This window comes from Tribolium castaneum, chromosome 6 (genome assembly GCF_031307605.1).
Source record: "Tribolium castaneum strain GA2 chromosome 6, icTriCast1.1, whole genome shotgun sequence".
Classification (NCBI taxonomy): domain Eukaryota; kingdom Metazoa; phylum Arthropoda; class Insecta; order Coleoptera; family Tenebrionidae; genus Tribolium; species Tribolium castaneum.
In genome coordinates, this window is record NC_087399.1 from 12,994,546 (window position 1) to 13,138,724 (window position 144,179).

General features: G+C 29.1%; 2 protein-coding genes across 13 annotated transcripts; one reads left to right on the plus strand and one right to left on the minus strand.

The window, feature by feature from the left end:
- Nucleotides 1-1,029: 1,029 nt before the first annotated feature.
- Nucleotides 1,030-73,344, plus strand: LOC100141755 (uncharacterized protein). 12 transcript variants are annotated; one of them, XR_010334495.1, is made up of 6 exons: nucleotides 1,159-1,630; nucleotides 8,654-8,953; nucleotides 44,432-44,632; nucleotides 47,511-47,789; nucleotides 60,284-61,750; nucleotides 73,083-73,344. XR_010334495.1 is itself a non-coding variant. In XM_015982364.2 (4 exons), the coding sequence occupies exon 4, from the start codon at nucleotides 32,877-32,879 to the stop codon at nucleotides 33,654-33,656; it is 780 nt and encodes a 259-aa protein (XP_015837850.1). In that variant the 5' UTR covers nucleotides 1,193-1,630; nucleotides 8,547-8,609; nucleotides 8,654-8,953; the 3' UTR covers nucleotides 33,657-37,309. The 12 variants fall into 12 exon arrangements, 4 of the variants coding, with proteins under 4 accessions (XP_064213264.1, XP_015837850.1, XP_001808071.2 ...); XR_010334496.1 differs by lacking the exon at nucleotides 73,083-73,344 and adding an exon at nucleotides 53,875-54,320 and having other exon boundaries at nucleotides 1,179-1,630; nucleotides 60,284-61,507; XR_010334497.1 differs by lacking the exon at nucleotides 60,284-61,750 and having other exon boundaries at nucleotides 1,209-1,630.
- Nucleotides 73,345-109,953: 36,609 nt separating this feature from the next.
- LOC135266526 (uncharacterized) lies at nucleotides 109,954-113,622 on the minus strand. The gene has a single exon (XM_064357478.1). It carries the CDS (start codon nucleotides 113,620-113,622, stop codon nucleotides 109,954-109,956), a length of 3,669 nt encoding a protein of 1,222 aa, XP_064213548.1.
- Nucleotides 113,623-144,179: the final 30,557 nt, after the last annotated feature.

Consider the following 144,179-nt stretch of genomic DNA (forward strand, 5'->3'; position numbering starts at 1 on the left):
ACATGATACATTTTTTTCACTCGGGCTCTAGGGGAGAATGTCTTTTAAATGCAGTAACTGTTTTATCTAATTTAGAGAAAATTCTAAAAATTGAGGAAAATCTGATAAAAATCTAGTACTCTTTGAAATTTTTTTCCCATGAAAAATAAGAATCATTCATTTTTCCTAAGAGCATACGTCATGGCCAAAAGTATTTTATTTTCCCTTTAATACTTATTGTTTATAGAAAATGATTTTTAAAGAGGACTAGGTTTTTTTAAATTTTTTTTAGTTTTAAAATTATATTCTGAATAATTTAAAAAAACTCTACAGCCTCTACAGTAAATCAGTTGCAGAAATGTTGCTAAAACGGCTGTAAATCTCTGCAGAAAATGGCTAAAATTTAACACTTTTTAGCCCCCTTAATTAGAGTTTTGAACATATTATTGTAGGCTAGCCATTCGCGATATATTACTTTGGATATTATATTTCATAAAAAATAAGTCTCATCCGGTAAGTAAATCGTTCCAAGATGACCCTAAATTGGATCCCGTACTATTAGATTCAATTTTGTTATCAACTCGTTTGTGAATATGCGATTAATATTCTTAACTATTGAAGGCACTCACTCGCCATCGCTCATTCGTGCTTTAAACAGAATCGATTATTAATCGTTCTCATGTTCTGTTAGTGACTAAAAGTGATTTTTTGTGACACCATATAATTAACATAGTTTGTGATATTGAAATATATTTCAGTTGCTTTTTATTATTTGCATTTTGTATAAAAGTTTTCCTTTTAATACTACAAATGGCGGATGCGCCGGGATAATCACACGGTTTAATTATTCGTTTTGTAAAGTTAATCATGACTGTTATTATAGAATGTGTTCCATAACAGTCTGACATAGGCAATGGAATGGAATGTACATTTAAGATACGTAATTAACCGTATTAAACTTTTTGAATAAAGGAAATCTCCAATTATTTTAGTAATGCTTCGATCCTTAATATAATAATAATAACAAATACACAAAACTTATCTGTGAAAATTGTTTATTGTTGGTCATATTGTCGTTTAATACAATTATCTTGGTTATTTGATTATGCTTTAAAAGAATTATGAGATAAAATATTTTTTTATTGTTAGTTAAAAAATTCATATTGTAGCTAGGTTTTTTCGTGCACTCTGACATTTAAAGTTGTCCGTTCAAAAGTGCTTTTGAATATTTGATAAACCTCATCAGTCAGTTGAATGTCATCTATTTTCTTGTTTTAAATAATAATTCCAATCGAGCTGTCGCGTTGCCCCAATATTCAATATTCCCTCGAAATGTATGTCGATATGTTGCACCAGAAGAGCGGCATATTCTTGGCTAAGTGCAATGCCCTGCCAGGATTCTAGGATGCTTGATCTCCTGAGGGGTATGGGGAGCATTATGTTGGCTGATCAATACCGGAGGAGCCGCCCCATACTCGCCAGTTATACGTAGTTGGTGTTGCTGAGTAGTCGTAGAGTTCAATTCGCGTGTTCCTTGGTTTATACAAGTAGTGCATTATAGTGAGCATCTCAACAGTTGCAATTGGGACAATATTACGGCTTGGAATTGGATGTGGGTACTCACGATTAGAGGTCATCGAAAAATCTATTGGTAAACACTGACTTATTCTATGTTTTGTTATTAGTCCCTTACTGTACAAGTCCAACTTTTTGCACTATATTGTTTATTTAATTTTATACGGTTTGCTACTGTAATTATCATAGATCAGTCTAAATTGTCAAATGATCTTTACATTTTGCATTCAATTTGAATTCATTTCAATTTACGTATAATTAAATGCAACGCAGTATTGCTTTGAATAACCCCAGCAGCTTGATAATGCTAATATTAATAAATCCAATTATTACGTATTTATCTTTTACAGAGTCTTTTAAAGAACTAGTAAACTACATTAGTGGTAAAAAACTCAAAGAAATTCATACAAAATCACCTAAATGTATTTTCAAATGTAGAGGCTGTTTCAGAGAGATATACAACAAACTTGTATTCTTATATACAGAATGTCCAGTAAGTCTCACACCTCATTGAATGGGAGTAATTGGATAATTCCTCAGGGTATCAAAAAATGTTAAAAACTAATCCTCTTGCTTTGTTTTTATCTGAGAATCTAAACAAATTATGAAAAAGGGCAACACTACTCAAAGATACACTTAAAAACTGAAAATAAAAACTATAGTTAAAGTCTTAGATACCATTAAAAGGTGTTAAACACATTTAATTTCTAGTGTTTAAAACCATGTTTACGCCGTTTAACACTAGCGGCATGGATTCGATTCACCAACTCCCCACGAGTTCTTTTTCTAAAATTGCTACTTTTGCAGCAACTGTTTTTTCGTATTTCAAACACCTTCATTTTGGTTGGTTTTTCCAAATCTTCAACAATAAAAGACAGATTTTTTAAACATTTTTCTTGATGTCTAGAGCATCGCCCAATGATGTGGTGTCATGGAGGTGCGCGACTTTCCGGACAACTGGCAAAAGTATGGAACCAAGCATTTGGTGCCGAAACTATGAACTCTACGAAAACACTAATTCATCATCAAGTATTTTAAAAATATGATTTTTCTCAAGATTTTTTTTCGAAATTATTTTTAGTTATCGAGTTATCCAAAAAAAAATATCAATGGCACTCTTGCACGGCGATTTCTTAAAAAATATTACTTTAAAAATTACTTTTAGTTCAATAGTATTGTTTTTGAACCAATGGTTTTTTTTAAATAAATTATTAGTTTCCGTTTTGAGCTTATTATGAGGGTTTTTGGTACTTGACCAAAGGGATTGCATCCATGGATGTTTTTCTTCGCAAAAAAATACTCGAACAAAACATCCCTGGATACAACCTCTTCGCCCATATTCGAGAAATCGTCATAATGAGCTCGGAACGAATTGTAATATTTATTTAAAAAAACACCGGGTTAAAAACAATATTAATGCATTAGAAGTTTATTTTATTATTTTGTACTAAAAAATCACCGTAGTTAGGTGCCATTAAAAAATAACTCTAAATAACTCGAAAACTTAACGGAATTTCGAAAACATTTATTTTAGGAAAATAATAACAATTTTAAGGTACTTGATTTATTGAACTAGATTTATTAAAAACGCATGTGCGGTTCAGAATCAGTTACAGATTTTCGTATACCGCGAACGATAATTTAACGTTTTCAAGTACGCAGTAAATGTTTAAAAACTAACAAGCCATCAAAAATTGTGCCCAAGTTAGGAATGAGTTATCCGAAAAACTTTGACACAAAAAGGTATAAATCGTAGAAAACAACCCATTTTCAAATTTACATACGTTATTTTATAAATAATTTCAATCTAGTAAGGTGTTAAATAAATCTTAGTAACAAAATCAGACTATTTCTTTATTGTAATTCAAACCCATTTCCAACCTCTAAAAGTTTCAAAGACACGAAAGTAATATAACAGAGACAAAACCGCTTTCGTCAGCTGCGCAAGTGTAGAACTAAAAATTCTTTGCAGAGTCCGAGGATCGTTTGGACGGGTCCTCAACCGATTTGTTGATTATTATTTTTACGTATTATATTAAGCCTAGATATTATCGCAAAATCATAAAATATTAACATCAATTTCTGTATTTTTGCTAAAAAGAACCGCTTTATTTTATGAGACCCACGTATGAAGTTTATGTATGAAAAAATAAGTGTGATGTTCCAGAATTAAATTCTTCATTCAAAATGTAGGGTATTTTGTTAGAAAAAATTTGAATTGTAGTTCATTTCTGAAACACCCGGTATACTTGAAGATAATTTTAGGAGATGCAAGGGTTTGTATCTACGAACAAAATTACAGTGTATGTCAATCAATAACCAAAAAGTGAAACAACAAAAAATCAGATACCGTAGCTATCAAAAATGTGTAAAAATGTCAATCACAGATGTCGGGGCCAAAAAGAAATGTAATTAACTTGTTTACAGCAAACGCGGAGTTCTGTGTAATTATTAATTTCTGAAATACAGTCAAAATATACTCAAACGTCAGATAATTGGTATTGTGATAAATGAAAAAGGCTATTAGAAGTTTAATTTATGTGATCAAGCAGCAACAGTGATGAAAATGTTTAACACCACATCTCTCCAGATGGTTTGATTAAAAATACAACTGATTACTTACAACTAATTACCAGTTTTGAATTGCGTCTGAATTACAAATTGGCCCAAAATTTCACCATACAATGCGTAATGCGTACTATGTCAAAAACAGTAACGAAATTTTTGTAGTTTCTCATTCATTGAATTGTTTAGCAATCTTACGTGTATATCGTTAATAAAGTATGTAGTGGTAGTTATGTGGTGAAAAAGATTTAATTTTTGATTACAAAGTGTTATTAAAACAATTGCTTTACTAAGGGCTAAGTATTGGAACATGGCGAACTCAAAAAAAACATAAGTTACTGAAGTGTGAATTTTAGGTTTAGATTTTTCCATTGAAAAGAATCATGTAATACTTCGGTAAATCGAGAAAACTGCAATTAAGGTTAACAACTGCTGATACATTTAAGCCTAAAATGTTCCAAGAAGTAGGCGTTTCAACGTTATTTTAGTAATTTTACATTAAAGTAAGTGAACAAACACTCATTCGTTATTCGTGTTTTTCTCGTCATCTCTAATAATTTGTTAACATTCGTTCCTTGCATCAAAGATACAATAGTCGTTCCGTAGAAGCAATGCAATAATTGCGAAGCCTCAAAATTCGTACAACGTTCTACTAAATAACCGAATAAAAATTTCCGACCATTTATGGTTACCAGGCCCCTGAAAGTGTATACCAAAGAATATAAAGGTTAAGAAGTGACAGCGCCGTGTTATTTTGGGGAAACAAATTAATGCTGATGGCGCTACGTGCGGTCGCGTGAGAAACTAAATCCACCATATTGGAAATTGAAAAACCGCGCGCAATTTGAACATTGCGTATTTTATGTATGTACCCTTATTAGTTTGCATTACTGGTTTTGTACAAAAATTGAATAAAAATACCCAAAGTTTGTAATACAACCTGTAAAATTATTATCACTAAACACGGGACTAACAAATTTACACTATTTAAAAAAAACGGTTTTATTAATTATAGTTCTGCAAAATACATTCTAAAGTAAAACATATTGTGTAATTTTCTCATGCACAACTTAATTTCAACAGTTGACAAAACTAGCACTTTACTTTTCCGTTTTATAAAACACTTCCAGTCTCACACAACATTCAAAGTGCGCTTTAAGAAGGTACAGGGGGAATTTGAAGGCATATACACTCTGACTTCTTTCCATTCTTGAATAACTGCATTTCGTGATGAGACAAACGCGATTTTCACACAAGAACCAACCCAAACGACAAGATGCTCACGACCACACATGACACACAAAAAAAAACATTATTTTAAATAAATAATTCCCTCTAATAAGGAAATTTCCGGATGTTTTGGAGATGAAGATCGTCCTTGGATATGATAACGGTTCTTGGGATGTAATTGAAAATCCCATGAAGAGGAGTTAAATGTAATATGCAGTAATTACTATTTCATAATAATAAATAAATTTATTGTAGTTGCGAAGCCAGCATTTTGTGAAAGCAGGGAGTTTAGGACTCGCTATGGTTCAAGATTTTCAAATTCGCCATGTCCCTCTGTCTACGTTTTTTATGCTATTTTACACAATTTTATAACGCCTATGCTTGTTAAAAAAACAAGGTTTTTCTTTTTTGTGATTGCTAAATTTAGAAACTAAGCGAAAAAATGTATTCTACAAGTTTCATACAAGGTAAACAATATTACAGCTTACTATTATTATACATTTAAATGATTACATGGTAGTTTTAATCAGTAACTTTCAGTTATAGTTATGTATATCAGATATGTCGCTTTTTATTTAAAATAATTTTAGCATACTTGTAATTCTCTTGTGTTTGTGTAATTTACTAATAACTATGATACAATCGAGATTACTTTTAAAAAAATTTAAAACTTATCAAGAACTTTAACATCAAACTGTTATAGTACGTGTTAGGGCTGCTTTTACAAACGTCCGTAAATTTTATAACCGCGAATAAATTTCGAAAAATACGTTGTTGAACAAAAACACTTAAAACTTATCGGGAGTCTGTTCATCTGAGAATTGTAAAATTTAGCCTTAGGAACCTAAAAATTGGACTATTGTCAAAGGTTACAATCAAAATTTTGATATTTTTTTGCTTTTCTGAACAGTCTGTAGACAAGTTATCGAACCAACAAAACTGATATATTTATACAGACTGATCCCGAAATACTGTGTCTGTTAGCATTCTGAATTTAAAATTTAAAGGATACCAATAGTGCACACTTCCAGTTAACTATTTAATAAACATTGTGTATATTTGGACAATGTATTTACATAGATTATTATATCTGAGTATGTTTATGAGGAACAATTTGAGTTAAATTAATTTGGCCTATACATTCCAGCAAGTTATTATTTTTTTAGATTCAGATTTTAAAACACGTTTCCCATAGCAACGTGTTAAAACACGCTCCCCATACAACGTGTTTAAAATTAAAATGTTCCAACAACAAAAATTTTGAATAACACTTACGAAAACGTTTTTAATATATGTTTTTTTATTAAGTTGTGGAATGTTCAAAGCTGCGCAAAATTCTGTTAGTTGAGAATAACCAGCACCTATTGCTACTGTGCCACAGACAGCTGCTTCATTTATGTTATTATCTGCTTTTTCCGTACTAAAAGTCCCTGTTACTCCACACATACTACATTTATATTTAAAAACACTTTTAAAACCAAAATGCGCTTTATGTACTATGTCAACGTTGAAAAAACTGCAAGAGTAAATGTCATGTTTTATGTTTTTTAACTCCGAAAATAAATGACCTATGTCAACAATCCTTCTACCGCTTGGAATATAAATTTGTTCTTGACTAGTATCTTTCTCAATAACAAATACTTCATCATCATCGGAACTTGATTCAATTGACTGAAAGCTACACTCCGCGAGACTTGATTTACTTGGAAATTCCGTTTTAGAACCCTTTCGTTGTTTTTTCCAAAAATTACGCATTATTTGTTTTCGACTTTTTCTTTTTTTTGAAAAACTTAGTTTACTATTATTACCCATAATTTTAAATATACAAAGATTTCAACTATTTACAAGTGATATAATAAGAAATTAGGAAATACACTTACCAACCAGCAGTCGCAACAAATAATTAAATAAAAAGAAATAGATAAAATTGATATTCTGCAAAGTAACAAATTAAAAACTACAAATACCACTGTTTAAAAATTACCACTTATTACAAAACACTGTGGGGCAAGAAAGTGACCAGCACTCTGCAAAGACTCAAAGAGTAAAGAAGTTGTAGAACTATATGTTTTGATTATATATAAGTACCAACCACCACCCTAAACCCTCCACTAAATACAAGTCTTATGACTCATGAGCTTATGAAAAACTTTCTAAACTTTCTAATAAACATTTTTGTTTACATGTGATTTCAGTTTCAGGTACCCGATCTTTAGCAATGTTTACTTATATTTTAAAGAAACACACAAAATTTATATAATGTAAGAGTAACGCAGCTATATCTTCGCAAGCTAGTTATAGAAAAATTGTATAAATTTAATAAAAAAACGAGAAATAATTCCTAAATTCTAAAATAATACATAATTATAAAAGTATCATTTATTTTACTAGGCGTAACGTAAACAAATTATATCCCTAAGACTGGATCTTACAATCTCTCGATACGTTATTTGTACTATAATTATTACTGGGTATAGTTACAATAAATTTTTACAACAATGTATTTTTCAGAATTTATTACCTGGATAAAATTATCAGACGAAAAAGCGGGTTTAAAGAAGTTTTCATCATTTTAATGAGATATTCCTAGTAACTTTTTTAAAGTTAAACTGTTTTCTGAAAGAACAATAATGTTTCACCAATTAATTTTTTTATTTTATATTTTTTCAATGCAAGTGATCCAATTAGAAATGCACATGACACATAATATAGCGAACAGAATTCGGTTAATTAAAACATAAAACCCAATAAATAAATGGTGTAATGGTGTATTATTTTTTGCAAAACTATGCTAGTATTTTATTATTCTTTAGTATCAAATTTTTTTAACAAAATAAAAAACGTATTTTTCACTGTATGTTGCTTGAATCTCTGAAATAAGAGAAACTATCGTGGGCGATAGTGGAATTCAGTTTGTTTACATTATTTGCATTTTATGAGAAGGGACAAGACACCCCGAGGCGAAGGTCGGATGCCTATCCGATGATTGACAGCTGTCACTGAAAACAGGTCTAAAAAAAGTATGCAACTTGTAGTACACCAATTCTCAACAATCGCTTCGGTACCCTGAAGCCTTAAGTTCTCGGGTGTCTAGGTCTAGCATACGCTCGTTGCATAACCACAGCCTTCGAACTTTAAATTTGTGCTTTCGCTCTAGTAATATTAATAATAATAACTTTTCTGTTCATCCTAACAAGAAGGAATAATCACAAGTCACGTAAATAAGTTGGAGTAATTGAAATTTACAGTTAAAAAGGACAGTAAGTAATTACTGTTTACTATAAAAATGAAATCTTTTTTGCAGGAGAACAACACCTTCCGTCTTGCCGATGATGGTGGAGGAAGAAAAGGTGCAAGAAAAGCTTGCCGCGTAAAAAGTTTATCAGAATTTGTTTCACGTTTTGTGTTTATCCGACTATTGAACGCATCACGACGGATTAAAATTAATTTGAGACGAGTATATCGTGTTATTATAAATAACGAGACAAATGGTAACTACATTTCGGTAAACTGGTTCAGCAATACTTTCACAAGTGAAGAGTCCTAAAGTCATGTGAATTAGTTTTGCTTTTCGCCCCTAAACACCCACAAGGAAGAAATCACGGTGAGTTTTTCTTAACATGTTTGGTAATTCGAATTTGTTTTCAATTGCCAACAATTATTTTATTTCAGTGTACTGTTTTAAATCCTTTGGAACAACACAGTTAAGAACTCTAAAAAATGGCCTGATTTCGGACTAAATGATTATTGCTCAGTGCAAGAAAATATCGTAAATTTATTTAAACACTTGTGAACTTTTATTTTGATAAAAAAAAATTCCTATAGCGTTTATTTATTGCCATGTTTTAGAAGGATTTGTCCCATCTAGTTCTTGAGTGAAACGCTAGCTGTGTACTAATATACAGTGTTGTTCTGTGTTTTAATGTCCTTTATAGTCCCATTGAACGGCGATGATAATCTTGAAAGTATGAACCTACGCTTTTTTTCGGTTATTTTATTTTATATTTATTTTTAATTTTAAGATCAGTTTTTATAATTAACCTTGTGCAGAGGCGATAAACTGCAACGTTTTGTTGTCTTATAGTTATTTAATAAACTAGGTTGTTAACGAAAGCGATTAATTAATAAACAAATTAAATTAATTAATAAACAAAACTGTTTGAAGCACGAACGAGTGATAGCGAGTGAGTGCCTCTAATAGTTGTGTCTATTAATCGCCACTAATAAACGACTTTATTACAATATTTTTTTGTTGACGGTAAACTCGTCAACCATACATTTGCATATAACTTTGAAGACCCATAAGTTAAGTTTTCCAATTGGCACCACCTATGTTTTATGACAAAGTATTATTTAGCGTTTCATTTTACATCTTTTCTATCTCGTAAGTTTTATTCTAAAAGTTGATAGTTTAGGAGATAATTCAGTTGTTCAGCCATTCCATTTTAGCGAACGGGACACTTTGCACAAATTTTTAGATTTTATTTTCAGTTCTTACGAACAGTATCAGTAGAAGTAGAATTCAGGGACTTTTCCACTTCCGAATAACTGATCTGAATATGTCCTACATAATTGCGTCCTGACCATGGATTACATGGATTACAAGATTTATTTACGCCCTAATTCATATGAAAAATTTGAAAAGAAAACAATTTTAGTCACAGTACCGACTTTAAAAAAGGCACGCTTTCATACCACAGTTTTTAGTGTAAATAAATTGTTTAGCGTACCTGTTTATATTGTGATTTGTCGCGCCGGATGTACAGAAAGCCATAATTGGAGGCAAATACCGGTCGTTGGTATATATTTAACGTCACTTTCAACGTCCAAAGAGAAGCTGCTCAAACAAGCGCGTGAACGCAAAAGTTGAAATTGGATTTTTAAGAAAAGTAATAAACATAATGTTTTCTTTACAATTGTATATTGTTTCTAAATTCAGTCATTACATCATAGGTCAGTTTGTATCTCATTTTAAGTATTTGTAACAGAGTTTAAACGGCTTAAAGAACCGTTTAACTTATGGTTCTATTAAAAAAATTGGAAGTTCAAATTGCATGAAAAAATATAGTAACTTTCTGAGGACCTTAGCAACAATATACATAAATTTGAAAAAAGCTTAGTCATTCAAAAATAAAATGAAAAAAAAACTCAATTTTTAGTCATTTTATTTTTTTATGAAAAAATGGTACTGTGATATTTTTTATGGGTCTTGTATATGACTTACTTCTAATGCTGTATTTTTTAACGCCATTTGAATTTCAGGTTTTTCCATAAAAGCTTTAAAATTATTACCTCGTTATAACTTGGTTACAAATGTTTAAATGGAGATAAGAATTGGTCTGTGAGGTAATAAGTTAACCTGAGAACAACATCCAATTGTAAAAAAACAATTTCATTTATTAGTTTTCTTAAAAATTGAGTTTCAAATTAGACCATTCGCACGGCCGCGTGGACGGTGAGCCCATTATGGAGAACATTTTAATTGCAATTAAATTTTAATCGCGATTATCTTGACATTTGTCAATGTATTTTAAATGGCAACTTAATTCGAATTAGTTTAATTTTGAATGAAATTTTAATTTCGCTTTCTGTAAACCGGTCTTTAATAATTAATATTAATTAATAATATCACAATAGAATTTTATAAAATGTTTGACGGTATTTTTGATCCTTTTACAAAACGACCGAGTGTAACCAGTTATTTTCTAAGTGGACAATTTAAGAACCATTTTACATTAAGACAACAACTTGTTAGGCGTTTTACAATACGCCTAAAATGTTCAGTCGGATTGTAAGAACTCTATATTTATTTATTCATTTTCAATTTGCCCAGCCGTTTACAATATGATTAGCCTTTTTATAATACGCCTGATTCTACTATTAGCCTGCGATATTTACACATGACGGACGGGACATGAAGGACGGGACAAAAAAAATTGTGTGAAAATAGCTCTAAAAAATTATCCAGATAGTTTTTATTTAATAAAGAGTTTAACAATATTAAAATTAGACTGTGGAAATTAAAAATTTTTGACTTTGAAACGTAAGAAATAAGAACAACATTTTATGTTTGCGATAATAAGCAGGACAGCAAAAGTTATAAAAATAAAAAAGAAATATTACTAATCAATTTACTTACCGATTTCCATTATCTAAACTTCTAGAAACTAGAAAAACACTCTTAAAAACTATTCAACAGTTGTAGCAAGTCAGTATTTTATGTTGCCTATAAGGCAATGTATGTAAATTTTAGAATCCAATGATTTACTTCTTTTAAAATTTAAATGATTATCCTTTCTCAAAAACTCTTTTGTCATAAAATACATTAAATATAAACCGAATCGTGTAGTTTGAAGGAAATATAACTTTATTAAAATCATTTTAAAATTTCGGTTTCAGGTTGCATTTTTCCTGGAATGGTCGTTTTCTGAAATAGTAAATTGCAAAAACACAATGAATTTGTAAAGCCTCAAAAAGTGGAAATTTAAATTTATATAAATATACAGGGGTGCTGTTTAAAAAAAAATGTTATATGCTGCACGGTAAAAATGAAACACCTGTATAGGGCAAAATAATTTTAGAGTCTGCACTTTGGCCTCTCATGAAATGTCCTTTGACTCATTTCAATATAAGTGACAGTGTAGGCGTAATCGTGCATGCTCATATTAATGAATCACCATGTATTTAGGAAAGTATTTATTAAGAAACATAATTATTTGCACAATGTGCGTTAGTTATAATGGAGTGTTATACTCAAAAGTTGCAGATTCTGAAAGTAGACACAAAATGATGTCTAGTACAATCGGTCTGAGTTATTTTAAATCGGTACTTTTTTAGTAATAATAGAAAATTTGCGCTGTCACGTAAGCAATGTCCTGACTAATGATTCGTCACTTTTTCGCTGCATACAATTAACACCACGTTTGGGCTGCTAAACGTCAAATACAAACGTCAAAACCGTGCATTGTCGATTGTGACTGTGTTGTGTGCTAATATTTTGCAGGAGTTTGTGTTTTGGTAAAATGATTTCTCCTGCACCACATCTGAAGTCATATGTAAAACAACAGAGGCAGAAATAAAGCTGTCTTTGTTGGCAAGTTTTCTATCTATTTCTGTGACTGGCTGATTCAAAAAGAAACATTGCTGACGTCAGGCCAGGAATTTTCTCCTTTTCAATTATTTTTCTTCAAAACGGTTAAGCTTTGGTAAAATAAAAAATATGGGCCGCCTATTTTGTTGTTGGCTATCCACATAAAAACTTTAATTTTTTAGTATATCACTCCATTGGAGGGCGGAAAATTTGCACGTCAATTTGGTCAAAATATGCGCATGAATATGCAATAAATTTTGATAAAACATGCAAAGTTTTTTCCAAAATATGCAAAAGGAATTTACATAAAAAAGACTTATTTAAAAAAAATTACAATGTTATACAGTAGTGCCCTAATCTATGAATACAGGGTGTATCAGAACTCACTCCCCAGCGAAAAGGTGCTAGTGGTAACAGCAATAGAGATGGCAAAAATGCAAAAAAGTAGGTCTTTTATTTTTCGTTTGCGAAATACAGAGATCTCAAAGTGACCAATCCCAGAAGCTCTCTCCTAGGTAGTAGATGCGTTACTAATGAATAAAAAATAATTCATATGCCCACTTTTATTGTCCGTTCTACATATTTTTTGTTTTCCTAGCAACGTGTTTTGTTCCCTTAGTCCTTCAGAGCAAGGCCTTTTGTGATTGGATATTTTTAAACGTTCTTATTTCCCAAACGCAAAGAGTTAGAATTTTTTTGTAAAGGAATTTTAGCTTCAGAATTGCCTAAACTTTACGCATCTTTCCGGTGGGGAGCGAGTTCTGATACCGGCTTACAAAATCTTAAAAACTTTTGGCACTACGCGCATATATTAATATAAAAAAAATTAAAATTAATTTTTCCCATATAAATGCCCATTTATATTTACATTAAACCTTATTAAATCAGTAGTTTTAACAAATGGATGATTTTTTATTTAAGTACATATAAATAAATAAAATCAATAAATATAAATACATAAAATAAAATTTAAAATATCTTGAAATAAGTACATTTATGTACTTATGTACTTATGTACTTATTACTTGAATTAAGGTGTAAACAAAATTGTGTACCGATAATTAGATATTCTAAACACTTCTTTTAAAGGGTAAATAATCCGCTTTGACCTGACAAGGTGCAGTGCCTAAATGCCTCCCAGGTAAAAAAGGGTTATAATTGTTTTTGGACAGATTTTCTAGGGGTACTACCAAATGTTGAAAAATAATCCATTTACAGTCCATTCCACGAGGATATCCTAATAAACCATAAAATGTCACGGAACAAATACAGAAATTTGTCTATATTACTATCTTCTTTTATACTGTGAGAAGCATGCGACAAAGATAGAATGTACCGTAATAAGCATGTCACACTTTCTATCCTCTTTTAGTCAACGAGATTAACAAAGACGGTGTTTGTTCGTCAAGTGTAGTATTTATTAACTTCGACCATATATCATGATATTTGGTCGAAGTTTATTAAACATTTCTTCGTAGAGATCTTGTTGCCAACCTTTCAAGTAAGAAAGTACTAACTCGGAGGCGTAAGTTGAACTAGGTATCCTAGACCACTGTTTGTAAGTAAATAGTGATTAATATTTTATAAACACAAAAAGTAAAAAATCTCCACTTACTGAGTTGTTAGCAATCTGCATAGATTTCACTTTTTTCCAAAAACAAATCTAAATATTGACAGAAGACATAAGAAGACAAGGGCAGGGGTACTCCAGTTCCTGCGCGAAGCTAACCTGATTAGCCAATTTTAATGTTAACGTTTAATAACCATCATGTACCAGACGTCGCACATAACCTCCGCGGTTGAAGTGACGTTAATTTCAAATAAATAAAAAAAATCAATATTTATTTAAAATTTATTATTAATCATATTATAAACAATTAAAATGATATCTGCATAAGTTACAATACAATAATTGTTACGATTTTAAAGTATACCAGGTGGTTAGATTCAAACTCATCCATAATGTTGCAACAAATAAAAAAACTATTATTCTTCAAAAAAGGAAAACATAAATTGTGATGTAAACACACAAAAATGGAAAATGAAAAAGTCATATCCTAATAAGGTAAACATTTATAGTGAAGAATTTCATCCCCAACAGTTTCAGTCCGAGGTTAGTGACCTCAAGCACTTCATTTTAGTAGCTATGGAATTAAAATAGTACTCCGGCTACGTGCTTGATTGATTGTACCAAACATGACAATAGCAAGAAATATTTTAGCAATTTATGCAGAAAACTTGTAATAATTTTTGCTGTTTTGTCTGTTGTTCTGTCAAATGTCGAATTCACACGAATCTATTCACGTACGTCGTAGATTGAATCTTGCTCAAATTTTTTTATGACTTATCGTATGGGGATAAATCTTCGACAGGGATGTTACATAGCTATATATGTTCCGAGCGTACTGAAATCAGTGATGCCAATGTACTGATTTGAACCGAAAATGTACTGTCATAAGACTTTGGCGGCTTGTTTAAATATGTTCTAAGTACATATATACCCAGACTCGAAAATAAACATTTATTAAGTATAACATAAATATATTCTTATAAACAGAAAATAAACAAAATTCTTTCAAAAACTATAACTTACAAAACAAATTTAGTCTTAAACATAAAGCTTTTTTGGTGGCTCCCATTTCTCATTTCCACCTTCCAGCTGCAAATAATTTTTTATTATGAGGATACTTGCAACCGTTTTAACTGTCATTCTATTTCTGATATTTGTTTTGTTTAGCGCCAGCTGAGAAAAACCCCTCTCAACTGACGCTGAGGAATGTGATAATGTTAAAATGACCTTTACAATTTCAAATAAATTTTTAAAAATTGCTTTCCAAAATTCGGAAACATCACCACTTAAATTTTGCAAATCTTGCTCCATTAAAATTTTCCACTCAGTATTAACTTTTTCAATGTCGCAACTAATTTGTGGGAAAAGATTAATGAACGCTGCAATTGAAGTGTCTCTACTAAGTTTAACATTTGATGGTGCAAATTTTGAAGCAAATTTAAGATGCTTATCTTGAAAATCAAATCGGTTTTTAATTTGACTGCAAAGTATAATGTAAAATTTCAAACAATGTTTCTTAAAATTCTCAATTTCGTTGTTGGTTAATTGTTTGTGATCCATATTTTCGAGAAAGACATCTGTTTTTGCTCCACAGTATATATATTTTAAATCAACAAAATTTCTTGAATGAGCAACATTTAAATTGTAAAAATCATCATTTTGTGCAACAAGAACATCTTGCTTAATAAATTTTTTTAACAAAACTTTGTATAGAGTAGAAAACCTTTCCAGCAAAATTGGTGCTTTCGGCCCAACCGATTGCAGTTCAAGATTAACCTCTGTGATTAAGTTCAACATATACGACAAAAAAAAACAAATACAATTTATAAATTGGGTTTCTTAGGGCATTCAAAATTGCTTTTGCAGTTGGCAAGTTGTCTTCTAAGACGGCCCGTTGGAAAAATAAAGTCAATGAGTTCCATTGCTCAAGAACCCTATCAACGACTGCCTGAAAATTGTAATAGTGAAATAATTTAATTGAGAAATAATACAAAAATGAACCTACCTTCAAAGACAGCCATCGGGTTTGAGAAGGATATAGCATCTTATGTGGTTTCTCGTTGACAAAGACTTGGCATTCACCAAGCTCTAAGATCCTTTTTGTGCTATGAGCAAAATATGCATAAATGTTCCTGACAAATTGTTCTACTACACTAGGTAATTCTTTGGTTGCAGCTGATGAGCATAAATGTAATGAATGGCACAGACAACCCTGAACATATAAGTTGGGGACAAGTTCTCTTAACTTAGCTTGGACTCCATTTTTTCGACGCATCATTGTACTGGCGTTGTCAGCAGCAAGTGCGATCAAATTTTTATAAGGGACTGATTGGGTATCTAATATATGTTTTATTGACACAAACAACGCTTCTGCTGAAGCGTCCTCTACTTTTATTACAGCTAAAATTCGATCCACAACTCTACCGTCTTTAAAATATCTCACCAAAACAATTAAACTTTTCTTGATGCTAACATCTGTGATTTCGTCGATTATAAGAGTAAAATTATTTGTTTTTACATCTGATATGATCTCATTCTTAAAAAATGGGGCGATCGTATTAACCACTATGTTGGTAGTTTTATTTCTTTTCATTTTAATTTCCTTACATATTTTAGAGTCAGGAAAGATGTCTTTACATAAAGAGGGTAACGAGTCCATTATTAAAAAAGGTAAATTATGTTCACACACATATGCCGCAAATTTAAGTTCAGCTCTCTTAATTGAGTTGGTTATTTTGTTGTCAATTAAAGAGTGGTCAATCCGTGAGGTTTTCTTTGCAGCACTGTATTTTTTTATGTGATTTTTGCTGTTTTCGTGCCTTTTAATGTGAAATAGCCCCCCTGTTATTTCTTTATTGCACAAGTTACAAACTGGTACTTTTTTGTTACATCTATCCATGGAAATTGTAAAAATAAAGTAGCTGGACTTAGTTTTGGTTAGAGTTCCTTTATCGAAAATAATTTCAAGGTTATGATTTTTGTCAAATGCATAAAATGACAATTTTACGTCAAATTTAATCAGGGACGTAGAAAACGTAGAAATTTTGGGATTACTATTTAAAAAAAGAAAATAATTGAATACCTACCAATATTAATGTTCACATTTCTGAAATTTTTCTATATTTATTTTAATATTAAATACATAACTCAAAACATACTTCAATGCTAAAAATGCTTTTCTTTCAATCACAATTTTTAGTTAAACATCTCGTCCCAAAAATTGGTCATCAAGAACCCTTCATATATATTTCCTGACGTCTTTTTAAATTTTCTAAAAAATGATATTGAAGATGTTCTCGAATGAAAAACGTAACAAAATCGTGAATTCCCAATAACTTTATAATTTGAAACAGTAGCTAAAGTGCACGTAGATGGCGGCCAAGCAGTGACAGGTTCAACTTTCCTAAAAATTGGAACCAATTTTGGGTTCAAGTACCTACGTATTTTGTAAATGCATAGAAAAATTCCCAAAATCTCATAAATTTTGTACATAACATTATTTCGACAATCCACTTTTCCAAATGCTTGTTAATAATAAACGTAAAACTTGACAGGAAAGGTTCAGTTTCTCTCTCTTTCATCGATGATAACCATTTCTTAAAATTAAGGAAAAAATGTTTATGATGAAGAATTTAGACGTAAAATTCTTGTACTTCCAAAGAAATCTTTTTTAAAATTTGGAGTTTATAAAAAAAAACAGTGAATTGACGACGACTGCCAGTCTAAACTATTTCTAAACGCAGTTAGTCGACGAAAAATGGAAATATTTTTTGACAAATTTATTTGACTTTTCGCCAAATTACAAGTGTAACACCACTGATTTCTATCCCAATTTGTTTTTTTATACATTCCACGTATATGAAACAAAATTTCAAAAATTGACATTCAGTGTCCCAACTCTCCCAATATAGGAACTCTAGTTTTGGTTTCCATAATTTTCTTTTTTTCTTAGGAGTTGTGGTTTCCGCTTCATTATCGAAATCTGGGCTGGTTCATCCTTGTCTTCTCTGGATGATTTTGCACAAGATTTTTTTTCTGAACCGCTTTGCAACCATCTACGTATTTGCAATATTTTGAGCGTTGTACGAATTTTGAGGCTTCACATTTATTACATTGCCAATGCGAAATGACTATTGTATCTTTGGTGGAAAAAACGAATGTAGACAAATTAGAGATGACGAGGATCAAATTCAAAAAGCGCTATCTAATGGCCATTGTATGAAATGGTTCCCGACCTCGTCAGTTCGTTCCAGTTTAAAACAAATGAAGGGAGTTGGAGCACCATACCCTCTAACACCACCGTTCAGAACTTCAAATTTTAAATTAAAGTATGCAACCGACTCTCAAAATATGTGAATATGTATGAAATATCTAAAGTGCATATAAACCGCTTTCTAGTTATAATTATACAGAGTTGGGCAAAACTATGGAGCCTAGCGTTTTGTGTTTAAACTATATACCAATGTACCATCGGTGAATATTAAAAACTGGTACAAGCATGACAATTCTATAAGTCAAAAAAACACAAATTTATATCGGGTAAATTTGGCTTTTTGCGAATAAAGTTATAAAAATTGTGACATACAAATGACATGTTGTCAAAAACATTAAGTTAACGTTCAGTTCTTTAACGTTCTTCACATTTACAAAGATTATACACAGTTAATCTAGCATCTCTTTAGGTTAAAAAAGCTACAACGGCTATCGTTAGATTTCTGACAATTTGTGTCTCCAAACACAATTAAAAAGTTTGATACACAATGAACAAATTTTGGATGTACCAGTTTTTATGTCCACTGATGGTACCTTACGAAAAAACCAATTAGTACATCATCAACTACTTTAAAAATGAGGTCACAGCTTTCGAGTTCTTAAAAAACATTTTTTTCAAATGGCACCCTACCACGTCATTTTTTTTCTTTAAAAATTACCTCTAATTCAATTATTTGTGGGCACACACTACTTCCGGCACTTTCTATTTTACTATCATTGTTTTCAGATCCACTTCTTTTTTTAATTTTTTAGGAAACAAATTTTTTAACAAGTGAAATAAATTCAACTTGAATTCATTTCAACCAAAAAGATGTTTTGTTTGCTGTCAACAATGCTAAATATCGCTTTAGAGACGTCCGCGTCCTAGGGCTAGTTCCTAGCTGACCGAATCCTTATAATAAAAACGCTAAACACATATTAGTTATAGAGAGTTTTTAGCTTAAATTTTTACACATTTATAACTTAAAAACAATGTACCAGCGGGTTATATCTGCTAAAATTTTAAATTTATTAATCTTCCAAAATTTTATCAAATCTAACAGATGAGTCAGATTTTTATTACATTATTTCTTACCAGACTGGGATTACAGGGTGTTCGTTTTTCTAGTTTCACCATGGAGGTCTCAGCTATTATAAGAGATACACGTTCCGTTACATAAGGGCAAAATTACGCATTTTTATGCTAAACAATTATCTAAAAGAAAATTTGATATGTTTCTTAGTTTTTGAAATATTGGAAAAATAATGGATATTTGTTTTCCGTTATTTCGTTTTTTTTTCGATTCTATTTTTTTCAAGCGAAAATTAAAAGAACTACATTTGGTTCTCTTTCATAAATACCATTGTGGTGGAAATTAGGTACTCTTGGCATTAACTTTTATATGAGTTGTCATGGTAACAAATTAGTCAATTCCACGACAATGGTTTTTATGAAGGTGAACTGAAAGTACACGTTTTTAATTAGGATTAGGACTAGGATTTCGTTAGGCACTTTTTTAAAATGAATAAATCTATCATCGTGTTTTCCAAGGCGTCCTTAATGTCAGAATTACAAAACTCAACTGTGTTCTTTCTTATGAAAGCCATATCCGCTTTTTTATTTTTAAAAAGTGTTTTCGTTTCTGATTACGATGATGTATGACATCATATGATCGAATTTTACATGCTGATTAAAATGCAGAAAAAGGATTTTTGAGAAAAAGTTTTGATTTTAAAAAAACGACAACTATTTTCGAGATTTTGGAGGTTAAATCCAAGCTTACAATTGGTTTCATCAAAAGGGGGAGAGAAAGATAAATGTCAAATGTCTCAATGTTTTTCATAGTTTGTTTTGGAGTTTATATAGCAAAGTTATAATATTATGACAAATAAGACACTATAAAAACAGAAGTTAAATCAATTTTATGTTTTTAATATATGAGTGCAGCCTTATTGCTCTGTACAATAGCATTCAAACGTCCAGACATGGACGCTATTAATTGCTGGCAGAAGTCTGCAGTTAATTTCATCCATGTTTGTTGAATCCCTTCTACTAACTGTTGTCTGTTTTGAGGCTTAAAGTTGAACAGTCCTATTATTGTTATCATTAAACCCCAACCATTTTCAATGGGGTTACTATCTGGGCTCCATCAAGTTCATTTAAATACCTAAGGCATTACGACAACTTTTTGTAAGGAATACTTAATGTTGACAGGATTAACTGACAATTTTTGTCATTCATCATTGTCATTAATTGGCATGGTATTGTCATTATAGGTCAGTATTAGATGATAACAAATTGTCTTATCCCGCTTTTAATGAAACCAATTGTACTTATTCAAAAACTAAACGACGTGATAAGCTAGAAGTTTATTCTTCGCAAAACAAAACAAAACAAAGTTACAGAAATTCTTCTCGCATATTTAATATAACTGACAAAATTTAGTTTGTTAAACAAAATTTTTGGCGTTTTTTTCCAAAGCACTCTTTGCAAAAACGCTTTTTTCTTAATGTTAATCATTACTTTTATCAGCTAATGCGTTTTTTACTTTTGCTTGTCATCATGACTTTTTCTCATGTTATTAGTTGTTTCTTGTGTTTCGTTGCTTCGTTGGAGAGGTGGTGATTCCCTGATTGTGAAACGGGAGACACTGCACTAGATGATGCACTATTAAATTAAAAAAATTTCAACACATTCTAAAATCTCATCACAAAAATTCGAGACTGACATTTGTTATAGGCATTGTTGTCCTAATTATTTTATTCATTTACCTTTTAATTAATGCTGCACATAATCATATCATGTGATACATCGTTGTAGTCAGGAACAAAAAGACGTCAAAAATACAAATATCAAATCTTACAATAATGGTATATTTTATACCAAGATGGCGAAGACTATTATTTTTTTTGTCCGATCACCAAGATTATTTCGCGAGGGGCTTTGCGGAATAAGGTGCGAGGTCAATATCTGTCTTCACCACCGTGGTATATATTCTATTTTTTCCGCTACTAGCTATGAAGTTGACAATTATTGCGTTTCCTACATCTTCAACTTCTGTGGTTTTGTCAACCGAGTCACAGTGACTGCATTTCCATCAACCTCATCTTCACCGCTAAGAGTTCTACTTCTAATAACATCAAATGAAATCAGTAGTGTACATAATACGGTTCTCAATTTACCAACCATACATTGACATCTTACAGTGGACTTCGCTTACGCGTTGTTGACATGGTTATGCAACCACCAATTCGAATTAATGGCAAAAATCATTGGAACTTGTATCAAAGACAGAAAGAAAATTAGTTTTAATAGACAATAGGGTATCCATAATAGTCAGCTTGTTTACATTAAGTACAATCATACATTACTTTGATTGTAATGTAGTACTATTATTGTTATAAACAAGAATACCCTTTGATCATTATACTAGTACCATGCGATCATTTAAATTCATAATTAGAGGAGGCGGTTTTGTGTCTTTGTGATTGATAAACTAGTACGAACTGAGGGAAAAATTGATTATAATTGAATAATACCGTTCAAAAGATAATTATTTGCCCTTTCAGCTTGATTAAATATCACAATCGGCCTTTTCATCTTAATTAAAAAACTGATAAACTCTACTTTAATTATAAATTTAAATGATCACATGGTACAATAAACATATCATACTAAATAATTGCTAAATACATTATTTACCTACGATCATTGGATAAAATTGTCGCTTTTGTACTATCCATTAATACTGTAAATATGTGGTTACCAAACTGTGCGATTAGTTTGCGGACGTGCAATTAGTTTACGGTTGTGCGATTATTTGAGGGTTGTACGTAATCTTATTCTTAGACACTGTCAAAATTTACAGTTTTTTTCCGGTCTAAGAGAGCTTTGACAACTGTTAGGCATTTCTAGAAACCGATAAATGCTGATACTACCTTAAACTATGCAATTAGCTTTTGATGGGATAAAAATTTATTCGTACAATGTAAGAGTTTGGTAAGACTTCAAACTGGCCGACGATAGGATTGTTACTGAACCCTCGCCTTGATCGCATCGCAGAAAAAAAGTATCATGTGGTTCTGATTAAATCTTTAGGTAAGAATGCAAGTTAAAGATTTGTTGTTTTTACAACATTATTAACATTAAATAATTTCCCAACACTACCGATGTAGAGATTAGCAAATCCGAAAAACCCGTTTTTCTCCGGCGGTACTATAAGGGTGTCTCAAAATTGACGCCCCTGCTTTTAGGATTTGTTTCAGGAGACTAAAACAAATTGAAAGTAAAGAGTGAAAAATTGTCCGATTGAATTTTGTTATCGAGTTATTGATAAAAAACTAAAATTTAAAATTTAAACATTAAATTTTATTTAAAGCAAATTTACTATAATATGCTATAATGCGATTTGGAAACTTTTCTGCATGTGCACTTGCCTCAGCAGTGACGTTGCCATCTAATACATCTAACTAGCCAAGCTTTTAACACAACGACAAAATCTCGAATGCACTAATGCAGTAGTATCGTATCATTTTAAACATACAAAACCGAAGGAAATTAATAATACTTGTCACTAGAGAAAACGATTAAAAGAATTTTAACATCGCTAACATCAACTAATGAATTATGTTACATAAATAATTAGAAAGACAGCATAAAGCTTATTATTTACATTTTTATCAATAACTCGATAAGGAAGAATAATTGGAAACTTTTTTACTCTTAACTTTCGATTTGTATTAGCCCCCTGAATCAAATTCCCAAAGCACGGGCGTCAACTTTGAGACATTCGCCTCTAAAAATTTCGTTTTGCCATCATTGAGTTTGATGTGTTGCCTACCTATGTTGACAACAAAATTTTTAGCTCTAGCGCAGTCCATCAGAGTAGTTGTCACAATTGCACAATTAATTTTCATTTTGGGAAACAAGTATTTGTGTTTACTGTTGAATACTTGTTTAAATAAAGTTTTGTTTTTTCGATAGTCTTCTAACATAACCAAGCTCCCGATGGGCTCCCATATTCCGATATGTTGTGGTTATGGGATGTCATCTCTGTCATTGATTGATAGCGAATTTTAAACTAATGGCATTTTTTATTCAAATAATTTTATCAAGTTAGGTAATTTCAAGCAGCAAATACGTTAAAGACAATCTCCTTGGTATACAAAATTACGTTGCACAAGTTTTTGTTAATCAACTATCTCTGGATTCTCAAAAAATTTGAATTTATTTATTATAAACCTAGGTTAACAATAGAAAAAATTATTAACCACTAACAAAGAAATTCAAATTGTCATCTGGCTAGGAGAGCTATAATAATTGTCTACTTTATAGCAAGAAGTGGAAAAAAATAACAAAATTGAGTGTTGTCAAGAACGCCTTGGAAAAGGCAATGACAAATTTAGATTTATTGTACAAAGTGCCCGAAGAATGTCTTAAAAACCTCTTGTTCTTTTGGTTTTCGCTTAAAAAGGTAAAAACAAAAATTATAATTTTTTTATTTTTCTCAATAGTTCCAAAATTAAAACTAAAACATCAAATTTTCTTTCAGATAATTGTTTACCATAAAAATTCGCAACTTTGCTCTAATTTAATCGACCTCGTATGTCTTATAATAACGGAGATCCTCATGGTGGAGTTCGAAAAACATAAAATGAAGAGAAATGAATTCTCGTATTATGCTTCGACTCTCGTCGACATTTGTGACTGCTTTGAGTGGTCGGCATCGCACACATTTATCAGCGACATAACAATTGATAATAACCCGAAAATGACCAATTAAAGAACAATTTATTACTTAATTTGCTTTTATTGTGATCGGTTAATAAGAAAACTTATTTTCTCAGCTTGTTCAACCTATAACCTAAAGAAAGATTTATCTTTTCTTACCACCCAAATGCATGGGCAATAAATACAGCAATAATTGTTATTTAGTTTTGGCTTATAATCCTAGGGGACGAGTCGAATTGGTTTCCAGATTCGGTAATCCTCTCTAATTATAGTCAAATTGGTTCCCGGCGATGATCGAATTGGTTTCCGTTGGTCAGGTAGGTAAGATAAACGGACTAAAGTATCATGATAACAGGAATGGCATTTTAAGTGTATGAATATATTCAAAAACGGAATATTGAGGTAAAATCCATAACCGAATCTCCTCACTAAGTTGAAAAATGTTAAAATTGTTTTTGTAATTTGTCTCCATTTTGAAGCTTTACCATAAGGGTGCATAGAATTTAAAATTGACGCATAATTTAGAGCAAATGAACTAAAACCGAATAAGAACTAGAACTCTACAGCCAGAACCACATAAAATATAAACATATCTGTGACTTAGTCCTTTCTACATACCTGCTCATGCGGGAGCCAATTCGACCCTCACCCGGGAACCAATTCGACCATCACCTTTTACAGAATTATACTTATAAAGATTAACGGGAACCAATTCGACCTTGACCAATCATAGTAAGTACTGATTACCTAAGGTCTGTTTGTTTTAATGGTCGTAGTTAAATTGGCTCCCGCATGAGTAGGAAGGATTAAGTCACAGATATGTTTATATTTTAGATTTAAAACTGGTAGAAATGTTCGAATAATTATTTTTTTGGCACGATACCCAACAACATATTTTATTTATTCGTGGCTAAATTGTTATTTTAAAAAAAAGAAGAGTGATATTTTTTAAGCCTGAAGCTCTCTGTACACTTCTGCAAACAAGTTCATTTTGTTCTGAACGTTCTCAGTTTACTAATTTGCGTTTGCTATTGTGTTTCTTCTTTCTCGATTACGTTGGGCATTAAAGATTGAATTCTCACAGATAGGGTTGAAAGTGCTCCGAGAAAAAAGTTTGAGGGAACTTAGATATGTGTTAAGTGTCAAACAAAAAATGTGGTTCTGGCTCTACAGTTCTAGTTCTTTTTCAGTTTTACATCATGTGCTCTAAATTATCCGTCAATTTTAAATTCTATGCGCCCTTATACTATTAAAGCATAAAAACGGAGATAAATTACAAAAACAATTTTAACATTTTTCAACTTAGCGAGGAGATTCGGCTATGGATTTTACCTCAATATTTCGTTTTTGAACTTGTGAATTTATTCTTTGACCTACCTGACCGACGGGAACCATCGACCATCTCCAGGAACCAATTCGACTATAATTAGAGAGGATTACCGAATTTGGGAACCAATTCGACTCGTCCCGTTTTTATAACGATTAGGGTCGGTTAATAGAATATTTAATTGCAATAGGTAAGGTAAGGATGTTTGCGAAGTTGAGACGTTCTTTTTAACACATTGTTTTTTAAAGAGTTTGTAGCCAAAATCGTCTTAATACCTAATAGTGGATGTTTATGTGGGGAAGGTGAAGGTTTATTTTGCCGAATGCAGTGAGGCAAATATTTCTGCTGAGCTAATTTTTAAAGAATATGTGTACCACTTAATTCAGACACTCCACATGTTGCTGGACAAAACGATTGTAAAATTTTAATAATACAAAGTATGTTGTTAAACGAATATCCGGGATTTGATTGTTTATGTAATTTTATTAAATTTATATAAATCTTGGTAAAGAAATTAAAGTAACTATAGTCTAATACAGGGTGCATCAGAATTTACTCAGGTGCTAGTGGTAACAGCAATGGGGATGGCAAAAATATAGGTCTTTTATTCTTTGTTTGCGAGATACAGAGGTCTCAAAGTGACCAATCCCCAGAAGCTCTCTCCCAGGTGTAGTGTATATAGTAGATGTATTACTAAGGAAAGAAAAATAATTTAAGTGCCCACTTTTATTGTACCTTCTACCTACTTTTTGTTTTTCTTGTAAAGTGTTTTGTTTCCCTAGTCCTCTAGAGCAAGGCCTTTTGTGATTGGCTATTTTCAAATGTTCTTGTCGTCCAAACGCAAAGAGTTAAAACTTTTTTGTAAGTGAACTTTAGCTTCAGAATTGCCAAAACTGTACGCATCTTTCTGGTGGGGAGCGAGTTCTGATACAGGGTGTATATGCGAATCGTTATCAAAATATTTTGACCTAGTATCGTCGTGTTGTCTGAAACTTTTTTTTTTAAACAAAATATTTGTTGACTGATACACACGTTCATTATTTTTTAATGTTTTTTTTTTATTTCCACAAAGTAATTCCCTAAGAAAACGATTGATAATTATTTTTAAATTTACTATTAGCCTTTAGCAGTATTTTGAATTAAAAAAAATAAATTCATTAAAAGTTTATTAAAAGTTATTTTCCGTTTTAAAGATAATTTATTTTTATTTGTTTATTTATTAAATTTATTTAAATTTGGTTTGTATCAATAACTTTAATATTTAATATATCGATTTTTTTACTATTTTTACCTTTCTATGTATTAAGGTTATTGATAATTAACGAATTTTAATAAACAAATGTTATGTAGCAACGTTTTCTAACAGTATAACATAATAGTTAATTACCTAACGAGTTTGGAAAGTACATTTTCCCACATGAACACTTTGTTTGCTGCACGACCGCAGCGAGTGCTGCATGAACTACGAATGTGGGAAATTGCTTTCCAAACAAGTTAGGTACAATATTTTTTGTAACGAATCTCTCAAAAAAAATATTTTTCTATAATTTAGTTTTTGTTGGTAATGGGTTGATAACAGAACAAACAATGAAAACTTTGACAAGGACTGTCACTTATCGTAAAAAATAACCGTTTCCATCTCAATGAGAGCGATACCAACCTATTAAATGTTCCCAGCCATTGTTTCAAAGTTAAAAACACCGATGTCCGGGAAAGTCTGTTTCCCACATGCTGGAGTTGAAGCTATCTAACCATAGGGGTTATCAAAATTATTTTTGAAACGGTTTTATAGGAAATAATTACCAGTGTCGGCACATCTACAAATTGTGTATTTTTTGAATTCAATTTTTTTTTAATTCAATAATCTGATAGTGTTATAGAAAATTTAAAAATAATTATTCATCGTTTTGTTATACGGAACGATTACTTTGGGTCTGTTTATAGAAAACTTTGTTAAAATTTAATTTGTTGCTAAAAGTTAACAATGCAAATGGACTAATCACATTTGTTAAATTTGGTCACGTGATCAGTTAATCACGCATTTAATTGCGAATTAAATTAATGAAGCTTCTATAAATCGATCTCTAGTGTGAAACATGAAAACATTAAAAAATGATTAAAACTGAAGAAGTTAATAAGTAATAAATAAATAATAAATAAATTCACAAGTTCAAAAACGAAACATTGAGGTAAAATCTATTGCCGAATCTCCTTGCTAAGTTGAAAAATGTTAAAATTGTTTTTGTAATTTGTCTCAATTTTGATGCTTTAATAGTATAAGAGTAAATAGAATTCAAAATTGACGGATAATTTAGAGCAAATGATGGTAAACCGAACAAGAATTAGAACTCTGGAGCCAAAACCACAATTTTTGTTTGATACTTGACACATGTCTAAGTTCTCTCAAACTTTTTTCTCGGAGCACATAGAACACTATTATCTGTGAGAATTCAAATACAATGGTAAAATATGCAAAATGAGTTTATTAGCAGGACATTTTACAAAATTTACAGAGAGCTTTGGACTTAAAAAGTAACATTCTCCTTTTTCTAAATAACCAGTTAACCACGAATAAATGAAATTTGTTGTTGGATAGCATGCCAAGAAAATAATTATTTGAACATTTCTACCAGCTTTAAATCTAAAATAAAAACGTATCTTTGACGTAATCCTTTCTATCTACCTGCTCATGTGGGAGCCAATTCGACCCTCACCCCGGAACCAATTCGACCATCACCTTTTACAGAATTATACTTATAAAGATTAACGGGAACCAATTCGATCACGACCAATATTTAAAATGAAGTACAAACTAACCTGTGGGGGAACACCTGGGAACACTCATTTGAAAAAAAACCATTTTGTTTTTTACTTTTCACAAAAATTCAGTTTCAAATTTTGCTTTCAGGCGTTTGTTGGAACAGCTCCGCTTCAGTCGTTCTCAGCATAGTTCAATCTTAACTAGTCTTAACTTAACTCAAAATTATTAAACTTATAATATAAAGTGTACGGATAATTTAGGGGAAATAATGTAAAACCGCACAAGAGCTAGAACTTTAGAGCTAGAATCACATTTTTTGTTTGACACTTGACACATACCTAGGTTCTCTCAAACTTTTTTCTCGGAGCACATAGAACCTTATCTTGAGAATTCAAACTTTATTGTGCAACGTAATCGAGAAAAGGAAAATGCAATGGCAAACGCAAATTAGTAAACTGAGAACAGTCAGCGCGAAATAAGTTTATTTGCAGAACATTTTACGAAATTTACAGAGAACTTTGGGTTTAAAAAATAGCATTTTTTTTTTTAATAATTGGTTAGCCACGAATAAATGAAATTCGTTGTTGGATATCATGCCAAGAAAATAATTATTTGAACATTTCGACCAGCTTTAAATCTGAAATATAAACATATCTGTCACTTAGTCCTTTCCATCTACCTGCTCATGCGGGAGCTAATTCGACTCTCACCTAGGAACCAATTCGACCATCACCTTTTACAGAATTATAGTTATAAAGATTAACGGGAAGCAATTCGACCACGACCCGTTTTTTTGAGCTTGAAAATTCATCTTGTAAAATCCTAAATATCCACAAAATTGAATAATTCTTATAGTTTGTTATTTTTTGTGTCATTAACTCTCTAAATTATTGGTAACCTGTGACATTGACATTAATTAATTTTGTCAAATATGATCTTTTTTGGCATCTTTTTAAGGTCAAAAAGCCGCTGTCAGTTTCAAAAACATATGATGACAGTACAGTTATATCTGAATTTGTTTTCGGTAATGCAGTCTTGGTTTTTTGACAGTAAATTTGATATATCAGACCAAAGTTTACTTTAAAGATGTAATCACTGATTTGTGGTTACTACTTGAGAAATTTTTCACAATTTTTTTTTCATAAAATAAGTAATTATACCGGGTGCTCTAAAACCGGCGCACCAACTCACTGGATTCCACATATAAAGGTAAAAATAGTAAAAAATTCTTTGCATTAAAGTTATTGATAAATAACGAATTTTAAATAAATGATATGTGGCAACGTTGTCTAACAGTTGTGATCGCAATAGAATTTGATCAACAATAAAAATAAATTATTTTTGGAACGGTTTCCTCGGAAATAATTCCCAGCGTTGCCACATCTACAAACTGTGATTTTTTTTATGAATTTTATTTTTTTTAATTAAAAAAACTGCTAAAGTCTGATGTGAAATTTTAAAATAGTTATTCATCGTTGTGTTAGGGAACGATTACTTAGTGTGAAACTAAAGACATTAAAAAATAAGGAAAACTGAAGAAGTTAACAAAATAAGTTTGTTGTTTAAAATATGACTAGGAATTTTTTCAAAATTTTTTCCGTGGTCTACACATGCTTCTCAACAACGTACCACTGAGTTGGTGCGCCAGTTTTTGAGCACCCTGTATAGTTTAGTATGTATTAATTAGCTGTTTCAAAACTAACATCGTATTTTCTCTAGAAATTAGCTGTTACAAATTATTCATGCATTCAGTCTTCGGCAGATTCGAATGTCCACATATCTGACGAATTCCGTGTAACTTCTGGTATTTGTTTTTTGAATTTAAACAATTGCCATTTTTAATTTAATTCTAAATAAAATTGTTGTACATATACAAATTGTTGCAAGGTGAAAAGTTGAAAAGTGCAAAAGTAGCTCATTTTAGCATTCAAAATGATGACAAAATGTCGTGATATTAGTTCAAAATTGTAAAAAAGATTTAATTAATGAAGTCAAATGTGAAATGACGTCATTTTTAAATCAGATTTTGCATACCTAGAACTATAATTTTTTTGTAATATTCTTGATTCATTTGGAAAAAACTGAATACTATAAATTTGTGCGAAGCACTTCTGCGTCGGTCGTCTTGCTTCAAAACTGTCTTCCATCCTTGGTTTGTAAATAACTATTAATGTTTTAGAAATCCTGGGCATAATGATCCTGGCGAAAATAAAAGCTCTTACTTTGCATTGAACTTGAAATATTTCGTGACTGTGTCTAATACATAAATAAGTAATTCTTGATTAACTATTGCTTGGTATGATGATAAAGAATCAAAATAATTAACTCGAGCAGGCCTTCATTTACAATGGAGTACAAGTACAATGGAGTGTTATACTTGAAAGTAAAAGTTTTTGGAAATTGCAGATTCTGAAAGTAGACACAAAATGATGTCTAGTAATATCGGTCTGAGTTTTTTTTAAATCGATACTTTTCTAGTAATAATAGAAAATTTGTGCTGTGACGTAAGTAATGTCTCGACTAATGATTCGTCAGTCTTTCGCTGCATACAATTAACGTTACGACCTATGTTTGGGCTGGTAATCGTTAAATACAAATGTCAAAACTGTGCGTTGTCGATTGTGACTGTGTTGTGTGCTAATATTTTGCAGGAGTTTGTGTTTTGGTAAAATGACTGCTTCTGCAGCACATCTGAAGTCGCATGTAAAACAACAGAGGCAGAAATTAAGAAAAAACGTACGTCTTTCAAGCTATCTTTGTTGGCCCAGTTTTCTATCTCAAGTTCTGTGACTGGCTGATTCAAAAAGGAACATTGCTGATTAATTAAATTAAAATAAAAAAATATGGGTAGCCTATTTTGTTGTTGGCTATCCGTATAAAAATTTTCATTTTTTAGTATAACACTCCATTGAGAATTTTGCAAATCTAATACCTAAGGCACTGAATGCTGTCATGAACAGAGGTGTTGAGTTTCACAATGACAGCGGCTTTTTAACCTTGAAAAAGTGCCAAATAAGTCTCAAAATTTGAATTAACCTAAAATATCCATTTTGACATTATTAGTCGATTTTACAAAGAAAATTTTCAAGGTTAAAAAGCCACTGTCATTGTCAAAATCATATGATGGCAGTACCTCTGTCGATGACAGCATACAGTACCTTATTAATACCATATTACTTTGAATTGAGAAAAATATTTGCAATGGCGAATATACTAAAATTATATTGGTAACAACCAGCAACACTATAGAAGTCACAAACTGTTGTTTTTGTGGCGAATACAGAATTATGCCTTTTAATAAAGAGCATTTGTTGTCAGAAAAGGGATCTATAATTAATTTATTAATTCCCTTAAAGGGAATTATTAGATTGTATTACCCTGAACAACAATAATTAATAGTTTTAAAGATCATAATTCTATCCGTAGGATTATTTGCCGCGGAGAACTTCTATTAAAACAAGTGGTTGTTAGTTTTATTATTCTTTGAGACTGATTGGCTATGTTACAAACAGTAATGCCTATGTAAATTATTAGCATCTTTGTAAATATAAATAGTAAGTTGATGAAATAAAATAAATGCTGTAGTACATGATAACTTCTTGTGCTTATTTTTGAAATTTATGATACTAAATGGCCTTAATGTCTTCAGTGCTGTGTTTTTCAATAGGACCTACATTCTTAGATATGTTCTTTATACCAAAATCGTTTTAATTTAATGTAATTTGAAGTAAACACGATTTGCAACACAAAATCTAAAATTCCTTTCAATAACTCAAATTTGCAAAAATTTATAATTACAAATTTTTTAATTTAAACTGCAATGCTAATTAAATAACAAGATGTTCAGAGCGGAGCGACTACATAGGGAAGTTTAGAGGTCGTGAAGTCACGGTCACTGCGCAAAGCTACCAAATTACTGTTTATCTCAGTAACTAAGACAGACATCAAAAAACGGTTTTCGACACTTATTTTTTATCATATTAACCATTTATTAGAATTAGACATAGTCTGATATGGTCCCAACGACCTAATAGTGCCTTTAATATACTATAATGTATTTTTTTATTCGTGAACATGCATTGGACTTTTGACTTTTGTCCGAGTGTAGTGTGACCATTGCAATAAACATTGTTTGTTAGATTTGAATCTACTTGTATAAAGGTCATTTAATAGTTACGATGTAACTTATTGTATATTTACGTCTTACCAGTTACTCTATTGAAAAAAGTCTTTAGTTGAAGTATGTTTGTATTTATTATTTTTATTTTAATGATAAAATTGGAAGTATAATTAATTTAGTTTTTATCAAACATGACAAGTAGTATGATTTATGGGACGATTATTTGTGAGTTATTAAAAACAATTTGTTCGGTTGTATTTTCAATTTGTATGAATCCAGTAACCCTTCCTACCTATAGATAGGTACATATTTAGGTATCAAAAGTAATGTCCCTTGATGTGTTACAACCTCAATGTAGTCAGTCATCTTTTGATTTGTCCGAGGTTTTGTAAAATCCATTAAACATAGTTTTGATCTAAAAAACTGGATTTTGCAAGGCAGTAACTTTATAGATTGCCTTCTAAAACTGAAAATTCTTTGTAGTTTGAACTCTAATGTCTGCTTTCAGTTGAAATATTTGCCAAAATTGCCTGTTTTAGACGAATCGATGCAATCAGAGGGACTTTACTTTTTGGAGTGCTTGTTGCCCCAAACCACACTGCGTACAGTGCAGTGCGAGTGCTGTGTGCAGTGTAGTGTAGTGCATACAAGAAGACTGATATACTCGTGGCTTCCAGATGCATGGTACCGCAGGTCTCCACTCGGCCATGGCCATTAAGCGCCAAAGAAGACTGCGAGAACAAGCCAAACGCAAGCGCGAAAGACGCTTGTCTTCGCACACCAGCAGCATGGACAGCATGGAGCATTTGCCAACGAAGAAGATCTCCCACCACGCACCCCCTGATCACCGTCTCGCCACTTCCATCGGGATGCTTCACATTGGAGTGTGCTTCTTAGTGTTTGGTCTTTTTCTCATTGGATCTGGACTGCTTCCAGATGATATGGTCACATGGAGAGGTGGCGGTTGGTGGAATGAACTGCTAGCGACTGGGATTTTTGTCGCAGCGTTGGGGATTTTTCTCATCGCACTGAATAGAGTAATGTCGCGACGTGAGGAAGAAGACCTCAACGAGTATGTTTCAAGACAACTGACGAGATCGAGGAGTGGTCATCGACTAGAAAGGGATCTTGAAACTGGGTGTTTAACCACGAAAAACCACAGACGAATTCTTGAGAAAAAAAGGGAAGATGAAGACCGAGGTATCAATGATATTACACCTGTTCACTCGCCGCATACTAAAATTGCACCTGTTTCCATACAAAATGGCGATGCTTACTTGGAAAAAATCGTTGAAGAGGACGTGTTTGAAAAAATTACGGATGAAACCAAGCCGTTTGAAAATAGAGAGACTATGTCGACAACTACCACTGCTAGTTTGAGTCCTGGGACTCCTTCTGAAACGAGAGAATTAATCACAAATGCTAGGCAGTACAGCTTTAATTCCAGACAGTATTAGGTTCAAAAAATTAAAATGTTTCTATATTTACTATTTTGACAGACTTCTTCTAATATTTATTGTTGTAGTTAGTAATCGATTAGATAGCAAGAACGCACACCCTTTTGATATCGTAAAAACTAAGCTTATGTAGGCGTTTTTCAAACCAGGCTGCTCCTTTATCCTTTATCTAAATTGAAAATAAAATCTTTTATACTTACTATAATTTATTTTAGTAAATAACGACCACTAGTGAGATCCCAGGAATTTACGAATTAGATGAAAGGATTTAAGTAACACAAACTAGTAAACTCATAAGCATTGTTTATTTATTTATTGTTTAGTTTATTTTTTTATAAAGTGAATATTAATATTCAAATACAAATTTACCACATTTCTGCAGTAAATACATCTAGGAGATTCGCTTTTCTTGTCGTAAAAAATACGTTTGTTTAACATCTATTTTATTTGACCGCAGTCCGTCCATACTCACGAAAACACGTCTTGTCTGTTCGAAACGTATATACAGAGTGTTCAGAATTGTTTGTGCATACCAAATTCAAATAAAAATATTTCAAATATCAAACAATTATACTTTTTCTTTAATAAAATTTTGCATTTTTCCGTAAATGTGTTTGAAATTTAGGATTTTAAAAAGCTTTTTGTGCTGCCATAGTTGCAGTTGACATTTTGGGTTGACTTTCATTCATGCTGCATAGAACAAACAAGAAATTTAATTAGCTTAGAACAAAAGTGTTTGCAGAGTTGAAATTGGAACACTGACAGAATATTTATTGATAAAAAATTGAATACCAACATAATTTTGAGGTTAGAATATTCATTTATTTGAAGATAGCACAAATAGTATATTAAGTATCAAGAACGGTAAGGAAAGTTTACCGGTTAAAGACAATTGTTTGGAGGAGGAGCGTAGCGACGACTCCAATTATTGTCTGAGATCGGCAATCCTTAATGTTCGTGATGCTTATGCCAAAATAATTTTGATACATGTCAAAATAATTGTCAAGACAGCAGGTTATAGTTACCGTTGCTACGTCCAAGGCGTCGACAAAATTACTTACCGACGGCGACGCTTAATTTACTTACTGACGCCTATGGACGTAGCAACTAGTAAACACCACGTACTTGGAAACAGGCATAGTAAACAATCAAATAGAGCTCAGTCGTGCAAAAAATATATAAATTTTACTCATAGAATCACTTTATACGGGGTGATCAAATTCAAACCCGAACACCCATACAAAATATGATTTTCCTTGCCTTTGATGTTAAGAGTCAAATTTCGTAGGGTTCTAAATATTATTATTAGTTTATTACCTGAGCTGGGATTTTCGTAGTCGCGAGCAAAGACTGAGCGGTGCTGCTATTGGCTCCTCATAGGCGTGCATATGAGTCAAGTAAATCATCAATTAATATATGGAAAATAAACAATAATTTTTGTTACAAACTACTGTGGAGTACAAAGCGATCAAAAAGTTCTTCTATAAAGTAAGCTTAGCAATTAAAGGATGTATGTCTGCGGAACTCAACCCAAATGTTAAACCCAAATTATTGTTGAAATCCAGTTTTGCCCCATTGACACTATTTAGGGGCCGTGTAGCGTTCGGGTGTTATTTATATCACTAATCCACGGCATCTATCTAACAGTTTACGTTTGAGGTAACACGTTCTCAAGTGATACGTGTACTTGATAGAAGGACTTTCTGATCACTTCGTATTTACAAATGTTTAATTAAAAAATTTTTGGTATCAACCCCCAGAAAACAGTCTTGTTTCAAATTCGGTAATAGCTAAAAAATGTTTTAAACAAAAATTGTAAAGCAAAAAATTTTAAATAACATGTCTCTTGAGTTTTGTTGATACTATTCAAAAAACAAAGTTTGGGATGGTTGAATGTAAAGGGATGATGTCACAGTTTTAAAAAAATATCATAAACACTTGATTTTTATGTCTGCTGAATTGGAATCCGAAGGTCGTTGTTTGATTTGGAATTGCCTTCAGTATGAAAAAGACGTTTCAACGAAAAATGGACAAATTACTACCTATAAAGGAACGTAACTTTTTTTTGTAATATGTCGCTATTTTGATGCTTTAACAGGCATCTTAGGCCACGCAACGTTATCAAGTGCGATGTCGTAATAGTCATTATAAATTTTTAGGTTGGCAAGCAAATTCGGCACCTTTTTGCTAATTTCACAAATTAAATTTCAAGAAGCCTTCATTCGTACTTTTGTTTTTTGATAAAATTTGGATAAAACAAAAATTTTAATTTCATTTTTCACTTTCAATGTTATGATATGATAGGCACGGCAAAAAAGGGGTAAATTAGGTACAAAAAATTAAAAAAAAAAACTCGTTTCATGAGACCTTGAAGCACTTATTCTTTTATAAATCTCGTGGCTAACGTCACTCGTTTTTGAAACTGAATTAGCACTTCTAGAATGGTCTTATGAAACTGTTTTTCAAAATACTATCATACCACTAGTGAAATAATGAAAAAAGATCAGACTTGTATTAATCAAATGTTATTTACTTATTAATATTAACATTTATGTTGGTGGAAAGTTCATTCTGCCTTACAAAGCCTGCCAAGTTTCATTTTGCGAATACGAATATTTTTAATTGAACTTCAATTAATTCTATTTTGTTAATGTGGTGATTGTGGGTAAAACGTTGTATTGCATTCGTGTTTTAGTCGCATTTTATTCCTTTAAGAATTTTACGCATTCGGACTAACGCCCTCGTGTTTAAACATTTTTGCGTAGATAAATTATTTTCTAAAACATTTATACAATAAATAATTATTTCTACTCCTGTCACTAAAAGACATTTATCGCATATGTTTTCCGGGCGGTGATCTTTTAGATATACATTCACAAGCCCTGGTTTCGTGTATTGTAGTCACGGACTAAAGTTAGCTGTAGATTTTCATTGTCAAAAAAATAACATAATTTCCAAATTATTTTCATCGTAAAAAAATAAAGCATGAATCTTGTTTTATAATCGTGTCAGGCACTCGTGTTATTAAACACGCGCTTCGATACCCTTTGATTGCTTTTTATAGAACTTGTGATTAAATGATGTATATAAAACTTGATATATAATATGCTATAATAATGCTATATGGGATAATTTCTCCTATCCAGACAAGTTAAAATCTTACATGCACACGTAACTAATATGACAGTAATTAAAAAACGCATCAAACAAAATTACTTTTTTTGTTGGTAACATTTTAGGTTTTCTTTTTAATAGATCATAAACACTATTTAAAATACGTTTCCCATAGCAACGTGTTAACATTATTTTAAAATACGCTTCCCATAGCAACATGTTTTAAATTAAAATGTTCCAACAAAAAAAATTTGAAAAACACTCATACGAAAACGCATAAAGTTTTCGGGTACTTAGGTATGCAACTAACATACGCTCGTTGCATAATGACATCTCTCGAACTTTAAAAACTTATGTTTTTGTTCTCGTATTATTACAAACTGTAAACAGTGTACCTACTAAAAAATTGAAAAATGATGTTCCTTGTAAGAAGAACCTTATTGACTTACAGCTTACAGGTTAAGATTTTTTGTATCTGAAACAGCATTTTAACAAACATTTTTGAACAGTCTGATATAGTTCGTGCCTTTTAGCATTTTCAATCAAAACAGTTATTGATTTGAAACACTTTTTGCGGGTAATTTTTATGGCATAAAGTTTTTTTTTAAATTTTGAAATTAATAGTAATGTGGATGTGTTATTTTCGAGGTATTTACTGAGTTATTTAAGCTAATGATAAAAGTTACTCACTTTAATTGAATTGTATATTTGCCAGTACGTGACTACGTATCTGTAGCGTTTTCTATAGGAAAATTTTAGTGTACATTAAAGTATTATATATTTCAAAACCACTTTTCTCTAGTCATACCTATTTCAGCATATCTAAGCAAAATACGATATTTATTATAGACATAGACACAGATTTAAAATCCAAAAGCACCATCCCAAGATGCACTGTGATTTTGAAATTTTTACAATTATATAGATGTAAATACATATTTTGTAGCTTATTTTCTAAGAAGAATACGTGTATTAGCTTCATTCTATTAGTTATTTGTCAAACACATAATGGAGGACAATCAAACTGTGGTCCCCCGACACATATTTCTTTCGAAATCTAAATAATCCACATAATTTTTTAGACTCTTTTTTGTAATAATCTATGTCTTTTGTATCTTTCATATTCATGTGATCAATCTGCAAGGCTGATTTTTGTAATATCTAATTGTTAGCATATTTATGTGTATATGTGATTTTATAAAATTAGTTTACAATTTTATAAAAATAATATTTTTGTGTTAGGCAGTCGTAATAAATAAATGTAACTCTTCAATTATAATTTGTAAATTTGTTGTGGCATTTTGTTTCATTGTTACACAATATAGGTACTTTAAATGGTGGTTCATTTTATCGTTTCTAAATGACATTAATCTGTGCAATGTACTCCTATGCTACATATATAGTAGTTAATATATAGCTTATAAAACAACATACACATTCGTTGACATTTTCATTTTTTTCACATTCTTAAAATATTCTTTATTTAGAAAAAAAATGTTAGAAAAAAGATAAAAAGAACATGAATCATACATTAAAACAAAACAACACGCAATCTAATAGCCAATTTTTGCAAAAATTTAAATGTAACATACATTTTTATTATAAACGATAGAAAATGCTAGAAATCTGTTTCATATTGGGCATTTGATATTTCCACATTTAGAAAATTTCATAAGTGATCTAATCGGGTATTTTGTCAGAAGAAAAGCTACTTTAGAACACTTATAGGGCTATTTTAGAGTTCTTATTGTCCGCATGTTTTCTTACTTTTGTAAATATTATAAAACTAGTGCATTTCAATAAACGTTACAAAAAGACCTCTGGTTTTACTTCTATGACGCCAAATCATTAAGTAATTAGTTAACATAATTAATCCAGTAATTCTGTTGATTCGGAAGAAACAGGAAAACCTGAAAGGTAGGTCAAAAATTATTGTATGTTGAAAATATAAACCTTTTTAATAGTTACTTTACTTTAATGTTAAGTGGTTTTCATAAATCAAAGAAAGTTTTCACAAATCGTGGCCCAAAATTACATTTTAGATAAATTTCGAAAATGGAAACATCAACGATAGAGCTTTTTCCAAATCTGGTGGCGAACTGACGTCAAAAATGATTGAATTTTGCCATTAAAAAATGTTTAATATTAAAAAAAAAGTCTTTCAAGTCCACTGTTAGTTTAAAAAAATATGAGTTATGTAAGATGAAGAATATTGAACAAATTATTAATAATAATAATAATATTTCTATGAATCTTCGTCCTCAAAATTTATTAATGTTAAAATGACAACTAAGTAAATTTTGTAGAAAAAATTGCCCGCTCATGTATTTCATTCTCTTAACCAAGTGGGTGCATTTCAAGTCTTTTATTTCACTGTCAGTTTTGAAATACATATTGACCAACTATGACATTTTTTTCTACAAAAACTGAAATTAATTTAGATAGTTATAATTCTTTAGATTAAAGACATTATCAAAAAAATATTTTGAAGTGGGCTGGTGTTAAAAAAAATTAAAAACTTGAAATACTTGAATCACATTTTAACAGTTCCTTATCGTTCCTCAATGAATTTTTTTACGTAAATAGTTTTAGTAAAAAACGCTTAGTTTAATGCGATTTATACACAAAATATACTTAATTAGGGCGACAACAAAAGGAGTACTTCTTGAGGTAATATTTATAAGCGAGTTTTAATGGGTTGAGAAAACTATCTTTAATTTTTAACGAAAAAACTTAATACTCAAATGTAATAAAAAATAGACTAACATTATTACTTCACTTTATTTTTAAACGACACACTTTACTTTTCTTTCACAAAAATATATTGAATAAGATATTGCACGACAGAGTAAGTTAGTGAACGCAAAATAAAATTATGGCCGACCCAAAAAAGTAAGCCAATCAAATAGTTATTTACAGTAAGAGTGAAGAAGGTGAAGCTTTCGTTGACGAAGCGAAGGGCAATTCAAGTGCACGAAAGCGACCTTAATGGTGCCACACTTTAGGAAGGTTCTTGTCTGAGAAAATGTTAGCATTTCAACCCTTAGTCAAAAATATGCCGTTTCTTCCCAGTTTGGTCCAAATACGTATTGCTGTTTTGTTCATAATAAAAGACTTTGATATTTATTAGCTAAAACATATTTTGTAGAGTTTTTGAGTTAGGGGTAATTTTATTTTTAGTCCTAGTACCTAGTAGCCTTTGATTTTAAGCCAATTTAATTTAAATAAAAAACATATAGATTCGTCTTGGAAGGCAAGAGTCTAAAACTAGCATAATCGTTTTAGGTTACATCATCCCCTTAATTGGAACTTTAAATTGTACCCCCCACTTTTTAAAACCATACCCAGCTCAAAAACAAATCTACAATTATGGGTTTTCTCTACAATTAGATTAGTTTTTCACTTCTTTCTAATAATGATTCAAAATGTAGGAGGCGCTATTTAAAATGTTAAAGGAGCTAGCGACTAAGGGATGAAGCCTAAACATAAACATATGTAATGTTGGTTTTGACCTATACCTTTGCAAGTCGAATTGAAGTACTGTTTATTCAAAATCAAATGGGCTTAAAATCAAATGCTCCCAATGACTAAAAATTTCAAAATCCACCCCCAACCCATAACCAAATCAACAATTTTATACGGTTCGACAAGCTTTTTCTTTCTTTTACAAAAATTGAGGGTGTCATTTAAAATGTTAAAATGATTAGCGTCTAGGGAATTGGGGGATGTTTTTAAGGGTTGAATCAAAGAGGTTAAAAGTAATACCAAATGATAGCCATTCTTAAGTTGTTTATGTATGTTGAATTTCAAGTCGGTCGGATCATTTTAAAGCCCTGGTCTGCAAGATTGAATTGGCGGATGCTTCTAAGGGTTGAATCAAAGGGGTTGAAAGTAATACGAAATGAAAGCTATTATTAAGTTGTTTATGTGCGTTGAATTTTAAGTCGGTCGGATTATTTTAAAGCTCCGATCTGCAAATTATTATTGGTTCTGCAAAATTGAAATATCCCTCCTAGTGTGTTCCTGTTTTTTTTTCACTGCACTGTTATCAAGCTAAACAACACTGTTAACTAAAAAAGTCATCACCACTGAGTTACAATCGTTATTTTTTATTTTTTATTGAAAACCATAAAAAACACGATGTAAACAACACGTTTGTAATCTTTACTGACGTATCAGCGTGGCGGTTCTCCCACTTCTTTACAAAGTTACGGCGCAACCATGTTCTCTACTAACCATGACCCGTGCGCTCGTGGGGCACCATCGATAAGTCAGTACTTTAAAATTTTGTACTTTCGGCAAAGAATAGACTGCTATAGTATTTGATCATGGAGGGCGAAGGCCGAATATAATTGGGTACAACACTTCATTATAGAAAAAAGAGGGAGACATAAGGGTCATTGTCTTCAGAGGCGCCTTTAGATGCAGCATTTTGGTCTTCAATTCAAACACTGAAAACCGAATTACGGTCTTGTTCAGTACTACAACTTTAACACAGGTGTCCCAGCGAGTAGATAACGTCTATTATTCACTCCTAAATATTCGAAAAGTAACAATTTTATTTTCCTAAGCCGTAGATACTAATCTTTTGCCTAATCTAAAATTCTTTTCAAATAAACAGGTTGCTTCTGAAATGAGCCATAATACAAACTTATGTTTTTTTTTAAATGGAATACGCTATATATTTTTTCATTTTTTGATGTAGCTTTTAAAACTAATGATTTTGATTTAAGCTTTTATTGGTCGATTTTGCTTAGTTTTTGAAGTATTTTAATTTTTAAAGGGAAACACGCCTATTTTAAAAATTTGTTACTACAAAAACTAAGATCTTTGTAAAAGTGGGACTTTCACTACTTTAAAAAAGAATGTTCAAGCATTAAGAATTTATTTTTTCTTAGTTCACTTCAATCAAGAAATTAAAAAAATAAGATGTGGCAAAATGTGCGGTCCAATTAGCTGTCCATTTAAAATTCCTGCCCAAACATTTATCGAAAATTCTTGCTGAAAATTTTGTTGTCTTATTGCATGCGGGTTTTCATCAGCCCATACATGCGTATTATGAACATTAAATATTCATTCCCTCGTAAATCCTGCTTCGTCATACACAAAATGTGCGCCTGCCAGCAAAAATTGCACTCGTTGCACGTGATATGGATGTGCCTGTTGCAGTCTTAAAATTCTACAAATCGTTTAATGGCATTCAATGAATGGAAAACTACATATTGAAGAGCAAGTCTTCGAGTACTGGTGCCCGGTCGAGCTGCAACAGCATCCGAAATGACGTCTTCAACGTTAGCTATCTGTTGAGGACGAGCTCTCCGCGATCTTGGGATGGGGCCTAAACGTGCTATGCTCCCGTAGATGTTGTACAGTTGACTGAAATGTATGCCTGTTGGGCAAAGTACAATCAGAATAACGCTGTGCATATAGTTTTCGTGCCTTTGCAGCATTTCCAAGAGCTTCGGCATTTTTCAAAATAATAAGATATTTTGAAAGGTCAGTACTTAATGTCATGTACTCGTATATTGACAGACTTTTAAAGCAACAATGAAAATTGTTTCTATGAATATAAAAAAATACAAACTAATTATATACCATGAACGGTTCGTTTGCACAAAAACAAGGAGGAAAACAGTGTAAATTATAAATAAGAATTTTGAAAAATGTTATATAGAAAAGTTGTTGTACTTGATGAGTTGTATTACGTGTTAAAATTATTTCTGATACACCCTGTATAATAATTTAATATTACCCTTAGGTCACTATTCGGCACTTTTTACAGTGAAGTTTGCTATGGTTATGGTATGGTTTACTATGGTAAAGACCACCGCCTCTTTAATAAAATGTATCTATATCCCGCCTAGGCATTTCGGAAAAAATGCATTGAAACAGTGAGTCCATAATTCCGCGCCTTATGTGTTACTATGCTCTCAACAATGACAGTTTTTTAACGCAAGAACAACGAAACACGAACTAAATAAACCAATAAAAAAACACAACTAACAAATGCTCGACAGAAAGGATATAACAAAACACCATAAGCAAGAAATATTTTGAAGCTTTAAAAAACAGTTTACCGTCAAGTACAGGATGATCGCAAATCACAAATGCTCAGGCGAGATAAAGTGTCATTCTATACAGGCGGCGATGGTAAAGACAATGCTCATGAATAATCTGCATTGTTGCTGAAATTAAATTTTAAACTCAAATATCTTTTTAATCATTAACAATAGGTCTTTTAAAGTTTATGTTCTTAGCTAGACAATTTAATACGCTTTGAGAAGCAAAAATAAAAAATGGGCGTTTTATTTAACTTTTTTTTCAAGTTATTCCAATTGATACAGGATTTAAGTTTGAACTCATCTCTTTAAAGTGATGATAGTCTGACTTTTCTAGGAGTCTTAGTTCTTGAGTTACACATTTTTGAAAAGAGCTTTTGTTTTGTTAAACAAAATAAAATATTTCAGAAAAATCAACCAATAAAAAACCAATAAAACCAATCATCAGTTTTAAAAGCTTCATCTAAAAATGCAAAAATGTATGGTGTTTTATTTAAAAAACATAAGTTTGTATTAGCTCATACTGTATATTTGAAAATATTTGGTAAGGCAAATAGGAAATAGATGGCTTAGGAAATAAATGATTCAATATAGATAATTTCGATAAAACTTGTAATAAACTGAATGCATTGAGTCCAACAGTTCATTCTATCAAATCTTATGAGTTATCTTCAGTCTTCAACTGGAAAGCCCGAGGAAAAAAAGTATTTTTTTTCTTATTTTGCACACTTTGTTTAGTTGGGAGATGCTTTACACGCACTATTGCCATATAAATACTTATGGTATACTAATGTTTAATTATGTAGTTTCATGTAGACACTAAACTTCAAAAGCTAGTAACTCGCTTATGGTTAGTCCTACAACAATGAGGCTAGAACTTTTTTGTAAGAAGTTTTATCAACTTTAATTTTGGTAAAAAATGTTTGAGAGTAAAATGTTGTAGTCTGAAGACTACAGCAACTTCTATGTCTCCTCCTTTTTCCTCTAATAAAGTGTTGGACCCAATTAATTTAGTTTATAAAGTAGTTTAGAAAGTGTTTTCCTCTCTTAGTTTCCTTCCTTAATTGGCTTAGTTGGGGGACGCTTTGTAGACACTATTTTCTTATAAACCTTTATGATATATTTATGATATATATTTATATATTATGATATTATATTATATTATATTATATATATTATATTTTTATGATATTGTATATATATTTATGATACTAGTGCTTAATAAATGCAGTATTATGTAGAACCCCACACTTTAGAAGCTAGTAATTCGCTTACGGTTAGTCCTACGAGAAAAATGTAAATAACTATTTTGTAGGAAATCTTATCAGCTTCAATTTTGGTAAAATGATAAAAATTCATTAGAGTGATCGTTTCTGAAATAGATGCAAAAAAGCTAAAAATGGCATCCTTAACCTCCTCTTCCTCCTCGAGCTCGCTCCCTACTTTAGGGAACATTTGATGTATTATTATGTCTACCCAAGTGCAATGGAAACATTTAAAAAAATTCCAATTCTTTAGGAATGCTTTCCACCATTTTTGTTTAATTTGACTGGGCTATTGGTGTAAATTAAAGTTGAATTACCTTTTCTTGTATTGTTCCAGGGCATTATGATTGGGGCAATGCCAGCAGTGGCTGTACGCCACGAAAGAAGAAAAGGACAAGAGAAACGATCCAAACGTCCAAGTCAGCTTTATATAGGAGGTCACTGGTTGCCACCCACTAGTCCTAGTCCAACTCCCAGTCCAAATGGCCCTCATGACGATGGCACCGATAGGCTTCCGGAATTATACATATGTGGTAAAGTAAGTATTCAAATTTTAACAAAAACAATCAAACCAATTATAATTAAGCAAAAAGGTGATTTACAATAACATTGAATAAGATAAACTGTATAGTAGTAGTCTAACTGATCCAATGACAATACATTTAAATACAATCTATTTTCGCGCAATAATTTAATAAATACTAATAAGGAAAAAAAAGAAAAAATAGGTTTAACCTAGCTTCCAGCAATTTCACATAGACACTAAAAAATAAATTAGTTATTAAAACAGTAAAATAAAAACAAATTGGGTAATTAATAACTAGATTGATATTAATTAAAGTTCTGCAAAAATAAAGTCAACAACATTTTTAAAACATTTTTTAAAAGAAAGAAGAAAACTGAAAAAGAAAAAATTTTTTCATTCGATTTTAACATCAATCAATTCAGTAAACAAGAGTTAACTATACTTGGTTCAATATTAACTTTTTTCCCACCGGAAAGGTGCTAGTGACAGCTGCAATGGGGGTGGTAAAAATGTAAAGAAACAGGTCTTGTATTGTATACGGGGGTTACGATAAAATCGTTATTAAAAAATTAAAAATAGTTCAGATGCTCACTTAACTGTCCTTTGCACCTATTTTGTTTTTTCTGGAATATTTCTATGGTCTTCCAGAGCTAGACTTTTCGTGCTTGACTACTACTAAACGTTCCTATCTCCCAATCGCAAAAAGCTAGAACACTTTTGTAAAAGGATTCAAGCTTCAGAATTACCAAAACTACATTGTGTTTTTTAAATGATTCTCATAGTCGTCTTTGAATTTCTCATGTAATCGCTTCATAGAACTGTTGATAGGCATTTAAACATCGAATATTCTTCATTTATTAGGTCTCAAATTCGGAAATAAGCTCGATAATAAAAGTGTTTTCTTGCAGTTTAGTTGCTTTTTGATGAAATTTTTTAAAGAAATTAATTGAATTTTACAACTGACAGATTTGGGATTTATTGAAAGAGAATTCAACTAGATGAGAATAATTTAAAAACACATTGCATAAGTATCTCTCCGGTGAGGAGTGAGCTGTGGAACAGTCTGTAATCGGTATGTAAAAAATTTAAACCGGTTTGAACTTTAGATACTACTCACGTAGGAGGGTGTCTATGTAATAAGTAAATACAAACAAATTATATTTGAACCAACCAAGTTCTTTATTTTCTAAAACATCATGGTATAAAGGCAACAACGGTCTCGCATTTTTGCAGACGATACTTGTTTAGTTTACCTAAACAATCATAATAAATAATAAAATGTTAATTCATAAACGAAGGTGAAGTTTTTTCCGAAATTGTACAAAAATTTGAGAGGAACGTATTTGAAAGTTATTTACTGGATACATTTTTCTACTCTGGCTGCAGGGATATTGATTGCTTTCATACGGAAAAAGATGCTTTTGTTAAAATTTTTGAAAAATTTTAAATTTTTGCAAAACATTGCTCAGTGAATGTTTGAATTCGAATTTCCCATTAACGAAAAATACAATTTTTTCTGTTTTCTTTTGTTCAAACTAAAACATGTGTTTATTCGTTAGAATCAATGTGTACTTTGAGAAATCTTTTGTAAAAAAATATTGTGTCTAACTTCAGGACATCGGGATATGTCTTGAAATTAGACACATTTCCGACCAAAATAATTTCATGGTAATGCCATAACGAACAGGCGAAATTAGTCGAGTGAAACATTAAAAATGTGAAGTAAGTCAGGATTCTAATTATTTCGTAACTTAACCTTCACCCTGAATATGGACTTCTTCTCAAAATTGAACTCAATAACAAAAATTATTAATTATTGCGCGCTACTGATGGACCCTGTAGACTACATAAATTATGTGACGGCAAGTGACTTGTGGACACTTACTTGTATCTTGGAAAGATAGGAATGCTACCCTTTAAGAAAACGTAAAATTATCTTATTAGATTAGTACCCAGTGAGTTTAAATTAACGCATAATATAAAGAGATAAAGCTTTTTATGTGTAATGAAAACGATCAATATGTTTTCTAACTGTTTTCTTCACTTCCTTTTTTTATGACTATAAATTTATAGTTTTCAATTGTTTTTATACTCACCAGATAGATAAAAGAGTAGCTATTAAAAAAAATAAAATTGGCGTCATTATTCAGAAAGCACTTACATTATAAATGTTACCATGGCGTCAAAATGTACAATGTACAAAAATGAAATCGACCTTCTCTTTGATGATTTTTTTGAAAAATGACTTACAATAAAAATATGAACTTCATGTGTTACTTTAAGTTCACCCTGTAGAAAATGAATATTTAAGTAGCAACTTTGAAGGGATGTTTATACCACGGGAATATTTTTAAATTTTTTGTTTTTTTGAATGTAACTAATTGGCTTTTAAAACCATGCAAGTGATTGTACCATCTTTTTTGAATCCCCAGTTTGCCGTGTAGTTGCATCTGGGGCACAATAATGTTTTTTTCGTTGACCACTTGTTAACGTCAATATTATTGAATGTTTTTGTCTACAAACGGATAACATTTATGTCGTCGAAAAATTTAATTTCTGCTTTATGGAGCTGGCGATCCGTCTTTGAAAAGAATTTAATAAAGACGCCGCCGACACACCATGCCTTAGTCATTTCAGTTTAACATTTTTGAATAATTCACAAATGATTATTGCCGCAGTTTAAGCGTGTTTTTCCATTTAATTCATAGTAAATTTTAATAAGAGCTGTCAAAGTTGAAACTAAGTTTGGTTGGTTCTATAATTTTTTTTTTATTTGGTAGTGATATAAAAGTATCAGAATAAAAAAGTTTGCGGTGAACGAAACCATGTTAGTCAACTTTTTTGCTAACCACCATCATTAACAATTTCGATTAATTTTTTTTTTGATTAGGTATCAGCGCTTCAGTTAGTAGTAGGTTCAATTCTCCTGGGCGCCATCGTCCTTATCGTTGGTTTAGTCCAACTCGTTCCAAACGCAGCCGATGCTGACCACCGTTATATTTTCATCGGCGCTGGAGGAATCTTGCTTTTTTTAGGTTTTGTTATGGCAGGAGTTCGATGCTTTTGCATACACTGTCATAGAGGAGCCAGAATAGTTATGGAAGATGTTCCACCGACACTGGATGCTGTCAACAGTATAGATGTCCTCGTTCAAAGAAGAGATACACAAGTAAGTTTAACAAAATCCGTTTTGACAGCCTTAGTTAAAAACTTTGATTATGGTTGACTTGGGTCCTAGTAGTGCACAAATACAGCAGTCACAATTATTAATTTGACGCTTGCTATTGGTATTTTAAGTTATATGGTAGACTTTATTTGATTTGCTGGTAGAATATTGCTTTGGCTAAGTAATAGACCAGTCAACACTTAATGCATTAAATTTTGTTTTTTAAATTTTACTGACTGTTCTATAACTTTTATAAATCTAAATTTAATTAGAAATATGAAGACAGAATGATATAAATGCAAGTAGTTAAAAGAAAAAAAGAAACTTGAATAGTAACTTTTGAGGTACTGGATTCTATTATACAGAGTGTCTCACCTAAAACTTTCGAGCCTGATATCTCAAATATTTTTCAACGGATTTTTATGAAATTTAAAATGCATATATTTTATATTGTAAAGATTCGTTTTAAAAACGTAATTTTTACATGTCTTTGTAGAATGTTAAACCATATTAAAAAATTAATCGTCAATAAAAAATGCTGTAAGGAAACTCACCCTTAAAAGACGTTTGTTTTGTATGAAAAAAAAGAAACTGTTTAAGGAGGGTACAGTACAGATGCAAAAGCGTAGATCCGTACGAAACGGATGCGCACTACCACTGAATTTTTGTCACTCCTACTCGCACAAACGTAAGTTATCTCTCTCCCTTCCAAAGTTAAAAAACAGTATTTTTGACTTGTTGTTCTGGATACTTTAATTCTTTTAAAAAGGACTAAATGACTGAACAACAACGGAATAAATTCTAGACACTTGAACGTTCAGGAGTTTAGAAATATTTCGTACACTGCTGGTTGGATTCCACTGAACAACAAATTTTCTTTTATTTTTTAATTTTTTTTTATAAATTGTATTCCAAGTAATTTTATTTTATATAGTAGATAATAACAGTAAAATAGTATATTCAAGTATAAGTGGATGCTGATATCTTTGAAACACGCACGATGTTTCAAGCAGGAGGGCGTAGCCGAATACTTTACATAATTTTTTTTATAGGTACACTTTGAATTCATAAATACTGATATTAATATTACAAAAGTTGGAAATAATGTAATGTAACTTACCTTTCGTTGTCGTTCGTGGAATATAATAAAAAAATTATTAAAAAGAAACCATTTGTTCACGTTTCTTAGGTTATTGATATTGCTATGCGCACTTTCAAAACGCGCGCTCTTGAAAGCTGCAGCGTTTTTTAAATAAGCAAAATAGATTACCAATAAAAAAACACGTAACACGTGAGGTTTTGTAGAAAATAAAATAAGTAAATTAATTTTATGACTCTATGCTCCTTTTTGTTAATTAAATATGTAGGTACATGGTGTCTCAGCGATGTGAAAAAATCCATTATTGACCTTTAAGTGTTGAAAATTAATTTTTTTATACAAAAGCCGTACATACTAACCCTTCACTTACTTAAAAATGTTTTCAAGTATACAGGGTACTTCTAAAATTAGCTACGACACAAACTTATGTTTTTGTAAATGAAATAACCTATATTTTTTAAATTTTAGATGTAGTTTTTATTAACACCGATGTTTTTAAGCAACTAAAACAGATTTAAGTTTGAACTTTTCCCTTTAAAGTGGTGAAAGTGCTACTTTTTACGATTCTCCGTTTTTGTGTAATAATTTTTTAAATAAAATATGTTTATGTTTTATTTATTCGTAGTAATAAGTAATAAGAAAATTTGCTTACATTCAGTGAAATTTAATAGTTTTTTTAAAAACATTTTTTTTAGAAACCTGACGTTTTGTCCAATTTTTGATATCATTTTTAGAATCTGCTTAAAAATGTACATAAGAACATTTACTAGACATTAGAAAAAAAAAGTCATGTTGACCAGTGTTCTCCTTAAAAGCTCGAATTACGGTCCCAACTATTTCGTCTTTCGCTTCCTGTGTCTTTAAATTATTTCCTATTCTTTGAACTTTAAATTTCAAGAAGGTCTCATTGAATAACATTTCACAAGTCCAGTGACACCTTCCATAGGCGAACATTGTTTCAGTTTATATTCTCACCTGAGGATGACCACTTTGTGGTTAAAACGCGTTGCGTTTAAAATAAAGGTTTGGTGTGTTCGGATTTTTAAACTTAGTTTTATTTGTTTTTCTTATTGTTTCCTTCTTTAACAACCCAGAAATTGCTGCCTCTGTTGTTTGGTTTTAAAGTAATTTCACCCAATTAATACAGTCCTACTTTTCTAATAGCGCGCACATTTCTGACAGTTTTTTCCAGTGGAACATAAAATGCCGCATAGCAATGCTTCATTAATTATTACAAAAGTGAACTGCTCATTTACTTTTAAAATTTGGATCAAGTTTTTAACAACAAAATCTAATTTTTTGCCTTGGCCGAGCGATTTGGTTATTTTTTTGGGTAACCACCTATTTTTCGGGATTCAGTGGCAATTTGGCTTATATTTAAACAAAAGAAACGTGTTCTAAAATTATATTTTTAACCTGTAGTAATTTTTTTGCTTCTAATTAAAAGACCACCTCCCAAAATATGTCCATTCTAAATTCCATTACAATCCATTGACAAATAACTAAGATAAAGACTCGAATGACTTACGAGAGACACGGCCTTTATATAAAAGTACGTACTGCCGTTTATGGCAATAACGGAAGTTTCTGAGCTTGACATAATGCCAGTATAGATATTTTACGTTAACTTTTAAAACTTTTAAAAGTAGAAGGTGTGTTTAATGATTTTTTCGGATTGTGGGCTCTACGGCCTACCGAGAAACACCCTGGAAGGGCTCTAGAAAAAAGGTCTTTATATACAAGCCACAGTTGATTTTAAAAACGGCAGGTGTCGTACAATTTTTATTTATCTAAAACAAAATCGCTTTTGGGTAGTACAAGCTAATGCTTTTTAAATTTTTCTACATGTCATAGTATTTTTTGGGCTACATGTCAACATTTTTATTTTAAATTAAGACACATATTTTTTTTCTTTGTTTCTATGAACGATATTAGTATTTTTCAGTGCAAATATGTGCAATTTTTTTTATTAAAAATTTTAGTTTAAAAAAAATAATGATGGGAAAGTTTAATGAAAGTTTATAAAATCTATTTGCATGGTGTCAATAATAATTATTGGCGAAAAAATATTCTTATTACAAGTAAACTTTTTCTCTGAGAATAATGAATTTAGTTACGTAACCGATATGTTGCAAGTAACCGTTATTTGAAAAAATATTAAAATATTGGCAATCTTTTCCTTCATTTGCTGATTTTTGACATGATAATAATACATCGTCTTATATGATACTACTAGATTTTATTTTTTTTAAAGAAGTAATTTTTTTAATCAATAATTTTTAGTAAAAGTAGAACATATTTAACACATTTAAAAAAAACATATAGTTATGAACTTAATAAATAAGAAACTAAGAAAGTTGAATATACCCCAAAATATAGATGTCCATTGTTCGTGCTTCACCATGGGTGTGTCAGTTATAAGATACGATGTCGGTTGAATTAGGGCAAAGTTGCGCATTTCTATGCTGAACAATTTTCTTTCAGAGTGTAATTTTTAGTTTTCGAATTATTTTTCAGAAAAATCAAAACTTTGTAATTTAGATTTTTATTTTTTTGCGAAAACCAAAGAAAATAAACGTTATTAAGTAGGACGTTTTTTAGGCACTTTTTACAATAAATGTAAATCTGTTATTGCCTTTTCTAAGGTGTTCTTTATGTCAGAGTTAAAACACTCAACTTTGGCTTTTCTGGAATTACTCCATATTTTTTGACAACAAAAATGACTGAAGTGTCCGAAATCCTTGCTCGGCATAGTACGTTTTTAATATGTCATTTAAAATTTAAGAATCTGTTTAAAATTTAGTTTGTCAAAAGTCCAACACTTCTGAACATACAGTGAGGCTTTTATTTCACCAAACATCACATAGCAAAAATGCAACCTGACACCGAAATTTCAAAATGTTTTTAGTAATGTTAATTTTGTTTCAAAATACACGATGCAGATATATATTTAATATATTTTGCTACAAGAAAGTTTTTGGGAGAGGCTAATCATTTAAATTGAACTAATTTATTGAATTTTAATATTTACATTTATTGTCTTGTAGGCGATAACATAAAATACTGATGTATTACAACTGTTGAATATTTTTTAAGAGTTGTAACGGTTCAAATTTTGTTTGAATTAAAATGCGGGAACAAGTTTAATGGACAAGCGCGGCGATGGATTGGCGGGAAACAGGCGAGATAGAGAAAAAAAGATAAGAGGTCGGTCGTTGGTCGTTGATTGTGAGGCGAGAAAATTACATATAAGGAAGCAATTTATTAATACAAAACAAAAGAAAAAAAACCTATAACAGTTAGTTAATTAATTTATTAATTAAACTGGTTAAACCATCCCAGGTCTTTTTATATCGTCACGAGTTTTGGAAATTAAGCGATATCGGGATCACCTTGGTGTCCCCCCTTATTGTTTTGTGTCGCGGAACAGCCCTAGGTAGAGGCCTAAGAACACAGCCGGAAGGCAAAAGCCCCGCTTGACCACCTGGGGGTACCTACAAAGGTGACTCGTCTAAGGCCACCAGCCGCCTTCGACCGCCTAAAAAAAGAAACAGACCCTCGAAGCCCAACAACTATTGTCGAATTTAGTCGTCTCTCCGTCTCGTCTTCTGCCGTTTGGGAGTATCTACGTGACGCAATCGAATGCTACATGTAAGTTTCGGGCATTGTACCATTCGGGAACGCGGGAAATTGTAAAGACGTTATACTACTCCCAAACTAGTTACGTTAATAAATCCTTTATGTGGTTCTTCGAGTATCGTGTTTTTTTTTATCTAAGAGCTATGTTTAAATAATCCGGTTGTCGGTGTTTCCCGTCTAAAAAACCGTCTGGCGCCCAAACATTCATCACCCAACGTTAAAAAAAACTACACCCCGCTAGCCGTTAAAAAAAATGGTTATTTAGAATTTAGAAAATGAAAATCATAAGTAAATTGATATGTAATATTACTTTTTTACTTTATAACTTTTGCTGTCCAGTTTGTTATTGCAATCATAAAATGTTGTTCTTATTTCTTACGATGTTAACCAAACCAAGAATTTTTAATTTCCACTGTCTAATTTTAATATTGTTTAATAAGTCTTTAACAATTAAATAAATTTTTAGATCTATTTCCGCACACAAGATCTGTCTGCCCTATCCATTATGTGTAAACAAAAAGTAAATCAATCAGAAGTCGTTGCACATTACCTTATTTTTTGGTTTTGTGGTTTCAAAAGTTTTCACAGATTCCACCTTTTACGTCAAAAATAGTTGTTGGAATTTGTGCTTTTTAAATTAACATAATTTTATAACGATTGCTCAACGAGATCTTTTTTGTGTCCCGTTCGTCATCAATTTGTATTTCTTTGTCTTGTTCGTATTTCAAATTTTAAAAATGTGGTTCTTATTGTAAGTGGTAAATAATTTGACTAATACTAAGTGTCTTTAAAGAAAAATTCTATTTTACCAATACTGTTAGTAAAAACTGAAAATAAAATATAAAAATGTGAGCAGTGTCCCGTCCGTTAAAATGCAATGGCTGAATTACAAACTCTCTATTTCAAAAAACTTGTCAATGCAAATATTTACATTGCCACACCAATAATTTTTTTACTGTAGTTATAATTCTCTCTGGCAAAGTAGAAAATCAGTTCCGTTTTTGACACTGGTTAAGTAACTGAAAACTTTTCTAGTTAAATCTACCAGTATTGTTAAAAATGTCCATTTATGACAATACAGTTTTAATTAATACTAAGATTTCTAACTCTTGTCTCGTAATTTGACAAACAATTCTTCAAGGTCAAATAACAGCTGTTAGCGTCAAAAGGAGGTGATGGCAAGATCTCTGTTTTTGGTAGAATCCAGTACATCATTTTAAAAGTAAATCCTCTAAATATAGCTTTTTTCTAGTATTCATTGATGGTAGTTTTATTTTTTTTGGTCTTGTTATTTTTGTGTGAATTTAAAATTTATAGTTACATTCAATTAACTACATTTTTTATTTTTAGGGTAAAGGATATGTTTTATTAACATACGAGGAAGATTCTATAGATAAACCAAGATATTTTAACTAAATTCTATTCCTTTGTCAATTTTGATTAATATTGTGATTGTTGGACCAATGTGCCACAAAATTTGCCAAATGAAATACGATACCAAACATATCACTAAATATAATTAAAAAATATTGAACTTAAACAAATGGTATAAACTAAATAAAATATGTATAAATCAATACACAAAACACCGTTTCATAAAATGCAAATAACAAAGTTTTTTATTCACCATATTTTATGTATTTTTATCATTGGTATAAAACGTGTTTTAAATAAAATTTATTTCACATAGTTTTGTTTATTCCTCAAAATTTAAGCGTACCTTTTGGGCCACTCTGTATTATTTTCCAAAATCTTTGGGGTGAAGCTTTTTTGAGGCGTCATCTTAGCTTCGTAAAGTAAGTAATTTTTTATCACCCCACGTATAAAATATACTTTAGGATTACACCTAATTAGATTTTTACCAAAACCTTTTCAATGAATTTCAGTCAACTTCATACACTTCAAAACTAAAATGTTATTACAATACCCTAAAACATCTCCAGTGAGGGGAAAGTCACTGTGTTAAATATTTTGGAATTTATAAATATTTTTCCTGCTTTAGTTTTACAAATTGTTCATTGTGAAACCGAAAGTAATTTCACAAATATAACTTTTGTACTACGCTTTTTAGTAAATTTTTAGGAGTTATATTGGCAGTGCTGGGCTGGGTATCATTGGTCATCACCAGAGTTAGGATGCTTAGGTCCCGTCCCAGTGCAGTGCATAAACGTGAAAATAGGAATGGCGATTGAGCACCTAAAAGTCTTAAATGTTCTTGATTGCTCTATATCTGTACCTAAAGTATAAAACTCTAAGTATTAAAGTATAAGTATTAAACCTTCTATCGTTCAGTTTTCGCGACAAAGTCACGTCGTGAATTTTTGTTTGATGTCATTAAAAACTAGCGCGCCAATGTTTCGGTCAATTTTCGCTCGCTTATCAGCAGATTCAAGCGTCAAACTCAATAAGTGCAAGATACGTTGCGGTGGTTAGCGCACAGTTGCACTGCTTGACTGTGCTTTGGGACCCAAACATCCTACAAGTCCTGGACATTTCTATTTGGACATAAAAAATTTGAATTTTCTGACATTTATACGTGTATTCAGCGTCTATGTGAACAAAAAATGTTCTCTCTCTCATTCTATGGTCCTTGAGCTTTAATAACAGGCACATTTTTTAAATTGCTAGCATTAGAAAATGACAGTAAACAGCTGACTGATGAAACAATAACACAATAACAAAGGAAATGCTATAATTTTAATCTATATAACCAGTGGCTGCTTTACAAGTGTGTACTAACGGGATAATAACATATTTACGCAAGTATTTTTGAAGGTAGAAACATTACTTGTCATATAACAATTACTTAGATTATATGATGAGACGGGAATGGCACAACACAGAATTGCAGTCGGTGATTGTGCTGGAGAAAGCTGCTGTGACGTACTGACATTACTGACTATCGCTGGTTGTACGATTTGTGCAATTTGTGATATATTTTGTGTGAAAAGCTGGAAAACAAAGTGCATAACTGCATAACCTCACTTATCGCAGTTTTGCACATTTTGATGATGGGAATTGGGGTTCAAGTAATTATGAATTATAGATGGAGCCCACTGTTTACTTCAAAGTAAGTTCACGACATTTACAGATACTTTATGTTTTTTGTATTTCTGGTGTAGAGGGTTAACCTTTCTATTTTCATATAAAATTCAAACCAAACGAAATCGAAAAGCTTTACATTGTCATGTTTTTTATTAATTATTAAAAAATTTATTTAAAAAATCACAGATAGTGTTTATAATTTGCAGCTGAAGCCTTTTGGGTCCACTTTTTTCGTTGTTATTTCCTGGCAGCCACTCTTGTTTCAAGCAAAATGGGTGTTAAAAATAATCCCGTAAAATTGTTAATATAACTCTTTTGCACTGGCATGGGGTATTTGAAAACTTACGTTTAACAAATACGTCACAAAGTCTCAGCCATCGTCGAAAAACATAATAAGGGCTTTATAACAAGAAGCGCTTTCTGATTTTACTGTGGACGTGTGAAAGAATAGTGTGAAATATTGCGAAAAACCAACTTTTACTCTTGTTTACATTTTTGTACGTCTCTATCTGAGAGTAGTCATCTTGTATAAAAAATATAGCCTACTAATAAAGGAAATTAAAGTGTTTTTATTTCTGGGTTGCCCCCAATTCCACTTTGCCCTTGTCTGATAATCAAGACACTGATAATGAAATTGGTGTAAGTGCATCGAATACAAACGTGTTGAATAGATGAATAAAAGAGAGACAACTGCTTTTTTCAAAAAGGCCATTTCAAATTTATTCAAAAAGCACACCCCCAATGAAAAGGGTCCATTCACGATGAAGTTTGGCTTCCTGCATGACATAGGTCTCGGACACCAATCTCACTGTAAATGGTCTAAATTGGTCTTGCATCTCTAAGACATGGACTCACTGAGAGCGACTTCTGCAGTAGGCTTGAGACCTGCCTGCCTGTTTCGCAACAATCTCTGCATTATGATTTCAAATCATTCTATAAAACGCTGTCAATTACAAGCCATGATATGAGGCATGAGGCCGTCTTAGTGTATGTCTTGTGGTGTACATTGAAACTGTTTCTTAAAGATCCCATTCACAATGAAGTCTGCTTCGCTCCATGCGGCGCGACAGGACTCAAAGACTAATCCCAAAAGACACAAAAAACTGACACAGTTTATCATTTTAAGCTATTGACAGCGTTTTCGAATGTTGGTGCAAAGACTTGTCGCGAGGCAGGTTTCAGCCTTCCGCCAACGTCAGTCTCAGTGAAACCCTCTCAAAGTGATCTCAGCGATGCAAAAAACCTCTGATTCAAAACCATTCACAATGAGATTGGTCTATGAGGCCTATGTCGTGCCGCATGCAGCGAGATATGTCTCATTGTTAATGAAAATAGGGCCTTTTTTGTTGTTTAAAGTCGTTTTTTAAAACTTGTGGCAAATTTTACTGATGTGGCAGAGAGGGGGCATGCAATTGGAACATGACTGTGACTACCCTAAAAGGCACTTCGAGGCTTTTATGGCCTTTTTAATGCAAATTTCAACTTTAAACCTGACAGTCATACCAAGGTCAAACATAACCTCAACAGTAATCCAGCAACGGTACTTCAAAGCATTTGAAAGTTTCTCCATTTGTATTTAAGTGTTCTAGTTGGTACATTTTGCTGTACTTTACTACAATAAAGAAATATTTAAATTTTTATTATTATTTACATTTGTCATCTGTCAAACACATCAAACAACCAAGTTCCCTAAATTTGAGCTCTTATCTAATTTTTGTGCTCTATATAGTCTCGCGTCAAGGTATGCGCTGTGACGTATCTCATATAGATCTGTCCCCAATTATAGGTCTAGTCATCACTCAGCATTGTAATCTAGTGTGTGATGTGTCCACAGCATCAAGTCGTTTATTGATAAATTCCGAATAATTAACAAAATTAAGAGGAAATAGATTAAACCGATTTTCATAAGCTAAACTAAACAAAACAAACAACTAAAGTGGAAAGTAGCAAAAATAGTATATCACACTCGTTTTAGACTTAACTGAGGTACTTATTTTATTGGAACCATTCGTGACACAATAGAACATCTTATAAAATTCGTATAACAATATACTATTATGTCCAACAGCTCACGTACTACACGGATATATATTAGCTCTATCAAAACTGTAAAAACGCCAACGTCGCATTTTCTCTCAAAATTAGCTGTTATTAATTTTTCATGCATTTCAAAAACAGAATAGCTAAATAATGTAATTTATACATTCAATGAGAGATCTAATTAATAATCATTCATAACTATTTTACAATTTTCAATTTTACAATTACAATCAATGTAATTTTAAGAAATAATTTGGTAAAATGCGACGATGGCGTTTTTATATTTTTGAGACAGCTAATAGGTTTCCCATAAAATAATTGTAGCTTTCATAAAAAAAGAAAAGGCATTGGCAATTTAAAAAACAACTTTGTTCTAAATGGTGGTACTGAAAACGTGTAGTACAGTAGTGAAAACTGTTACAAAAGTACAAATTTTTTATTTAGTATTGAAACTATTTTCATGGTCTGCTGATCTGAGACTTGGGTGCCAAACGCAAGATACTGCACAGATCGGAAAAACAATACACAATTCATGCATAACATCATTGTAAATATGCCTGCAAGAATTGAACCCAATACTAGCAATAGCAATTTCTTTGAAAATGAGATTTTTTAAAACTTACCGTTTTCAAAATTTGCTAGTTGGAGGCGCCCCAATGGTTTCCGGTGGAAAATTGTTTTGAGGTATGTGTACAAGTAAAACTAAAAAAACTAAAAAAAAACTAAAACACTAAACTAAAAACTAAAAAAACATATTTTTTTGATTTGACAGTTTGATTTTGATAGTTCTCAGGGGCCACCTTAAAATGAGTTAACTTAAGCCGAGTGTTGCTCAGTTACGAAATATTGACATTGATTAACTTATTTTGATAAATATAATTTATATGATAACAAATAAATATAATTTTTGTAATTTGCCGCCATTGTGCTCAACCTTCTCACCCAAATTACTCTATTGTTTTCCAAAAAGACGATATAAAAGACTGTATATAATAATAATAATAATAATAATAATAATAATAATAATAATAATAATAATAATAATAATAATAAATGTTACCAACAAAAAACATGTTATATTTTCTCTTTGTTTTACAACTTTCTCTCAGCTGCTAATGGTCGGCCACTCAACGATAGTTTTGGATATAAAAACAAAGGGATGTGATAAAATTGAAGCTTCTTTTATAAACCGCGCAATAGATATTTGTTTTTGGAAAGACAATATAAAAACACCAAAACCAACAAATAGGGGTTTATATTTAATTTTTTAAGTTACTTCACTTTAACAATTAACAAATTTCTTCCCTTTTTTGTTCTTAATTGTAATGAACTTAATTATATTTACAGTAAGGTTTGGATAATTCGAACATACAGTTTGCAGACTTCGTTCAGATTAGGAAAATACTCGGATTATAGAATTTACAATAAATCATCATTTATTATGAACTCTATCTTAAATTTTTGTAATTTTTCTTAAAAATGAAACGCCCAATTACAAAAATTTTAAATTCTTATCTCCAGATAAAGCTAACTATTTGAGAAATTGTTTTACATTATAATTCTACACAATAATCTAAGCTATAAGTGGCTCTAGCGACAAGTAAGAGCGTAATTTTTTAATTTATTCTTTTAGATACTACTTCATTGAATTTTGTTGCTCTCTTTTCTTTATTTTCTTGTTTTAAACGTGTGCGTCTTCAACTTGCAATATTACACTGTGTACCGTTTCAGGTTAGAACAGCTTTTGATTTATACGCGTCCTCCTAAATTAAACACCATTTAAAATCCATTAAATAGGAACAGTTAAAATTGTTCTTCGTTGTCCGTTTGATAACGAATGATTTTATCTACAAAAAGGAAAAGTGTGGCTCCTGGCGACCCGCTGTAGGACATAGTTGACACTTAAAAAAATACAAAAATTATCTCACTTACAATACTTTTTATCACTTTTGAATAATTTGGAACTGATTATTACCGAATTTCCACTATTTTTCATGAATTTAATTCAAAGTATTTTTTAATGACAGCTAACAAAACTAAAACTGAAATCAAGAATTGTGCCATAGAAAAGATGAAATTGGTTTGATTTGATATTAATTTTATATTTTATTACCAGTATAAAAGAGTTGTACGTGATGGGAAAAATTGTAAAAAAATTCCTTGTGTCACCGTGTCCATGTTTTCGAAATAATTTTTATGAAGCTATGTTGGAGATAATGCGTACGCCACTGATATGCAGTAGCATAGTTAGTAGAAAGCATGATATTTACTTGTACTTGATCAGTGCAACAATGATTATTGTATATTATTTATGTTCATGATGAAAACAAGCACATTTTATTCCAATAGCTCTAATTTAAATTAATGAACACCGTAAATGGCACGGATTAAGGGGTTTTTACTCCTGCAAAATACTTACCTGCAAAATAAATTCCTAAATATGCTACAGATCGCTTTTGGGTAACCTTAGGAATCTGTGATAAAATTGTGTCATTATTTATTATTCAGTTCAGTTCAGTTTATAATTATTAAATACTAAAAATTAAAGTAACTAACATATACAATGTACATATTTAAAAGTGACTTTTCCCTCGTTTTCGAGTAGTCCAAATTAATTAATCTATTTTCTTAATTTTAATTTTGCGATTTTTTACTGAAACACATGACATTTCAGGTGACTTCTCCATCGGAATTAGATGCTTTAATTGGGCACTCTAGTCAAGGAACTGATAAAGAAAACACAAGCAGCGACACATAGGCTTAAAAAAGCAGAAACTTTGTGAATATTATATAGATTCTTGAAAATGATGACTTGAAACAAACAAAGAGACAGCTGTTATCATCATCAGGACATTATTAATCAGCTTGATATAACGCTTTGCTTACATTAACATAAAACACTCAGATGACGTGGTCTAAAGCACCTTTATGTTAACTGTGTTAGGGTTGTGCTGATGAAATAGTATGATAATGCACTAATTTCTGAGAAGCCACTTTCATTGATTAAATTTGATCAATGAGCTCTGAGCTTCGTAGCAGTAATAAAGCAGATAGCACATGTAGTTTTCGTCAACATGTTTGCTTTAAAAAACCTAAAAATGCCTCAGTGTTAGCACAATTTCAGATTTAATATTCAAACTATACTATTTTTATACCAAGACATGTGATTTACATTGCTGTGAAGTCAAACGTATTTTTAAACTTAAATACATATTTTATATTTGGTCTACTTGTTCAAACTTTAATTGAAGACGACTAGGCTAGCTATCATTTCTATAGTTATTTTTAATTAGTTTTAAATCTTCCAAACTGATAACGATAATAATTAACATTTATTTCTTTTTTGGAACAAATTCTTCCAACAGTTTTCCAAAAAAAACTTTAACATTTTGACTACTGTGTGCCAATCTGCGTAACATATACGAATGAAAGGGTGTTTGTGTGCATGTAAACCGTTTTAGGATCTATTTAATTATACTACATGAAAATTGTTCATCCATTTGTAGTTTACTTATTTGAAATTTCAACTTTAAAGATTGTTTTGTATTGTTTTTTCAAACAACCCACTCAACTGTGGGATTTTTTATCCAGTGCCTTGTGAAGAATGTCCATGAAGATTATTAAGACTATCGTGTAAACAATTTTCTGTAAGTAGATGTTTTAAAATGTAACTAATAATGGGTGAATTTTTTTTCTAACAAAACTTGTACAACTGATTTAGTAGTTACTAGTACTACATTTTATATAAGGAAAGAAAAGTTGCTCATTATCTGTAAGTATTAGAAAATAAATGACGAGCAGATTGTGATAACTTTTCTCGCCGTATACAATATTATTATTTATACGCAAAGGTACTTTGATAAATATTAAAATAATAAATTAATAACCGTTGTTTCAACCACTGTGAGTTATAAAATCAGTTTTTGTTTTTGACTAGTTTTGTTAAACATTTCTCTTGTTAAGCCCATTTTATAAAGAATTCTTTGCTGTGTCAACGAGCGCAGACTAGTTCGCTCCGGTGCGGTGGTCAGACCTTTAAGTCCTGAATGTTAACAGGGTCGTTCCGGATGTTATTTCTAAGAATTACGGTAGTTGGGTGTGACTCAAAGCAAATGGTAGCGGAGGAAAACAGGTAATTAATGTAAGTATGAGTTATTTGTTGAAAGATTAGTTAAAATTGAACAATATATGGATTCGTTCGAGGATTCGGTAGTGTGCTTTCCAGAAACGATGGCAGTGCATAAAACGTGGATGTAAATCTTATAATCTCACGTTAAACACACAGCATTGGTCAAAAGTATGGAATCAAGCCTTTTGTGTCTAAGTTATGTACCTTAAGAAAAAACTAAATAGTATATTATCAACTACTTTAAAAATGTGATTATTTTTCAGGAATATTTTCTTTCAAAATTCTTTTTAGTTTTCGAGTTATTAAAATATTTTTAAATGGCACCCTATTACGGCGATTTTTTGATAAAAGCGTATGTTCAAAGAATTACTTCTAATTCATTAATTTTGTTTTTGAACCAGTGGTTTATATAAAATAAATTATTAAAGTTGCGTCTCGAGCTTATTACCACGGTGTTCCGAATTTGACCGAAGAGTTTGCATCCATGGATGTTTTTATTCACAGTTTTAAACTAATTGGTGATGTATTATTTGTTTTTTTTCTTAAAGTACATAGTTTAGGAACAAAACGCTTAGTTCCGTTCTTTTGGCCAACGATGTATAGATTTCAACTTTTGGAAAATTCCTAGTAAAATTCGAAAAACATTCAAACTTTTACAAAAATACAGATTCCTGTCAAATTCGTCAAAGTAATGTGTATACGACAATGTCTAGCTGCATATAAAAATTAAATATGCTGCTATACGGCAGTAAAGATGCACTCTTCTCTCTTCCTATTCTTAGAAGTAGGTATGTAACTAGGTACTTAATCCTTTATCTTACGGGAGCAAATTAGTATTCAAACAGAGCGAACTAGTAACAAAAAACAACTGTACAACGAAAAATTCCCATTCGTTAATTTATAATAGTTTATAAGGTATAGATATTTTAACATTTACAGTACCTGTGCGAGAAATATGTTTTAAGTTCTAAGTAATCACAATAATTTTATGTCAGTGTTTGTGGCTTGGAAGCTAATTCAAAGTTAACAAATGAAACTAATATATATTTAACTATATTTTTGTGTGTTATTATAACTATAAAATTATTATCTAATATCGATTTTTTACTGGGACCAAATTCCGAAAAATTTTTACTTGTTTAAAATACGTACTACGTATACATTTCGTATACATTTGATAGAATTCACAAAATCAGTTAAAGGAAATTTCGAGGGTCAAAATATGGTAAATGATTAAGCAGGTGAGTGCTTTTCTATTAATGAGTAACAAATATTCTTTCATTAGGTTTGATTAACATTTATAATTCATAATTCCTATGATAACAACAGATTATACGAGTATCTATTTAAAATAATTGAGCTGTTAAAGGCCAATTTCATAATCGAAATAAAGAAACTTTAACTAAAGTTAACGTATAGTTTTTTATAATTAACCGTCAAAGAGCCGTTAGGTTGACTTTACCAGTAATGTTTTTGAACTCAGGTTGCTAAAATTTGTTACCTGACAGAATCACTTTATAACAATTACAAATCTACAACACATGGAGTTATTTCAACCACAAACAAATTCAAATTTCATTGATTGCAAACCCAATCTAATACTTTCGTTTGGATTGTCAAATCTGGTAAACAAAATGTCAACTGCAGAGAACAACTAGTTTCGAAAGTAGTGGATCATAAACTTTTAGGATGATCTAATCTTTATCAGGCTTTTGTCGTTGACCGTTGATTATTAATAAAAATGAACTGTAAATTTCTTATTGGTTATTATTGTTATTGTTGGAATACATTTTTGTCCCATAGACACCATTCATGGGTGGTGTAGCATGCTGTTGTTATTTCACAAATTCACGGCTTCTAACAGTCTACGTTTGAAGTAATTTTAGTTCAAATTTTGACAGCAGGCTGAACTAATATGCGACACCGTACACACGTTCTCAAGTAATATGCCTACTTGATAGAATGACTTTTTAATCGCTTCGTACTTTTTTCAGTTTTTTTTAATACAACTAGAAAGTAGAAAGTGTCTTACTAAATATTGGAACGTTGGAACATTGAATTTTAAGAAATTGTATTTTTATGACCGAAAAGATTTATGGTAGCCGTCGCTACGGTTCGTCCCCTCAAATTAGAGTCAGTAGGATTGGGGTGCCATTGGTTCTGTCTTTGGCTGTACGTACAGACTGTTCCGACTAAACTCCACATTACAAGTACTGAAAGCTGTAATAAAGATATTTATCTGAAAATTTGTACTTAGCCATGATTCCCTAATTTCTGCTCAATGAAAATATTTTTAAGATGGTGGCACTTCCAATTCTACTATAAGACGCTATCAACTTTATTATTTTAAATGAAAAGCTATGATTTCCATTACTCCTTTGGATTAATTGAGTTATTCTAAGGAAGTTTTCATTAGCTTCCCTTATAATTAAGTTTAGCCATTTTCGAGACATTTAGGATTTTTTGGATTTGCACCTGTAACTTCAAAAGTGGGTAACTCTCTTATTTTTAGGGATTACAAAATTATATTTGGAAAAGTAAAGGAGAAAGCTTATATTTACCCTTCAGTATCTTCAAAATTGGAAAAGAATTTAATAAACTCAAAAATTTTAAAGATTAGTTTGAACAACTTTAGATAAACATAACTTAATTTTTTCAAATGTCCTAATTTTTATTTTTTAGGCGATGATTGCAAAAAAGATAATTCTGTGGCCTCCTTTGGCGCCATAAAGTTTTCGGTTTTTGTATTCATGTGTCAAATTTTGCTTTTTTGTACAGTACTCCAAGCGAAATAGTGAAGACTGACTAAAATAATAATTTATAATAACAATGCAGTTGAGGACAGAAAATGATTAGTCTGCAGTAAATGGCAAATTAGGATTTCTTCGATCTTGCTTCGACTTAGGCTCCATATCTGCTCATGGCAACATCTGTTTTGAAAAGTGTGACAAAGTGAGCAATAAACATCTTTACTCGAAGAATCACTAATTTGCATTTTACTGCAGACTAATCGTTTTCTGTCCTCATTGTATTGTTGGCATGAAATATTACTTTAGTCAATCTTCACTATTTTCCTTGGAGTACTGTACATATTTGTCATGTTTTTTGTTTTGTTTTGTTACTCAAAGATAACTATGTTTCACATACACACACACTTCCACTATATAGATTGGGTTACATTATATTTATCTACTTTAAAACATGGAAAAATATTCATTAATACTGTATAGGCTACACTCAGTTAACATATTTATTAAATTAGTTTTAAATGTTTTGAGAGGAAAATGTTGATCTTTTAGATTTTGAGGTAGAGAGTTATAAAGCCGTATACTTAGATTGCCACTTTTTGCTAAGCGAAAACGCGGGTTAACAAGATTTGTTTTGGTTTTTGTGTCATGAGACTCATGAGTCATGACTATGCACGTCTGCCGAAGAGGGATAACTTGAGATTTTTTTTCTAACATCGTAAACTTTATGAAATATAATAAGAGAAAATAGTGTCATGATTTTGTACTTTTTGAAATATGTTCTGCAATTAACATCACTACATATTTCGGCTATTGCTCTGACTGCAGCTTTCTATAAAACAAGAATCTTATGGAAATGAACGTAGGCTGCATCTCCCCACAATAAATCACCGAAATTTATTTGGGAATGAAACAAGGCATAATATGTTGATAAAGCGGCATATTTGTTAACGGTTACTTTTATTTTTCGTATTGCAAATACTGCTGTAGACAACCTATTGCAAACTTCATAAACATTGGGTGCCCACGATAGTTTGTTGTCTAAAAATAGTCCAAGAAATTTTATGTGTTCAATTTGTTTGAGTTGCGACTGAAGGTCAAATACTTTTGTAGCTGTTTTTGTTTTATTTAGGGCTTATTTATTAGCAGCAAACCACTCATCTGCATCTCTGATCATTCTTTCCTAAATCGGTACCATGTTCTCCTTCTTGTTTATAGGAATACCTAATGACGTATCATCAACATACACTATTGTTAGGAGTGTCCATAGAATTTTCTAAGTTATTTATATAAAGTAGAAAGAGAACAGACTCAGTATGGGTCCCTATATTTCATATGTCTTGCTTTACTTAATGATGCGTTGATTTTCACGTATTGTTGTCGATCTTCCAAGTAGGATCTAAACAGTTTTTTATTGTTGTTTATTTTCAAATGCTTTTTGAATATCTTTAACTAATGACAATATTGCGTCGGTTGTGGTAAAGCCTTTTCTGAAACCAAACTGTTGCTGACTTAGGGGGTCATTCACGAAACTCGATAACGCTCGGTATTGTCAGATAACTTGCAATCGTCGTTAAAGTAATTCACGGAAAAGTTGCAAATTACTATCGATAGCAACCGTTAATTCATCAAAACTTGCAAACACTTGCAAATGTCAGATAAGCATTTGTATTTTGCGGTACCTCGTTCCATGCCGCAAAGTAATTGCAAGTTGAATTTTTTATCAACTTTTTACTTGATTGCAAGTAAAAGGAACTTGAAAATAAATCTACTACTTTAATTTTTAATGGTTTTTGCTAAATTTGTAGCTGAAATATTAGGGTGCAATTTTTTTATAATAGCTTTTATTTTAAATTTGGACGTAGATGGGTGGTTTCTTCAATGTTTGATAAAAAATGCTACAAGTGTTTCACGGACTCGGTCAGTAGTTACAAAAAAAACCGTTAACTGAAGAATAACGTATAATCAAAATTTTGTTACGAGTATGCATATTTTATTCAAAATTTAAATACATTGTATACGGTGGTAATTTAGATTATCTCTAAAAAAAGTAACTGTCTCGTTTATTTTATTTTCATCACAGTCACAACTACCAATATAATAATATAATTTTTTTCTGTCGATGTAAACCTTTTGTGAAACTTCCAAAAGGAAACACCACAGAATCATACGTTATACGTTTTAAGACCTGTGAAATTAGAACGGCCTTTCATGACGTGTGTGCGTTTCGTTTCTTAAACTAGATAAAAAAATAGTTACAAACAGCTTCTCTCTATTTTTCCAGTCAATACCTCGGTCTCAATGGCTGAAATAATTGGATTCTCTTTGGCCTTTTGAGGTTTTCACCATTACTTTTAACATATTTTGATAATAAATTTAATTTTCGTTTTGACAATTTGCTAAGAGACATTTAGATTTGCAATCTAATTTGCAGTTTGCGTTAAACAACTCGTTAACTATCCGGTAAGGTACCGATAGCTTGCAATTTTTTTGTGAATTAGGTTGCAAATATCTCGATAAGCCTCGGTAACGGAATTGCAAGTTGCAGTTATAGTAACGATTTGCAGATAAGTGTCGTGAATGACTTCCTTAGATATTTATTTTCCTCTAAGAAGTTTACGAGCTGTTGGCACATTACTGATTCTAATATTTTGGAAAATGCTGGCAATATTGATATTTGGTGGTAATGTTTTAGGTCATTTTCGTCTCCTTTCTTGTATGTTGGTAAGACTCTACTAATTTTAAGTTTTAATGCAAATACACCTTTGCTCAGACAACAATTTATAATATTTGTAATTATTCTTAAAATAGGAGTAGCACTCACTTGAAGTAAATGAATGCTTATACCATATATATCTTCCGCCGTTTTGTTTTTGAGTTTATTTATTATTATACTGATGTCATCCTCAATGACGGGTTGGAAAAACATTGAAGCATTGGTTTTGATATATTTTTATGTAAGTAAGTATGAGAATCATTATGTCCATGAGTTAAATTTTTGATAATATTTTCCGGATTCTGTAAAAAGAAGTCTTTAAAATTATCTACACTAACATTTGTGGGAAGTTTTAATTGATTGGTAACACTTTTAGTTTCACTTTTGATGATAGACCATTTTGTTTTTATACGATTGTCTGATAATGAAATTTTGTTTTCATAGAAGGATTTTGTAGTAGAGTTTAGCAACCGTAGATGTTTATTTTTATATTTCGTATATAGTTCTATATTTTGTTCTGTGGGATATTGTTTACGCGTAGTAGATAAACATTAACTTTTTTTTTATATCAGGTGTTATCCATGATTTTATTTTATTGCGGTTTGTATTTTTATTTTTTAAGGTATAGTTAAAGATGGTAATAAAACCCTCCAAGAATATTTTAAAGAATTCATTAAATTTGTCTTCTGCCGTTGTTAATTTTGTTAAGGCAGATTGTATTTACCACCTAATAAGTCCGAACACAGCCCTAAAGTCAAAAATTCTGTGTCGGAATATCCGTTTTTGATTGTTAATCGGTTCAAAAATTATTTTTAGTTTTTAGCGGTTTGACAGATGCGCTGTGTTGCCAGTTCTATATTAGTGTATCTCTTATACTACCCCAGAAAGAGAAATTTCTCATCGTTTATCAATTAATAACTCCAAAATTTGGACGGGAACCTCTGTTTTTTCCCTTAAAATACTTATTAGTTGTTGCTGAATGTTGATTTAGTTTTTTAAGAAAATCTTATGAAGGATTTGTTAGTTGTACCAAGAAACGTAAAAATAATTGATTCTCCATATGCCGCAATGTAAAAAAGAGTCCAAAATTCAATTTTTAAAATTCAATATCTCCGAAACTAGACGGTTAGTCTTTTTCATTTTTGCACCATCGATGCGAAATTCTTAAAAAGAAATCTTAAAAAAGTGAATTTAGACACCAACTAAGTTAATTTTTCACTCCCAAGGAAAAAACTGTTGTAACTTGAAAACTATTATCTCGCTTATTTCTCATTGCAGAAAATTTTGAAAAGAACCTAATGGTATAGAAAGAACAATATTTTCAATTTCTCTTAAAACATAAAATAGGTAAAATAAGTAGCCAATGCCTTTAATAATCCTCGATATAGAATTAAATTCTCTATCATTTAGTGAAATAAAGATGATAGCGTTTCATTTGAAAAAAATAAGTTATGGGTGCCTAAAATTCTGCCAACTTATAAGTTTTAAAGAATATGTTATTATTTTTCAAAAATTTGAAAACAACAAAGAAAAGATCTAAAGTTTTTTTTCCAATGAGCTCAATTTTGTTTAATGGCTGAGTTACTGATTCCATTTATAGGCACTAATCCAAAAAAAACCTTAAATATTTTGTAATCTGCTAAATTTAGGCGGTTAGATTATTTTTAGTTTGTTTTATAAAAAAAAGTAAATAGTCAAATGTAAATAGTAAAAAGCAATAAACGCTAATTTTCTGCTGCTCATTGTGTATCTAATGAAGTAGGGACATTTGTGCCCGGGACATTTGCGCCCGGGACACTTGCGTCTTTTTACCTGAAGTGGGTCAGATACGCCCGACCCCGGATCACACCTGTTATCTACTTGTGAACCTGGGTCTGGTGTATCAGTGGCGCCCGCTGATATAGTCGGTACTATGTAAAAGCTGAACAAGAAAAATGAACACTGACAGAATTTTGAATACTTTATATGTATTTATCAAGAACTAAGTTAAGCTTTGATAATTTTCTATAGCATTTATTTACTAAATTGATTCATTCAAAATAATGTTCTTTTACGGAAAAATTACTTGTACTAAATGCTAGTGGAATTAGTATTACATTATTCTCTAAGGAGGCCCCTGAGAAGTGTCAAAACGATCAAAAAAATATGTGTTTTTACTTTTTTTTATACATACCTTAAAAAATAGACAACGGAGCAGTACCAAACAAAAAGCAAAATAATTGTAGTTCATTTTTTATACAATCAACTGTCACTTGTCAGTGTCCAAAATTTTGATAAAGAGCAGATTATATCACCTTAAAAATTCATGTCCAACCACTTTTGAAACTGGTTGTATTCTGTATTTGACATTTTGAACACTAGATTTGACATTTTTGAAAATGGGACGTTAGTGTTATTTGTTAATTCGTTAGTCCAAAGGTGGTCTAAAATAATTAAATGTGTTGTTCTGCATGTTTTAAATTGGAGACAACTTGAAAAATTTGGAAATTGAATTTGCCAGGTAAAAAATTACACCAACCTTAATTAAAAAATTACTATTAATAATAATGCCAACCTGACGGCTCTTAGACAGTTGATAAAAATCAAATCTACAAATCTTATTTTTGGTCAACTGATCTGATAAAGTTAAGACTTGGGTGACAAACGCAACATACTGCACAGATCGAAAACAAATACATCCACCATTCACGCATATCATTGTAAATATGCATGCGAAAATTGATACCCGATATTAGCAATAGCAAGGAAAAACCAACCTTTAGAAAAATTTCTCTGAGAATAATTTTTTAGTTAGAAGTGCCAGTTGGAAGCGGTACAATGGTTTCCGGTTGAAAATTGTTGTCGATTCTGAGATATGTATAAAACTATGAACATATGTTCTTTTAATCATTTTGACAGTTCTCAGAGTTCGCCTTAAACATTGTTGGGTTTCAGTAGATTTGTCAAAAAATATTTAAATTTAAATTTAGTTTTTGAATAATTTTTTTTGTAAAAAAATTACGTCATTAAGTCGTAGCCCATCTAGTAATTAGATACTTGTTAGGAGCTGGTAAATTTGGAAATAATTCTTTATACAACTGACTCCGTAATGGCGCTTTAAAGAAATATTTTTACATTACAAATTGTCGAATCATCTTTGTCCACCTCTAAAGCAACTAGAGAATTGAATTAATAATTACAAAACTTGATAAAAAAAAGGATTCAAAATTCTGTCAATATCTATCTTTCTTGTTTAGCTTTTATATAAGTACTGAGCATATGGGGGCGCAAGTGACCCACCAGACTCTCAATTAAAGTTAGATAATAGGCTTGATTCCGGATCGGGCGCATCTGACCCACTTCAGGTAAAAAGATACAAGTGTCCCGACACCTATCTAATAGGTTTGCTTATTTTCGAAATTTTTTCATTACCGAACAATAACTTAGAAGTCGCTTTTATAAGCAAAAAAACTGTAGTATATTTTACATAAAATTAAATTACTTATAAAACTCAAAAACTAAAATGAATTTTATTCTTTAAATATAATCACATTTTTAACGTACTTGATTTAAGTGAAAACCAGGGTATGCATGTTAAAAATAAATTTCCATAAATAGAAAAATTATTTTTTTTTGTGAAAATAGTTATTTATTGTATGAGGGTCTTATAATGTGTCTTATCGGCGCAAAGGTTTAAAAGCGAAAACAAAGTTTTAGCGGATAATTAAGCGATTAAAACACATGTAAACGTATGCAATACTACGTTTTATCTACAGCCAGACAATATAGACTAAATCCAAAACTAAATCAATACTTTCAAATTATTTTTCAAAATTTTTATTTTACATTTTATAGTAAAGTTTGTCAAATTAATTTTTAAAATAGAAATACTGCAATAGTTCCAGCTTTGTTTACAGTAAATCTGTTCTCGACATCGAATAAAGAAGAAACCAACCATATTTTCTCATTTAATGTAAAGGTAAATGTAAGGAATGCAGTTTAATTTCGTTACGGATTTTGGGTGTGTTAATAAGACTTATATGTGTTATTCATATCATTAGACGTCTCCTAGTAGCAATATTATGACCTACAAATAGACTGGCTGTGGATATAATAAAATAAAAAAATAAAGGTTGGGGCATTGTCTAAGAAACCACCGGTTTTTCTTGTTAATAGCGCCTTGTACATATATAATGTCTACAGTAAAAATTTTTAGAGGAACAGATCAACAAATCCGAACCTACAGAAGAGATTATTAAAAACTTTTTCCAAACCCGTAATTCTATCTGTCAATAAAAAATTGGCAAGTTTCGATTTTTGTAACTGTTTATTTACAAGTTTTACGTTTAAAATATTTGTTTTTATTTTCCCTTAGTATTCAGGAAAAATCACGTTTTTTCTATTTACCATTCAAGCACCCTCTAGTGTTAACTTTTTCATACAAGTATAAATATTTCAACTTTAACTCATCGGAATAGAAAGTCTACAATCGCACGACATTGTAGTTGTTATTAAATATTAGGTATGCATCCGTGGAGAATAAAGAAATATAAATGTTTGAAAAATGATCAAAACTTATCTTATCAATCGTAGTAGAGCTTTGAAGAGAAAGAAAGAGCATCAAAATGTTGGTTCAGGAATTGTAAATTCTGTTATTAATAAATTACCATTTGAATTGCACATTCCTGGTTATCAAATTTAAAAAACGACTGGAGCGAGAAGGTCGTGATATTAATAAATTAGTGGAAGCGTGCACAAGTTTCTGTCATTTTTTAGATCGTTCAAAATTTACAAAAAAATACTGATAAAGCTTCCCAGACGTTTTCTTACTGATGTAGATCTATGTAAATATTGTAAAATGTTAAAAATTCAAAAATTTAGAGGTGTTTTTATTGACTCAAAACGTACGAATCAATGAATGTGGTATATTAAATTTAGATAATGATTGTGGTATTAGTACACATTGGACAGCTTACGTAAAACGTGGGCGAGAAGCTATATATTTTGATAGTCATAGTAATCTTCAACCACCGCGAGAACTAGTTAAATAATTAGAAAGGAATGGACCATGTTAAATTCTATACTATTATGAGTTGATTCAAAAATATGGTACGGTTAATTGTGGTCTTCAATTCTAGTACAACAACCACAATGAAGAAGATATTCTCATAATGCATTTCCTTCTTATATTGCTCTGCTCGTGTATAATCTAAAACCTTGCAACGCCCACAACGACCTTTTAAAAAATGTGCGTATCAACGTACAAACAATCGGTTGTAAACGGAGTATTTAAAGACGTAAAATTATCAGAGGCAGTCACTGATACTATTTATTACCTTGTGGTCAGCAAGGTTGTTTAATATGTGTTACCTCTATTGGCCTATATACCAGTGCAATAACTGGAAACAGTTCACTTTTAACATCTCAATATAGTCCATCAATAGCCTTAGAAAATGACAGCAGTTATGTGATTGGAATAACTAACCTACAAACTTATAATTCATTTCTGAATATTGATCACACCAATAATAAATTCTTGTATGTAAGTGATGATAATAAAGAGGTATGTATAGAAATACCTGAAGGATCTTATGAAATTGATGATTTAATGCATATCTTAATAAAGAAATGGTTAAAAAATATTATCATCCAACAACAAGATGAAGAAAAGAATAGCAAGAGTAATGTTAATCCCATAATATTTGTTGATGAAGATTCTACTAAAATAGTTGATAGCAACATTCATGAAAGGAAAGCACCTATTTTATCAATAAAATCGAACACAAACACATTAAAAGTAGAAATTAAATCAAAAATAACGATTGATTTCACTGAAGCTAGTATATTAGGCTTTACATCAACTATGTTAAAACCTAATATAAAACACATCTCTCCTTTGCAGCTAAAATCGGCAGCAAGAATCGCAATTAACACAAAACTTGATTACAAATCGTTGTATTCAAAACGAATATGATTCCTAAACCTAAACTTATACAGAAGAAGTTCCTGAAGCACATCTAGGTTGGAGCACTGGAGAAGATTCAGCACGATGACTTATGAAATTGTCAGATTATAAACATAATTTCACTTTGTAAGCTATACTTATGTAATATGTTTTTTCATAATGTATTGTATTTTTGCAAAATAAAACATTGTGTAAGTTTTGTATGTGTTTTATTAAACAACTTCATCATACATCGTAAAATTAAAACTAACATTAAAAAACAAAACAGATACAAATAATATTAAATTAGTAGCTAACTGTAATATCTTGAGGTGTTGATTTTGAGAGTCTTGAGATATCGAAGATAAGCATACATTAGAAAAAATAAACTAAAAAATAAATAACACCAAAAATAAATAAATAAATTTTAAATTAGCACACTACACAACACGAATAACACCTTGAGCTGGAATATATTTTGCCACTCTATAATGTAGAATTATACAATAAGCTGTAGTCTTCCCTGGTATGTTGGTTCTAGTCTCAAACTCGAGTCGTATTGAAACAGGACTTCTTTTGAACACTTCACTCTGCTTAGTGCAATCAGCAATTATTATTGGTGCAATTCACGCGTGAAGATTGGCTATATACCAGGAAGACAAATTCGTCGACGTCGTAGACAGGTATTAACACTTCAGGACCTGCGAGCTGCTCTGCAAGAATATTGGGAAAACTTACCTCAAGAAGCGATTCAAAATTTAATTCAAAGTATGCCACGCTGGCTTGCGACTGTAATAAGAGCTCGACATTAAATTGACACAAAACCAATTTTAGTTGATCCTTATTTGTCCCTTTTTTTCCGAATTACCCACTTATATCTCTTATGCAAAAAATACGCTTAAAAGCTTTACTAGAATGACACTTTATTGTACTATTGCTTTAGAAAAGTTTAAATGTCACTTATATGACTTATGTACGCCCCAATTTAATTTCTTTCTTTTTCTTTGACGCTTTAAGCCTAGCTTTTCTGCCGGTCAGTGTAGTTTACATTGGTTGGCGCTTCTACAATTCGATATCCGAGAGGTACAGTTGGAAAAACATGTACTGCTTTTCCATTTCTATATGAAGATGATACCAAATTGCAATGTATTCATAAAGCGTTTACCTTATGAATTTTAGCTGCAAAGGAGAGATGTGTTTTATATTAGGTTTTAACATAGTTGATGTAAAGCCTAATATACTAGCTTCAGTGAAATCAATCGTTATTTTTGATTTAATTTCTACTTTTAATGTGTTTGTGTTCGATTTTATTGATAAAATAGGTGCTTTCCTTTCATGAATGTTGCTATCAACTATTTTAGTAGAATCTTTATCAACAAATATTATGGGATTAACATTACTCTTGCTATTCTTTTCTTCATCTTGTTGTTGGATGATAATATTTTTTAACCATTTCTTTATTAAGATATGCATTAAATCATCAATTTCATAAGATCCTTCAGGTATTTCTATACATACCTCTTTATTATCATCACTTACATACAAGAATTTATTATTGGTGTGATCAATATTCAGAAATGAATTATAAGTTTGTAGGTTAGTTATTCCAATCACATAACTGCTGTCATTTTCTAAGGCTATTGATGGACTATATTGAGATGTTAAAAGTGAACTGTTTCCAGTTATTGCACTGGTATATAGGCCAATAGAGGTAACACATATTAAACAACCTTGCTGACCACAAGGTAATAAATAGTATCAGTGACTGCCTCTGATAATTTTACGTCTTTAAATACTCCGTTTACAACCGATTGTTTGTACGTTGATACGCACATTTTTTAAAAGGTCGTTGTGGGCGTTGCAAGGTTTTAGATTATACACGAGCAGAGCAATATAAGAAGGAAATGCATTATGAGAATATCTTCTTCATTGTGGTTGTTGTACTAGAATTGAAGACCACAATTAACCGTACCATATTTTTGAATTAACTCATAATAGTATAGAATTTAACATGGTCCATTCCTTTCTAATTATTTAACTAGTTCTCGCGGTGGTTGAAGATTACTATGACTATCAAAATATATAGCTTCTCGCCCACGTTTTACGTAAGCTGTCCAATGTGTACTAATACCACAATCATTATCTAAATTTAATATACCACATTTATTGATTCGTACGTTTTGAGTCAATAAAAACACCTCTAAATTTTTGAATTTTTAACATTTTACAATATTTACATAGATCTACATCAGTAAGAAAACGTCTGGGAAGCTTTATCAGTATTTTTTTGTAAATTTTGAACGATCTAAAAAATGACAGTAACTTGTGCACGCTTCCACTAATTTATTAATATCACGACCTTTTCGCTCCAGTCGTTTTTTAAATTTGATAACCAGGAATGTGCAATTCAAATGGTAATTTATTAATAACAGAATTTACAATTCCTGAACCAACACTTTGATGCTCTTTCTTTCTCTTCAAAGCTCTACTACGATTGATAAGATAAGGTTTGATCATTTTTCAAACATTTATATTTCTTTATTCTCCACGGATGCATACCTAATATTTAATAACAACTACAATGTCGTGCGATTGTAGACTTTCTATTCCGATGAGTTAAAGTTGAAATATTTATACTTGTATCACATTCTTCTTCTGTTTTGTTCTCTCTATGTTGCTAATTTTCAGTTCAAGAAATGGTTTTAGAATCATTTCTGCATCACGAATTCGTTTCTGAAACTACATTCTATCTCTTATTCAATAAAATTTTTGATCTTCATCAGCGTCATTCGAACTTGAAGAGTAACAACTTCGTTAAATCTTACAGTGTTTGAGTTATTTATTTCTGAATGTGTAATTTGGATAGGTTAGGTCAATGTAATTTACCTAAATAGAGACCATTTTGCATATCAACTGCATAATTATGTGAGGAAGATGAAAACCAACCGTTACTATTCCTTCTTATCAAAGAAATGTGACTCGAGTTCATTCAAACACACACACATGAGTCTGGATGCAGATACTACAACTTATGCGATCCTGATACCATCTCTTAAACTTTCTTCGCTAGATGGAACAAATTTAGGAAACTGATAGGGGTGAAAGGCTTAATTTTGCTCCAAGATCCTAAAATAGACATGATATATATCATGATCCAACAATGGGTGTAACTCATTGATCTTAAAATATCCATGACATCATAATTCAACAATATCAATTACGTCAATAATTCATCGAAAAAAGCGGTGATGTCATGATATAAAAATAACCATGTTCACATCAGGTGGTTCATTATACATTACATAAGGGGTTATGGCTGCACACCAATTTTCAGATAAATATCATTATCAGAACTTTCAATACTTCTAATGGTTGTATAATTTTTACTTTTTGTTTTTGTACTTTGTGGTTTTAACATTTTAATATTCAACAATATTCAGATATTCAACAATAACTCTAGAAACATAATATAAAAAAGATTGTTTGATTTTTGAAGTGTTTCCTATCGCTTCTTTACTGATCATAAATAATTTGTTACCATTTTTTATTTTTTCATTCAAAATATCAATTTCTTCATCGCTGAGGTGCTCAGTAAATCGAAATGGTAATATGAATGAAAATCCCTCACATTGCACCATAACCTTCATTCCATATTTTGTTGATAGTTTTTGAAATGCCTTTACGCAATGTAACATTTCATAAACTTTAATACTTTCAACACTATCAAATGATTCCATTTTAAGCTTTAAGGTTTAAGCTTTCAAATGCTGCACTACTCATCTTGAATTCTTGAATAGTATTTCTGTTTTTCTTTTCTTCTCAAGCACAAAGTAATAAATTTTTATTTAATTCACACTGATGTAACTAGTACTGAAGATGTGGTTAAACAGAATGAAATTTTAAGCTTATGTCGTGGTTTATATTGAATAAATGTAGGGTTTGAAGAGTACGGGGTTAATTTCACTTAGAATTATTATGTCATAATCTAAAAATAACCATGGTATTATTATGCAACAAACAATAGCGGTGATTCGTCGATCCAAGAATAGACATGATATCATGGTCCTTCGATGGTGGTGACTCATTGATCTTAAAATAACCATGTCATCACATAATTCAACAAAAGCAATTACGTCAGGGATTCCCTGAAAGAAGCGGTGATATCATGATCTAAAAATAGCCATGACATCATCGTAATTTTATCATGTGATTCTCATAATTTGTATTCAGGAATTATTATTTAAATGTAACTTAAGACTGAAAGCTAGCCGTTGCTATCAAAAGGAATGCGATTGAAGTAAACATATGCCGTCACCTACGCCCACGCTGCGGCCGCTTGCATCTTCATCGCATGTCTGCTGCTGGATACACCTCTATGCAGTTGCAACTTATGCGATCCTGATACCATCTCTTAAACTTTCTTCATTGAATAAATCAAATTTAGGAAACCAATAGATGTGAAGATCATGTCATAGCCCAAAATTTTAATACCATACATGATACAACAATACTGATGACTCATCAATCCGGAAATATCTATGATGTCATAATCTAAATGCAGCCATGACCTCATGATCCAAAAATTGCAATGCTAGGAGGGTAATCCCATAATTTTCAATGTGTGATTCCCCACGAGATTTCCATCCTGACATCATGATTCAAAAATAACCATGACATCATTATACAAAAATAGCACTGACATCAGGGTAATCACATAATTTTCAATGCGAGATTCTCCAAAGTGACGCACGCGCAGACAAAAACAAGCTATGACAAAATAAAATTGACCTATGAAATTGGCGGGTTGTCATCCCTTCCATTTCAAGTTTGCGTTTACTAAATAAGTTTCAATTCTTATTGGATAAATTTTGAGAGGTGGAGCAAATTAAAGGCAACAAGGGTAAATTGTAAATTCTCATCTTTTTCTAATATAGCTTCTTTGTCACAAAACTTCCTATATAAACATATGGAAACTTCTGCAGATTTTATCTTAAGTTAAATACGAGTTCTTTTCGAGTGACTTTCGAGAGACCTTTAAAAAGATGAATAGTCCAATAAGAAAACTATCAGCCAGCTTATGCACTGGTAAGTCTAATTTAAGGTATTGTGTCATTTATAACTTAAAGGTAATTGTTTATGTTGTAGAGGATATGGTGACATGTCCCTATAATAACCTACATAGGCTAGTATGGCACAGGATGGCCAAACACATTTTTAAGTGTCACAGAGAAGAGGACGCAAAAAGAAAAAGAGAGTCCGAAAATAAACAAAACGTAGAAGATCAGACAGAAAGTTGGGATAACGAAAATTATCTTAATAAAAATAAACAAAATGTCGAAGATCAGGAAGAAAGTTGGGATAACGAAAATTATCTGACTGAAAATAAACAAAACGCAGAAGGCCAAGAAGCAAGTTGGACTAACGAAAATTATCTAACTGAAAATAAACAAAACGTTAACGATCAGGATGAAAGTTGGGATAATGACGATTATCTGATTGAAAATAAACAAAATTCCGAAAATGAAGAGGAATGTTGGGATAACGAAAGTTATCTTATGTATTAATACAGTATAATTGTGGAACTGTGAAATAAATAAGCTAGAAAATAAAAAAGCATTTATAAAACGTAGTTTTCTTTGATAAATGCCCTGTATAATTAAATAAAAGTAGACTTATATGAGATCTAAAACAGAAACCTGTTCCCATTTCCTCATCAAAAAGTATGTGCCCTTTCTCACTGTTTACACGCAAAGTTTCACCTGTATTCATTACATCCTTAAATGGGGTTGGAAAATATTTGAATAGTGTACTAGCATAAATTTGTCAAAAAATTGTACAACAATTGTACTTCAAAATCATCGATACAATCTAAGCCCAAAACGGTGTTACGATCATAATAATAAATTTGTATACTTGAGGTAACACTTATTATTCTTTAATCAATTTACGAGATTGAATCTTACTTTTAACACAAGTTTCAACTGGTTCAACATCTCGACCGATATGAAGTTCCGTGGAGACCATATTACCACGATATACAATATTCAATCAGTATATACGATTACTCATGATCCAGTTTGGGGGATTTACCTGCTTTTTTATTTAATTGTAATTAAAGACTGAAATCCAGCCGTTATAGTTTCTTATCGAAAGAAATGTGATTGGGTTTCAATTAAAACTATAAACATGAAAGACACTCGTCACCGCCGCCCACGCCATAACCGCTTACACCTTTATCACATGCCTGCTGCTGGATACTCCACGCTGTTGCAACTTATATAATCCTGATACATTCTCTTATATTTTCTGCATTAAATGGACCAAATTAAGGAAACCAAAAAGGCTTAATTTATATTAATCATGTCGTAGGCCAAGAATTGTAATATTATACATAATATAATATAAACATTGACTCATCGATCTGGAAATAAGTGTGACATCATAATCTAAAAGCAACCATGACATCATGGTAATACCAAAAGGGGATTCCCATACTGACGTTATAATCCAAAAATAAGTATGACATCATGATACAAAAATTGCACTGACATCGGGGATTCATATAATTTTCAGTGTGGGATTCCCCAAAGTGACGCATGCGCATACAAGTTCAAACCATGACATCATCATCTAAAAATAGCATCAACATTGGGGATTCCCACGAAGCGTTAGGGCTTACCTTAATGAGTCACAATCCAGGAAGAAACAGCATTTAACTTCCGCAACACTATGTCCGTTCCAACCAAATTTGTATGCCCCAAATGCAAAGGTGAAACCGAGATTCAAGGACGAAACTGCATGCATTGTGAAGTAAAGAGTTATATGAAGATGTTAGGACAAAAATATAAATAATAAGTATATATGTACATACGTTTGTTTAAGTGTAACTGCTATAATAATTAATAAATATGTCTGTATAAAATAAATGCATTTTTATTAATTTGAATACACTACAAAACCCTAAAGCAACCATATCCCACCCTGATATAAATATCTAAATATAACAATGACCGCAGGAATTCCCATAATTTTCAATGTGAGATTTCTCTGGAGATTCTTATCCTGACGTCATGATCCAAAAATAGCCATGACATCATGATCTATAAATAACTACAACATCAGGGGATTCACATAATTTTTAATGTGGGATTACGCAAAGTGTCGCATGCGCAGTTCTTATCCTGACGTCATGATCCAAAAATAGCCATGACATCATGATCTAAAAATAGCTACAACATCAGGGGATTCACATAATTTTCAATGTGGGATTCCCCAAAGTGACGCATGCGCAGTTCTTATTCTGACGTCATGATCCAAAAATAGCCATGACATCATGATCTAAAAATAGCTACAACATCAGGGGATTCACATAATTTTCAATGTGGGATTCCCCAAAGTGACGCATGCGCAGTTCTTATCCTGACGTCATGATCCAAAAATAGCCATGACATCATGATCTAAAAATAGCTACAACATCAGGGGATTCCCATATTTTGCGTCGGGGGAATCCCTGAAATGGCGCATGCGCAGACGAAGTGAGTCTGAACCGGCACAGCATATCTACTAAAGCAGTTTATCCTGATTACTCCTTTGCTTAGAATAGAGCAAACTTGTATAAAACTTAATGAAAACTTTAAATTTTGTCTCAGAACTGTTAATTTCAAACGATTTTATGCCCCAGACGAGAAAACTTTTACTAAACAGATGCCAAACGTCTTCGTTCGTTTTATAAAAACGACTTATGTTACAGTTTAAACAAAAACAAATTATTTTCGTTGTTGTTGTGTCAAAATAATTTATTTCGAATGATTCAATGGTGCGAAACGAGTAAACTTTTATAGGACAGATGCAAAACACCATATTACCACATAAATCGTTATTTTAAAGCAAAGTATTAGCTTTTGCACTTGTTCAATTAAAGTTTTTTTGTCAAAACTATAACGTAATTTGTTCTTTTGAGCTTGAATATAGAGTATTCATTACGTTTTATAGTAGTTTACTCTACTTTAAGCATAGAATCAAACAGAGTAATCCGCTTTTGTTAAAACTGATACACAATTTGCTCTTATTTTCGAGAATAAGACGTTTTCAATATGTTTGATGAAATTTTTCTTGTTTATAGCAAGAAATCGTTTAAAATAAGCTGTATTTGCCTAAACTGATACGTAATTCGATATTTGTGCATGAATACAAAGTTTTCAGTTTCTTTGACGTGAAATTTCTTGTTGCAAAAGGTAATACTTTGCTTTAAAACAACGCTTTATATGGTAATATGTGGTTTTGCATCTGCCCCATAAAAGTTCATTTGTTTCGAATCATAAAATCGTTTGAAATTAACAGTGCTGGTCAAAACTATAACGTAAATTATTTCTTTGAGACGAAATTTAAAGTTTTCATTAAGTTTTATACAAGTTTACTATATTCTAAGTAAAGGAGTAATCAGGATAAATTGCTTTTATCTAGAGTAATATATAATTTGCAGTTTTCAGCCAGAATAAGACGTTTTTAATCTTTTTAATGTAAGTTTTCGTGTTCAAAACATAGGATCGTCTAAAATAAGCAGTTTTTGTCCAGACTGAAACGTAGTTCGAATTTCTGTGCCTGAATCAGGGGTTTTCAGTTTCTTTGATGTAAGGTTTCTTGTTTGTAACAATGAATTAACTAAAATAATTGGTTTTTATCCAAACTGTGGGATGAATCGTTTTTAAAAGGCGAAATAAGATCTTTTTCCTCTGTTCAGTGAAAGTTTACTCGTTTCAAAGCATAGAATCGTTTGAAATTAACAGCTCTCGTTAAGACTATAACGCAAATCTTTTGTTTTGTGCTAAAATAAGATGTTTTTAGTCTGTATGATATAAGTTTTCTTGTTCAAAGCAAAATATTGTCGAAAATCAACCGTTTTTGTCTAAACTGATACAAAATTTGGTGGTTTGTGTCCGAATACAAAGTTTTCAGATTCTATAATGTTAGGTTTGCTGCTTCTAACAAAGAATCAACGAAAATATTTTGGTTTAATACAAACTGCAATATAAAATGTCTTTATAGGACAAAACATGATGTTTGGCATCTGTTTAATAAAAATTTACTCGTTTGGAAGCATAGAATCATTCCAAATAAGCTATTCTCGTCGAAACTATAATGTAATTAGTATTTTGTGCTAGAATACAGCGTTTTTGTTAGATTTATTAACAATTTAGTCTATTTTAGGCAATGAAACGAATAGGATTAGCTGCCTTTATCCAAAGTGATACATAAATTGCTCTTTTATGCCAGATTTATACGTTTTTAGTCTGTTCGATGTAAGTTTTCTTGTTCAAAGCAAAAGATCGTCTAAAATAAGCCGTTTTTGTTTGAACTGATGACCAATTCGGACTGAGAGTCAACAAAAATAATTTGTTTTAATCCAAACTGATACTTTTTGTTCCTATAAGAGTCCTATAAGAGTCCGAGATACGCCGTTCTCGTCAAGTCAGAATATGTGGTTTTAGTTACGCTTTATAAAAGTTTGCTTTTATGTAAGCAAAGGAACAAACAGGATAAACTGCTTCTATTTAAAGTGATACATAATTAGCTCTATTGTGACAGAATACGACGTTTCCTGTCTGTTTAATTTAAGTTTTTAATAATAATAATAATAATAATAATAATAATAATAACAATAATAATAATAATAATAATAATAATAATAATAATAATAATAATAATAGTAATAATAATAATAATAATAATAAAAATAATAATAATAGTAATAAAAGTAAGCTTAGTTTTCTAAGCAAAAATGAAGCTTATTTTGTGTTATATGAGCGTTTTCGCATTTCTATGCAAGAGATCATCTGTGATCTGTGTTTTAAGCAAGAAATTGTCTAAAATTAATAACTCATTTTAAAACTGGTATAAAAACATTTACTATACAAAAGTTAATAATAATAATAATAATATTAATAATAATAATAATAATAATAATAATAATAATAATAATAATAATAATAATAATAATAATAATAATAATAATAATAATAATAATAATAATAATAATAATAATAATACTCATAATAATGAATTTCTTTCTAAATTAAAGCTTAGTTTTTCTAAGCAAAAATGAAGCTTATTTTGTGTTATCTGAGCGTTTTCTCATTTCTATGCAAGAGATCATCTGTGATCAGTGTTTTTAGGCAAGAAATTGTCTAAAATTAATAACTCATTTTAAAACTGGTATAAAAACATTTACTATACAAAAGTTATAAACGGTTTTTAATAATAATAATATTATTAATAATAATAATAGTAATAATAATAATAATAATAATAATAATAATAATAATAATAATAATAATAATAATAATAATAGTAATAAATGTAAGCTTAGCTTTCTAAGCAAAAATGAAGCTTATTTTGTGTTATATATGAGCGTTTTCTCATTTCTATGCAAGAGATCATCTGTGATCTGTGTTTTTAGGCAAGAAATTGTCTAAAATTAATAACTCATTTTAAAACTGGTATAAAAACATTTACTATACAAAAGTTAATAATAATAATAATAATAATAATAATAATAATAATAATAATAATAATAATAATAATGACAATAATAATAATAATAATAATAGTAATAGTAATAAAAGTAAAAATAATAATAATAATACTTTTAATAAAAAAAAATGAAGTTTATTTTGTGTGTTACATGAGCAAAAGATCATGTGTGATCTGTGTTTTTAGGCAACCTAAGCCATTTTATATTTTTTAGGCAAGAAATTGGCTAAAATTAATCACTCATTTTAAAACTGGTATAAAAACATTTACTATACAAAAGTTATAATCGGTTTTTAATAATAATAATAATAATAATAATAATAATAATAATAATAATAATATTACTTATAATATTGAAATTCTTTCTAAATTAACGCTTAGTTTTTCTAAGCAAAAATGAAGCTTATTTTGTGTTATATAAGCGTTTTCTCATTTCTATGCAAGAGATCATCTGTGATAATAAAACACTGATATAACACAAAATAAGCTTCATTTTTGCTTAGAAAAACTACTAAGCCTTGATTTTAAAAGAAATACATTATTAAAAGTATTATTATTATTTTTATTTTAATCCTATTATAATTAATGTTATTATTACCATTATTAATATTATTATTATTATTATTATTATTGTTATTATTAATATTATTATTACTATTATTATTATTATTAAAAACCGATTATAACTTTTATATAATAAATGTTTTTATACCAGTTTTAAGATGAGTGATTAATTTTAGACAATTTCTTGCCTAAAATCTATAAAATGGCTTACATTGTCTAAAAACACAGATCACAGATGATTTTTTGCATAGAAATGAGGAAACGCTTGTAAATCACAAAATAAGCTTTATTTTTGCTTAGAAAATCTAAGCCTTGATTTAGAGGGAAATTCATTATTAAACGTATTATTATTATTATTATTATTATTTTTATTACTATTATTAATATTATTATTATTATTACTATTATTATTATTATTATTATTATTACTATTATTATTATTATTATTATTATTATTATTATTATTATTATTATTATTATTATTATTATTATTATTATCATTATTATTATTATTATTAAAAATTTACATTAAACAGACAGAAAACGTCGTATTCTGTCACAAAAGAGCTAATTATGTATCACTTTAAATAGAAGCAGTTTATCCTGTTTGTTCCTTTGCTTACATAAGAGCAAACTTTTATAAAGCGATATGCAAGCGCTTAATTAAGGTAAGTTTTTTGGTTTTTTGCTTATATCTCGAAAACAGTTACTCCTATCAATTTTTATCTTTTTACTAAAATTAAAGCTGATCAAATTTCCTACAAATCGTTATTTGTATTTTTTATGTAGGACTAAGCATAGCGAGATATGTTTGAAAATAATTAATAATTAAAAAAAAAGTGCTTTAACAAAAAATGTCTTGTGATTTAATATACACTTAATTTATTGGGTCCAATACTTTATTAGAAGAAAAAGGAGGTGACATAAAAGTCACTGAAGTCTTCAGAGTCGTTTTTAAATGCTGCATTTTCGTCTTCTTCTCAAACATTGAAAACTGAATTACATTTTTGTTCAGTAACAGTTATAGTTTTCTTATTGGTTTTTTGCTTATATCTCGAAAACAGTTACTCTTATCAATTGTTATCTTTCTTTCAAAATTAAAGCTGACAATATTTCCTACAAAATAGTTATTTGCATTTCATTTGTAAGACCAACCACAAGCGAGTTATAGAGTTGGATATAAATAATCTTTAACAAAAGTTTGCTTTAAAATAAAATGTTTGAAAAACCGAAATCAAACTAAATTAATTGTGTCTAACACTTTAGTAGAGGAAAAAGGAGATGACATAAAAGTCACTAAAGGTCTCAGAGTCGTCTTTAGTCGTCATATTAATAACAATAACATTAATAATAATAATAATAATAGTACTAAATTTGCTTATATGCAAGCGCTTAATTAAGGTATAAGTTATTTTGTTTTTTGCTTATATCTCGAAAACAGTTACTTCTATCAATTTTTACCTATTCACCAAAATTAAAGCTGATAAAATTTCCTACAAAATAGTTATTTGCATTTCTTTCGTAAAACCAACCATAAGCGAGTTATAGAGTTTGATATAAATAATCTTTAACAAAAATTTGCTTTAAAATAAAATGTTTGAAAAACCGAAATTAAACTAAATTAATTGGGTCTAACACTTTAGTAGTGGAAAAAGGAGAAGACATAAAAGTCACCAAAGTCATTAGAGTCGTTTTTAGTCGTCATATTAATAACAATAACATTAATAATAATAATGCTAATAGTACTAAATTTGCTTATATGCAAGCGCTTAGTTATGGTAACAGTTTTTTGGTATCTTGCTTATATCTCGAAAACAGTTACTCCTATCAATTTTTATCTTTTTACTAAAATTAAAGCTGATAAAACTTCCAACAAAATAGTTATTTGCATTTTTTTTGTAGGACCAACCATAAGCGTGTTACAGAGTTGGATATAAATAATCTTTAACAAAAATTTGCTTTAAAATAAAATGTTTGAAAAACCGAAATTAAACTAAATTAATTGGGTCTAACACTTTAGTAGAGGAAAAATGAGGAGACATAAAAGTCACCAAAATCTTCAGAGTCGTTTTTAGTCGTCATATTAATAACAATAACATTAATAATACTAATACTAGTAGTACTAAATTTGCTTTTATGCAAGCGCTTAATTAAGGTAACAGTTTTTTGGTTTCTTGCTTATATCTCGAAAACAGTTACTCCTATCAATTTTTACCTTTTCACCAAAATTAAAGCTGATAAATTTTCCAACAAAATAGTTATTTGCATTTTTCTTGTAGGACCAACCATAAGCGAGTTATAAGTTTGAAAATAATTAATATTTAAAAAAAAATTGCTTTAACAGAAAATGTCTTGTGATTTAAAATACACTTAATTTACTGGGTTCAATACTTTATTAGAAGAAAAAGGAGGTGACATAAAAGTCACTGAAGTCTTCAGAGTCGATTTTAAATGCTGCATTTTCGTCTTCGTCTAAAACATTGAAAACTGAATTACATTTTTGTTCAGTAACTGTAACAGTTTTCACTTTGGTTTTTTGCTTATATCTCGAAAACAGTTACTCCTATCAATTTTTATTTTTTTTTTCAAAATTAAAGCTGATAAAATTTCCTACAAAATAGTAATTTGCATTTTTCATGTAGGACTAACCATAAGCGAGATATAAGTTTAAAAATAATTAATATTAAAAAAAAGTGCTTTAATAGAAAATGTCTTGTGACTTAAAATACACTTAATTTATTGGGTCCAATATTTTATTAGAAGAAAAAGGAGGTGACATAAAAGTCACTGAAGTCTTCAGAGTCGTTTATAAATTGTGAATTTTCGTCTTCGTCTCAAACATTGGAAACTGAATTACATTTTTGTTCAGTAACTGTAACAGTTTTCACTTTGGTTGTTTGCTTATATCTCGAAAACAGTTACTCCTATCAGTTTTTATGTTTTTAATATAACTAAAGCTGATAAAATTTCCTACAAAATAGTTATTTGCATTTTTTATGTAGGACTAACCACAAGCGAGATATATGTTTGAAAATAATTAATATTTAAAAAAAAAGTGCTTTAACAGAAAATGTCTTGTGATTTAAAATACACTTAATTTATTGGGTCCAATACTTTATTAGAAAAAAAAGAAGATGACATAAAAGTCACTAAAGTCTTCAGAGTCGTTTTTAAATGCTGCATTTTCGTCTTCGTCTCAAACATTGAGAACTGAATTACATTTTTGTTCAGTAACTGTAACAGTTTTCACTTTGGTTTTTTGCTTATATCTCGGAAACAGTTACTCCTATCAATTTTTACCTTTCTTTTAAAATTAAAGCTGATAAAATTTCCTACACAATAGTTAAATGCATTTCTTTTGTAGGACCAACCATAAGCCAGTTATAGAGTTGGATATAAATAATCTTTAACAAAAATTTGCTTGAAAATAAAATGTTTGAAAAACCGAAATTAAACTAAATTAATTGGGTCTAACACTTTAGTAGAGGAAAAAGGAGGAGACATAAAAGTCACCAAAGTCTTCAGAGTCGTTTTTAGTCGTCATATTAATAACAATAACACTAATAATAATAATACTAATAGTACTAAATTTGCTTATATGCAAACGCTTAATTAAGGTAACAGTTTTTTGGTTTCTTGCTTATATCTCGAAAACAGTTACTCCTATCAATTTTTATCTTTTTACTATAATTAAAGCAAATAAAATTTTCTACAAAATAGTTATTTGCATTTTTCATGTAGGACTAACCATAAGCGAGATATATGATTGAAAATAATTAATATTTAAAAAAAAGTGCTTTAACAGAAAATGTCTTGTGATTTAAAATACACTTAATTTATTGGGTTCAGTACTTTATTAGAAGAAAAAGGAGGTGACATAAAAGTCACTGAAGTCTTCAGAGTCGTTTATAAATGCTGCATTTTCGTCTTCGTCTCAAACATAGAAAACTGAATAACATTTTTATTCAGTAACAGTTACAGTTTTCTTATTGGTTTTTTGCTTATATCTCGAAAACTGTTACTCCTATCAAATTTTATCTTTCTTCCAAAATTAAAGCTGATAAAATTTCCAACAAAATAGTTATTTACATTTTTCTTGTAGGACCAAGAATAAACGAGTTATAGAGTTGGATATAAATAATATTTGACAAAAATTTGCTTTAAAATAAAATGCTTGAAAAACCGGAATTAAACTAAATTAATTGTGCCTAACACTTTAGTAGAGGAAAAAGGAGAGGACATAAAAGTCACTAAAGGTTTCAGAGTCGTCTTTAGGCGTCATATTAATAACAATATTATTAATAATAATAATACTAATAGTACTAAATTTGCCTAAATGCAAACGCTTAATTAAGGTAACAGTTTTTTGGTTTCTTGATTATTTCTCGAAGACAGTTACTCCTATCAATTTTTATCTTTTTACTATAATTAAAGCTAATAAAATTTTCTACAAAATAGTTATTTGCATTTTTCATGTAGGACTAACCATAAGCGAGATATATGATTGAAAATAATTAATATTTAAAAAAAAGTGCTTTAACAGAAAATGTCTTATGATTTAAAATACATTCAATTTATTGGGTCCAATACTTTATTAGAAGAAAAAGGAGGTGACATAAAAGTCACTGAAGTCTTCAGAGTCGATTTTAAATGCTGCATTTTCGTCTTCGTCTCAAACATTGAAAACTGAATTACATTTTTGTTTAGTAACAGTTACAGTTTTCTTACTGGTTTTTTGCTTATATCTCGAAAACAGTTACTCCTATCAATTTTTATCTTTTTTTCAAAATTAAAGCTGATAAAATTTCCAACAAAATAGTTATTTGCATTTTTCTTGTAGGACCAAGCATAAGCGAGTTATAGAGTTGGATATAAATGATATTTAACAAAAATTTGCTTTAAAATAAAATGTTTGAAAAACTGAAATTAAAATAAATTAATTGTTTCTAACACTTTAGTAGAGGAAAATGGAAAAGACATAAAAGTCACTAAAGGTTTCAGAATCGTCTTTAGTCGTCATATTAATAACAATAACATTAATAATAATAATACTAGTAGTACTAAATTTGCTTATATGCAAACGCTTAATTAAGGTAACAGTTTTTTGGTTTCATGCTTATATCTCGAAAACAGTTACTCCTATCAATTTTTATCTTTTTCTCAAAATTAAAGCTGATAAAATTTCCTACAAAATAGTTATTTGCATTTTTTATGTAGAACTAACCATAAGCGAGATATAAGTTTGAAAATAATTAATAATTAAAAAAAAATGTGCTTTAACAGAAAATGACTTGTGATTTAAAATACACTTAATTTTTTGGGTCCAATACTTTATTAGAAGAAAAAGGAGGTGACAGAAAGGTCACTGAAGTCTTTAGAGTCGTTTGTAAATGCTGCATTTTCGTCTTCGCCTCAAACAATGAAAACTGAATTACATTTTTGTTCAGTAACTGTTACAGTTTTCACTTTGGTTTTTTGCTTATATCTCGAAAACAGTTACTCCTATCAATTTTTATCTTTCTTTCAAAATTAAAGCTGATAAAATTTCCAACAAAATAGTTATTTGCATTTTTCTTGTAAGACCAAGCATAAGCGAGTTATAGAGTTGGATATAAATAATCTTTAACAAAAATTTGCTTTAAAATAAAATGTTTGAAAAACTGAAATTAAACTAAATTAATTGTTTCTAACACTTTAGTAGAGGAAAAAGGAGAAGACATAAAAGTCACTAAAGGTCTCAGAGTCGTCTTTAGTCGGCATATTAATAACAATAACATTAATAATAATAATACTAATAGTACTAAATTTGCTTATATGCAAGCGCTTAATTAAGGTAACAGTTTTTTTGTTTTTTGCTTATATCTCGAAAACAGTTACTCCTATCAATTTTTATTTTTTTTTCAAAATTAAAGCTGATAAAACTTCCTACAAAATAGTTATTTGCATTTTTTTTGTAGGACCAACCATGGGCGAGTTATAGAGTTGGATATAAATGATCTTTAACAAAAATTTGCTTTTAAATAAAATGTTTGAAAAACCGAAATTAAACTAAATTAATTGAGTCTAACACTTTAGTAGAGGAAAAAGGAGGAGACATAAAAGTCACCAAATCTTCAGAGTCGTTTTTAGTCGTCATATTAATAACAATAACATTAATAATAATAATACTAATAGTACTAAATTTGCTTAAATGCAAGCGCTTAATTAAGGTAACAGTTTTTTTGTTTGTTGCTTATATCTCGAAAACATTTACTCCTATCAATTTTTACCTTTTTACCAAAATTAAAGCTGATAAAATTTCCTACAAAATAGTTATTAGCATTTTTTATGTAGAACTAACCATAAGCGAGATATAAGTTTGTAAATAATTAATAATTAAAAAAAAAGTGCTTTAACAGAAAATGTCTTGTGATTTAAAATACACTTAATTTATTGGGTCCAATACTTTATTAGAAGAAAAAGGAGGTGACAGAAAGGTCACTGAAGTCTTTAGAGTCGTTTGTAAATGCTGCATTTTCGTCTTCGCCTCAAACAATGAAAACTGAATTACATTTTTGTTCAGTAACTGTTACAGTTTTCACTTTGGTTTTTTGCTTATATCTCGAAAACAGTTACTCCTATCAAATTTTATCTTTCTTTCAAAATTAAAGCTGATTAAAATTTCCAACAAAATAGTTATTTGCATTTTTCTTGTAGGACCAAGCATAAGCGAGTTATAGAGTTGGATATAAATAATCTTTAACAAAAATTTGCTTTAAAATAAAATGTTTGAAAAACCGAAATTAAACTATATTAATTAGGACCAACACTTTAGTAGAGGAAAAAGGAGAAGACATAAAAGTCACCAAAGTCTTCAGAGTCGTTTTTAGCCGTCATATTAATAACAATAACATTAATAATAATAATACTATTAGTACTAAATTTGCTTATAAGCAAACGCTTAATTAAGGTAACAGTTTTTTGTTTTTTTTCTTATATCTCGAAAACAGTTACTTCTATCAATTTTTACCTTTTCACCAAAATTAAAGCTGATAAAATTTCCTACAAAAATGTTATTTGCATTTTTCATGTAGAACTAACCATAAGCGAGATATAAGTTTGAAAATAATTAATAATTAAAAAAAAATGTGCTTTAACAGAAAATGTCTTGTGATTTAAAATACACTTAATTTATTGGGTCCAATACTTTATTAGAAGAAAAAGGAGGTGAGAGAAAGGTCACTGAAGTCTTTAGAGTCGTTTGTAAATGCTGCATTTTCGTCTTCGTCTCAAACAATGAAAACTGAATTACATTTTTGTTCAGTAACTGTTACAGTTTTCACTTTGGTTTTTTGCTTATATCTCGAAAACAGTTACTCCTATCAATTTTTTATTCCTTCAAAATTAAAGCTGATAAAATTTCCTACAAAATAGTTTTTTGCATTTTTTTTGTAGGACCAACCATAAGCGAGTTATAGAGTTGGATATAAATAATCCTTAACAAAAATTTGCTTTGAAATAAAATGTTTGAAAAACCGAAATTAAACTAAATTAATTGGGTCTAACACTTTAGTAGAGGAAAAAGGAGGAGACGTAAAAGTCACCAAAGTCTTTAGAGTCGTTTTTAGTCGTCATATTAAAAACAATAACATTAATAATAATAATACTAATAGTACTAAATTTGCTTATATGCAAACGCTTAATTAAGTTACAGTTTTTTGGTTTCTTGCTTATATCTCGAAAACAGTTACTCCTATCAATTTTAATTTTTTCACTAATATTAAAGCTGATGAAATTTCCTACAAAATAGTTATTTGCATTTTTCATGTAGAACTAACCATAAGCGAGATATAAGTTTGAAAATAATTAATATTTAAAAAAAAGTGCTTTAACAGAAGATGTCTTGTGATTTAAAATACACTTAATTTATTGGGTCCAATACTTTATTATAAGAAAATGGAGGTGACATAAAAGTCACTGAAGTCTTCAGAGTCGTTTTTAAATGCTGCATTTTCGTCTTCGTCTCAAACATTGAAAACTGAATTACATTTGTGTTCAGTAACTGTAATAGTTTTCACTTTGGTTTTTTGCTTATATCTCGAAAACAATTACTCCAATCAATTTTTATCTTTTTTTTAAAATTAAAGCTGATACCATTTCCTACAAAATAGTTATTTGCATTTCTTTTGTAAGACCAACCATAAGCGAGTTATAGAGTTGGATATAAATAATCTTTAACAAAAATTTGCTTTAAAATAAAATGTTTGAAAAACCGAAATTAAACTATATTAATTAGGACCAACACTTTAGTAGAGGAAAAAGGAGAAGACATAAAAGTCACCAAAGTCTTCAGAGTCGTTTTTAGCCGTCATATTAATAACAATAACATTAATAATAATAATACTATTAGTACTAAATTTGCTTATATGCAAACGCTTAATTAAGGTAACAGTTTTTTGGTTTCTTGCTTATATCTCAAAAACAGTTACTCCTATCAATTTTTATCTTTTTACTAATATTAAAGCTGATAAAATTTCCTACAAAATAGTTTTTTGCATTTTTCATGTAGGACTAACCATAAGCGAGATATAAGTTTGAAAATAATTAAAATTTAAAAAAAAAAGCTTTAACAGAAAATGTATTGTGATTTAAAATACACTTATTTTTTGGGTCCAATACTTTATTAGAAGAAAAAAGAGGTGACGTAAAAGTCACTGCAGTCTTCAGAGTCGTTTTTAAATGCTGCATTTTCGTCTTCGTCTCAAACATTGAAAACTGAATTACATTTTTGTTCAGTAACTGTTACAGTTTTTTTATTGGTTTTTTGCTTATATCTCGAAAACAGTTACTCCTATCAAATTTTATCTTTTTTTCATATTTAAAGCTGATAAAATTTTCTACAAAATAGTTAAATGCATTTCTTTTGTAGGACCAACCATAAGCGAGTTATAGAGTTGGATATAAATAATCTTTAACAAAAATTTGCTTTAAAATAAAATGTTTGAAAAACCGAAATTAAACTAAATTAATTGGGTCTAACACTTTAGTAGAGGAAAAAGAAGAAGACATAAAAGTCACCAAAGTCTTCAGAGTCGTTTTGAGTCGTCATATTAATAACAATAACATTAATAATAATAATACTAATAGTACTAAATTTGCTTATATGCAAACGCTTAATTAAGGTAACAGTTTTTTGGTTTCTTGCTTATATCTCGAAAACAGTTACTCCTATCAGTTTTTATCTTTTTACTATAATTAAAGCTAATAAAATGTCCTACAAAATAGTAATTTGCATTTATCATGTAGGACTAACCATAAGCGAGATATATGATTGAAAATAATTAATATTTAAAAAAAAAGTGCTTTAACAGAAAATGTCTTGTGATTTAAAATACACTTAATTTATTGGGTCCAATACTTTATTATAAGAAAATGGAGGTGACATAAAAGTCACTGAAGTTTTCAGAGTCGTTTTTAAATGCTGCATTTTCGTCTTCGTCTCAAACATTGAAAACTGAATTACATTTTTGTTCAGTAACAGTTACATTTTTCTTCTTGGTTTTTTGCTTATATCTCGAAAACAGTTACTCCTATCAAATTTTTTCTCTTTTTCAAAATTAAAGCTGATAAAATTTCCAACAAAATAGTTATTTACATTTTTCTTGTAGGATCAAGCATAAGCGAGCTGTAGAGTTGGATATAAATAATATTCAAAAATTTGCTTTAAAATAAAATGTTTGAAAAACCGAAATCAAACTAAATTAATTGTGTCTAACACTTTAGTAGAGGAAAAAGAAAAAGAAATAAAAGTCACTAAAGGTCTCAGAATCGTCTTTAGTCGTCATATTAATAACAATAACATTAATAATAATAATTCTAATAGTACTAAATTTGCTTATATGCAAGCGCTTAATTAAGGTAACAGTTTTTTTGTTTTTTGCTTATATCTCGAAAACAGTTACTCTTATCAATTTTTACCTTTTCATCAAAATTAGAGCTGATAAAATTTCCTACAAAATAGTTATTTGCATTTTTCATGTAGGACTAACCATAAGTGAGATATATGACTGAAAATAATTAATATTTAAAAAAAAAGTGCTTTAACAGAAAATGTCTTGTGATTTAAAATAGACTTAATTTATTGGGTCCAATACTTTATTAGAAGAAAAAGGAGGTGACATAAAAGTCACTGAAGTCTTCAGAGTCGATTTTAATGCTGCATTTTCGTCTTCGTCTCAAACATTGAAAACTGAATTACATTTTTGTTCAGTAACAGTTACAGTTTTCTTATTGGTTTTTTGCTTATATCTCGAAAACAGTTACTTTTATCAATGTTTATCTTTTTTTCAAAATTAAAGGTGATAAAATTTCCTACAAAATAGTTATTTGCATTTTTCTTGTAGGACCAACCATAAGCGAGTTATAGAGTTGGATATAAATATTTTTTAACAAAGATTTGCTTTAAAATAAAATGTTTGAAAAACTGAAATTAAACTAGATTAATTGTGTCTAACACTTTAGTAGAGGAAAAAGGAGAAGACATAAAAATCACTAAAGGTTTCAGAGTCGTCTTTAGTTGTCATATTAATAACAATAACATTAATAATAATAATACTAATAGTACTAAATTTGCTTATTTGCAAACGCTTAGTTAAGGTAACAGTTTTTTGGTTTCTTGCTTATATCTCGAAAACAGTTACTCCTATCAAACTTTATCTTTTTTTTCGAAATTAAAGCTGATAAAATTTCCTACAAAATAGTTAATTGCATTTAACATGTAGGACTAACCATAAGCGAGATATAAGTTTGAAAATAATTAATATTTAAAAAAAAAGTGCTTTAACAGAAAATGTCTTGTGATTTAAATACACTTAATTTATTGGGTCCAATACTTTATTAGAAGAAAAAGGAGATGACATAAAAGTCACTGAAGTCTTCAGAGTCGTTTTTAAATGCTGCATTTTCGTCTTCGTCTCTAACATTGAGAACTGAATTACATTTTTGTTCAGTAACTGAAACAGTTTTCACTTTGTTTTTTTGCTTATATCTCGAAAACAGTTAATCCTATCAAATTTATCTTTCTTTTAAAATTAAAGCTGATAAAATTTCCCACAATGTTTGAGACGAAGACGAAAATGCAGCATTTAAAATCGACTCTGAAGACTTCAGTGACTTTTATGTCACCTCTTTTTTCTTCTAATAAAGTATTGGACCTAATAAATTAAGTGTATTTTAAATCACAAGACATTTTCTGTTAAAGCACTTTTTTTTTAATATTAATTATTTTTAAACTTATATCTCGCTTATGGTTAGTCTTACATGAAAAATGCAAATAACTATTTTGTAGGAAATTTTATCAGCTTGAATTTGAATAGTAAGATAAAAATTGTTAGGAGTAACTGTTTTCGAGATATAAGCAAGAAACCAAAAAACTGTTACCTTAATTAAGCGTTTGCATATTATAACTCGCTTATGCTTGGTCCTACAAGAAAAATGCAAATAACTATTTTGTTGGTAATTTTATCAGCTTTAATTTTGAAAGAAAGATAAACTTTGATAAGTGTAACGGTTTTCGAGATATAAGCAAAAAACCAATAAGAAAACTGTAACTGTTACTGAACAAAAATGTAATTCAGTTTTCAATGTTTGAGACGAAGACGAAAATGCAGCATTTTAAAACGACTCTGAAGACTTCAGTGACTTTTATGTTACCTCCCTTTTTCTCTACTAAAGTGTTAGACCCAATTAATTTAGTTTAATTTCGGTTTTTCAAACATTTTATTTTAAAGCAAATTTTTGTTAAAGATTATTTATATCCAACTCTATAACACGCTTATGGTTGGTCCTACAAAAAAAATGCAAATAACTATTTTGTTGGAAGTTTTATCAGCTTTATTTTTGAAAGAAAGATAAAAATTGATAGGAGTAACTGTTTTCGAGATATAAGCAAAAAACCAAAGTGAAAACTGTAACAGTTACTGAACAAAAATGTAATTTAGTTTTCAATGTTTGAGACGAAGACGAAAATGCAGCATTTAAAAACGACTCTAAAGACTTTTTTGACTTTTATGTCACCTCCTTTTTCTTCTAATAAAGTATTGGATCCAATAAATTAAGTGTATTTTAAATCACAAGGCATTTTCTGTTAAAGCACTTTTTTTTAAATATTAATTATTTTCAAACTTATATCTCGCTTATGGTTAGTTCTACATAAAAAATGCAAATAACTATTTTGTAGGACATTTTATCAGCTTTAATTTTTAAAGAAAGATAAAAATTGATAGGAGTAATTGTTTTCGAGATATATGCAAAAAACCAATGTGAAAACTGTTACAGTTACTGAACACAAATGTAATTCAATTTTCAATGTTTGAGACGAAGACGAAAATGCAGCATTTAAAAACGACTCTGAAGACTTTAGTAACTTTTATGTCACCTCTTTTTTCTTCTAATAAAGTATTGAACCCAATAAATTAAGTGTATTTTAAATCACAAGACATTTTCTGTTAAAGCACTGTTTTTTCAAAATATTAATTATTTTCAAACTTATATCTCGCTTATGGTTAGTTCTACATAAAAAATGCAAATAACTATTATGTAGGAAATTTTATCAGCTTTAATTTTGGTGAATAGGTAAAAATTGATAGGAGTAACTGTTTTCGAGATATAAGCAAAAAACTAAAAAACTGTTACCTTAATTAAGCGCTTGCATATAAGCAAATTTAGTACTATTAGTATTATTATTATTAATGTTATTGCTATTAATATGACGACTAAAAACGACTCTTAAGATTTTGGTGACTTTTAGGTCTTCTCCTTTTTCCTCTACTAAAGTGTTAGACCCAAGTAATTTAGTTTAATTTCGGTTTTTCAAACATTTTATTAATCACAAGACATTTTCTGTTAAAGCACTTTTTTTTTAAATATTAATTATTTTTAAACTTATATCTCGCTTATGGTTAGTCCTACATGAAAAATGCAAATAACTATTTTGTAGAAAATTTTATCAGCTTTAATTTTAGTAAAAAGATGAAAATTGATAGGAGTAACTGTTTTCGAGATATAAGCAAGAAACCAAAAAACTGTTACCTTAATTAAGCGCTTGCATATAAGCAAATTTAGTACTATTAGAGTTATTATTATTAATGTTATTGTTATCAATATGACGACTAAAAACGACTTTGAAGACTTTGGTGACTTTTATGTCTTCTCCTTTTTCCTCTACTAAAGTGTTAGTCCTAATTAATATAGTTTAATTTTGGTTTATCAAACATTTTATTTTAAAGCAAATTTTTGTTAAAGATTATTTATATCCAACTCTATAACTCGCTTATGGTTGGTCCTACAAGAAAAATGCAAATAACTATTTTGTTGGAAATTTTAACAGCTTTAATTTTGTATAAAAGATAAAATTTTATAGGAGTAACAGTTTTCGAGGTATAAGCAAAAAACCAATAAGAAAACTGTAACTGTTACAGAACAAAAATGTAAATCAGTTTTCAATGTTTGAGACGAAGACGAAAATGCAGCATTTGAAAACGACTCTGAAGACTTCAGTGACTTTTATGTCACCTCATTTTTCTTCTAATAAAGAATTGGACCCAATAAATTAAGTCTATTTTAAATCACAAGGCATTTTCTGTTAAAGCACTTTTTTTTAAATATTAATTATTTTCAAACTTATATCTCGCTTATGGTTAGTCCTACATAAAAATTGCAAATAACTATTTTGTAGGAAATTTTATCAGCTTTAATTTTAGTAAAAAGATAAAAATTGATAGGAGTAACCGTTTTCGAGATATAAGCAAGAAACCAAAAAACTGTTACCTTAATTAAGCGCTTGCATATAAGCAAATTTAGTACTACTAGTATTGTTATTATTAATGTTATTGTCATTAATATGACGACTAAAGACGACTCTAAAGACTTTAGTGACTTTTATGTCTCCTCCTTTTTCCTCTACTAAAGTGTTAGACACAATTAATTTAGTTTAATTTCAGTTTTTCAAACATTTTATTTTAAAGCAATATTTTGTTAAATATTATTTATATCCAACTCTATAACTCGCTTATTGTTGGTCCTACAAGAAAAATGCAAATAACTGTTTTGTTGTAAATTTTATCAGCTTTAATTTTAAAAGAAAGATAAAATTTGATAGGAGTAACTGTTTTCGAGATATAAGCAAAACTGTTACCTTAAGTAAGCGCTTGCATATCGCTTTATAAACGTTTGCTCTTATGTAAGCAAAGGAACAAACAGGATAAACTGCTTCTATTTAAAGTGATATATAATTAGCTCTTTTGTGACAGAATACGACGTTTTCTGTCTGTTTAATGTAAGTTTTTAATAATAATAATAATAATAAAAATAATAATAATAATAATAATAATAATAATAATAATAATAATAATAATAATAATAATAATAATAATAATAATAATATAAATAGTAATAAAAATAATAATAATAATAATACGTTTAATAATGAATTTCCTTCTAAATCAAGGCTTAGATTTTCTAAGCAAAAATTAAGCTTATTTTGTGATTTACTAGCGTTTTCTCATTTCTATGCAAGAGATCATCTGTGATCTGTGTTTTTAGACAATGTTAGCCATTTTATAAATTTTAGGCAAGAAATAGTCTAAAATTAATCACTCATCTTAAAACTGGTATAAAAACATTTATTATACAAAAGTTATAATCGGTTTTTAATAATAATAATTATAGTAATAATAATAACAATAATAATGATAATAATAATAATAATAATAATAAAATTAATTATAGTAATAGGAATAAAAATAAAAATAACAATAATAATAAAACTTTTAATAATGAATTTCCTTTAAAATCAAGACTTAGTTTTTCTAAGCAAAAATGAAGCTTATTTTGTGTTATATCAGTGTTTTATTATCACAGATGATCTCTTGCATAGAAATGAGAAAACGCTTATATAACACAAAATAAGCTTTATTTTTGCTTAGAAAAACTAAGCGTTAATTTAGAAAGAAATTCATTCATTATTATTATTATTATTATTATTAATATTATTATTATTATTATTAATATTATTATTATTATTATTATTATTATTATTATTATTATTATTATTATTATTATTATTATTATTATTATTATTATTATTATTATTATTATTATTATTATTATTATTATTATTATTAAAAACCAATTATAACTTTTGTATAGTAATGTTTTTATACCAGTTTTAAAATAAGTGATTAATTTTAGCCAATTTCTTGCCTAAAACCACAGATCACAGATGATCTCTTGCATAGAAATGAGAAAACGCTCAGATAACACAAAATAAGCTTCATTTTTGCTTAGAAAAACTAAGCTTTAATTTAAAAAGAAATTCATTCATTATTATTATTATTATTATTATTATTATTATTATTATTATTATTATTATTATTATTATTATTATTATTATTATTATTATTAAAAACCGATTATAACTTTTGTATAGTAAATGTTTTTATACCAGTTTTAAAATGAGTGATTTATTTTAGACAATTTCTTGCCTAAAAATTATAAAATGGCTTAGATTGCCTAAAAACACAGATCACACATGATCATTTGCATAGAAATGAGAAAACGCTCATGTAACACACAAAATAAGCTTTATTTTTCCTTATTAAAAGTATTATTGTTATTATTACTTTTGTTACTATTACTATTATTATTATTATTATTATTATTATTATTATTATTATTATTATTGTTATTATTATTATTATTCTTAATATTATTATTATTATTATTATTATTATTATTATTATTATTATTAACTTTTGTATAGTAAATGTTTTTATACCAGTTTTAAATGAGTTAATAATTTTAGACCATTTCTTGCCTAAAAACACAGATCACAGATGATCTCAGATATTCATCAGGATATCAGTGCTGGTCTCATTTTTGTTCTTCTGTTTTCTTCTATCTACTTTTCATTTCGTCCTGACTGTTAAGTTCAGCCTTTTCCTTTCTACTCATTATATATATGTTTGATCATGTTGTAAATTGTATCCCAGTTTGTTTTGTTGTCAATCATCTTCTGCACAAGATTTCCAGGTTCTAGTGTGCATCCCAGTTGGTTGTAAGTGCTCTGTCTAATATTATTCCATTTTTCACATTCAAAAATAGTATGTTCAACAGTGTCGTTTCTACAGCAGAAAATGCATTCTTCCACGGTGTCTTTCGCAAATCTTTTTGCGTAGCTTCTAAAAACACCATGTCCTGTAAGAACTTGCGTAAGATAGTAGTCCGTCTGCCGATGTTTGCAATTAAGCCAGATCCTCAAATTTGGAATTAACCTTTTTTTTTCACTTTTTGTTTCACTCATCCACCTATTTTCCCATTGCTTTAGAGATCTTTCTCTAGCGGAGATTTCAGTTTGTTTTTTATCCTCTAGCCTATGTTGATACATATATGACCGTTCTTGTACCATAATATCTATAGGGAGAATGCCCGTGACAGTTTGTAGCGCCAGCCCAGATACGGTTTTGAAGGCTGAGGCAACTCGCAATAGCATCTTTCTTTGTAGCTTGTGTATGGCTGTGTATTGCTTTTTGGTTTCTAGTGCTTTCTCCCAAACTGGCGCACCATACAATACAATGTTATGGACGGCACTGCACAACACTTTTCTTTTGCTATCTCTTGGACCTCCTATGTTTGGTAAGATTCTAGTTAGAGTAGATATGTTTTTTCCGCTTTTAAAATAGCTGTCTCAACATGACTTCCAAAGGTAAGCCTCTCATCAATTATAATTCCAAGGTATTTTAACGTTTTGCTCGGTGTAATGTTGACTCCTTCAATCGTAAACATATTATTATTATTATTATTAATATTATTATAATTATTAACTTTTGTATAGTAAATGTTTTTATACCAGTTTTAAAATGAGTTATTAATTTTAGACAATTTCTTGCCTAAAAACACAGATCACAGATGATCTCTTGCATAGAAATGAGAAAACGCTCATGTAACACACAAAATAAGCTTCATTTTTGCTTAGAAAACTAAGCTTACTTTTATTACTATTATTATTATTTTTATTACTATTTTTATTATTATTTTTATTATTATTATTATTATTATTATTATTATTATTATTATTATTATTGTTAATAATTTTTTTATTATTATTAAAAAATGTTTTTTTCCGCTTTTAAAATAGCTGTCTCAACATGACTTCCAAAGGTAAGCCTCTCATCAATTATAATTCCAAGGTATTTTAACGTTTTGCTCGGTGTAATGTTGACTCCTTCAATCGTAAACATAATGCGTTCCCTCTTTTGCATACCTCTAAGTAAAACTGCATCGGTTTTATTAGGAGCTAACTGCAACTTGTGAGACTTCATCCACTTGTTAATTCTTGCTAGACACTCATTTGTATTGTTTACAAAAGTCTTCTCTTCGGATGCTCCAACAATTAGTGTAAGGTCGTCAGCAAACCCTATAGTTTTAGCATCACTAGTAAGTTCAATGCTTAAGATTTCATCATATAGAATATTTCACAGTGTTGGTCCAAGGACCGAACCCTGTGGAACTCCAGCCGTCACCTTTATCATACTTCCCGGTTTAATCGTAATCTTTCTATTTTTTAGGTAGCTTGAGATGAAATTTATCAAGTATTTCGATATTCTTTTTTCCTGCAGTTTTTCAATAATAATTTTATGACCAGCAGAGTTAAATGCGTTCTTCACATCAATTGTTGTAAGTGTGCAATATTTTCTGTTAAAATCTCTTGCAATCGCTAGTGCCTTTTCTACTGCTTGAATAGTGGATTTTCCTTTTTGAAAACCGTACTGTCGTGGATGTAATCCACCTCTATTAACTAATTCACTTTGTAGTCTGTTTTTAATGAGAGTTTCCAGCAGCTTGCTTAGAGAGTTTAGCATACAAAGTGGTCTATATGAACTTGCTATTTCTGTTGGTTTGCCAGGTTTTAAGATTAATACAATTTTAGCTATTTTCCATTCATCAGGAAAGTTTTGAACTTGAAGTAGGCCATTCATTATCGACAACAGCCAGTTTGGGGTACATGTTGCTACTATTTTAATTGCATCTGGTGGTATTTTGTCTACTCCTGGTGCCTTCCCGCATTTTATGCCAGCCGCTGCAGTTCTTAGCTCCTCTAGTGTGGATGGTGTTGGTTTGTCATCTATTTGAAAGATCGCCCACTCTTCCTTTTCTGTTGGGAAAAGATCTGTTACTACCTGCTTTTTCTTTTCAATATCTAATTCGTATAGTCTTAAGACATTTGCATTTTTTGCTATTATCTGAAAGGCTTCTCCCCATATATCGTTATCAAGCTCTTGAATCAAGTCCTTCCAGTGTCTGTTTTTAGAATCCCTAATTAGTTTGCTAAGTTCTTTCTTACATTTTTTATAATCGATTTTTAGTCTCTCTGTTTCTTCCCTGGTTATTGTCTTGTTTTTTGCGGCTCGTATCTGTTTTCTCCTGATCTTGTTACATTGCTCCCTTTTTACAGCAATGTCTCTATTCCACCAATAAGGCGTTTTCCATTCTAGGTTACGTAATTGTAAACAATTTTTGTATGCTTGTTTTATTAGCCTGGTGCTTGCTCTATAGTCAGTATCATATCTGTCTCCTGTTAACAACTCTATAGCTGTTTTGTATGCATCCCAGTCTGCTCGTTTGTTGCCCACATCCCTTATTATTTTTCCAGAATTTGTCCTAATTTCAAAGTAGATGTATTTATGCTCTGTCAGTGTCTCGATGTCCAGAATCTCCCAATTAGTTACATCTCCTGCGATTTTATTAGTGGCCATTGTTACGTCGATATATGATTCGCTTTCTTCCCGTACAAAGGTAGGGTCTTAGTCCAGTATTCAGAACAACCATGTCGCGCGCCGAGATCCACTGCACCCAGTAGTCGCCCTTTTCATCTTTTTTAAGTGATCTCCATAGCGGAGATTTGCCGTTAAAATCTCCCAATATTATGGTTTCTCCATATTTAACTTCCTTCATTATGCTATCTACCTTTTTTTGGTAATCTTGTATTCCTATATTGGGTGATATATAGCATTCAATTATATTAAGTTTTTTTGTTTGGATCATTAAGTAACCGTCAAAAATAGTATGGCTTACAATACCAACATTCTTTGTTAGGACTAACATTGCCACGTCTCTCCTTTTGTCTTTAATCCAGTTTGAATTTTCTATTCTTTTTTTATTTGGTTCGCTGATAACTAGCAAATCAGCTTTTAGCTGGTTTGCTGTGGCACAGACTAGATCTTGAGCTGCATATGCTCGTCCAACGTTGGCTTGTAGTATTTTTAAAGTCAATTAGGGTATCTAACGCGTTGGGCATGCAGCACTTGCATGCCTTCGTCTATTTTCATTTGTTGCTTTAGCTTGGTCTTTTAATAACTTACGATAGTATGGGCACTTGGCTTGTTCCGCTCTGTGGCCTTCTTGTTTACACTTAAGGCAGTAGCTTGTGTTTTGGCATTCTTTAGCTCGATGACTATCTTTGCCACATTTAAGGCATATATTTGTGTCTTCGTTTCTAGTGCAGTCCTTGGTGTGATGTCCAAAGTCTAAGCATCTGTAGCACCGTAGGAGGTTTGTGCGTGCTCCTACTTTGCATGGCACCCATCCTATCTTGATAACTCCTTTATTCACCAGTGCATTTGCTTTGCCTTTTTTAACAGCAACAGTAGCGGTTTGATTACCTCTCTGGTTTGTTCTACATGACACAACTCTAACTTCGTTATCTTCTGCGTTTCCTACGCTTTTTTTAACAGCATCTTCAATCTGCTGGCTACTAAGGTCTGCATCTACATCCAATATGTGTATGATATCTTCGTTGTTTTTAATCACTACTTGGGTGTTTTCGTTTTTATTTATTATTGCTTGTTTAAGGATGGTTGCCTCATTTTTTCCTCCTTGTATTTCTAGAAACACGTCACCATTATTTGTCTTCTTTATTGTTTTGATTTTGACTCCAATTGCGTCTATGTTTACACTACTTTTGATTGTGCGCAGGATATCAGCGTACTGTCTGCCCTCCGCTTTTACTATAACTTTTTCCGTCTGCACATTGTTTCTATTGCTTGTAGATTTGAGCCTACTTTTTTTATTCGTTTTGGGAATGATTATTTGTAATTGTAATTATTATTATTATTATTATTATTATTATTATTATTATTATTATTATTATTATTATTATTATTATTATTATTATTAACTTTTGTATAGTAAATGTTTTTATACCAGTTTTATAATGAGTTATTAATTTTAGACAATTTCTTGCCAAAAAACACAGATCACAGATGATCTCTTGCATAGAAATGAGAAAACGCTCATATAACACAAAACAAGCCTCATTTTTGCTTAGAAAACTAATCTTACTTTTATTACTACTATTATTATTATTATTATTATTAATATTATTATTAAAAACCGATTATAACTTTTGTATAGTAAATGTTTTTATACCAGTTTTAAAATGAGTGATTTATTTTATACAATTTCTTGCCTAAAAACTATAAAATGGCTTAGATTGCCTAAAAACACAGATCACACATGATCTTTTGCATAGAAATGAGAAAATGCTCATGTAACACAAAATAAGCTTCATTTTTCCTTATTAAAAGTATTATTATTATTATTACTTTTGTTACTTTTACTATTATTATTATTATTATTATTATTATTATTATTATTATTATTATTATTATTATTATTATTATTATTATTATTATTATTATTATTATTATTATTATTATTATTATTATTATTATTATTATTATTATTATTATTATTATTATTATTACTATTATTATTATTATTTTTAACTTTTGTATAGTAAATGTTTTTATACCAGTTTTAAAATGAGTTATTAATTTTAGACAATTTCTTGCCTAAAAACACAGATCACAGATGATCTCTTGCATAGAAATGAGAAAACGCTCATATAACACACAAAATAAGCTTCATTTTTGCTTAAAAAACTAAGCTTACTTTTATTACCAAAAAACCAAAAAACTGTTACCTTAATTAAGCGCTTGCATATAAGCAAATTTAGTACTACTAGTATTGTTATTATTAATGTTATTGTTATTAATATGACGACTAAAGACGGCTCTGAAGACTTTGGTGACTTTTATGTCTTCTCCTTTTTCCACTACTAAAGTGTTAGACCTAATTAATTTAGTTTAAATTCGATTTTTCAAACATTTTATTTTAAAGCAAATTTTTGTTAAAGATTATTTATATCCAACTCTATAACTCGCTTATGGTGGGTCTTACAAAAGAAATGCAAATAACTATTTTGTAGGAAATTTTATCAGCTTTAATTTTGAAAGAAAGATAAAAAGTGATAGAAGTAACTGTTTTCGAGATATAAGCAAAAAACCAAAGTGAAAACTGTTACAGTTCCTGAACAAAAATGTAATTCAGTTTTCAATGTTTGAGACGAAGACGAAAATGCAGCATTTAAAAACGACTCTGAAGACTTCAATAACTTTTATTTCACCTCCTTTTTCTTATAATAAAGTATTGGACCCAATAAATTAAGTGTATTTTAAATCACAAGACATTTTCTGTTAAAGCACTTTTTTTTTAATATTAATTATTTTCAAACTTATATCTCGCTTATGGTTAGTCCTACATAAAAATTGCAAATAACTATTTTGTAGAAAATTTTATCAGCTTTAATTTTGGAAGAAAGATAAAAATTGATAGGAGTAACTGTTTTCGAGATATAAGCAAGAAACCAAAAAACTGTTACCTCAATTAAGCGCTTGCATATAAGCAAATTTAGTACTACTAGTATTGTTATTATTAATGTTATTGTTATTAATATGACGACTAATGACGACTCTGAAGACTTTAGTGACTTTTATGTCTCCTCTTTTTTCCTCTACTAAAGTGTTAGACACAATTAATTTAGTTTAATTTCTGTTTTTCAAACATTTTTTTTAAAGCAAATTTTTGTTAAATATTATTTATATCCAACTCTATAACTCGCTTATGGTTGGTCCTACAAGAAAAATGCAAATAACTATTTTGTTGGAAATTTTATCAGCTTTAATTTTAGTAAAAAGATGAAAATTGATAGGAGTAACTGTTTTCGAGATATAAGCAAGAAACCAAAAATCTGTTACCTTAATTAAGCGTTTACATATAAGCAAATTTAGTACTATTAGAATTATTATTATTAATGTTATTATTATCAATATGACGACTAAAAACGACTTTGAAGACTTTGGTGACTTTTATGTCTCCTCCTTTTTCCTCTACTAAAGTGTTAGACCCAATTAATTTAGTTTTATTTCGGTTTTTCAAACATTTTATTTTAAAGCAAATTTTTGTTAAAGATTATTTATATCCAATTCTATAACTCGCTTATGGTTGGTCCTACAAAAAAATGCAAATAATCATTTTGTAGGAAATTTTATCAGCTTTAATTTTGGAAGAAAGATTAAAATTGATAGGAGTAACTGTTTTCGAGATATAAGCAAGAAACCAAAAAACTGTTACCTTAATTAAGCGTTTACATATAAGCAAATTTAGTACTATTAGAATTATTATTATTAATGTTATTATTATCAATATGACGACTAAAAACGACTTTGAAGACTTTGGTGACTTTTATGTCTCCTCCTTTTCCCTCTACTATAGTGTTAGACCCAATTAATTTAGTTTTATTTCGGTTTTTCAAACATTTTATTTTAAAGCAAATTTTTGTTAAAGATTATATATATCCAACTCTATAACTCGCTTATGGTTGGTCCTACAGCAAAATGCAAATAATTATTTTGTAGGAAATTTTATCAGCTTTAATTTTGAAAGAAAGATAAAAATTGATAGGAGTAACTGTTTTCGAGAGATAAGCAAAAAACCAAAGTGAAAACTGTAACAGTTACTGAACAAAAATGTATTTTAGTTTTCAATGTTTGAGACGAAGACGAAAATGCAGCATTTACAAACGACTCTAAAAACTTCAGTGACCGTTCTGTCACCTCCTTTTTCTTCTAATAAAATATTGGACTCAATAAATTAAGTGTATTTTAAACCACAAAACATTTTCTGCTAAAGCACATTTGTTTTTAATTATTAATTATTTTCAAACTTATATCTCGCTTATGGTTAGTTCTATATGAAAAATGCAATTAACTGTTTTGTAGGAAATTTTATCTGCTTTAATTTTGGTGAAATGGTAAAAATTGATAGGAGTAACTGTTTTCGAGATATAAGCAAAAAACAAAAAAACTGTTACCTTAATTAAGCGCTTGCATATAAGCAAATTTAGTACTATTAGTATTGTTATTATTAATGTTATTGTAATTAATATGACGACTAAAGACGACTCTGAAGATTTTAGTGACTTTTATGTCTCCTCCTTTTTTCTCTACTAAAGTGTTAGACACAATTAATTTAGTTTAATTTCAGTTTTTCAACCATTTTATTTTAAAGCAAATTTTTGTTAAAGATTATTTATATCCAACTCTGTAACTCGCTTATGGTTGGTCTTACAAAAGAAATGCAAATAACTATTTTGTAGGAAATTTTATCAGCTTTAATTTTGAAAGAAAGATAAAAATTGATAGGAGTAACTGTTTTCGAGATATAAGCAAAAAACCAATAAGAAAACTATAACTGTTACTGAACAAAAATGTAATTCAGTTTTTAATGTTTGAGACGAAGACGAATATGCAGCATTTAAAAACGACTCTGAAGACTTCAGTGACTTTTATGTCACCTCATTTTTCTTCTAATAAAGAATTGGACCCAATAAATTATGTGTATTTTAAATCACAAGACATTTTCTGTTAAAGCACTTTTTTTTAAATATTAATTATTTTCAAACTTATAGCTCGCTTATGGTTAGTCCTACATGAAAATTGCAAATAACTATTTTGTAGGAAATTTGATCAGCTTTAATTTTAGTAAAAAGATAAATATTGATAGGAGTAACCGTTTTCGAGATATAAGCAAGAAACCAAAAAACTGTTACCTTAATTAAGCGCTTGCATATAAGCAAATTTAGTACTACTAGTATTGTTATTATTAATGTTATTGTCATTAATATGACGACTAAAGACGACTCTAAAGACTTTAGTGACTTTTATGTCACCTCCTTTTTCCTCTACTGTTACGACACAATTAATTTAGTTTTATTTCAGTTTTTCAAACATTTTATTTTAAAGCAAATTTTTGTTAAATATTATTTATATCCAACTCTATAACTCGCTTATGGTTGGCCCTACAAGAAAAATGCAAATAACTGTTTTGTTGGAAATTTTATCAGCTTTAATTTAAAAAAAAAGATAAAATTTGATAGGAGTAACTGTTTTCGAGATATAAGCAAAACTGTTACCTTAAGTAAGCGCTTGCATATCGCTTTATAAAAGTTTGCTCTTATGTAAGCAAAGGAACAAACAGGATAAACTGCTTCTATTTAAAGTGAGACATAATTAGCTCTTTTGTGACAGAATACGACGTTTTCTGTCTGTTTAATGTAAGTTTTTAATAATAATAATAATAATAATAAAAAAATAATATTAATAATAATAATAATAATAATATTAATAATAATAATAATAATAATAATAATAATAATAATAACAATAATAATAATAATAATAATAATGATAATAGTAATAATAATAATAATAATAATATTAATAATACGTTTAATAATAAATTTTCTTCTAAATCAAGGCTTAGATTTTCTAAGCAAAAATGAAGCTTATTTTGTGATTTACAAGCGTTTTCTCATTTCTATGCAAGAGATCATCTGTGATCTGTGTTTTTAGACAATGTAAGCCATTTTATAGATTTTAGGCAAGAAATTGTCTAAAATTAATCACTCATCTTAAAACTGGTATAAAAACATTTATTATACAAAAGTTATAATCGGTTTTTAATAATAATAAAAATAGTAATAATAATAACAATAATAATAATAATAATAATAATAATAATAATAATAATAATAATAATAATAATTGTAATAATAATAATAATAATAATAATATTAATAATAATAATAATAATAATAATAAAACTTTTAATAATGAATTTCCTTCAAAATCAAGATTTAGTTTTTCTAAGCAAAAATGAAGCTTATTTTGTGTTATATCAGTGTTTTATTATCACAGATGATCTCTTGCATAGAAATGAGAAAACGCTCATATAACACAAAACAAGCTTCATTTTTGCTTAGAAAACTAAGCTTACTTTTATTACTACTATTATTATTATTATTATTAATATTATTATTATTAAAAACCGATTATAACTTTTGTATAGTAAATGTTTTTATACCAATTTTAAAATGAGTTATTAATTTTAGACAATTTCTTGCCTAAAAACACAGATCACAGATGATCTCTTGCATCGAAATGAGAAAACGCTCATGTAACACACAAAATAAGCTTCATGTTTCCTTATTAAAAGTATTATTATTATTATTACATTTGTTACTATTACTATTATTATTATTATTATTATTATTATTATTATTATTATTATTGTTATTATTACTATTATTATTATTATTATTATTATTATTATTATTATTATTATTATTATTATTATTATTATTATTATTATTATTATTATTATTATTATATTTGGGGCTTCTCACTGAGCGTTGTCGGGTTGCTCAAGTGGTTATCTTCATGTCGTGGGGTATAAAACCAATCACTTTAGAAGGGATTTGTTTCACGTGCAAAGTCATATTCAGGTATGCATGTATGATTTATTCTTGAATGTTCAGGAACTTCCGGACTATTCTACAGGTTTCAAGGATGACAGACTTCTGCATTAGCCGGATCATGGGTTTGTTGTCAAGGTGTATCTTACTGAAGTAGGTTTCCATGTTTTTGCTTATTAGTCCTGTTGATGTTATGATATTGGAGAGGACTGTCACTTTGTTTAGTTTGTATATAGCTTTATATTCTTGACTGAGTTCAAAATACTTTGTTATTTTCTCTCTTTCCGTTTTTTCCAGGTTATTATCATTTGGGTGGGCAATGTCTATGAAGAAGGCTTCTTTCCTCTGTTTGTCATGGAGTACGATGTCAGGTCTGTTGGCCGCTACTGTCTTGTCCGTTCGAATCGTGATGTCCCAGTACACTTTCCAGCTGTCTGTTTCAATGACTGGTTGTAGCACATATGTGTAATATGGGTCTTCAGATTCTTGCAGTTTCAGTTTAGTTACGATTTTCTGATGAAGGATTCCAGCAGTGAGGTTATGGCGTTTCAGGTACTCTGTGTGTGCTATCGTGGGGCAGCCTGATGTTATGTGCTGAATAGTTTCAGGTGCAGTTTTGCACATTCTGCAATGGTCGTCAATGTCTTCTTTCAGGATACATTTTTTGTAGTTTTTTGTACTAATGACACCATCTTGGATAACACACATAAAGCCTTCTGTTTCTCCATATAGACTTCCAGAGGTGAGCCAGCTTGTTGATTCTGTTTGGTGGCCTGAGTTCAATGCCTTTGGGTATTTGCCATGTAGTACTTTTCCTTGCCATTCTTCTCTCTTTTCTCTTATTGTTGGGGCTTGGGTTGGTTCATCATTGTTCTTCAGTTTCAGTGGTGAGTAGGAATTTATTTCGCAGATGACTTTGAGTAGTGGAGTTTGTTTTTCCTTGAAATATTTCCGCAGGTTGATGATTTGTTTCTTCCAGAGGTGTTCCAAGTTCAAGAGTCCTCTTTCTCCGGATCGTCGTGGTAGGTAGAGTCTGATGACTGACGCATTTGTGTGATGGATTCGGTTTGCTGTCATATCGGTTCTGATTTTTCTATCGATTCTCTCTAGATCTGTTTGCGACCACTGTATTACCCCAAATGTGTAGGTTATTGTTGGTATTGCCCAGGTGTTTACGGCTTTCATTTTGTTTTTTCCATTCAGACTTGTGTTTAGGATCTTGTTTATTCTTGTATGTAGTTTCTTCTCTGTTTTATCTTTCAGTTCTTTTGTGTCTCGTATTAGATGTTGGTCCAGTCCTAAGTATTTGTACTTTTCAGTGTCGTCCAATTTCTTGATGTTGAGGTGTTCAATGTTCTGGCTGGTCGTTTTCTTCCCTTTCTTGTAGATGATCTTGGCACACTTGTCATATCCAAATTTCGTACGGATGTTCTCACTGAATGTTTTTGTGATGGTGAGCAGTTTTCCTAGATCTTGTTCATTTTCTGCATATAACTTAGCATCGTCGACGTACAAGAGGTGGCTGAGTCGTTGTGTTGATGAGCCTTTTAGTTTGTAGCCAAGGTTAGAGGATTGAAGCAGTCTTGAGAGTGGATTTAGGCAGATTATGAACCAGATAGGGCTCAAGGAGTCTCCTTGGAAGATGCCACTTTCAATCGGAATTGGGTTGGTTTTTACGGTTGTTTTTCGGTCATTATTAACTAAGAGTTGTGTTCGCCATGACTTCATGCAATGTTGGAAAAAGTTAACAATTTTGCCATTGACTTTGTAGATGTTAAGTACGTCGATTAAGTATGAATGAGGCACAGAGTCGAAGGCTTTTTGGTAGTCAAGCCAGGCTACACTTACATTTCTATGTCTTTTCTTTGCTTCATTGGCGATTATGCCATCTATAATCAATTGCTCTTTGCACCCCTGGGTCTTCCGTCTACAGCCCTTTTGTTCTTCTGTTAGAATTTGAATCTCTTCTACATGGTTGTTGATCTTGTTTGCGAGTAGTGATGTTATGATTTTGTATAGAGTGTTCAAACAAGTTATGGGTCTGTAGTTTTGAGGTTTAGAAAGATCTTCGCTTTTTGCTTTCATATATGTTATCCCTAGTGTGATGAATTGTGGTGTTTCTTCTGGGTATTCAATGATGTTGTTTATGTGTCGTACTAGGTGTGAGTGTACTGCCGTTAAGTTTTTCCACCAGAAGTTCTGGATTTTGTCAGGGCCGGGTGCCTTCCAATTGTGTAGTTTCCGGACAACTTCATGTACATCAGTTATTGTGATGTTGCATGATTCCATTCCAGATGTTTCATTCATTCTTTGTTTTTCCTCTACAATCCATGGTGCTTCTTTTTTATGGTCCCCTTTGTTTTTCCAGATGTTTCGCCAGAACTCTTCAAGCTCTCCAATGGGTACTGTGTTCGATGTACTGGGTATTGTTGTTGTGTTGTCTAGAGATGCATAGAATGTTTTTTCATTTTTTGAGAAGAGTTTGTTCTGTGTTTTTCTTTTGTGACTTAAGTTGTATCTTCGTAACTTCGTTCCAAATACTGCTATTTTCTGTTTCATCTCATCTATTTTTACTGCTAAATTTCTGTCAAGATGTTCGTCATTCATCTTTAGGTTCATACTCTTCATAATTGATTTTACTTCCTTTCTCAGTTTTCGTCCACCTTTGTTCTTTTTCCAGTCGTTTATCTTGTTGAGTGTGCTCCGTATTCCGTTAATTTTCTTCTCAATTCTTTCTTTCCATTTTGGTACTTTCACTTCAGAGGGTGTGTTTATCGTTCTCTCTCCTGGTTGCTCTGGTACTACTTCTTCTGTGACTGCTCTTGCTACACAATAGACGATTGTCTGCACTGCTTCGATGTTCGGAACGTCAGCGTCAGTGGTACTCTCACGAATATAGTTGTTTAAGTATTGAAGAAGTGTATGTACTTTCTTGTTTGGTTTCATTTTTCTCAAGCTGGGTCTGTGATTAGCTTCTGTGTCTTGATAGGAGAGTTTCAAGACTTCAAAATGGTTAATAATTCGGATTTTATCTTCATTTATTAATTCTGTTCTTTCAGTTTCTACTTCTTGGTCTATTCTTGTAGTTTCTATTTGTTCTTCTCTTTCTATCTGTGGTTGTTCATTCTCGACATTTATCTCAGCATTTTCTGAATCATTGTTTGTTTCAATAGTGTTGGAATTATCGGTTTCTCTTCTCATTCTTCCCATTTCCTCAGTTCTGATGGTTTGTGTTATGATATCTGGTACTAAGTTATTTCTTTTGATTGATGTCAGTTGTGTTGCCAGTTGGTTTTCAGTTAGTACACTTTCTGGTCTCATCAATCTCCATTCAATCAGCATACGTTTCCTGAATCCGAATTTACACGTGTCACATTTTGTTGCTCGGAGGTACGCTCTTAGAAGGTCACTATTATCGTCACTACTCCATTTCTTGCGTCGTCTTACGTTTCCTAAAGAAGGGGCTCTCCTATTGGGGAGGGCCAGTCTCTTTGGGGATTCTGAGAATGTGCTCGACTCATCCGAGGATGTGCTTGACTCATTGACAGAAGTAGATGTTATGTTTCGATTCGATCTTGTGGGCCGTGAACACTGGAGAGTACCACTCGCTCTACTGTTTCCAGTGTGTGACTGAACATCACGACGTGTCCGAACGGGAGCAGCCACACTCGCCGTCACGCCGTATGGATTATCATCATGCGAACTTTTATCCATTTTGCTTTTTTGGTGTTTGGTGGTGTCCCAATGCAGGGACCGGCAAGGTTGTGTTCCTTATAACATGTGGTTCCACTTCACCTCCGACAGTTCCGTGGACATGTCATAATTCGCATCTATTTGACAGCCGCCCATTCTGGGATCAGACGCTGACCAGAGAGCCGCCCATTCTGGGTACAGACGCTCCTGGATTTTTAGTTGTCTACTTCCACTCATTCTGAGACAGAAGTAGACAGATTCCATGGAGTCGCCCATTCTGGGTAAGACACTCCATGGAGGGTTTCCATTAGTCGCCTCTTACGACAGGGAGGAGAATGCCCGAGGTCCTATTTTTTTTCTGACGAGCAGCCCGGGTAGCCTCACGGGTATTATTATTATTATTATTAATGTTATTATTATTATTAAAAAAAATTATTAATGTTATTATTATTATTAAAAACTTATATTAAACAGACAGAAAACGTCGTATTCTGTCACAAAAGAGCTAATTATGTATCACTTTAAATAGAAGCAGTTTATCCTGTTTGTTCTTTTGCTTACATAAGAGCAAACTTTTATAAAGCGTAACTAAAACCACATATTCTGACACAAAAAAACGAACTACGTTATAGACTTGACGGGAACGGCGTATCTCGGAATCTTATAGGGTCAAAAAGTATCAGTTTGGATTAAAACAAATTATTTTTGTTGACTCTCAGTCCGAATTGTTTATCAGTTTAAACAAAAACAGCTTATTTTAGACGATCTTTTGCTTTGAACAAGAAAACTTACATCGAACAGACTAAAATCGTATAAATCTGGCATAAAAGAGGCAATTTATGTATCACTATACATAAAGGCAGCTAATCCTATTCGTATCATTGCTTAAAATAGACTAAATTGTTAATAAATCTAACAAAAACGCTGTATTCTAGCACAAAATACAAATTACATTATAGTTTCGACGAGAATAGCTTATTTGGAATTATTCTATGCTTCCAAACGAGTAAATTTTTATTAAACAGATGCCAAACATCATGTTTTGTCCTATAAAGACATTTTATATTGCAGTTTGTAATAAAACAAAATATTTGCGTTGATTCTTTGTTAGAAGCAGCAAACCTAACATTAAAGAATCTGAAAACTTTGTATTCGGACAAAAACCACCGAATTTTGTATCAGTTTAGACAAAAACGGTTGATTTTCGACAATATTTTGCTTTGAACAAGAAAACTTATATCAAACAGATTAAAAACGTCTTATTTTAGCACAAAACAAAAGATTTGCGTTATAGTCTTAACGAGAGCTCTTAATTTTAAACGATTCTATGCTTTGAAACGAGTAAACTTTCACTGAACAGAGGAAAAACATCTTATTTCGCCTTTTAAAAACGATTCATGCCACAGTTTGGATAAAAACCAATTATTTTCGTTAATTCATTGTTGCAAACAAGAAACCTTACATCAAAGAAACTGAAAACCCCTTATTCAAGCACAGAAATTCGAATTACGTTTCAGTTTGGACAAAAACTGCTTATTTTAGACAATCCTTTGTTTTGAACACGAAAACTTACATTAAAAAGATTAAAAACGTCTTATTCTGGCTGAAAACTGCAAATTATATATTACTCCAGATAAAAGCAATTTATCCTGATTACTCCTTTACTTAGAATAGAGTAAACTTGTATAAAACTTAATGAAAACTTTAAATTTCGTCTTAAAGAAATAATTTACGTTATAGTTTTGACCAGCACTGTTAATTTCAAACGATTTTATGATTCGAAACGAATGAACTTTTATGGGGCAGATGCAAAACCACATATTACCATATAATGCGTTGTTTTAAAGCATAGTATTACCTTTTGCAACAAGAAATTTCACGTCAAAGAAACTGAAAACTTCGTATCCACGCACAAATATCGAATTACGTATCAGTTTAGGCAAATACAGCTTATTTTAAACGATTCCTTACTATAAACAAGAAAAATTTTATCAAACATATTGAAAACGTCTTATTCTCGAAAATAAGAGCAAACTATGTATCAGTTTTAACAAAAGCGGATTACTGTGTTTGATTCTATGCTTAGAGTAGAGTAAACTACTATAAAACGTAATGAAAACTCAATATTCAAGCTCAAAAGAACAAATTACGTTATAGTTTTGACAAAAAAAAATTATTTTGGACGATTACATACTTCGAAGTAAGCAAACTTTAATTGAACAAGTGCAAAAGCTAATACTTTGCTTTAAAATAACGATTTATGTGGTAATATGATGTTTTGCATCTTTCCTATAAAAGTTTACTCGTTTCGCTCCATTGAATCATTCGAAATAAATTATTTTGACACAACAACAACGAAAATAATTTGTTTTTGTTTAAACTGTAACATAAGTCGCTTTTATAAAACGAACGAAGACGTTTGGCATCTGTTTAGTGAAAGTTTTCTCGTTTGGGGGCATAAAATCGTTTGAAATTTACAGTTCTGATCAAAACAATAACGTAAATTATTTCTTTGTATCACTTTAAAGATTTGCGTTATAGTAATGACGAGAACTGTTAATTTCAAACGATTTTATGTCCCCAAACGAGAAAACATTCACTAAACAGATGCCAAACGTCTTCGTTTGTTTTATAATAACGACTTATGTACAGTTTAAACAAAAACAAATTATTTTCGTTGTTGTGTCAAAATAATTTATTTCGAATGATTCAATGGAGCGGAACGAGTAAACTTTTATAGGACAGATGCAAAACACCATATTACCACATAAATCGTTATTTTAAAGCAAAGTATTAGCTTTTGCACTTTTTCAATTAAAGTTTGCTTACTTCGAAGTATGTAATCGTCCGAAATAATTTTTTTTGTCAAAACTATAACGTAATTTGTTCTTTTGAGCTTGAATATAGAGTTTTTATTACGTTTTATAGTAGTTTACTCTACTCTAAACATAGAATCAAACAGAGTAATCTGCTTTTGTTAAAACTGATACATAATTTGCTCTTATTTTCGAGAATAAGACGTTTTCAATATGTTTGATGAAATTTTTCTTGTTTATAGCAAGGAATCGTTTAGAATATGCTGTATTTGCCTAAACTGATACGTAATTCGATATTTTTGCATGGATACCTAGTTTTCAGTTTCTTTGACGTGAAATTTCTTGTTGCAAAAGGTAATACTTTTCTTTAAAACAACGCTTTATATGGTAATATGTGATTTTGCATCTGCCCCATAAAAGTTTATTCGTTTCGAATCATAAAATCGTTTGAAATTAACAGTGCTGGTCAAAACTATAACGTAAATTATTTCTTTGAGACGAAATTTAAAGTTTTCATTAAACTTTATACAAGTTTACTCTATTCTAAGTAAAGGAGTAATCAGGATAAATTGCTTTTATCTAGAGTAATATATAATTTGCAGTTTTCAGCCAGAATAAGACGTTTTTAATCTTTTTAATGTAAGTTTTCGTGTTCAAAACAAAGGATTGTCTAAAATAGGCAGTTTTTGTCCAAACTGAAACGTAATTCGAATTTCTGTGCTTGAATAAGGGGTTTTCAGTTTCTTAGATGTAAGGTTTCTTGTTTGCTACAATGAATTAACGAAAATAATTGGTTTTTATCTAAACTGTGGCATGAATCGTTTTTAAAAGGCGAAATAAGATGTTTTTCCTCTGTTCAGTGAAAGTTTACTCGTTTCAAAGCATAGAATCGTTTGAAATTAACAGCTCTCGTTAAGACTATAACGCAAATCTTTTGTTTTGTGCTAAAATAAGACGTTTTTAGTCTGTTTGATATAAGTTTTCTTGTTCAAAGCAAAATATTGTCGAAAATCAACCGTTTTTGTCTAAACTGATACAAAATTCGGTGGTTTTTGTCCGAATACAAAGTTTTCAGATTCTTTAATGTTAGGTTTGCTGCTTCTAACAAAGAATCAACGAAAATATTTTGTTTTAATACAAACTGCAATATAAAATGTCTTTATAGGACAAAACATGATGTTTGGCATCTGTTTAATAAAAATTTACTCGTTTGGAAGCATAGAATGATTCCAAATAAGCTATTCTCGTCGAAACTAATGTAATTAGTATATTGTGCTAGAATACAGCATTTTTGTTAGATTTATTATCAATTTAGTCTATTTTAAGCAATGAAACGAATAGGATTAGCTGCCTTTATCCAAAGTGAAACATAAATTGCTCTTTTATGCCAGATTTATACCTTTTTAGACTGTTCGATGTAAGTTTTCTTGTTCAAAGCAAAAGATCGTCTAAAATAAGCCGTTTTTGTTTGAACTGATGAACAATTCTCACTGAGAGTCAACAAAAATAATTTGTTTTAATCCAAACTGATACTTTTTGTTCCTATAAGAGTCCTATAAGAGTCCGAGATACGCCGTTCTCGTCAAGTCTATAACGTAGTTTGTTTTTTTGTGTCAGAATATGTGGTTTTAGTTACGCTTTATAAAAGTTTGCTCTTATGTAAGCAAAGGAACAAACAGGATAAACTGCTTCTATTTAAAGTGATACATAATTAGCTCTTTTGTGACAGAATACGACGTTTTCTGTCTGTTTAATATAAGTTTTTAATAATAATAATAATAACAATAATAATAATAACAATAATAATAATAATAATAATAATAGTAATAACAATAATAGTAATAATAATAATAATAATAATAAAAACAATAATAATAGTAATAAAAGTAAGCTTAGTTTTTTAAGCAAAAATGAAGCTTATTTTGTGTGTTATTTGAGCGTTTTCTCTCATTTCTATGTAAGAGATCATCTGTGATCTGTGTTTTTAGGCAAGAAATTGTCAAAAATTAATAACTCATTTTAAAACTGGTATAAAAACATTTACTATACAAAAGTTAATAATAATAATAATAGTAATAATAATAACAATAATAATAATAATAATAATAATAGTAATAGCAACAAAAGTAATAATAATAATAATACTTTTAATAAGGAAAAATGAAGCTTATTTTGTGTGTTATATGAGCGTTTTCTCATTTCTATGCAAGAGATCATCTGTGATCTGTGTTTTTAGGCAAGAAATTGTCTAAAATTAATAACTCATTTTAAAACTGGTATAAAAACATTTACTATACAAAAGTTAATAATAATAATAATGACAATAATAATAATAATAATAGTAATAGTAATAAAAGTAATAATAATGTTAATACTTTTAATAAGGAAAAATGAAGTTTATTTTGTGTGATACATGAGCGTTTTCTCATTTCTATGTAAAAGATCATGTGTGATCTGTGTTTTTAGGCAATCTAAGCCATTTTATAGTTTTTAGGCAAGAAATTGGCTAAAATTAGTAACTCATTTTAAAACTGGTATAAAAACATATACTATACAAAAGTTATAATCGGTTTTTAATAAAAATAATAATTATAAAAATAATAGTAATAAAAGTTATAATAATAATAATAATAATACTTATAATAATGAATTTCTTTCTAAATTAACGCTTAGTTTTTCTAAGCAAAAATGAAGCTTATTTTGTGTTATCTGAGCGTTTTCTTATTTCTATGCAAGAGATCATCTGTGATCTGTGTTTTTAGGTAAGAAATTTTCTAAAATTAATAACTCATTTTAAAACTGGTATAAAAACATTTACTATACAAAAGTTATAATCGGTTTTTAAAAATAATAATAATAATAATAATAATAATAATAATAATAGTAATAAAAGTTATAATAATAATAATAATAATAATACTTTTAGTAATGAATTTCCATCTAAATCAAAGCTTAGTTTTTCTAAGCAAAAATGAAGCTTATTTTGTGTTATATAAGCGTTTTCTCATTTCTATGCTAGAAATCATCTGTGATAATAAAACACTGATATAACACAAAATAAGCTTCTTTTTTGCTTAGAAAAATTAAGCCTTGATTTTGAAAGAAATTCATTATTAAAAGTATTATTATTATTATTATTATTATTATTATTATTATTATTATTATTATTATTATTATTATTATTATTATTATTATTAATATTATTATTATTATTATTATTATTATTATTATTATTATTATTATTATTATTATTATTATTATTGTTTTATCTCGCTTATGGTTAGTCCTACATGAAAAATGCAATTAACTATTTTGTAGGAAATTTTATCAGCTTCAATTTTGGTAAACAGATAAAAATTGATAGAATTAACTGTTTTCGAGATATAAGCAAAAAACCAAAAAACTGTTACCTTAATTAAGCGCTTGCATATAAGCAAATTTAGTACTATTAGTATTGTTATTATTAATGTTATTGTTATTAATATGACGACTAAAGACGGCTCTGAAGACTTTGGTGACTTTTATGTCTTCTCCTTTTTCCACTACTAAGGTGTTAGACCTAATTAATTTAGTTTAATTTCGGTTTTTCAAACATTTTATTTTAAAACAAATTTTTGTTAAAGATTATTTATATTCAACTCTATAACTCGCTTATGGTTGGTCTTACAAAAGAAATGCAAATAACTATTTTGTAGGAAATTTTATCAGCTTTAATTTTGAAAGAAAGATAAAAATTGATAGGAGTAACAGTTTTCGAGATATAAGCAAAAAACCAAAGTGAAAACTGTTACAGTTACTGAACAAAAATGTAATTCAGTTTTCAATGTTTGAGACGAAGACGAAAATGCAGCATTTAAAAACGACTCTGAAGACTTTAATAACTTTTATTTCACCTCCTTTTTCTCCTAATAAAGTATTGGACTCAATAAATTAAGTGTATTTTAAATCACAAGACATTTTCTGTTAAAGCACTTTTTTTTTAATATTAATTATTTTCAAACTTATATCTCGCTTATGGTTAGTCCTATATGAAAATTGCAAATAACTATTTTGTAGAAAATTTTATCAGCTTTAATTTTAGTAAAAAGATGAAAATTGATAGGAGTAACTGTTTTCGAGATATAAGCAAGAAACCAAAAAACTATTACCTTAATTAAGCGCTTGCATATAAGCAAATTTAGTACTACTAGTATTGTTATTATTAATGTTATTGTTATTAATATGACGACTAAAGACGACTCTGAAGACTTTAGTGACTTTTATGTCTCCTCTTTTTTCCTCTACTAAAGTGTTAGACACAATTAATTTAGTTTAATTTCTGTTTTTCAAACATTTTTTTTAAAGCAAATTTTTGTTAAATATTATTTATATCCAGCTCTATAACTCGCTTATGGTTGGTCCTACAAGAAAAATGCAAATAATTATTTTGTTGGAAATTTTAACAGCTTTAATTTTGAAAGAATTATAAAATTTTATAGGAGTTACAGTTTTCGAGGTATAAGCAAAAAACCAATAAGAAAACTGTAACTGTTACTGAACAAAAATGTAATTCAGTTTTCAATGTTTGAGACGAAGACGAAAATGCAGCATTTAAAAGCGACTCTAAAGACTTCAGTGACTTTTATGTCACCTCCTTTTTCTCCTAATAAAGTATTGGACCCAATAAATTAAGTGTATTTTAAATCACAAGACATTTTCTGTTAAAGCACTTTTTTTTAAATATTAATTATTTTCAAACTTATATATCGCTTATGGTTAGTCCTACATGAAAAATGCAAATAACTATTGTGTAGGAAATTTTATCACCTTTAATTTTGGTGAAAAAGTAAAAATTGATAGGAGTAACTGTTTTCGAGATATAAGCAAAAAACCAATAAGAAAACTGTAACTGTTACTGAACAAAAATGTAATTCAGTTTTCAATGTTTGAGACGAAGACGAAAATGCAGCATTTAAAAACGACTCTGAGGACTTCAGTGACTTTTATGTCACCTCCTTTTTCTTCTAATAAAGTATTGGACCCAATAAATTAAGTGTATTTTAAATCACAAGGCATTTTCTGTTAAAGCACTTTTGTTTTAAATATTAATTATTTTCAAACTTATATCTCGCTTATGGTTAGTCGTACATGAAAAATGCAAATAACTATTTTGTAGGAAATTTTATCAGCTTTAATTTTAGTAAAAAGATAAAAATTGATAGGAGTAACTGTTTTCGAGATATAAGCTAGAAACCAAAAAACTGTTACCTTAATTAAGCGCTTGCATATAAGCAAATTTAGTACTATTAGTATTATTATTATTAATGTTATTGTTATTAATATGACGACTAAAAACGACGCTGAAGACTTTAGTGACCTTTATGTCTTCTCCTTTTTCCTCTACTAAAGTGTTAGACACAATTAATTTGGTTTAATTTTAGTTTTTCAAACATTTTATTTTAAAGCAAATTTTTGTTAAAGATTATTTATATCCAACTCTATAACTCGCTTATGGTTGGTCCTACAAAAAAATGCAAATAACTATTTTGTAGGAAATTTTATCAGCTTTAATTTTGAAAAAAAGATAAAAATTTATAGGAGTAACTGTTTTCGAGATATAAGCAAGAAACCAAAAAACTGTTACCTTAATTAAGCGTTTGCATATAAGCAAATTTAGTACTTTTAGTATTATTATTATTAATGTTATTGTTATTAATATGACGACTAAAAACGACTCTGAAACATTTAGTGACTTTTATGTCTTCTCCTTTTTCCTCTACTAAAGTGTTAGACTCAATTAATTTAGTTTAATTCCGGTTTTTCAAGCATTTTATTTTAAAACAAATTTTTGTTAAATATTATTTATGTCCAACTCTATAACTCGTTTATGCTTGGTCCTACAAGAAAAATGTAAATAACTATTTTGTTGGAAATTTTATCAGCTTTAATTTTGAAAGAAAGATAAAATTTGATAGGTGTAACTGTTTTCGAGATATAAGCAAAAAACCAATAAGAAAACTGTAACTGTTACTGAACAAAAATGTAATTCAGTTTTCAATGTTTGAGACGAAGACGAAAATGCAGCATTTAAAAACGACTCTGAGGACTTCAGTGACTTTTATGTCACCTCCTTTTTCTTATAATAAAGTATTGGACCCAATAAATTAAGTGTATTTTAAATCACAAGGCATTTTCTGTTAAAGCACTTTTGTTTTAAATATTAATTATTTTCAAACTTATATCTCGCTTATGGTTAGTCGAACATGAAAAATGCAAATAACTATTTTGTAGGAAATTTTATCAGCTTTAATTTTAGTAAAAAGATAAAAATTGATAGGAGTAACTGTTTTCGAGATATAAGCTAGAAACCAAAAAACTGTTACCTTAATTAAGCGCTTGCATATAAGCAAATTTAGTACTATTAGTATTATTATTATTAATGTTATTGTTATTAATATGACGACTAAAAACGACTCTGAAAATTTTAGTGACCTTTATGTCTTTTCCTTTTTCCTCTACTAAAGTGTTAGACACAATTAATTTAGTTTAATTTTAGTTTTTCAAACATTTTATTTTAAAGCAAATTTTTGTTAAAGATTATTTATATCCAACTCTATAACTCGCTTATGGTTGGTCTTACAAAAGAAATGCAAATAACTATTTTATTGGAAATTTTATCAGCTTTAATTTTGAAAGAAAGATAAAAATTGATAGGAGTAATTGTTTTCGAGATATAAGCAAAAAACCAAAGTAAAAACTGTTACAGTTACTGAACAAAAATGTAATTTAGTTTTCAATGTTTGAGACGAAGTCGAAAATGCAGCATTTAAAAACGACTCTGAAGACTTCAGCGACTTTTATGTCACCTCCTTTTTCTTCTAATAAAGTATTGGACCCAATAAATTAAGTATATTGTAAATCACAAGACATTTTCTGTTAAAGCACTTTTTTTTTAAATATTAATAATTTTTAAACTTATATCTCGCTTATGGTTAGTCTTACATGAAAAATGCAAATAACTATTTTGTAGAAAATTTTATCAGCTTTAATTTTAGTAAAAAGATAAAAATTGATATAAGTAACTATTTTCGAGATATAAGCAAGAAACCAAAAAACTGTTACTGTTAATTAAGCGTTTGCATGTAAGCAAATTTAGTACTATTGGTATTATTATTATTAATGTTATTGTTATTAATATGACGACTAAAAACGACTCTGAAGACTTTGGTGACTTTTATGTCTTCTCCTTTTTCCTATACTAAAGTGTTAGACTCAATTAATTTAGTTTAATTTCGGTTTTTCAAACATTATATTTTAAAGCAAATTTTTGTTAAAGATTATTTATATCCAACTCTATAACTCGCTTATGGTTGGTCTTACAAGAAAAATGCAAATAACTATTTTGTAGGAAATTTTATCAGCTTTAATTTTGAAAGAAAGATAAAAATTGATAGGAGTAACTATTTTCGAGATATAAGCAAAAAACCAATAAGAAAACTGTAACTGTTACTGAACAAAAATGTAATTCAGTTTTCAATGTTTGAGACAAAGACGAAAATGCAGCATTATTATTATTATTAATGTTATTGTTACTAATATGACGACTAAAAACGACTCTGAAGACTTTGGTGACTTTTATGTCTTCTCCTTTTTCCTATACTAAAGTGTTAGACTCAATTAATTTAGTTTAATTTCGGTTTTTCAAACATTATATTTTAAAGCAAATTTTTGTTAAAGATTATTTATATCCAACTCTATCACTCGCTTATGGTTGGTCTTACAAAAGAAATGCAAATAACTATTTTGTAGGAAATTTTATCAGCTTTAATTTTAAAAGAAAGATAAAAATTGATAGGAGTAACTGTTTTCGAGATATAAGCAAAAAACCAATAAGAAAACTGTAACTGTTACTGAACAAAAATGTAATTCAGTTTTCAATGTTTGAGACGAAGACGAAAATGCAGCATTTAAAATCGACTCTGAAAACTTCAGTGACTTATATGTCACCTCCTTTTTCTTCTAATAAAGTATTGGACCTAATAAATTAAGTGTATTTTAAATCACAAAACATTTTCTGTTAAAGCACTTTTTTTTTAAATATTAATTATTTTCAAACTTATATCTCGCTTATGGTTAGTCCTACATGAGAAATGCAAATAACTATTTTGTAGGAAATTTTATCAGCTTTAATTTTGAAAGAAAGATAAAAATTGATAGGAGTAATTGTTTTCGAGATATAAGCAAAAAACCAAAGTAAAAACTGTTACAGTTACTGAACAAAAATGTAATTCAATTTTCAATGTTTGAGAGGAAGACGAAAATGCAGCATTTAAAAACGACTTTGAAGACTTCAGCGACTTTTATGTCACCTCCTTTTTCTTCTAATAAAGTATTGGACCCAATAAATTAAGTGTATTTTAAATCACAAGACATTTTCTGTTAAAGCACTTTTTTTTAAATATTAATAATTTTTAAACTTATATCTCGCTTATGGTTAGTCTTACATAAAAAATGCAAATAACTATTTTGTAGGAAATTTTATCAGTTTTAATTTTAAAAAAAAGATAAAAATTGATAGAAGTAACTGTTTTCGAGATATAACCAAAAAACCAATAAGAAAACTGTAACTGTTACTGAACAAAAATGTAATTCAGTTTTCAATGTTTGAGACGAAGACGAAAATGCAGCATTTAAAATCGACTCTGAAAACTTCAGTGACTTTTATGTCACCTCCTTTTTCTTCTAATAAAGTATTGGACCCAATAAATTAAGTGTATTATAAATCACAAGACATTTTCTGTTAAAACACTTTTTTTTAAATTATTAATTATTTTCAAACTTATATCTCGCTTATGGTTAGTTCTACATGAAAAATGCAAATAACTATTTTGTAGGAAATTTTATCACCTTTAATTTTGGTGAAAAAGTAAAAATTGATAGGAGTAACTGTTTTCGAGATATAAGCAAAAAACAAAAAAACTCTTACCTTAATTAAGCGCTTGCATGTAAGCAAATTTAGTACTACTAGTATCGTTATTATAAATGTTATTGTTATTAATATGACGACTAAAGACAACTCTAAAACTTTAGTGACTTTTATGTCTCCTCCTTTTTCCTCTACTAAAGTGTTAGACACAATTAATTTAGTTTAATTTCAGTTTTTCAAACATTTTATTTTAAAGCAAATTTTTGTTAAATATTAAAAACTATAAAATGGCTTAGATTGCCTAAAAACACACATCACACATGATCTTTTGCATAGAAATGAGAAAACGCTCATGTAACACACAAAATAAGCTCCATTTTTCCTTATTAAAAGTATTATTATTATTATTACTTTTGTTACTATTACTATTATTATTATTATTATTATTATTATTATTATTATTATTATATAACTTTTGTATAGTAAATGTTTTTATACCAGTTTTAAAATGAGTTATTAATTTTAGACAATTTCTTGCCTAAAAACACAGATCACAGATGATTTCTTGCATAGAAATGAGAAAACACTCATATAACACACACAAATAAGCTTCATTTTTGCTTAGAAAACTAAGCTTACTTTTATTACTATTATTATTATTTTTATTATTATTATTATTATTATTGTTATTATTGTTATTATTGTTATTATTATTATTATTGTTATTATTATTATTATTATTATTATTATTATTATTATTATTATTATTATTATTAATATTATTATAATTATTATTATTAAAAACCGATTATAACTTTTGTATAGTATTGTTTTTATACCAGTTTTAAAATGAGTGATTAATTTTAGCCAATTTCTTGCCTAAAAACTATAAAATGGCTAAGATTGCCTAAAAACACTGATCACAGATGATCTTTTGCATAGAAATGAGAAAACGCTCATATAACACAAAATAAGCTTCATTTTTGCTTAGAAAACTAAGCTTACTTTTATTACTACTATTATTATTATTTTTATTATTATTATTATTATTACTATTATTATTATTATTATTATTATTATTATTATTATTATTATTATTAATATTATTATTATTAAAAACCGATTATAACTTTTGTATAGTAAATGTTTTTATACCAGTTTTAAAATGAGTTATTAGTTTTAGACAATTTCTTGCCTAAAAACACAGATCACAAATGATCTCTTGCATAGAAATGAGAAAACGCTCAGATAACACAAAATAAGCATCATTTTTGCTTAGAAAAACGAAGCTTTAATTGATAATGAAATTTATTATTATAAGTATTATTATCATTATTATTATTATTATTATTATTATTATTATTATTATTATTATTATTATTATTATTATTATTATTATTATTATTATTATTATTAATATTATTATTATTATTATTATTATTATTATTATTATTATTATTATTATTATTATTATTATTATTATTATTTCATTTATTACTATTATTATTATTATTAACTTTTGTATAGTAAATGTTTTTATACCTGTTTTAAAATGAGTTATTAATTTTATTCAATTTCTTGCCTAAAAACATAGATCACAGATGATTTCTTGCATAGAAATGAGAAAACGCTCATATAACACACAAAAAAAGCTTCATTTTTGCTTAGAAAACTAAGCTTACTTTTATTACTATTATTATTATTTTTATTATTATTATTATTATTATTATTATTATTACTATTATTATTAAACAGACAGAAAACATCGTATTCTGACACAAAAAAACGAATTACGTTATAGACTTGACGAGAACGGCGTATCTCGGACTCTTATAGGACTCTTATAGGGTCAAAAAGTATCAGTTTGGATTAAAATAAATTATTTTTGTTGACTCTCAGTCTGAATTGTTCATCAGTTCAAACAAAAACGGCTTATTTTAGACGATCTTTTGCTTTGAACAAGAAAACTTACATCGAACAGACTAAAAACGTATTAGTCTGGCATAAAATAGCAATTTATGTATCACTTTAGATAAAGGCAGCCAATCCTATTCGTTTCATTGCTTAAAATAGACAAAATTGTTAATAAATCTAACAAAAACGCTGTATTCTAGCACAAAATACTAATTACATTATAGTTTCGACGAGAATAGCTTATTTGGAATGATTCTATGCTTCCAAACGAGTAAATTTTTATTAAACAGATGCCAAACATCATGTTTTGTCTTATAAAGACATTTTATATTGCAGTTTGTATTAAAACAAAATATTTTCGTTGATTCTTTGTTAGAAGCAGCAAACCTAACATTAAAGAATCTGAAAACTTTGTATTCGGACACAAACCACCGAATTTTGTATCAGTTTAGACAAAAACGGTTGATTTTCGACAATATTTTGCTTTGAACAAGAAAACTTATATCAAACTGACTAAAAACGTCTTATTTTAGCACAAAACAAAAGATTTGCGTTATAGTCTTAAAGCTGATTCATGCCACAGTTTGGATAAAAACCAATTATTTTTGTTAATTCATTGTTACAAACAAGAAACCTTACATCAAAGAAACTGAAAACCCCTTATTCAGGCACAGAAATTCGAATTACGTTTCAGTCTGGACAAAAACTGCTTATTTTAGACGATCTTTTGTCTTGAACACGAAAACTTTCATTAAAAAGATTAAAAACGTCTTATTCTGGCTGAAAACTGCAAATTATATATTACTCTAGATAAAAGCAATTTATCCTGATTACTCCTTTACTTAGAATAGAGTAAACTTGTATAAAACTTAATGAAAACTTTAAATTTCGTCTCAAAGAAATAATTTACGTTATAGTTTTGACCAGCACTGTTTATTTCAAACGAATTTATGATTCGAAACTAATGAACTTTTATGGGGCAGATGCAAAACCACATATTACCATATAAAGCGTTGTTTTAAAGCAAAGTATTACCTTTTGCAACAAGAAATTTCACGTCAAAGAAACTGAAAACTTCGTATCCATGCATAAAAATCGAATTACGTATCAGTTTAGGCAAATACAGCTTATTTTAAACGATTCCTTGCTATAAACAAGAAAAATTTTATCAAGCATATTGAAAACGTCTTATTCTCGAAAATAAGAGCAAATTATGTATCAGTTTTAACAAAAGCGGATTACTCTGTTTGTTTCTATGCTTAGAGTAGAGTAAACTACTATAAAACGTAATGAAAACTCTATATTCAAGCTCAAAAGAACAAATTACGTTATAGTTTTGGCAAAAAAAAATATTTCGGACGATTACATACTTCGAAGTAAGCAAACTTTAATTGAACAAGTGCAAAAGCTAATACTTTGCTTTAAAATAACGATTTATGTGGTAATATGGTATTTTGCATCTGTCCTATAAAAGTTTACTCGTTTCGCTCCATTGAATCTGTGATCTGTGATCTGTGTTTTTAGGCAAGAAATTGAATAAAATTAATAACTCATTTTAAAACTGGTATAAAAACATTTACTATACAAAAGTTAATAATAATAATAATAATAGTAATAAATGAAATAATAATAATAATAATAATAATAGTAATAATAATAATAATAATAATAATAATAATGATAATAATACTTATAATAATGAATTTCTTTCTAAATTAAAGCTTAGTTTTTCTAAGCAAAAATGATGCTTATTTTGTGTTATCTGAGCGTTTTCTCATTTCTATGCAAGAGATCATCTGTGATCTGTGTCTTTAGGCAAGAAATTGTCTAAAACTAATAACTCATTTTAAAACTGGTATAAAAACATTTACTATACAAAAGTTATAATCGGTTTTTAATAATAATAATATTAATAATAATTATAATAATAATAATAATAATAATAGTAATATTAATAATAATAATAAAAATAATAATAATAGTAGTAATAAAAGTAAGCTTAGTTTTCTAAGCAAAAATGAAGCTTATTTTGTGTTATATGAGCGTTTTCTCATTTCTATGCAAAAGATCATGTGTGATCAGTATTTTTAGGCAATCTTAGCCGTTTTATAGTTTTTAGGCAAGAAATTGGCTAAAATTAATCACTCATTTTAAAACTGGTATAAAAACAATACTATACAAAAGTTATAATCGGTTTTTAATAATAATAATAATAATAATAATAATAATAATAATAATAACAACAATAATAATAATAATAATAATAATAATAATAATAATAATAATAATAACAATAATAATAATAATAATAATAATAATAGTAATAGTAACAAAAGTAATAATAATAATAATACTTTTAATAAGGAAAAATGGAGCTTATTTTGTGTGTTACATGAGCGTTTTCTCATTTCTATGCAAAAGATCATGTGTGATGTGTGTTTTTAGGCAATCTAAGCCATTTTATAGTTTTTAATATTTAACAAAAATTTGCTTTAAAATAAAATGTTTGAAAAACTGAAATTAAACTAAATTAATTGTGTCTAACACTTTAGTAGAGGAAAAAGGAGGAGACATAAAAGTCACTAAAGTCTTAGAGTTGTCTTAAGTCGTCATATTAATAACAATAACATTTATAATAACGATACTAGTAGTACTAAATTTGCTTATATGCAAGCGCTTAATTAAGGTAACAGTTTTTTTTTTGCTTATATCTCGAAAACAGTTACTCCTATCAATTTTTACTTTTTCACCAAAATTAAAGGTGATAAAATTTCCTACAAAATAGTTATTTGCATTTTTCATGTAGAACTAACCATAAGCGAGATATAAGTTTGAAAATAATTAATAATTAAAAAAAAGTGTTTTAACAGAAAATGTCTTGTGATTTATAATACACTTAATTTATTGGGTCCAATACTTTATTAGAAGAAAAAGGAGATGACATAAAAGTCACTGAAGTTTTCAGAGTCGATTTTAAATGCTGCATTTTCGTCTTCGTCTCAAACATTGAAAACTGAATTACATTTTTGTTCAGTAACAGTTACAGTTTTCTTATTGGTTTTTTGCTTATATCTCGAAAACAGTTACTCCTATCAATTTTTATCTTTCTTTTAAAATTAAAACTGATAAAATTTCCTACAAAATAGTTATTTGCATCTTTCATGTAAGACTAACCATAAGCGAGATATAAGTTTAAAAATTATTAATATTTAAAAAAAAAGTGCTTTAACAGAAAATGTCTTGTGATTTAAAATACACTTAATTTATTGGGTCTAATACTTTATTAGAAGAAAAAGGAGGTGACATAAAAGTCGCTGAAGTCTTCAGAGTCGTTTTTAAATGCTGCATTTTCGTCTTCCTCTCAAACATTGTAAACTGACTTACATTTTTGTTCAGTAACTGTAACAGTTTTTACTTTGGTTTTTTGCTTATATCTCAAAAACAATTACTCCTATCAATTTTTATCTTTCTTTCAAAATTAAAGCTGATAAAATTTCCTACAAAATAGTTATTTGCATTTCTTTTGTAAGACCAACCATAAGCGAGTTATAGAGTTGGATATAAATAATCTTTAACAAAAATTTGCTTTAAAATATAATGTTTGAAAAACCGAAATTAAACTAAATTAATTGAGTCTAACACTTTAGTATAGGAAAAAGGAGAAGACATAAAAGTCACCAAAGACTTCAGAGTCGTTTTTAGTCGTCATATTAATAACAATAACATTAATAATAATAATACTAATAGTACTAAAGTTGCTTACATGCAAACGCTTAATTAAGGTAACAGTTTTTTGGTTTCTTGCTTATATCTCGAAAACAGTTACTCCTATCAATTTTTATCTTTTTACTAAAATTAAAGCTGATAAAATTTTCTACAAAATAGTTATTTGCATTTTTCATGTACGACTAACCATAAGCGAGATATAAGTTTGAAAATAATTAATATTTAAAACAAAAGTGCTTCAACAGAAAATGCCTTGTGATTTAAAATACACTTAATTTATTGGGTCCAATACTTTATTAGAAGAAAAAGGAGGTGACATAAAAGTCACTGAAGTCCTCAGAGTCGTTTTTAAATGCTGCATTTTCGTCTTCGTCTCAAACATTGAAAACTGAATTACATTTTTGTTCAGTAACAGTTACAGTTTTCTTATTGGTTTTTTGCTTATATCTCGAAAACAGTTACACCTATCAAATTTTATCTTTCTTTCAAAATTAAAGCTGATAAAATTTCCAACAAAATAGTTATTTACATTTTTCTTGTAGGACCAAGCATAAACGAGTTATAGAGTTGGACATAAATAATATTTAACAAAAATTTGTTTTAAAATAAAATGCTTGAAAAACCGGAATTAAACTAAATTAATTGTGTCTAACACTTTAGTAGAGGAAAAAGGAGAAGACATAAAAGTCACTAAATGTTTCAGAGTCGTCTTTAGTCGTCATATTAATAACAATAACATTAATAATAATAATACTAATAGTACTAAATTTGCTTATATGCAAACGCTTAATTAAGGTAACAGTTTTTTGGTTTCTTGCTTATATCTCGAAAACAGTTACTCCTATCAATTTTTATCTTTTTTTCAAACTTAAAGCTGATAAAATTTCCTACAAAATAGTTATTTGCATTTTTTTGTAGGACCAACCATAAGCGAGTTATAGAGTTGGATATAAATAATCTTTAACAAAAATATGCTTTAAAATAAAATGTTTGAAAAACTAAAATTAAACCAAATTAATTGTGTCTAACACTTTAGTAGAGGAAAAGGGAGAAGACATAAAGGTCACTAAAGGCTTTAGAGTCGTTTTTAGTCGTCATATTAATAGCAATAACATTAATAATAATAATAATACTAATAGTACTAAATTTGCTTATATGCAAGCGCTTAATTAAGGTAACAGTTTTTTGGTTTCTAGCTTATATCTCGAAAACAAATACTCCTATCAATTTTTTTCATTTTACTAAAATTAAAGCTGATAAAATTTCCTACAAAATAGTTATTTGCATTTTTCATGTACGACTAACCATAAGCGAGATATAAGTTTGAAAATAATTAATATTTAAAACAAAAGTGCTTTAACAGAAAATGCCTTGTGATTGAAAATACACTTAATTTATTGGGTCCAATACTTTATTAGAAAAAAAAGGAGGTGACATAAAAATCACTGAAGTTTTTAGAGTCGTTTGTAAATGCTGCATTTTCGTCTTCGACGACAGTTACTGAACAAAAATGTAATTCAATTTTCAATGTTTGAGACGAAGACGAAAATGCAGCATTTACTGTCACCTCCTTTTTCTTCTAATTAAGTATTGGACCCAATAAATTAAGTGTATTTTAAATCACAAGACATTTTCTGTTAAAACACATTTTTTTTAATTATTAATTATTTTTAAACTTATATCTCGCTTATGGTTAGTTCTACAAATAACTATTTTGTAGGAAATTTTATCACCTTTAATTTTGGTGAAAAGGTAAAAATTGATAGGTGTAACTGTTTTCGAGATATAAGCAAAAAACAAAAAAACTGTTACCTTAATTACGCGCTTGCATATAAGCAAATTTAGTACTACTAGTATTGTTATTATAAATGTTATTGTTATAACAACTAAAGACAACTCTAAGACTTTAGTGACTTTTATGTCTTCTTTTTTTTCCTCTACTAAAGTGTTAGACACAATTAATTTAGTTTAATTTCAGTTTTTCAAACATTTTATTTTAAAGCAAATTTTTGTTAAATATTAAAAACTATAAAATGGCTTAGATTGCCTAAAAACACAGATCACACATGATCTTTTGCATAGAAATGAGAAAACGCTCATGTAACACACAAAATAAGCTCCGTTTTTCCTTATTAAAAGTATTATTATTATTATTACTTTTGTTATTATTACTATTATTATTATTATTATTATTGTTAATATTATTATTATAATTATTATTATTATTATTATTATTATTATTATTATTATTATTATTATTAACTTTTGAATAGTAAATGATTTTATACCAGTTTTAAAATGAGTTATTAATTTTAGACAATTTCTTGCCTAAAAACACAGATCACAGATGATTTCTTGCATAGAAATGAGAAAACACTCATATAACACACGAAATAAGCTTCATGTTTGCTTAGAAAACTAAGCTTACTTTTATTACTATTATTATTATTTTTATTATTATTATTATTATTATTATTATTATTATTATTATTATTATTATTATTATTATTATTATTATTATTATTATTATTATTATTATTATTGCTATTATTATTATTATTATTATTATTATTATTATTATTGTTATTATTATTTTTATTAATATTATTATTATTAAAGACCGCTTATAACTTTTGTATAGAAATGTTTTTATACCAGTTTTAAAATGAGTTATTAATTTTAGACAATTTCTTGCCTAAAAACACAGATCACAGATGATCTCTTGCATAGAAATGAGAAAACGCTCATATAACACAAAATAAGCTTTATTTTTGCTTAGAAAAACTAAGCTTTAATTTAGAAAGAAATTCATTATTATCAGTATTATTATCATTATTATTATTATTATTATTAACTTCTGTATAGTAAATGTTTTTATACCAGTTTTAAAATGAGTTATTAATTTTATTCAATTTCTTGCCTTAAAACACAGATCACAGATGATCTCTTGCATAGAAATGAGAAAACGCTCATATAACACACAAAATAAGCTTCATTTTTGCTTAGAAAACTAAGCTTACTTTTATTACTATTATTTTTATTTTTATTATTATTATTATTATTATTACTATTATTTTTATTATTATTATTACTATTATTATTATTATTATTAATATTATTATTATTATTATTATTATTATTTTTATTATTATTATTATTATTATTATTATTATTATTATTATTATTATTATTATTATTATTATTATTATTATTATTATTGCTATTATTATTATTATTATTATTATTATTATTATTATTATTATTGTTATTATTATTTTTATTATTATTATTATTATTAAAGACCGCTTATAACTTTTGTATAGAAATGTTTTTATACCAGTTTTAAAATGAGTTATTAATTTTAGACAATTTCTTGCCTAAAAACACAGATCACAGATGATCTCTTGCATAGAAATGAGAAAACGCTCATATAACACAAAATAAGCTTTATTTTTGCTTAGAAAACTGAGCTTACTTTTATTACTACTATTATTATTATTATTATTATTATTACTATTATTTTTATTATTATTATTATTATTATTATTATTATTATTATTATTATTATTATTATTATTAATATTATTATTATTAAAAACCGCTTATAACTTTTGTATAGTAAATGTTTTTATACCAGTTTTAAAATTTATTAATTTTAGACAATTTCTTGCCTAAAAACACAGATCACAGATGATCTCTTGCATAGAAATGAGAAAACTCTCATATAAGACAAAATAAGCTTTATTTTTGCTTAGAAAACTAAGCTTACTTTTATTACAACTATTATTATTATTTTTAATATTATTATTATTATTACTATTATTTTTATTATTATTATTACTATTATTATTATTATTATTATTATTATTATTAACATTATTATTATTAAAAACCGATTATAACTTTTGTATAGTAAATGTTTTTATGACAGTTTTAAAATGAGTTATTAATTTTAGACAATTTCTTGCCTAAGAACACAGATCACAGATGATCTCTTGCATAGAAATGAGAAAACGCTCAGATAACACAAAATAAGCTTCATTTTTGCTTAGAAAAACTAAGCTTTAATTTAGAAAGAAATTCATTATTATCAGTATTATTATCATTATTATTATTATTATTATTAACTTTTGTATAGTAAATGTTTTTATACCAGTTTTAAAATGAGTTATTAATTTTATTCAATTTCTTGCCTAAAAACACAGATCACAGATGATCTCTTGCATAGAAATGAGAAAACGCTCATATAACACACAAAATAAGCTTCATTTTTGCTTAGAAAACTAAGCTTGCTTTTATTACTATTATTTTTATTTTTATTATTATTATTATTATTATTATTATTATTACTATTATTTTTATTATTATTATTACTATTATTATTATTATTATTATTAATATTATTATTATTAAAAACCGATTATAACTTTTGTATAGTAAATGTTTTTATACCAGTTTTAAAATGAGTTATTAATTTTAGACAATTTCTTGCCTAAAAACACAGATCACAGATGATCTCTTGCATAGAAATGAGAAAACGCTCATATAACACACAAAATAAGCTTCATTAATGCTTAGAAAACTAAGCTTACTTTTATTACTATTATTATTATTTTTATTATTATTATTATTATTACTATTATTATTATTATTATTATTATTATTATTATTATTATTATTATTATTATTATTATTATTATTATTATTATTATTATTAACTTTTTTATAGTAAATGTTTTTATACCAGTTTTGAATTGAGTTATTAATTTTAGACAATTTCTTGCCTAAAATCACAGATCACAGATGATTTCTTGCATAGAAACGAGAAAACGCTCATGTAACACACAAAATAAGCTTCATTTTTGCTTAGAAAACTAAGCTTACTTTTATTACTATTATTATTTTTATTATTATTATTATTACCATTATTATTATTAATATTATTATTATTATTATTATTATTATTATTATTATTTTTATTATTATTATTATTATTATTATTTTTAATAAAAACTTATATTAAACAGACAGAAAACGTCGTATTCTGACACATAAAAACGAATTACGTTATAGACTTGACGAGAACGGCGTATCTCGGACTCTTATAGGACTCTTGTAGGGTCAAAAAGTATCAGTTTGGATTAAAACAAATTATTTTTGTTGACTCTCAGTCTGAATTGTTCATCAGTTCAAACAAAAACGGCTTATTTTAGACGATCTTTTGCTTTGAACAAGAAAACTTACATCGAACAGACTAAAAACGTATTAATCTGGCATAAAAGAGCAATTTATGTATCACTTTAGATAAAGGCAGCTAATCCTATTCGTTTCATTGCTTAAAATAGACAAAATTGTTAATAAATCTAACAAAATCGCTGTATTCTAGCACAAAATACTATTTACATTATAGTTTCGACGAGAATAGCTTATTTGGAATGATTCTATGCATCCAAACGAGTAAATTTTTATTAAACAGATGCCAAACATCACGTTTTGTCCTATAAAGACATTTTATATTGCAGTTTGTATTAAAACAAAATATTTTCGTTGATTCTTTGTTAGAAGCAGCAAACCTAACATTAAAGAATCTGAAAACTTTGTATTCGGACACAAACCACCGAATTTTGTATCAGTTTAGACAAAAACGGTTGATTTTCGACAATATTTTGCTTTGAACAAGAAAACTTATATCAAACTGACTAAAAACGTCTTATTTTAGCACAAAACAAAAGATTTGCGTTATAGTCTTAAAGCTGATTCATGCCACAGTTTGGATAAAAACCAATTATTTTTGTTAATTCATTGTTACAAACAAGAAACCTTACATCAAAGAAACTGAAAACCCCTTATTCAGGCACAGAAATTCTGTAGATTTATGTGGTAAACTTTAAATTTCGTCTCAAAGAAATAATTTACGTTATAGTTTTGACCAAAACTGTTAATTTCAAACGATTTTATGCCCCCAAACGAGAAAACTTTCACTAAACAAATGCCAAACGTCTTAGTTCGTTTTATAAAAGCGACTTATGATACAGTTTAAACAAAAACAAATTATTTTCGTTGTTGTTGTGTCAAAATAATTTATTTCGAATGATTCAATGGAGCGAAACGAGTAAACTTTTATAGGACAGATGCAAAATACCATATTACCACATAAATCGTTATTTTAAAGCAAAGTATTAGCTTTTGCACTTGTTCAATTAAAGTTTGCTTACTTCGAAGTATGTAATCGTCCGAAATATTTTTTTTTTGCCAAAACTATAACGTAATTTGTTCTTTTGAGCTTGAATATAGAGTTTTCATTACGTTTTATAGTAGTTTACTCTACTCTAAGCATAGAATCAAACAGAGTAATCCGCTTTTGTTAAAACTGATACATAATTTGCTCTTATTTTCGAGAATAAGACGTTTTCAATTAGCTTGATAAAATTTTTCTTGTTTATAGCAAGGAATCGTTTAAAATAAGCTGTATTTGCCTAAACTGATACGTAATTCGATATTTATGCATGGATAAGAAGTTTTCAGTTTCTTTGACGTGAAATTTCTTGTTGCAAAAGGTAATACTTTGCTTTAAAACAACGCTTTATATGGTAATATGTGGTTTTGCATCTGCCCCATAAAAGTTCATTAGTTTCGAATCATAAATTCGTTTGAAATAAACAGTGCTTGTCAAAACTATAATGTAAATTATTTCTTTGAGACGAAATTTAAAGTTTTCATTAAGTTTTATACAAGTTTGCTCTATTCTAAGCAAAGGAGTAATCAGGATAAATTGCTTTTATCTAGAGTAATATATAATTTGCAGTTTTCAGCCAGAATAAGACGTTTTTAATCTTTTTAATGTAAGTTTTCGTGTTGAAAACAAAGGATCGTCTAAAATAAGCAGTTTTTGTCCAGACTGAAACGTAATTCGAATTTCTGTGCCTGAATAAGGGGTTTTCAGTTTCTGTGATGTAAGGTTTCTTGTTTGTAACAATGAATTAACAAAAATATTTGGTTTTTATCCAAACTGTGGCATGAATCAGCTTTAAGACTATAACGCAAATCTTTTGTTTTGTGCTAAAATAAGACGTTTTTAGTCAGTTTGATATAAGTTTTCTTGTTGAAAGCAAAATATTGTCGAAAATCAACCGTTTTTGTCTAAACTGATACAAAATTCGGTGGTTTGTGTCCGAATACAAAGTTTTCAGATTCTTTAATGTTAGGTTTGCTGCTTCTAACAAAGAATCAACGAAAATATTTTGCTTTAATACAAACTGCAATATAAAATGTCTTTATAGGACAAAACATGATGTTTGGCATCTGTATAATAAAAATTTACTCGTTTGGAAGCATAGAATCATTCCAAATAAGGTATTCTCGTCGAAACTATAATGTAATTAGTATTTTATGCTAGAATACAGCGTTTTTGTTAGATTTTTTAACAATTTTGTCTATTTTAGGCAATGTAACGAAAAGGATTAGCTGCCTTTATCCAAAGTGATACATAAATTGCTTTTTTATGCCAGATTAATACGTTTTTAGTCTGTTCGATGTAAGTTTTCTTGTTCAAAGCAAAAGATCGTCTAAAATAAGCCGTTTTTGTTTGAACTGATGAACAATTCAGACTGAGAGTCAACAAAAATAATTTGTTTTAATCCAAACTGATACTTTTTAACCCTATAAGAGTCCTATAAGAGTCCGAGATACGCCGTTCTCGTCAAGTCTATAACGTAATTCGTTTTTATGTGTCAGAATACGACGTTTTCTGTCTGTTTAATATAAGTTTTTAATAATAGTAATAATAATAATAATAATAATAATAATAATAATAATAATAATAATAATAAAAATAATAATAGTAATAAAAGTAAGCTTAGTTTTCTAAGCAAAAATGAAGCTTATTTTGTGTGTTATATGAGCGTTTTCTGATTTCTATGCAAGAAATCATCTGTGATCTGTGTTTTTAGGCAAGAAATTGTCTAAAATTAATAACTCATTTTAAAACTGGTATAAAAACATTTACTATACAAAAGTTAATAATAATAATAATAATAATAATAATAATATAAATAATAATAATAATAATAATAATAATAATAATAATAATAATAATAATAATAATAATAATAATAATAATAATAATAATAATAATAATAATAATAATAATAATAATAATAATAATAATAATAATAATAATAATAATAATAATAATAAAAATAATAATAGTAATAAAAGTAAGCTTAGTTTTCTAAGCAAAAATGAAGCTTATTTTGTGTGTTATATGAGCGTTTTCTCATTTCTATGCAAGAGATCATCTGTGATCTGTGTTTTTAGGCAAGAAATTGTCTAAAATTAATAACTCATTTTAAAACTGGTATAAAAACATTTACTATACCAAAGTTAATAATAATAATAATAATAATATGAATAATAATAATAACAATAATAATAATAATAATAATAATAATAATAATAATAATAATAATAATAATAATAATAACAATGATATTAATAATAATAATAATAATAATAATAATAATAGTAATAGTAACAAAAGTAATAATAATAATAATACTTTTAATAAGGAAATATGGAGCTTATTTTGTGTGTTACATGAGCGTTTTCTCATTTCTATGCAAAAGATCATGTGTGATCTGTGTTTTTAGGCAATCTAAGCCATTTTATAGTTTTTAATATTTAACAAAAATTAGCTTTAATATAAAATGTTTGAAAAACTGAAATTAAACTAAATTAATTGTGTCTAACACTTTAGTAGAGGAAAAAGGAGGAGACATAAAAGTCACAAAAGTCTTAGAGTTGTCTTTAGTCGTCATATTAATAACAATAACATTTATAATAACAATACTAGTAGTACTAAATTTGCTTATATGCAAGCGCTTAATTAAGGTAACAGTTTTTTTGTTTTTCGCTTATATCTCGAAAACAGTTACTCCTATAAATTTTTACTTTTTCACCAAAATTAAAGGTGATAAAATTTCCTATAAAATAGTTATTTGCATTTGTCATGTAGAACTATCCATAAGCGAGATATAAGTTAAATAATTAATAATTAAAAAAAGTGTTTTAACAGAGAATGTCTTGTGATTTAAAATACACTTAATTTATTGGGTCCAATACTTTATTAGAAGAAAAAGAAGGTGACATAAAAGTCACTGAAGTCTTCAGAGTCGTTTTTAAATGCTGCATTTTCGTCTCAAGTTTTTAGTCGTCAAATTAATAACAATAACATTAATAATAATAATACTAATATTACTAAATTTGCTTATATGCAAGCGCTTAATTAAGGTAACAGTTTCTTGCTTATATCTCGAAAACAGTTACTCCTATCAATTTTTATCTTGCTTTTAAAATTAAAGCTGATAAAATTTCCTACAAAATAGTTATTTGCATTTTTTATGTAAGACTAACCATAAGCGAGATATAAGTTTAAAAATTATTAATATTTAAAAAAAAGTGCTTTAACAGAAAATGTCTTGTGATTTAAAATACACTTAATTTATTGGGTCTAATACTTTATTAGAAGAAAAAGAAGGTGACATAAAATTCGCTGAAGTCTTCAGAGTCGTTTTTAAATGCTGCATTTTCGTCTTCCTCTCAAACATTGAAAACTGAATTACATTTTTGTTCAGTAACTGTAACAGTTTTTACTTTGGTTTTTTGCTTATATTTCGAAAACAATTACTCCTATCAATTTTTATCTTTTTTTCAAAATTAAAGCTGATAAAATTTCCTACAAAATAGTTATTTGCATTTCTCATGTAGGACTAACCATAAGCGAGATATAAGTTTGAAAATAATTAATATTTTAAAAAAAAGTGCTTTAACAGAAAATGTTTTGTGATTTAAAATACACTTAATTTATTAGGTCCAATACTTTATTAGAAGAAAAAGGAGGTGACATATGAGTCACTGAAGTTTTCAGAGTCGACTTTAAATGCTGCATTTTCGTCTTCGTCTCAAGCATTGAAAACTGAATTACATTTTTGTTCAGTAACAGTTACAGTTTTCTTATTGGTTTTTTGCTTATATCTCGAAAACAGTTACTCCTATCAATTTTTATGTTTCTTTCAAAATTAAAGCTGATAAAATTTCCTACAAAATAGTTATTTGCATTTTTCTTGTAAGACCAACCATAAGCGAGTTATAGAGTTGGATATAAATAATCTTTAACAAAAATTTGCTTTAAAATATAATGTTTGAAAAACCGAAATTAAACTAAATTAATTGAGTCTAACACTTTAGTATAGGAAAAAGGAGAAGACATAAAGGTCACTAAAATCTTCCGAGTCGTTTTTAGTCGTCATATTAATAACAATAACATTAATAATAATAATACTAATAGTACTAAATTTGCTTATATGCAAGCGCTTAATTAAGGTAACAGTTTTTTGTTTTCTAGCTTATATCTCGAAAATAGTTACTTATATCAATTTTTATCTTTTTACTAAAATTAAAGCTGATAAAATCTTCTACAAAATAGTTATTTGCATTTTTCAGGTAAGACTAACCATAAGCGAGATATAAGTTTAAAAATTATTAATATTTAAAAAAAAAAGTGCTTTAACAGAAAATGTCTTGTGATTTACAATATACTTAATTTATTGGGTCCAATACTTTATTAGAAGAAAAAGGAGGTGACATAAAAGTCGCTGAAGTCTTCAGAGTCGTTTTTAAATGCTGCATTTTCGACTTCGTCTCAAACATTGAAAACTAAATTACATTTTTGTTCAGTAACTGTAACTGTTTTTTCTTTGGTTTTTTGCTTATATCTCGAAAACAATTACTCCTATCAATTTTTATCTTTCTTTCAAAATTAAAGCTGATAAAATTTCCTACAAAATAGTTATTTGCATTTCTTTTGTAAGACCAACCATAAGCGAGTTATAGAGTTGGATATAAATAATCTTTAACAAAAATTTGCTTTAAAATAAAATGTTTGAAAAACTAAAATTAAACTAAATTAATTGTGTCTAACACTTTAGTAGAGGAAAAAGGAGAAGACATAAAGGTCACTAAAATCTTCAGAGTCGTTTTTTGTCGTCATATTGATAACAATAACATTAATAATAATAATACTAATAGTACTAAATTTGCTTATATGCAAGCGCTTAATTAAGGTAACAGTTTTTTGGTTTCTAGCTTATATCTCGAAAACAGTTACTTCTATCAATTTTTATCTTTTTACTAAAATTAAAGCTGATAAAATTTCCTACAAAATATTTATTTGCATTTTTCATGTACGACTAACCGTAAGCGAGATATAAGTTTGAAAATAATTAATATTTAAAACAAAAGTGCTTTAACAGAAAATGCCTTGTGATTTAAAATACACTTAATTTATTGGGTCCAATACTTTATTAGAAGAAAAAGAGGTGACATAAAAGTCACTGAAGTCCTCAGAGTCGTTTTTAAATGCTGCATTTTCGACTTCGTCTCAAACATTGAAAACTAAATTACATTTTTGTTCAGTAACTGTAACAGTTTTTTCTTTGGTTTTTTGCTTATATCTCGAAAACAGTTACACCTATCAAATTTTATCTTTCTTTCAAAATTAAAGCTGATAAAATTTCCAACAAAATAGTTATTTACATTTTTCTTGTAGGACCAAGCATAAACGAGTTATAGAGTTGGACATAAATAATATTTAACAAAAATTTGTTTTAAAATAAAATGCTTGAAAAACCGGAACTAAACTAAATTAATTGTGTCTAACACTTTAGTAGAGGAAAAAGGAGAAGACATAAAAGTCACTAAATGTTTCAGAGTCGTCTTTAGTCGTCATATTAATAACAATAACATTAATAATAATAATACTAAAAGTACTAAATTTGCTTATATGCAAACGCTTAATTAAGGTAACAGTTTTTTGGTTTCTTGCTTATATCTCGAAAACAGTTACTCCTATCAATTTTTATCTTTTTTTTTTAAATTAAAGCTGATAAAATTTCCTACAAAATAGTTTTTTGCATTTTTTTGTAGGACCAACCATAAGCGAGTTATAGAGTTGGATATAAATAATCTTTAACAAAAATTTGCTTTAAAATAAAATGATTGAAAAACTAAAATTAAACCAAATTAATTGTGTCTAACACTTTAGTAGAGGAAAAAGGAGAAGACATAAAGGTCACTAAAGTCTTCAGAGTCGTTTTTAGTCGTCATATTAATAACAATAACATTAATAATAATAATACTAATAGTATTAAATTTGGTTATATGCAAGCGCTTAATTAAGGTAACAGTTTTTTGGTTTCTAGCTTATATCTCGAAAACAGTTACTCCTATCAATTTTTATCTTTTTACTAAAATTAAAGCTGATAAAATTTCCTACAAAATAGTTATTTGCATTTTTCATGTACGACTAACCATAAGCGAGATATAAGTTTGAAAATAATTAATATTTAAAACAAAAGTGCTTTAACAGAAAATGCCTTGTGATTTAGAATACACTTAATTTATTGGGTCCAATACTTTATTAAAAAAAAAAAGGAGGTGACATAAAAGTCACTGAAGTTTTTAGAGTCGTTTGTAAATGCTGCATTTTCGTCTTCGACGACAGTTACTGAACAAAAATGTAATTCAGTTTTCAATGTTTGAGACGAAGACGAAAATGCAGCATTTACTGTCACCTCCTTTTTCTTCTAATTAAGTATTGGACCCAATAAATTAAGTGTATTTTAAATCACAAGACATTTTCTGTTAAAACACATTTTTTTTTAATTATTAATTATTTTTAAACTTATATCTCGCTTATGGTTAGTTCTACATGAAAAATGCAAATAACTATTTTGTAGGAAATTTTATCACCTTTAATTTTGGTGAAAAGGTAAAAATTGATAGGAGTAACTGTTTTCGAGATATAAGCAAAAAACAAAACAACTGTTATCTTAATTACGCGCTTGCATATAAGCAAATTTAGTACTACTAGTATTGTTATTATAAATGTTATTGTTATTAATATGACGACTAAAGACAACTCTAAGACTTTAGTGACTTTTATGACTTCTCTTTTTTCCTCAACTAAAGTGTTAGACACAATTAATTTAGTTTAATTTCAGTTTTTCAAACATTTTATTTTAAAGCAAATTTTTGTTAAATATTAAAAACTATAAAATGGCTTAGATTGCCTAAAAGCACAGATCACACATGATCTTTTGCATAGAAATGAGAAAACGCTCATGTAACACACAAAATAAGCTCCATTTTTCCTTATTAAA

Excerpts from the sequence above, each read along its gene's own strand:
- LOC100141755 (XM_064357194.1), top strand. The coding sequence starts at position 32,877 with ATGCATGGTACCGCAGGTCTCCACTCGGCCATGGCCATTAAGCGCCAA.
- LOC135266526 (XM_064357478.1), bottom strand. The coding sequence starts at position 113,622 with ATGGATAAAAGTTCGCATGATGATAATCCATACGGCGTGACGGCGAGT.